At 42.5% G+C, this 144,179-nt stretch overlaps 6 protein-coding genes across 9 annotated transcripts in view; 3 read left to right on the top strand and 3 right to left on the bottom strand.

Annotated features, from left to right (window-relative positions):
* The first annotated feature begins 23,349 nt into the window (after positions 1 to 23,349).
* Positions 23,350 to 64,375, top strand: grm3 (glutamate receptor, metabotropic 3). 2 transcript variants are annotated; one of them, XM_086208866.1, is made up of 14 exons: positions 23,350 to 23,650; positions 27,682 to 27,802; positions 33,348 to 33,407; positions 38,810 to 39,349; positions 39,833 to 39,976; positions 44,197 to 44,466; positions 44,916 to 45,525; positions 55,240 to 55,482; positions 55,593 to 55,782; positions 56,531 to 56,840; positions 56,926 to 57,119; positions 57,320 to 57,452; positions 59,435 to 59,612; positions 61,491 to 64,375. In XM_086208866.1, the coding sequence occupies exons 4-14, from the start codon at positions 39,038 to 39,040 to the stop codon at positions 61,565 to 61,567; spliced, it is 2,661 nt and encodes an 886-aa protein (XP_086064992.1). In that variant the 5' UTR covers positions 23,350 to 23,650; positions 27,682 to 27,802; positions 33,348 to 33,407; positions 38,810 to 39,037; the 3' UTR covers positions 61,568 to 64,375. The 2 variants fall into 2 exon arrangements, with proteins under 2 accessions (XP_086064992.1, XP_086064991.1); XM_086208865.1 differs by having other exon boundaries at positions 38,813 to 39,349.
* A 3,008-nt stretch (positions 64,376 to 67,383) lies between these two features.
* elapor2a (endosome-lysosome associated apoptosis and autophagy regulator family member 2a) lies at positions 67,384 to 82,274 on the bottom strand. Of its 2 annotated transcripts, none has more exons than XM_086208867.1 (23): positions 82,179 to 82,274; positions 81,971 to 82,085; positions 80,762 to 80,882; positions 78,714 to 78,897; positions 78,473 to 78,620; positions 77,535 to 77,624; positions 76,829 to 76,934; positions 76,584 to 76,736; positions 75,037 to 75,125; positions 74,778 to 74,958; positions 74,411 to 74,539; positions 73,900 to 73,990; positions 73,721 to 73,823; positions 73,424 to 73,561; positions 71,749 to 72,012; positions 71,503 to 71,676; positions 71,234 to 71,420; positions 71,021 to 71,117; positions 70,353 to 70,454; positions 70,150 to 70,276; positions 68,737 to 68,915; positions 68,167 to 68,335; positions 67,384 to 68,064 (listed from the first exon to the last, which is right to left on the bottom strand). In XM_086208867.1, exons 2-23 carry the CDS (start codon positions 82,067 to 82,069, stop codon positions 67,996 to 67,998), a joined length of 3,000 nt encoding a protein of 999 aa, XP_086064993.1. In that variant the 5' UTR covers positions 82,070 to 82,085; positions 82,179 to 82,274; the 3' UTR covers positions 67,384 to 67,995. The 2 variants fall into 2 exon arrangements, with proteins under 2 accessions (XP_086064993.1, XP_086064994.1); XM_086208868.1 differs by having other exon boundaries at positions 81,971 to 82,098; positions 82,179 to 82,257.
* A 12,795-nt stretch (positions 82,275 to 95,069) lies between these two features.
* fam107b (family with sequence similarity 107 member B) lies at positions 95,070 to 111,665 on the top strand. Of its 2 annotated transcripts, none has more exons than XM_086208872.1 (4): positions 95,070 to 95,264; positions 107,117 to 107,288; positions 110,407 to 110,563; positions 110,656 to 111,665. In XM_086208872.1, the coding sequence occupies exons 2-4, from the start codon at positions 107,161 to 107,163 to the stop codon at positions 110,773 to 110,775; spliced, it is 405 nt and encodes a 134-aa protein (XP_086064998.1). In that variant the 5' UTR covers positions 95,070 to 95,264; positions 107,117 to 107,160; the 3' UTR covers positions 110,776 to 111,665. The 2 variants fall into 2 exon arrangements, with proteins under 2 accessions (XP_086064998.1, XP_086064997.1); XM_086208871.1 differs by lacking the exon at positions 95,070 to 95,264 and adding an exon at positions 105,798 to 105,980.
* A 1,213-nt stretch (positions 111,666 to 112,878) lies between these two features.
* Positions 112,879 to 116,448, top strand: LOC147258815 (glycine cleavage system H protein, mitochondrial-like). The gene is made up of 5 exons (XM_086208870.1): positions 112,879 to 113,045; positions 113,263 to 113,345; positions 113,436 to 113,499; positions 114,637 to 114,768; positions 115,896 to 116,448. Exons 1-5 carry the CDS (start codon positions 112,916 to 112,918, stop codon positions 115,991 to 115,993), a joined length of 507 nt encoding a protein of 168 aa, XP_086064996.1. The 5' UTR covers positions 112,879 to 112,915; the 3' UTR covers positions 115,994 to 116,448.
* On the bottom strand, positions 113,034 to 121,345 carry LOC147258816 (uncharacterized). Its single transcript, XM_086208869.1, has 9 exons — positions 120,955 to 121,345; positions 119,635 to 120,250; positions 119,236 to 119,544; positions 118,973 to 119,145; positions 118,791 to 118,875; positions 118,472 to 118,704; positions 118,118 to 118,312; positions 117,790 to 118,015; positions 113,034 to 117,697 (listed from the first exon to the last, which is right to left on the bottom strand). The coding sequence occupies exons 1-9, from the start codon at positions 121,186 to 121,188 to the stop codon at positions 117,153 to 117,155; spliced, it is 2,616 nt and encodes an 871-aa protein (XP_086064995.1). The 5' UTR covers positions 121,189 to 121,345; the 3' UTR covers positions 113,034 to 117,152.
* Positions 121,346 to 129,844: 8,499 nt separating this feature from the next.
* Positions 129,845 to 144,179, bottom strand: part of LOC147258817 (zinc finger homeobox protein 3-like) — a 16,807-nt gene continuing 2,472 nt past the window's right edge. Inside the window, exons 2-11 of the mRNA XM_086208873.1 lie at positions 142,436 to 144,110; positions 141,814 to 142,352; positions 141,475 to 141,688; positions 140,747 to 140,854; positions 140,488 to 140,621; positions 140,208 to 140,318; positions 138,603 to 138,756; positions 133,748 to 138,510; positions 132,996 to 133,658; positions 129,845 to 132,871 (exon numbers count right to left, since the gene is read on the bottom strand). Coding sequence (XP_086064999.1) covers positions 132,755 to 132,871; positions 132,996 to 133,658; positions 133,748 to 138,510; positions 138,603 to 138,756; positions 140,208 to 140,318; positions 140,488 to 140,621; positions 140,747 to 140,854; positions 141,475 to 141,688; positions 141,814 to 142,352; positions 142,436 to 144,074 — 8,442 coding nt within the window. The 5' untranslated portion in view covers positions 144,075 to 144,110 and the 3' untranslated portion in view covers positions 129,845 to 132,754. The remainder of the gene's footprint in view (positions 132,872 to 132,995; positions 133,659 to 133,747; positions 138,511 to 138,602; positions 138,757 to 140,207; positions 140,319 to 140,487; positions 140,622 to 140,746; positions 140,855 to 141,474; positions 141,689 to 141,813; positions 142,353 to 142,435; positions 144,111 to 144,179) is intronic.

The following is a 144,179-nucleotide window of genomic DNA, read 5'->3' on the forward strand; positions in this document are numbered from 1 at the left end:
ACTCTATCTATCTATCTATCTATCTATCTATCTATCTATCTATCTATCTATCTATCTATCTATCTATCTATCTATCTATCTATCTATCTATCTGTCTATCTGTCTATGTGTATTGTGATATATATATATATATATATATATATATATATATACTGTATATATATATATATATATACATAGAGAGAGAGAGAGAGAGACACACACACACATACACACACACACACATACACACACACACATTCACACACACACATACACACACACACACACACACACACACACACACACACACACACACATCACAGACAGAGAGACAGACCCTATTGTGTTTTTGGTTTGGAGAATTGTTGAATAGGAAATTTCAATGAAATAAAGCACCACAACTGCAGTGTACAGGGTAGAAAAACTGGCCATCAGCTGCAGCCAAGAAAAAAAAAAATCCAAAAACTGTTTCATTTATTCACATGACTTCTGGGTATTACTCTCTTCCAAATATGGAAAACAAAGTTTTAAGGCAATTGTGGATACGCCAATGCCAGTCTAACAATTTCAAATTATGATGCATTTCAAATTCTTCACAAAATCATGTTGTTGTTGTTGTTGTTGTTGTTTTATATACTGTTAAACATCCATGATAATGTCCTTTGAGCAAAACAAATGTACTTTTTTTTTAAGACATCCATTTTATTCGCTTTTATGAACAGAGAAGATGAGAACTGGGGTGTAACTACTGTGGAAAATGAAAAGAAAGGTTCTCAATCTATTTGGTTCTAACAATAGAAACCCAGATTCATAGCCAGAACGGAATCGATTTGAATTTGCTCTTGGGCTGCCTATAAACAGGGCCGCATGCTGAGAGTGATAAACCAGTGGATTTATTCATCCACCTCATCCTCGCAGCAGCAGCTGTCCACATGTTAGACCCTGCCTAACTGAAGGAAAACCGGGGGGGCTGATAAGGTAACTCTGTCACAAAAAAACAAGCTTATTTTATATTGTGTGTGTGACAGCAATCACAGTCCAAACCAAAAATAGTGTTCACATGTATACATAAGAGTCAGGGAGCCGCACTTTGTTGCTGTGTATGAGTGTGTAAACCATCATGTCGCAGGGCACACAGCCACACTGGAAGTTGTTCATAGGAGGGAGGGAGTTAAGGCTTCAAATTCAGAATTGTTCACATTAAAGATTAAATGGGTTTCAACTGTTTCACACGGATAAAATAAAACTGAAATTAAAGAGCAACTTTATGTCACAAAGCTGATTGAAAATGTCAAGTCGTGTTCGTCTGTGAAAACACGTCCTGATGGGTGGTGTTCTGTCTGGCCATTCATCGAGTGTATTCTAACGCCTTTATATTTTCACGTTTTATTAACAAACAGCCTTGTAAACATGCAGTTTGATAGTTGGACCTTTGTGCTATTGTTTGTTCAACTGTTCTCTGGTTACAACTTTCCACTTTGGAACTGTAATTTATGACAACATAAAGAGAAACAGTTGCGTTATTGACGGCCGTAATCACAGTAAAACCCCCAGGACCACAGGGCATCATCATCTGGCTGATGCTAACGTTAGCTGGCTGTTAATGTTTCCTGACCGATTATTTGAATCAACTGACTTCAATGAGGAGAACCAACATCCAGATGAACTAGCTGACCAGAGCGTCTTGAAATGAAATTCACTGTAAATTCAGTTTTATGACGTGCGGTTTCAGGTGCAAAGTATAGTATTCATAACTATGTTTTCATCAGTGTAAAATCCCCTCAATTTGAATTATGTTGTTAAACTTGTTCAGGTCTTGCCAGTAGTAACCTATTTAAGCTGCAGTAGAGAAATCTACTCTGCTCTCACTGTGGTATTAAATCTTTCATTAAATTAAGTTTGATGCTGAATGCATTAGCACAGCAGCTCTGATGTTTACACCAGCTGATCGGTGAGACATGCCAGCTGACCATCCTGTGGACACCAGTTGACACCGTTGTAGAATCTATGAGGACACACGGAGGATGCATTTGAGGGGGAAAAGCGAAGAGAGCTGGGTCCTATCAACAGAGACTTATGGAGGAAGAGATCTGAACTGTAGGCGCGTACCAAAGCCAACTGGAAAGCAGCATTTCAAGGTTGTTAGCTTGGCGTTGTGACAAGGTGTCAAACACAAAGCTTTCGTTTATGGGGAGCACTCATCATTGTCATGATGTCGTCATCGTTTTGATCTGTTAATTGCAATTGTGAGTTCTTTGTTTTCTTTTTCTTTTAGATCCCAGTGTAGTCACATGGCTTTGTGTTCAGGATAGATTCTCACATTCTCAGATTCTGAATTAATCGGCTGTTTCGGACCTGTAGTTAGCGCTACACTATCTTTCCCCCTTGTTTGTTTTCACATAGAGAAATGAACCAAATGTGTGGTGGCAATGTGTCAATATAATATTTTGTCATCCACCAATAAAACCACAGAAGAAGAGCAAGATTGTGAGAATGTTAGGTAGTCAGATGCTGTATGGTGCAGAAGAAAGAGAGTAAATACAAGAACTCCTGTTCTGACATTTGTACCCATTTCTACTACTTTTCTTTATTTTTCTTCTACTGTTTTCAATCACAAAAACTGCTAGTTTGGATGCTTTGAAGCAACCAAAAATACACGCTGATAGTTTGGGTTGAACTGGGTTGACAGATCATGTTCCCATCACAAACAAACCACAGCGGAGTTTGCTTGCCAGTCGACCTCTTCATCAATGTCTGGCTCTACATGTTTGGTTCAAGTGCAACCGCTGTGTGCACCTGCACAAGCAAACCACACCGAAGGCAGTCTCACCCTGAGATGGCAGTCAGGACCCTGGACATCTTGATACTTTGTGACATCATCATATAACCAATGGCTCTGCCCCTCAAGTAAATAGGCACTGCAGAATTGTACTGCTCTCACTGGCTGAGATGAAGCCTTTCGTTAGTTCCTCAAATAACTCTGTATTTGTGTTACAGTAGCCTGGACCATTCCTCCATTCAGCATTTGTGATAGTAAGCAGCTGGTGTGATGTCATGAGGTCCTGGAGTGTACCTGTACATCTCTAGCGCAAGATGAGCAGTTGATTGTCAGTTCAATACTACCCTCTAAGGACCCAAGCGCGCACACACACACACACACACACACACACACACACACACACACACACACACACACACACATTATTTAAGAATCTTGGCACTATGACACAAAACAGCTAAATTATAGCTTAAACACAAATTAAAGTGAGACAAGTTCAGAAATCCTCATTTACTGAAGTGATGATGGTAAGACAGAAAAGTCATAAGATGATTACTTTTAGTTTCCAAACTATCTGGGTCTAATTTATAGAGTGAGACAAATATGTGGTAAAATTAGACAAAGAATTGGTGCTTGCGCAAATCCCTGAGCTCTGACACAGCGGAGGGAAGTCAGCCCTCAATCACGGATCAAGGTTATGCTAAAAGAGCTCCACTGTGCATAAAAGTGCATTCCGCCGTGGGGAAAGTAAATCAGTAGAATATGAGAGTATCTCACCGTCATCCAAACACTTTTCAAATATAGAAAGTGCCTGACTCATGTCTCAGAAACAAACAAAAAATGTACTGTTGATATTTTTCATGAGCTGGAAACATCTAGAGGATGTTGGTGCATGATGGATCCGAGTGCTCGACATACTGTATCGAAATTAGCATAATTGCACTTTGGCAACTACTTTATGCAAAATCAGGTCCTTTATGCATAAGTGATAGATGAATCTATGAAGATATTCATGATGATCAAATATCAAGCAAAATCTAAAATACTTCAGTGTGCTGTTTACCTGAAATGAAAATGTTAGTGACCTGCCAAAACCAAGCAGAAGCTTTTCCCTTCACTGCTGAAGATTTTCCTGTGCTGAAGATCTACTATCATTACACTTAATTTCTCTCTTAGTTTATGTGGTAGACATCTGTACACGCGGGGATTGGTGAAGCGTTTACCTACTGTATGCTAATATGGAACAACTTGTGGGTTCTCTCTGGTACTCCAGCTTCCTCCCACAGTCCAAAGACATCAAGAGGGGACGAGGCTGATTGATACTCTAAATTGACCGTAGGTGTGACTGTGAGTGTGAATGGTTGTCTGTCTCTATGTGTTGGTCCTGTGATGGACTGGTGACCTGTCCAGGGTGAACCTTGCCTCTCACCTGAAGGCTGCTGGGATAGGCTCCAGCCCCCCCACGGTGACCGTTAACAGGATGGATGGAAAGACCTGGAAGCGCTTCAGCCTCTACCCCGATTTAGACATGTGCGTGATTGTGAGCATTTATAGTTGTGTGACTGTGTCAAAAATTGAGGTGAGACCAGAGGGTTTATTTTTGTTTTGTTTTGTTTTTTTATTCATACTTCCAATGATGGCAGCTGAAACCGAGTAGATTATTTGGGAGTTTAACAGTCCAATAGTGAAATAATTGTTGCACCAAAAAGTGTTCAGACCAGATGAGGCGATGATGTGGAAATGAGTGCGTTGAAATCTGAAGAAAGATTTGTGCTGCATGTCATGGTCAGTTGTTTTGGTCTCTGTTGCCATGACACCCAGTTTCATTTCTGGGGACATCATCATCACACAGGAGGCTTTGGCATGGAGCAGTTAGGTGTACACAGCTTTACAAAGATTTCATCATGAAGACATCTGTTGAGATATTACTAAAATTGCACTTTAAGACAGAAGGTAGGAAGACATCGGTGAATGAAGCCCCTTGTTTTCACCCAGCAGACTGATTTTCTAAAATAGTGGAATTAAAGCAGTCAGAAAGTTGTCATTACTTCTACTTTGACACAGCTTGAGTGTTTAGCAGAAGTTCAGGCAGTGACAATCAGGAAAGTTAAACTCCTCAGTTAAATTCTTGCTAAATTCAAAGTGTGAGACACTGTAGGAGGGTTACTTAAGTTCAGCTGTGTCTATGTCTCTCAGCTCTCTCTCTCTCTTTCTCTCTCTCTCTCACTCTCCGTCTCTCTCTCCGTTTCATCTGGCAACAAAGCCATCCGACAGTATGCAACACTTGGGTTGGTGCTTCTGCACTTCAAACACACATCACCTATTCCCTGAACATGTGCACAGGCAGAAATGCAAAGATACATACAGATGTGAGAATCTGACGCACGCATGCGCATGCGCGCGCACACACACACACACAGACACACACACACACACACACACACACACACACACACACACACACACACACACACACACAAAGACGAATGCTTTCCCATTTAGAAGCTACACTTGTTTGGCAGTGTGTCTCCCAGTCAGGCATGAAGCACACTTGTTATTTAATTGCTACCCACACTGTTTGGGAGATTTAGGAAATCAACGTAGATGAAAGGATGAATTGATGAGTGGTGTTCAAATGGTCATGTCATGATCCCTTAAGGGAAGAAATTGATAAATCATAGACCTTGAATTCACTGAACAGAGAGGGCCATAAAGGAGGGAGAGCTATATGTATAGCATCTCTCCATCTATGGTTGCTTAGTCTACCTGCTGTTTTCAGACTCTTAATGATGCAATAACACAGCAAAGCAGGCAGATGTCCAACTAGTTCTCACCATATCATAAATGTGACCCATGACTGTATTTTGTGAGAGTTAGGAAGCCAAAGCCGGGGCTGTGCAGCTGAAATTTTGAACTGTTCCCGTTGCTTTACTTGGCAGAATTGAGCAATGTCAGGGTTCAGGGGCTTTTATCTTCCTCTAGAGTGTAAGGTAGACACACACACGGGTGCACATGCACACTCATATATATGTGTGCACGCACAAACACAGATCCCCGAAGCACAGCAAGACATGCTATCTACAGTAGATTCCACTTTCTGAAGATCAAACTCCTCACGTCTCAAAGACGAGACAGTTCTGCTACCCTGCCCTGTACTCAGCGAGGAGGAGAGAGAAGGTGGGAGTGAGGAATGAGAGCTGAGGCAGGAAGAGGTGAAGGAGAGATGAGGGAGGGGGAGACAAGGGGATGCTTTTCTGTGAGCTTACAAAATGTATATATTCAAGGCCAAAAACATTAAATTCAGTTGAAAATTTAAGCCTGAACAGAATGTAAGTGTAGGTTTGTGTATTATATATAAAATAAAAATGTGGAATATCTAAGAGATGGTATAAGTGAGCTCTCTGTACAGTATTGATAACCATAGTTTCTGATTCCTGATATTTTAAGATTCATCAAAGCATCACATCATCCACACTGCATCTTTACTCTGCACTGACAAATATTGATGCCTCGTGTATTCCACCCAGTCTTCACTTGAATGTTAGTTTGTCTGTTTCCCCTCAAGCTACAAAGAAACACATGCATAAATACATATACACACAGACACACACACACACGCACACATCCCATGAAGGGTGGCCTGACAGCACAATAAAAGTCAGTGCACAACCATGATTGTGAACATTTTAAGGGATGCACAACTGAATGTTACAAAAAGAGATGAGTCTCCTACAACCTATCATCAGTTGCTCGGATACAAACCCATGTATTGTTCTAAAAAGTGTTCTGGATCAGCTTTAAGTTAGCAGGAGATAAAATTGTGAGATTCCTTCATGTATTTGTTTCCTGTTTGAACGGCTAAGCAGCACCCTTGTGGCTTGCTTTTTTTACTGTAAGAAGATTAGCAGGATGAGGTGACGCAACACACCCAGATTACAGTGTATATAGTTGTTGTGATGTTCTATTCATCGTATCCTTAGCAGCCTTATTAGATTGGCACTCATCCCTCAAATATTTTACAATAACACTCTATTCAGCTTCTTCCCGCTGCAAACAGAATGCCAAATCCGCTCAAGTATCTCAGAGGATTCCGAGACAAAAGTAATTAGAGATGTCAGATTGACCCACACAAGACGAGGTTACTGATACGTGGCGTTAGCGAGCTAATTCAGGGTCACTCCTATTATTTCCTGTCACCTCGAGGCTGAAAGATTCCTTCATTTATGATACAATTCTTGTCTGACACCATCCATACTTTATGGTGCATCATTTTGATTCATGCCCTGTTCCATTTGTTTATGTAAATGCTGACATGAGTATCTGTCACTCCACTCAAAATCGTTATGATTAATGTATGCTGCTCCACATACTCGGCTAACAGATCTCTAAGTCCTCGACGCAGATGCTGCCAGGGGTTTGATGAAAATGCACAAAAAAAAATTAACATCCTTTTTTTTTTGTTTTTTGTGTTTAGCTGCATACATGAGGATTTTGAGATGTTTTGCATGGAAGTGTCAAAGACAGATTTAGTATTCAGATGAGTCATGAGATTATTACTGCTGCATATGCACGCACGCGCACACACACACACACACACACACACACACCATCATGCACATTAAAGAGGATGTTCCACTTTAACATATCTTCTTTGGGATAACATCTAACAGCATATGGTGAAATGTATTGTCCTGTTTTACATGTGCCTTCTTAGGGACACACACATCTAAAAAATGACGTACTGAAACACACATATGCAGCAATACACAATCTCATGAAAACACAGTCTCACCTCTCAGGAGTAATTCATGTTGTCCTTTGTTGACAGTTACCGTAGGTCATCTCATCTTTGCCTTACGCAGGATATTCTCCCTCAGTATGCTCTAGTGAAAGCAGCAAGCTGTTTCTCACACACATACGCACAAATGTATATATGCCTGGAGCATGCAATTACCTGTGTGTATGTGAAAGACTGGTGGCCGTGTCATCATAGTGGTTAGAGGATATATTAGCCCCAGCAGGAGCGGCTGACATCGGTGCTGCCATAGGGCTGTCTAACAGTGCAGAAAATAAAGGCTGGGAAACTCATTAAGACTCATTTACAACGTCTTGCTACTGAGTGTTCTAATTTAGACATGAAACTGACTTCAGATCTGCTCCTCCTTACTGTGAGCCAGCATGTAAAGCAGATACATGCCCCAGCCCAGCTTGAACCACAAATCATCCACTTGCTACTGAGACTGCAGATGAAGAAGAAAGTGTATTCTTTGAAGAAAGTGCATCGTATGTCCAACTACCCAGGGCTTATTGTTTTAATTTGTACTTTCAAAAGAAACTGTGTTCACTTTAAAGCTCTTGGGCTCTATTTACGCCAACTAAAGTGCAAAGTCTACAGCACATGTTGCAAGTACCTTTGTAGTGTGACCAATCCATTCCACTCAGTGAAACAATGCATATTCTTGGTGTGCAACAAGCTTGGGGTGACGATAAGCTCTTGTTTGGCCGTATCTGTTCCATTTTCTATCTACAATACCTATAAAACACTAATGTGTCCTGCTTTTACCATTCAACATACCAATACAATGCATCATGCTAGCAAAACCAATTTGTCTGTGCATCTGTCAGTTATAGTTATTCTCAAGGATAATGCTGCTTTAATCTAGAGAAAAACATCAAAAACACTCCTTGAGTCAAATTTCAACACTGATTATTCTGCAGTCAGACAGCAGGCTGTTGCTTCGTTAGCCCCGCCCACCACGGGGTTAGGGTCACAGCAGGTGGACTCGATGTCCTGCTAAATAACCTGTCAATGAATATCCTGCATCCGTCTCTAGATGGACAACACTCAAACATTCTGTTGGATGAACTCAATTTTTAGGATTGAGAGACAATTATGGGAGACATCATTTTTCAACTGCTGGAGAGCTGTCCATGGAGTTGGAAGGTGCAGTGTTGTGGTTTACAATCAAGTTAAAATGTTCCACGTTGAGTCAGTACAACTATTTTGATTAGTACACAACCCTCCCCTTTCACCACTTGCAGAGAGTATAAAAGTTAAAAAAATTTGGATAAACTGAGGGTCTCTAATCCATATGAGATCTGTACTACACTTTCTTGGGACCCCAGCAATACACCTCTTAAGTTTGATGTTGATCAGATGCATGATTGTTGATGAAAAGCAAATGAATTTGCGCAATCATGCCCACACACACACACACACACACACACACACACACACACACACACACACACACACACACACACACACACACACACACACGGTAAAGATTTCATGCATTGGAGAGAAGTATATCGGTTGTAGTTTTGGTAAGAATTAGTAATAAAAAAAGAAGTTCTTACTGGTACATAACAGTGAATTTAAGGTCATTGGTCTGAACATAACATCCATTCAAAGTTTAGGCCTGATATTAATGTCTGGTAGCCAATAAATCTTGATATGATCTTTTCACGCAGGCCCACCTGGAGCAGTAACTGGCTCATTTAACTTGATCAGTGAGGGGGACCACCTTAAGGCTGCCATTTGAAATTGTACCCCCAAGGCTCTACACCGCGGTTCACGCATATCAGCTTATACATAGATAAACAGACAAATTCACACACAGGAAATGAAAAAATCCACAGATGGTCATGACCAATGCACACGCAAACAGTCTTGAACAAATTTATTCTGAACCAAACGTCATCTGAAAGATTATGCGAGCAGGAAATGACTTATTACGTACGCAATTTAACTTCACGTGTGGTAGCAATTTGCTCATGTTTGTGTATAAGTGATGTTGGTGTTTACATGCCAGTGCTTGAACACGCATGAACACTTCAGAGCTTTTATTTATGTGTTGTGTATGTTTAAATATGCTTTGTTTACGCTGTAAACACCACCCCTTGGAACCGACAGTGAGTGCATTTTGATGATTTATCAGGTGATAAGTTCACTTTTCAAACCACCATTCCTTTACTAAACATCCTGCTAAAATAGCACACACGTACGGTAATGACATACACACGGGAGCAGCATATGGTCTCATCGGTAGCCTGGCTCTGTTTTCACTGATTAAAAACAGGGAGGTGAAATTAAAGGAGGACTAGAAGAGGAAACAAAAAGAGGTGGACTGAGAGAAGAGCTGACGTCCACAGAGAAAAATAAACTGTTTAAGCACTTTAGCTGTTTTTTTTTTCACTTTGTTTGAAATGGTACCAGGGGAAAGTTTCATGCCAAAGCAATTGTATTCCACTTTTTCTTTTTTTCATCCAACTTGCTATTTTAATTTGTGAAGGTGTGTGCGTGTGTGTTTGTCGCAGGTATTCCTCATGTTGTGAGGACATAAATCAACACAGTTCGTCACTGCAGGGACTCGCCTTCATTTTGATGACAAAATGTAAGTCCCCAATCATTTAATCATGACTGATGACAGTGAGGATGTAGTGTGAGGGTTAGACTTGTGGTTAGAGTTCAAATACGCTTGCAGGACAGTGTGTGTGTGTGTGTGTGTGTGTGTGTGTGTGTGTGTGTGTGTGTGTGTGTGTGTGTGGCAAACCAGACTGTCCAAGTGGGACAAAAGCTGTAGATTTGCGGTTCAATAGGTTTAGGCTAGTAGTGATTTGGGTAAAATCTCTAGGGAAGTCTATGTATGTACAGACTGGAGTTTAGTGTGTGTGTGTGTGTGTGTGTGTGTGTGTGTGTGTGTGTGTGTGTGTGTGTGTGTGCGCGTGCGCACGTGTGCACGTGTGTGTGTGTGTGCGTGCATGTGTGTGTGTATTTGTCATGTCCCCGCATTTGCAGAATCCAAAAATCAGGAGCCTTTGTACAGAAATAAGTTATGGTCCAAGGTAGCTATACAGAAGTTACACAACTCTATTATCTCAATGGGACTCAGATTATCAGCGCCTTCTAGTGCCAGATAGTGGGACCACGTGAAAAAAATGAACAGGAGCAAATGAGGCGATAGATAAAGTGGTGATATGAGGATTTCTAACTTAGAAGCGTTTGCTGTTTTGGAATATGCTCAGTACATGTATTTTTGAGTATTACTGCATTTATTGTCATTATGTCATTATTATTATTAATTGTCATTATTTAATCAAAATATTTCTTCCTAACACATCCCAACAGCGCGACAGCCAACCAAGCAGTCACACATGACCAGGTCAGTGTTAATAACACAGAAATATCAGTCTGATAGTCGATATTCACATCGGCCCAGCAAATCAAGATGAGTCTCTCTATTGTTGCTCATGGTTGTTTGTTACAATGAGGTAACAATGAGCAACAAGCTCTTCAAAATGTTCAGCGCAAAATATTGATAGCATATAACTTTTTATACAGATAATTTTTGCATCTGCAAATATTGACAATTGGCAAAATCAGCTGCAAAATATCAGTATATTGGATACAGGCAAAACAGAAATTTCTTGCATCCCTACTTTAGTTTATTGGAGAGTTTCAAGTAGTTTGTTGATGTCCTACGAGTTGGTTTGAGTTTGATATTATAATTATTCAAGGTTGTCAAAGAGAGGCTGTAAATTAGTTGTTGAGTAAGATCGATAAATGGAGGAATATCCCCAAAAAACTGCCTTTTTAAAAGAGCGATTGTGCCCAGTTCTCCCTTGATTGCCGCGAATCCTGCGCTCTTTCTGCTTTGAGCGCCCCCCTTTGTGGCAAAGTAATAGAGAGTTGAGTATTTCTTCTTCTTCTGTATTGTCTGTGTTATGGTTTAGGTTTATGATTCAGGATTTAGGCGGGAAGGCTTTGATTAGGGTAAGGAGCTAAGGAACATGTGAATGAGTGGAAGTCAGTGGCAGGTTCCACTGGAGACAGAAACAGCTACTCTGTGTGGGTGTGGGTGGGTGTGGGTGTGTGTGCGTTCGTGCATGCACATGAAAGTTTGTGTTATGTTTACTATATTTGTACTATGTTTGTTGGCACACTCAGAGAGCTCAGGGTTTAGGGTTTTTTTTTTTATTCGAGTTGCAACACGAGTGTGTGTGTGTGTGTGTGTGTGTGTGTGTGTGTGTGTGAGCGAGAGAGAGAGAGAGAAAGTGAGAGAGAGGGAGAGAGAGAGAGAGAGAGAGCGAGAGAGAGATTTTAGTGTTGATTTGAGTATTATCTATAACACTGTGGGGTAATTTGAGTCCCTGAAGAGCACTCTGTGTTTAGTAAGAGCCGAAAAAGCTCTGTCATCACCAAGCTCTCACCTGGACAGCTCGTCTCAGAGCAGCCATCCTGGAGCGACTGGCATGGGCAGAAATAGCAGCAGGATGTCCAGGGACACGGAGCCAGCGCCAAACAAGGCATCCGCTTCAAGAATAATTACATTTTTGTTTGAACATATAAATGTTGTGAAAGAGAATGGGGTGGGGGTGGGGGTGGGGGGGGGGCAGTCAGAGATGGTCTAAATCTGTTGATTGGCTTGAACATATCAACTGTGATAATTAACCAAATTGGAGAATAATAGATGGGGATGAAAGGATTTCTAGGTAATTTAAACTAGCAGATTACAAAATCTCACACCAGATAATACTGATTAAGAGAGCTAAAAATATGAAGGAAAGACAACATGATGCATGTATGAGTAAACCAAAGCGTAAGAGGGATAAGTCACATCATTTTAAAGATCCCAGCGCTGCCCTGCTTTGGATGACTTTTGAAATTCAGGGACAGATCACCTCATTAATGAAACATCATTTCTTATCAGATTGCAATATTAATTATTAAAACATGTGATAATGAACTGGTCAGTCTGCTTAACCGCTCTGTCAGGAGCCATGACAGACAAGACACACAGACTGACACACACACACAAACACATTCACATAGCATCTCATGCACGCACACACACACGCGCACCGTTAGCTGATTCAAAGGGGTGAGACTGCGTCCTATTCATCATCTCTGCAACCGGCCGCTGCCAAATCTCAGTGAGTTTCATCAGCGCTGATGGTGGACACATCTCACTACTGGGTCTCTGAATAGCTTATGCTCTCTCAGCCTGACGTCCAGCTCTCATTTTCGCTGCGAGATGACTGTCATTATCCTAATTTTCACTCCAAGCGTCAGCACAAATGTAGGCTGTAAGCATGTGGGTTTAATAATATACCCAGTGCGCATGTTTCAGATCCAAATTTAACAACCTACAGAATTTGTTTTTAGTAACCGGCCACCATTTCATTTTCACTATTTGAATAAAAAGGTTTTTGTTTGATGACAAATATTACATGAGCAGACATGATAAAAGGAAGCTTTCCAAATCTAGCTGAGAGAAAAAAAATGAGAAAATCAAATCAAATCAAATTAAATTGTCATTAAAAAGTGTTAAGTAAAAGTAGATCAACTTGATCGCCGATGGAAGGAATGTCGGTTTGATCCCTGGCTTATGCTTATGTCAAAGCATGAATGAACAACAGCTGGGGGAATCGCAAACATACACATTTTAGTCCAGCACAACAAACTAGCTGTAATACACACATTCCAACCATCCACCCTTCATCAACCGTTTATCCTGTTTCAGAGTGGCAGGAGGCTGTAGCCTATTCCAGCTGACATGGGTGAGGTGGGGTTAACCAGGTCAGGTCACCAGTCCATCGCAGAGCCACATAGAGACTGACAACCACTCAGTCCCACACACCTACAGGCAAGTCACAGTCCCCAATTAACCTAACGAGCATGTTTTTAGTGTGTGGGTGCAGGCCGGAGTACCCGGATAGAACCACGCAGACACAGGGAGAACATGCAAACTTTGCTAGAAACGCACGATTCTCAAGTAATATTGAGCAAACCAATTAAAAGAACCAGGATTCAGCGGCATGTACTGGTTGTGTTGAAGGTAGCACAACCCTCTCCGCTCACTCCTCCCACAGGAGTTAACTTATAGTCATTCAGGGTAGACATTTCGTGTTTGTCACAAGAGACAAATGGCTTGGTTCTTATGGCAATGAATTGCAAAGCTATTATGCCATTATGTTTCATTTTTGCTGCTGTGATGTTTGGCTGTGGTCAAATTTGTCAGAAACTTGAATTTTCTACTATGACTGAGAGTGTTAATGGCACTGGGTCGGGGAGGCAGCAGTGTGTGTGAGAGAGATGTGAATTATGCTGTATCGTTTCTAAATGTGTGTCAATACAATATTTATTAATCGAGATTATGTGTGAACAATAGTGTGACTAGCTGGGGGACACAAATTTCTTTTGTGGTGTCATCAGTGTTGGATCTGGATGCACTAAGTGTGACAATGACATCCTTAATACAAAAGTCATCATGTCTTGGTTTGGATCAACTGTCTGGTTTATTATGTCAGCAGAGAGAGAAAGAGAGAGGGAGAGAGAGAGAAGCTCTTAATAAAAGAGTGAGCACCGCACCAGGCGTTACTGCCAATAATTTGAACGATTTTGCTTAAATCAGCAAGTTCAGAGCATTCCGACAATATGGTTTGGATGAGGGGGAGGCACTGTTCCAGACTGTTTTGGCCCATTGGGTCTCTGTGTGACATCAGCACCATCTTTTAATCTCCTTTTGTGTGTTACACTATTCACATTACTTTGTAAAAAAAAAAACACATTTGTACCAAATAAAAATCAAAATTGGAAATGACATTGGATGTTCTTCCTGTCTTTCATCAACTCACATTGCACACCTTTAATTGTTTTCAAAGAAACAGTGATTTCAGCAGTGGAAAAGGAAATGTTTAATTCCCTGATGATGCACCTGATCTGCCATTCAGAGACAAGGGACAATACCAGTGTACTGGACCTGAGGATGGTGGTACCAGTCCCATGATACACCAGAGGGTCAGGTAGCCATAGGGATGATGAGCTGCTTTCCTTGAACCAATGACCAGTATGGCTTGGAGATACCGTGCCAATTGTCAGCATTATCAGATCTCACGGTCGCCATCCCTGGGCTCCCTTTTATTTGTCCTTTCCATATTGTGGATCATAAATGTGTCATTTTAATTTTGAGAATGATTGATTGCTTACATCTCACGCATCCGAGCCTAATTTCAATAATTATTTGATAGACTTTACTGTCAGAATCATATTCCTCAGCATCAGTGACCCACCCTCATGTATAACATTATGTTTTTTTGTTTGCCTCACTCTGTATGCAAATAAACATATACTGTACATCGCTTCCATTTGCAGCATCTTTAATCAGCGTATTTATCCAGGAAGGTTTTTATTTATTCCTAGCGGCAAACACAATAATGTTGCTCAAATCATGCTGAGATGAAAAATCTTAATGTATTGCTGTTTACTGTGTCAACTCATCCAAGGAGGGTATTGTAGTGACTAAATTTACCCTTTCCCTCCTTTCTTTAGCTCAGCCTGAAGCTCCCAATATGAATTACTGATTGCTAAAAGAGCTCACTGTATACACTCACTCCGCGCACCTGATGGAGGCCAGTTTTACAATGGGGAATAATGTTGCAATATTGAGGCGGTTATTTTGGCAGGTATGGCCCCAGGGCTGAGTCAGGTAATGAGACCTCGAGCATTAGCTGCAGGGGTAACTATCTAACAGCAGCCATCTACAACAAGCATTTATCTGACCATAAGGAAACTCTGTGAACGACCTTGGGTCCAGACTCTCTGTCATAAAATCGGCCTCCGTCACATTTTGAAGGCTAATGAGCGAGCACAGCTAGTATCAGTTAGCATTAGCAACAAGTTGAACTTAAGCTGAAACTCCACAAATTCCCGAGAGATGCGAAGATGGAGGCAAAATATATTGTTCATACGATATTATTCATATGACATGATGGAGTTTGACCAACATAATGAAGCTGAAACACACTGGCAGTGTCATAACATGAAATCTTGGCTGTGTGATGCTAACAGTCAAAGATGATTGACAGGTGAATGTTGTGATATGATTGGTTGAATTTTCTTGGAACATGCTGATGTAAAATATAGTTTACAGGAAGAAAAATATATTTGACTGAAATCTAAAGAAACCGATTTGGGGAAATTTTTGGCATATATTGTTGAAAAGGTCAACAGTGTAATTTACTATGTGAATAAAAGATCTGAACTAAAAGGGTTAAAAAAGCATTTTTCATTTCAGATTAGCTTACATACTCTCATACTTTAAAGGGATATTTCAGAGGGGCAGTGGTTACATTAGAAGCCCTGCAGCTCAGAAATAATTGACATTTTTTGGCAATACACAACTGGCCAGGCACACTTGTCTTAAAAAAGAATAAAGCTGGTAATGAAATAGCACACACAAACCACCACACACAAAAAAATCATTTTATGAGAAAGCATTATTATTATTTTGAAAACGACTCCAACTGGGTATGTATCTACCAATGTTTCTAAAAGAAAAAAAATCAATGCAATGTCGAAAAATAAGACTGCAAGATTTCCCTGTGGTTGCAGTAATCACAACACTCATGAGAACCTGTTGGGACTGACTGTTTGCTCTAAGAAATTGGGTTGCAGTGTCATCTAAATTGAGGTACAGTAGCAAACAACTAAGAAACTGACAGTGGCTGTAAAAAGATTGATAGTAGTCTGTAGAAACACAAAAGCAGTACTTTAAATCAATATAACTACAACTTTTGGGGTCATAATAGTATTACAATTATGTACATCACACATGCTGAAGTATTTCTGCAGCTGATCAGTGAATGAGTGAAGGTGCCTGATTGATCCGATCTTTGAGTGCGTGTGTGTGTGTTTGTGTGTGCGCGTGCGCGTGTGTGTCATGTGTCAGGGCCTTGGCTTTGCAATGCATTGATTCGACCTCTCCTTCCTTTCATCCATGCACTCTTATTGTCAGAATGCTGCTGCAGACCGCCTCATATCATTAATCAATTATTCACCAGAAGCCTGTTAATGTTTAATGAGTGAGGCTGCTGCGGTCAATTACTAATGAATTGTGGTCGTGGTGAGAAAGAGGAGAGGCCAAGTCAGATACTGTACACACCGTGTTTGTGTGTTCAAAGTGTGTACATGTATGCTTGTGTGCCCTTGTAAAAGCATACACATGTGGAGTGTGAATGAGTGTGTATCATGTATAATTTGATCATGAAGCAGGGCTGGAGGTTTTTTTTTTTCAGCATTTAAGCATTTAAATAAAATCACATTTGCTTACATACTCTTATACTTTAAAGTTGTTTTTGTTTCTTGTTGAAAGATGACACTTTGGCATTGTGCTGTTCACAGTAATTAAATTCTATTGGTAACAGATTTTTAGGAAAATTTGGTTCATTAAATAACTTGATTTTGCAAGACTTAACCAAATGTTGTTTTTTTTTCCGACAGACCATTAAAAATCGCAGCAAGTCAAATTTGGGTTCAAGCCCCTCGAATAGAAAGTGTGTGCGTGTCGCTGCTCAATAAGAAAGTCAACAGCGAAGTTTTTGTGCATTTCTAAGTTTGTTTGTGCTTTTGTGTATCTCTTTTGTTGTTTCGAGTCCAGATGAACATGAGTCAGGTCAGTGCATATCCTGTGACGGGTGTGTGTCCTGCAGGCTGTTGGCCATGCCTCTGTGACCAGGATAATGAGAGACCAACCCCCTACCCCCATGGAGCCATAAACAGCCCAAAACAACATTACCAACCATATGTTTTGCATACACACTCTTACATAAACCATTTATTCTTCGGTGTCTGAAACTGTGCCGGAAACCTGAAGCTGAGCTAAATGCTAACAGACCGCGTTCAGAAGATTTGTCACTGTAGAGTAGCGATGGATGGGAATAGAGTCTGTTGTTAAGTTCCAATGGGGGATGAGGTTGGAAGTTGGTAGGAATGGAGGCTTAAAGCCTGATTTATGTGAGGAATCACCACAGACAATGACTGGTCCGCTTCTTAACATAACTTATCTTCTGATGTATTTCGGCAGTTTAATTTTCCCCACCATCTCCTGTTCTCATCTTTTTTCTATGTAATATTTATTTCAATGAGTGCAGTGGTCAACAGTGCAGTGGTCAGCACTGTCGCCTCACAGCAAGAAGGTTCCGGGTTTGAGCCCCAGCTCCAGCACGGGATCTTTCTGTTTGAGTCTCCATGTTCTCCCTGTTCCTGTGTGGGTTCTCTCTGGTACTCCAGCTTCCTCCCACAGTCCAAAGACATCAAGAGGGGACGAGGCTGATTGATACTCTAAATTGACCGTAGGTGTGACTGTGAGTGTGAATGGTTGTCTGTCTCTATGTGTTGGCCCTGCGATGGACTTGGACCTTGGACCTGTCCAAGGTGAACCCCGCCTCTCGCCCGAAAGCTGCCGGGATAGGCTCCAGCCCCCCGTGACCCTTAACAGGATAAGCAGTAGAAAATGGATGGATGTATTGATGGATGGAATCATTTCGTAGCTCCAACTTTTGCAGCTGCTATTGTAGTACACAAAGAACCTCATTATATTCGCTTATGTGCTCCTCATCTGTCTCAGTGGTGCAATTGCAGCCTGACTGAAAGACACTACCTCCAAAATACAAATGCCCACAACGACATTGGTTACATGAGTACTCTAGTCTACTCTTATGTAGCCCAAAATTGCCTAATCTGTCCAAAATGCACGTCATTCATGAACAGACTTCTTGCTGTGCACTTCTACAACATTACCATGGTTTACGGGTCCGAGTATGTCTGACTCAAAAAAGCCAAAACACGGCATGAGATAGGGTGAGACAGGACTCCTGTGCCACCGGCTGTGACAGCAAAATAATTCATTCACAAAGTTTGCATTCACTTGCCATTGCCACCGCCTCGTCCAGAACACACACTTAAAATGATCAGGTTCAATAAATTGTTTTTTTTATCCGTCCGTCTATTCTAAAATTCTTCCCACTGTACCGAGTATACACTTGAAATCACCTTATCTCTGAAAGTCCCTACCGCACTCTGATCTGCTACATCAATATCACCTTATACAAACAGATCAAAATGTGTTTTTCTGCAAGTTTTCGGTTAGGCTGTTAGTAACATATTCATTGTAGAAACAGTATTTTTGTTGAAAGTGCTCGTGTAAGATCTTAGACTTGCTATGTCCAAAAGAGGTGTCTTTCTCATACAATTTGTTAACAAATTCATTAAAATTAGGCTAAAAATTAAAGTAAGGACTTCCCTTTTGCCAAGACAATCCATCCACCTAATAAGAGTTCCATATCAACATGCTGATTATTGCACAGCTGAGCTTTGGGCTGGTCACAGTAAAAGAACATTCTCGAATGTGCGGTTTCATCACACAACCTCAGATTCATTAGATGTCACAAAGTTTAAGGGAGCATGCGATTGTTTTGCTGACCGCAGGAATATCCATCAGGGCTGTTGCCCATCAATTGAATATTTATTTTACTATCAAATGAACAGAGCGATGTCATTTCCAAGAATTTTCAAGTACATCGGAGCGGCCTTGAAACCACAGGACGCCCCGGGTCAACACTGATCTTTGTCATCGTGAGCGGTCTGCAGTGGCAGTGAGGTTATGGAATGGGCAGGCATAAGCTTTGGTCAGCAAACACAGGTGCATTTTACTGATGGCACATTGAATGTACAGAGATACAGTGACAGGGTATCTGCTGCCATCACCTCATGTTACAGCACAATAATATAAATGATCTGGACGCAGTTCCTTGAAGATGAAAACGTCCGAGTTATTCCACAAAGCCTGCATCCTCAGCAGACATGGCACCCACTGAGCATGTTTGGGATGTATGACAGCGTTTTCCAAGTCCTGCCAATATCCAACAGCTTGGCACAGCCGTCGTAGAGGAGTGGATGAACATTCCTCAGGCTACAATCAACCACCGCCATCAACTCAATGTCAAGGAGATATGTCACACTGCATGAAGCTAACACATTTTTAAACACATTGAGTATATGCCTGTCTCATGACATGTGCAACATAAATACATTTGACTTGACTTGCCCTAGGCTTGAAGGAGACAGGATTGGAGCCTAGCTTTGGGATAAACTGCCTGAGGCCTAGCTTCAGGGTCAAAAGGTTTAGGGGGGAGAAAAGAAAGCTGACCATTGTCTCTCTCCCTGACTCAACACTGTTTTAGATATTCATGGCTTTAAATCAATTATGGTAAAAAAAAAAAACAAAACCCTCAATGGTGAGGCTGTGACCTTAATTGTATCAGGGTCCACATTATTTAACCAGATGACCATGAGGCTAAGTACAACCTTCCTTTAGCTGGCCACAGAGGGATTTTAAATTTGCGATTTCTGTGTCGCTCACATCACCTTCACTGGAGCTATGAGTCCAACTCCAGCACTCCACACAGAGGCCTGCCTGAAATTAAGCAACAGGACCAACTGTTAACAGTTTGTCTAATCAAGAACTGAGGGATTCACCTTCTCTATCCTCTTTCAAACTTCAGCCTACTTATTTTACAAATCACAAACTTATACTGGGCGGCACGGTGGTGCAGTGGTCAGCACTGTCGCCTCACAGCAAGAAGGTTCCAGGTTTGAGTCCTGGCTCCAGCGCAGGATCTTTCTGTGGGAGTCTGTATGTTCTCCCTGTTCCTGTGTGGGTTCTCTCTGGTACTCCAGCTTCCTCCCACAGTCCAAAGACATCAAGAGAGGACGAGGCTGATTGATACTCTAAATTGGCCGTAGGTGTGACTGTGAGTGTGAATGGTTGTCTGTCTCTATGTGTTGGTCCTGTGTTGGCCTGGTGACCTGTCCAGGGTGAATCCAACCTCTCACCCGCAGTCAACTAGGCTCCAGCCCCCCATGACCCTGAACAGGATAAGCAGTAGAAGATGGATGAACTTTTATTTTGAATTTGCTGCATCAGTCATATTTGTTTGGCAATCTTTAAACAAAAGGAAAAATTTCACTGTTGACTTCCAAATGAATCACTTCAGTACTCAACACAAGCTGTTGCTAATTTAATTTAAAAGTTAAGTTAAGTTCTGTTTACATACTCACCATCTCCGACGCCGCCTCTCATTCTCTCAGCTGCACGCACACTAAATGCTGCAAGACTGGCAAAAATCCTTTTGTCTACATGTTTCTGTGTGTTTCATTTTCCACAGGCAGATATTGCTGCTCCTGCCTGTATTTTTAATGAGTGATTGATCATCTGTAACATTTTAGTCCCGCCTCATATCATCATCGAAAACAAAACATAGATTTTGTCTTAGTTTCCATTATCAATGATCTCGTCATAGTTTTGCAGGTGATTGTTGAGCAGGCTGTCAGGCTGAGGCGACGATCACAGTTGAGGAGAATTAAAGCCAGTATCCAGCTGGAGACCCTGAAGACAAACAAATTTGGTGAATCATTTGGAAAACACAGGTATTAATCTAGAAAGCCCAATACTGAGGTGCCAAGAGGGTATCTCCCACCTCCGGGACCTGGACCTGATGAGCTGTTGGCAGGCAGGTTAGCTGATGACACATGGTGAAGCAAGGAAGTAGGAGAGGCAAGGCAAGGCAAGTTTATTTGTATAGCACATTTCAGCAACAGGGCAATTCAAAGTGCTTTGAGAGGGAGAACTATGCAAAACACACACACACGCAGAAGGGAGAGAGAGAGCGAGAGAGAGAGATATGGGAGATGTCGACACAAGGGAAAGACTATACTCACGAGCTGTGACAATTCTGTATCTCAAGTAAAAATTGGCTAAAACATTCAAAGGAGTCCCCTTGTCCTCTTGGCCACATCACAAGTGACCAGACTGACCAAAGCAAATGGAAGCTTGTGGTTCAAAGTAGCTCTGTTGTCTAACCAACACTGGGCACACTTCTTAGCACACTCACTAGTTTGTGTGAAGCTTCATCCATCACGAGGCCAAGACAGGACAGAGGACCATGGGAAATGAAGCATGGCTAATTCTATTAGTGCGGGGACACAAACAATCTGTGGGGAATGAAAGAAGGAAACATAATCCCAGTGGATCCACTTCCTGCTGCATGAGCTGAAACAGCTCACCCTGATGAGGCAAAACATTACATTTCTGCATTCTACGAAAATAAAAACTCACACACTTTGGCCTCATGGGTGCAGATTGTGCCATCCAGCATGCTTCAACTGGTCCATTTATATTCCCTATCACATCAGTATCTCCCTCATCATCATTTTGTTTTCCTATCACTCTTTTTTTCAGCTTTTGGCCGGGCTGTGTCACCGTCTATGGGGAAAGGCTTGTCACAAAGCTCTCTCGCTGAGGGACCCTTATGGGACAAAGCTGGCTTTCTAGGCTTTCTGCATATATGCATGCCATGCAAACAATGAGGCCCTTATTAGAGCGGCCAGCATCTCCGAGCTGGAACGGCAGGGATGAGGGATGAAGTCAGGGAAAGCTATGACTGACACTAGGCATTAGAGTGTGTGTGTGTGTGTGTGTGTGTGTGTGTGTGTGTGTGTGTGTGTGTGTGTGTGTGTGTGTGTGTGTGTGTGTGTGTGTGTGTGTGTGTGCGCGCGCTTCCCACCTTGTGCATTTGTGTCACAGAGGTGTGAAGTAGATGCTTTTAGCCTTCCTCCCTCCTTTGGTTTAGTAATCAATCTCTGCAAACCATCCAAAGCTTGTCATCACAGACAATTTTCAGATCCCACATGGTGAAACACACTTTGACAAGCTGGTCAGAAACTTTTGCCTCCTGTGAACATACATCACCATTTAAAACAGACAAATCCACATACTGTGGCCTGTAGCGCCAATCAAAAAAACAAAAACAGCTTGAAGAAAGCCCTTAGACAGTGTATCTCTATGCACTTGACTAACTTTACAATCCAGAAATCAGGCCTTCTCTAGACTGAGTGGCTGTGTGTGTGTGTGTGTGTGTGTGTGTGTGTGTGTGTGTGTGTGTGTTCGCGCATTTGTGTTGAGTAGAGTGAGCAAGCTCTGTGAGTCAATCATGCATGAAGAGGATTTTCTGTTCAATAGGAGCTGCACACTTGCATACTTGCATTCTAATGACTCCATGTGCATAATCATACAAACAAGTACAAATCCAAAGATGCGTGCGTACACGCACACTCACCTACACAACCACACACATACCACTAAGTGCCACTGTTCCCACGATGATAAAACAGACATGTAACTTGCAGAGAATAGAGTGCATTTGTATTTACCATTTCATGATGCCGCTGTGATGTCTAATAGGCTTCAGATTTAGACTCCTTGTCACAAATGTGAAGGTTTGTAGGTCTGGATGCGGCACTCCAAATCCTACCACTCAACTATGCAGGCAGTGCCTGAGGAAGAGGAGGCATGTACAGCATGTTTAGTGCTGTTCTCACAGTTTTTCTATGCCACTGACGTTACGTGTAATAATATATTAAAACATTGATGTATCTGGATCAAAAACAGGACACGAAATGATCTGTTTTACTCTGTATAGTTTTTAGTCGGGTTACAAGGACAGATGGATGTAGATTAATTCTGCACGTCATTCTGCACCTCAAACACTATAACATTCAATGAGAGCATAGCTCTCTCTCTCTCTCTCTCTCTCTTCCCCCTCTCTCCCCTCACTCTCTTTCTCTCACTCTGTATCTCTCTATTCCACCCTCTCTCCTCACTTAATGCTTGAGTTGTTGTTCTGAGTGGTAAACATGTGCTAAGGAGGGGTGAATGGCTAAGTTTTCTTTTTATCCAATAAAAATGTCTCCTTGCCAGATCGATTGTTGTTGCTAGGAGACTGAAGCATCCTTTGGCAAGGGGCTACAGCTCTCCGCGTCTGTTGTTGCCTCACCATCTCTCTCTCTCTCTCTCGCTCTCGCTCTCTCTTTCCCCTCACGCGCGCGTGCACGCGCTCTCTCACACACACAACCACGGGGCTGGCGCGCAGAGCTGTGGCGCCCATCCTCTCTCAGAGCGACTCCTCCGAGGGATCAGGAGTAGACTAAGTTAAACTTCCAGCAGCTTAAAAATTGTGTGCAGCCTTTGAAGGATCCAAGACGCCGAGGTAGGTCAAATATAACAGATTCCTCACTAGTGGACAGATGTGGGGCATTCTTAGATTACGGTTTAGGCGTAAAGTGCGGTGACAATGGTCAGCCCGGGTCTGCTCGAGCGCACGTTAGCCAATCCTACGTTGGGGACTAATTTGCTTTGAACTTTGCGCAGGATTTAAACGGGCAGTTGTACTGCATAAACGTGGCTGGAGTGTATTTTTTTTAACCAGGTGGCTCTACTCATAGCGGGATGATCTGAATAAAAAGCACTGGTTGTCCATCTCTGCAGCAGATGCATGATAAAATACAGAAGGTGAAACAATGATCTGCAGTTGCGTATTTTACGCTGCGTGGAGAAGTTATTTGGGTTCACGGACTGCACTAAGGCACATCCCGCGGTTTATCTTCATTTCTTCTCTGTTAGAAATGGGCGGGTAGTCCGTGTAGGCTTACAGGTGGATCTGACGACCGGATCTGTGGTCACTGTTTATCCGTTTGCTTCTGAAGAGCTACTCCACACCTTGCGCCACGGAGAAGCGCATGGACCTGTACAGGTGCAGGAGGACCTAAAATGTCTGAAAATCAAACGTTACACATGCAGCTAGACTAGACTCCTTTTTATACACCTGTCAGCTTCCATCCAACACCCCCAACCCCCTCCAAAGTGTCGACTTTAAACGCGTTGTAGAGACTGCTGAAGACGTTCCTGCACATATCCTCTCACCCGTTTTTTTTTTAATTTAAGTTCAAATAACACATTTGATTTCCAGCGGAAAATGAATGCCCTGCAGAGAGGTGTGTCTTGAACATTCAGCTGCTACTGTAAAGAGTGACCTTGCTATATCTTCATGCAATAACTTATTTTTTCATGAAGCAACTTATTATTTACATTGATTCATTTGCTGATAACGAGTGATTCAATTTTGATTTATTTACAGACCATAATCTTTACGTGTTGATAACACTGTCATGCCTCTTTATCCACATGCTAATGATGCCATGTCTTACACTGACTGCCACATATGATAAAATATACACTTGGGCACAGTTGTTTCATTTTGAGGTTGAAGTCTATGAATTGGAAAGCAGCAAAGATGATGAGATGTAGAAGAAGTGCAATGAAAACTACAATTATGCATGAGATCTCATAATTCATCTGGTGTGATAATGACTGTTTATTACTGCATTGACACTGAGATGTTAAAATCAGGAAACAGATAAACAACAAAGTGTGCAAATATTCACTCTTTTTTTTCTTCATGTGCTTCATTAAAGACTAAACACCTCATCAGAGAAGAAGGTGGGCAAGTGGCTGTCTAATTGCATTAAATCATCATAATAATTTGTTGTGGGCAGTAATGACAAAATTGTTGAATTAATCATTAATTTACATGTTCTTTAAGGGTTGGTGTCTAATAAATGTGTTGAAGTGTGTGCGTTCATACATATACAATGAGCGTGTTTGGGAAGGAACTGTGATTTCATATAGATTTCATTCACACTTGGCTATATTGGTCAAATGCTATGAAAAGAGTGATTCGCAAGTGTGGGCGGGTATTTGGTGGCTACGTTAAACCTTAAAGACACGCTTTCATATTTCATGATGGAACGTGTTCATAGAACGTGCATGTACGTGAGAGTCATGGGACCTGTGTGTGTGTGTGTGTGTGTGTGTGTGTATGTGTGTGTATACATGCATGGATCTGGCCTTGAGTTTCAGCATTTTTGTGCTGGTAAATATGCTTACTTGAGCTTGTGTTTGGGCACCTGTGTGTGTGTGTGTGTGTGTGTGTGTGTGTGTGTGTGTGTGTGTGTTTGTGTGTGTGTGTGTGTGTGTGTGTGCGTGTGTGTGTGTGTAAAAATGGCCTTGTAGCTTCCACGCAGCGCTACTCTCTGGACTGCATGCAGTACAGAACCTCATCGTTAGCGATTTACAAGCACAGTGATGTCCTCTACTGGATATATGAATTGGCTGACTAGTTAAGTGTGGAAGTGTGTAACACAGAGTTGGGAAGGACATTAAATACCGGTTGCAGCATCATCAATCAATCATTTTGACAGTTTCTTTCTCTGGTTGTTTTTTTTAACTGCTTTTAGTGCATTTGATGCATTAGACAACTGATTGGAGTGTTAGAAGATGAATGTGTCTTTCAACATGTATATTTCATGTAAATTTAACTTTAAATATCAATGTATCACAACTGGACATCAAGTTAAATCATCTCAAAACATCCATGTATTTGTTAATATGAATGTTTTGTTGTCATATTTAGAAACAAAGACGTTATTAATGCAATTCATTTCTTAATTCGCAAACAATTTTTGCATCAAGAACATACAAAAAAAAAAACATTCAGACGGAGAAATACTTTCAGGCCAATGAATATATTAATATCAGCACGTATGCATATTTCCAATCAAACATGTTTACATGCAAGCATATATGCATTCGTTCATAAACAATGAGCCTTGTTCATGAATGTTCTCACACACGGATTGGTTAATACATATTTTTAGGATTTTTTTTAGCCCTCATTTTAGTCTTACAGACGGGAAGCAAAGCCTGATGAGTCCTGGTTCCTCCTTGCTCCTGACATCTATTGTGTACCACTTGTAAACGTCTGGGAAATGTTCGAGCTGTGGTGTTCTGCTTTCACTCTTTACACCAGAGTAGTAATAGATTTTCTTTTTTGTTTTGACTTGTTTTTTCTCACCTGCATCGCAAAGCCATGTTGCTTTCCACATTTTTTGGGCATACATAGGTCATACTTGTGTGAATGTGTCAGTGGTTGTGATTCCTCATACATGCATTCAGCGCAGCTCAGGCTCATCATGCATACATCACTGCAGCATGAATTATGTTTCATCATGATGAATTAGTACACTGTAAATTTAAAAATTGCATAAGTTGCAGGTCCTAAAGCAAAATGTGACATTTGAATGATATTTCCTCTGCTGCTTTTTTAGGTATAACCACATTTCTGACATCACACCTGCAGCAAAGTACCTCTCTGCTTCAATAAAGTATCACGGTCATTTTAGCTCATTCGTTTAAGCAGAGTTAATCAATATCACCAACCCACGAAGCGCAGCGCCCTAGCATCTAGCGCTGTGAGACACTGCTCTTAACCAAGGGACCAGTAGAAAGCTTTGGATTTGGCTCCTATGGTGGATGGGTTGAATTGAGGAAAAAAATAGTCAAATATGATCTGAGGAGTTTTTAGATTTTGATGTATGAGGAGTGCATCCTGGCAAGTTAAGCCTCCTGGATTTTCCAACCTAAGGCCAAGTCTCAATCAGGCAAATGACTATGCTCCCTTTTTTATCATGTTTTTTGTGAGGATTTCTGTTTTTTGTGTCATTTAGATGGTATATCTAGTTTTGTGTAGAGTGTTGCTTTACCACTGATTGAGCAGTAAATCAGTCTACATTGCTCCTCAAGTGTAGAGCTCTATCCACAGTATGTCCTTTGTGCCACAATGTGTAGGTATGTTTTTCCCTTTTGCTGTGCATTCGTCAAACTAATAAACCTTAAAAGCTTTTCCAAATGAAGAGCCTCTTGGTTGCCCTCTTTTTTGGTATCAGGGCGGATCACCCGTGTACAAAGAGCACCTTTTATTTACACACCTCCTAAAGATACTCTCCTTTTTTCTTCGGTTTGACGAATGTTTTTCAAGAAAAGCGAGTACGCACAGATTTGTTTCAGTTTGTCAGTTGTTTCTCAGTTATCTGATGATAAAGATGAACTATCCTGCTACATTTAAATGTATCCCGGTCTATTTTCCAATGTGTATTGCATGTTTTAAGTGTCAGTATGAATCCATCTGAAAAAGTGCTGGAAAAATGTGTACCTCTCTAAAATGGTGAGGTGAAAGATAGTCTCTGAAAGTGTGATCAAGCCCCTCCATTCACACATCTGCATCACCACTCAATATTCTATGAGAGTTATACGTCAAAAAGCAGCCAAGTTTGAGACAATCTACGGATGGATTTTTATCTTTCGCTCTGGTCTTTTTTGTCTTTGGGTTCATGTGTTTATCAGCTCTGAGGACAGTCGACGGGTGAAGAAGACAACACCGCCTCTGGACTGAAAAGAAGGGATGGAAACATGGGATCTAATCCCAGCAGAGCCAAGAGGACTCTAATACACAAGTAAAAATCAGGTAGGTCACTAGAAATCTCCCTATTTCTCTAAAATGTGTCACTCAGTTTATCCATTCAAAAGTGCTCAACTTGCTTGTGTTGATCTTGTATTATGGCATCAAGCATTTTTTTCAGTTAGACTAATAATTAATGGTGTGGATACACTGAATTTTCTCTAAAATTCACCACTTTTGTACTATGCTTGACACTTCAATGTATTTACGCGTGTAAAAGGGCTACTTTGAAGCATAACCAGATAGCTCTATTGATTTACTGATATTATATGCCGAGAGAGAGGAAGAAAGTCACGGTAAGGAGGCAGGTTGGGGCTGTAGATGGGTCTGTAGTGCGGGAGACAGGGTTTTAAAAGTGCTCATTTGAACCCGGACCACGACATTTCCTTCAATGGGTTTTCATACCTAAACCTAACCAGACCTTAATCATAGCAGTGGTCAGGTCACAACAATAAATACCACACATTTCACTTAAATTCCAGAAAATTAGAGAGAGAGAAATAATGTGAATCTGCTTGTTACCATCCAGGGTTTGATATTGAACTTGACCCCATAGCTTCAATACTTAACGCTTTGGCAGCAATTTATTCTAACCTGAATGCTTCGTCTTGAGTTCAACCCAAAACCAAACCACCACTTATTTCTAATCCCAACCTTAAAATCAGGTCTTAACTGTCCCCCAAGCAGCCGTATAAAATTGACACATTTCAGCCCTGCAAAGTATGTTGGGCCTCATTCTATAGTGGGCTCCCAGCTCCCAGTGATTTTTGGACCCCAAAAGATGAAGGGGGGGGGGGGTGAACACACACATACACACACATATGCAATGTTGGCACTGATCTGTTCATGACTGACATTCTCCCTTCTCTACATTCACAGACATTCACACACATTCGTACACTCAGGGGATGAGGCAGGGAAAGGGCAGTGGGATGTACAGCTGTGATGGTGTGTCTCAGAGAGAGATCAGACTCTTTAATAAATGATGAGCTCGAGCAGTGTGTGTGTGTGTGTGTGTGTATGTGTGTGTGTGTGTGTGTGTAAGGTGGCTCACTGGTCATGCAGTGGCTTCTATCAGATAAATAAGTCATGATAGTTTGTTCAAATTTGGATGTTTTGACTCACTGGGTTCAACAGTTTTAGACCGGTAATAGTTGAGAAATCACCATGATACAAATCAAACCATAAGATGTAAAAGTGGGTCAATGTTTGGAAGGGCGAATCTATGACAAGAAGAATCGGCACAAGCAGTTCCGTTTCATATTCTGTTTGATGGAGCCTGGTGAGTGTGTGTGATTGTTGACATAAAAAATGGCTGAGGTTGTTCCTTTTCCATTGTTCCAAGCCCAAGAAACACGCCACATACCACGTAAATAATGAATTCTAGTTACATGAATACATAAATAAATTCATTTAATTCTGTGACATACCACTGAAATGGTCCATGCCATGTAGGATTACACGACATCTAATATCATCACCAAATTCAACATAAAGGTTTAGATTTTAGGAGAAAATATCATCCTGAAACAAGCAACACACGGTACGCTCTGGGAAGAAGAAGTGTTACATGTATACAGAACTGATGTTTACAGCATAAGAATTCAAATGTTTTAACGTATTTTGAATATATGATCATGGAAAATATACATTAAGTATTGCGAACAGCGTCTTGGGTAGTTTGCAGATATTACACACTGTTGCTCTTATCTGTAACATTTCATGTTTAATATACAAAACATGCACACGATCTAACATAAAAACGGGTTTCCTGGTAAATTAAAGAGTCTCAGAATGTCTAGAGATGAGAGGAAACCCTCTGTTTTTAATAGATAATGTGTGAAATCTCACTCAAGCTGGGAAATGGAAATCCTCCCAACTGAAAAGTCCTTTGTATAGGCTGATCTCTTGAATCTGCCGTCGGGTCCTGTGGGGGTGGGGCTCGAGGGTATGTGGTCACCCGACATTGTATTTCTCTGCTATCTTCAACCGCCAAAACTCCCTTGTTTTTTTTTCAGCAAAAAAACTAATTACATTGAATTTATCACCCAGAAAAAGTACCAATCCTGCTGTCGGATCATGGGATCAGCCCATGTCACTGCCCTCTAACCTTTTCTTACAGCTCCGATAACTGTATCCGGATCAGCTGACTGAATAAAAGAAACAAGAGTTTTGTGATCAGAAAAAACATGCATGCAATAAGTCTCATGAGAGAGGTTTAAGAATTGGCTGTAAATCTAAATTACTCAAAAAAAGACTGGAATTTATGTGGTTGTAACAACCAGACCAGACCAAGTTCAGTCAACAGATTAAAATGATGTAGTTGGGTGAAAAAATGTGGCCCTAGAATGAGATTTCAGCCACGTACGGCCTGTTTTTGCATACCAGGCTTTGACTTGAGGCGGCATTGCCACAAAATGATATCTAAAATCTCCTGGTATGTGGAGTTTGTTCTGTTTAATACATTCTAACAGTAGCGATAACAGAATGATGATGATTGACTGATAACATCCACAGTGGGTGATCTGAGCCTGATGGGGGAGATTGAAAAGTTCGTACATCATTTAAATTAGTCTGGAATTACTGCGGTAATTGATTTTCACACATGACGACATTAGCAGCAGCATCTCAGCCGCAGACGTTTGTGTCTCTATCCAGACTCGTCCCGTATCATCTTATGTGTGAGTTATACTGTGGTCAATAGTCTCCATTAGTCTCCACCTGTCTATTGTAACGCTGTGTACCCGTCATGTATCGACTGTGTTGACGACAGAGCGGCGGGGTGTGAACATGAATTAAGTAGGATGTCGCAGCGCCCACGCCATGGCGAGTTTGACTGATGCTCCATGATGACTCTCAGGGTCATTACATGACAGTTAAGCTGATAGATGCCATCCACAGAGGGGTAATTCTCCTTGTGACAGGCATGCCGCCCTCTGCAGTGATGAAATACAGATCTGATAAATGTTGTCACACATTTCCCACCCCGGTCTGTTTTTAGCCTTGCTGGAACTGTGCCAACTCAGATGTGGACCACCAAAATCAAGGAATACACAGGTTGACTTAAACTTAGTCATGGTAATTCATTGATCAGACACACGTAGGGCTCATTTGAATTTTATTCATCAATCATTTAATAAACAGCAACATACTGACACCCTGTTGTGTTGTTGTTTGACAAATAATTAAAACCACATCACATTAATTTGAAACAGTTCAAAAACCCGAAATTATCGTATTTGGAAAGCTGGAGTAAAAGAGCTATTAACCACATCCATTTTCTCTCAGTTAAATCAGCCTCATAGTTAATCTTTTTTGGATATTCAATGTTAAATGAGCTGTGCAACATTATGCACGATGCTGAGCTCTCCCGCTGTAGATCGTGCATGGTGCTCTCAGGTTAAAAACCTCTTTTAGTGGAGAAGCCCTTTGGAGTACGTACTACATATGAAGTGCATCGTTTAGTCTTGTATTTGCCTGAAGTACACAAGTGCTTGCATGGGTTAATCTAATTTTTATTACAAAAAAATGTACATTTTTATTCATAATAGTACGTGAAGTACTTTCTTTTCTGTTTTGAAGGCATGGCTGTGCACTTCAGTCTTTTTTTTTTTTTTTTTTAATGTCACCTATCTGCAAGGTTCAGGAAATCCATTTCAATGTTTCTAACATGATTCGGCTTTTAACCTTTGAACCTAACGCAGGTACAAAATGGACTGAGGAGTCATTAGATGAGTGCCAGGCTGTTGTCTGTTTGACTTTAAACAGATCATCAATAGTCATCTGAGATCACATGGCCTGCTTATTGATTTTGATTGGTTAATGATGAGTAATGGGGGTTTAACCCGAGCTAGCCATCGTCGGCTTATACATATATGCATGTCTTTAGCCCTTACGCCCTCCAGTATACTGTTCACTCAACTTTTGTGAGGTCTTTTCCAAATGTGATGACATTTGCTTTGTGAATGAAGAGAATACAAGTTGTTTTGGGGTGGGGTTTTTTTCTCACTGGTGTGCTTGCATAAACAGGAATGTGCTTCATGACCTGCAAGCTATTTGGCTGTTGTGTTTTGTGATATCTTACTGTCCTATTTATGGATCATCACTCTTTCTTTCTAAAACGCACTTCATAAATAATTAATGGTAGTAGCCCATTGCACCCCTTAGAAGTCTGGAACACCATGTCTACACACAAACATACTCGCTCGCCAGCTTTACAGGTATAAAACAAACGCAGTGTAAGACCTTAAATATTGTAAATCTCCCCTTCATGACCGTTATAATGTTAGGTTTTTATTGAACGCATTGAGAGATTTATTTAAATGGTCATTGTAGTGTCGATGCTCTGTTCCTAATATTTTGATATAAATGGGTTGGACAGGATATTATTCAAATAAATCAGCACCTCGCTCAAAGAGATTCAGTCAAACCTGTTCTAACCAATTATAATCCTCATGAAGTGAGGATTCATAGCAGGATTGTTTAATTTTACTGCATTTATTTTATCTAGGTGTACCTAATAAAATGTCTGGTTTACTGAACTTTTGGTTAAAATAAAATAGATGACTTCCCTACACAAAGGACTACATACATCATGTCCTCTCTTAATGAGCAGCGCTGCACTTATTTGCCCTTAAACATTAAAGTAGAGAGGAAAGTGTGTGTGAGAGAGAGCTGGAGACACACACACCAATTGGATAAATTAAGTGAAGAACCTCTGATAATGTGCAGGTCTAATTAAGGGTTCTTGTTGTTCTGTAATAACAAAGCGTCTGTTGCTCTTCTTCCTCTGTCTGTCTCCCTCTCATGACATACATTGACACACTGAGATTCACATCATCGCTGCAGCTGTGAGCTGCACAATAGACAGATAAACAAAAAAAACACTCACACACAAAAAACAAAACATGCACACACTCATACACACACACACTGGGTTGGGGCTCGTCTCTCTCCTCAATGTAGTGTGATCCATCGACCCTGCATGGTTGCTCTCAGCTGGATACGTGTCATCCACAGCAGCCCTGCCTGTTAGGGGGAGAGCGAGGTCTGTGGAGGGTGTAAAGGAGGTGGAAATAAATGGGGAGAGTAGAGCACCAGTAAGAAGAGAATGGGAGGATGCAGCGGTGATGCCATGGAGGAAGCAGAGGATGTAACATGAGAAGCAAAAAAGTAGTGTGTGTGCGTGCGTGCATGTGTGCGTGCGTGCGTGCGTGCGTTTGTGTGTGTGTGTGTGTGTGTGTGTGTGTGTGTGTGTGTGTGTGTGTGTGTGTGTGTATACAACCTCTTCACTGACTTCAGATTTGAACAGGGTCAAAGGTGAAATGTGGTTGTCTGTCAGATGCTAGTCTGCATCAAAGCTCCCACAGAGGAAGGTCAGTAGTCAGCCAGCTCCTCCATCTGATATTCCCTGCTTTTCTTTATTGACACCCAGGTTGTTGTTGGTTGTTTTTCTTTTTGTTTTGTTTTTTGGAACGGGGCTGGGGGGGGGGGGGGTGTTCTGGCTGTTATTTACTCACCTCATGTAAGTTCCCCCGTCTCTCTCTAATAGGTGTCTGTGGTGATGCTGCCATGTGCCAGCTGCCATCTGCTCTTATCCTCCCTTCTTCAGGTAAGACACTTAAATGCTTTTATGGCGTACGTGTGTGTCATAAGTGAATATATGTGCGAAGATGTAGCTCTTTGTATGACAAAACCATTCAACTCTTTTTGAAGAATCATGTTACTTTTTGAAAAATCATTCATATCTTTGTTCAGAGTTACAAAGGACAAATAAACGTTTTGCACAAAGCTACTAGACTGTTATCATAATGTCACGTAAGAACTCGTAATAAGGTAAAACAGTCAGCCTGACTCATTGCAGGCTGTCAAGGCCCAGGATTATTTTATTGTTGTTTGTGGTATTTTTTTCTGGCTTGTTGCCTGGCAACCTCATTTTGATGATATAAGGAGAAAGTCATCCTCACAAAATCCTCACCACAAAATAGTCAGGCATGTAGCTACCCGTAAATACCGAGCTTCGTTAACTTGTGATAACAAGATAAATAACCTGTTATCACAACAGAACAGTATTAAGAGGGTAGTGCAAGTATAGTCATTCTCAGATGTGCTACACTAACTGTCTTAGCAATGCTACGCTAACTGTTTCAGCAATGCTACGCTAACTGTCTCAGCAATGCTACGCTAACCGTTTCAGCAATGCTACGCTAACTTTCTCCAGCTTTATGTTTAAAGGACGGACGGATTGAAACAAAGCATCTCACGTTATCTGTCAGGAAGAAAGCAAACTAATGTTTTTCCCTCAGTTTTGAGTAGTTCATACAAAGGCACTTGTGTTGAGTGTTAGCTGACAGAAACCCTTTAAAACACTTTGAAAGACACTAATCCAACCAGCTTTAGTGCTTTGAACAGAATTTATAAGCATTATTGATGTTATTGTGAGAAAATAAAGCAAGTTTCCATAATTGAGCCGTTATCATGTCTGCCCTACAGAGAATAATGTAATTAACAATTTAATATAGCAGAGGCACTTTGAAACAAAAGTAAAAACAGGCTAATAAAAAAGTTTAAAAGGAAGCACAAAAACACTGGCATAGAGATCTGTTAGCGCATGCTTATATAGCTTATATAGACTTCTTGGAAGAATTTTTGGTCATAAAGGAAGAAGGGGCACAATGTGAAACATTTTCTGTTCACTGTGTTTGTTTTGCGGCACAGTTGCTCTTGAGACATGGAAGTTGTGTTTGGGTTCTTTCCAAGATCTTATAATGAAGCAAACATTCAATTTCAGCGAACACCATAAGAATGCTGGAAGATATTACTTGTCGCATTTCTGGGAAATTGATTTCAAGAGCTGACAATTACATGAAAGCAAGTAGGGCCACAAGTGAAACTGTTGCGAGAGTTTCTCCTCCATAAATATAGTTTTATATAACACACACACACACACGCACACGCACACACACACACACACATTCACACACATACACAAGTACATGTCCTTACTGGGATGATCCCACCCCTCCCCCTTTACCTTTACCTCAGAGTTGCCTCTGATAATGATGTATGACGTGTGTACTTCTAGGATCTCGAGTGGAATATAGGAATTCTCCATTTTTCTTCCTTATTGCACGAAAATAGACACATACTATTCCACACACACACACACACACACACACACACACACACACACACATACCTTTGTCTCATGTGTGAGAGTTTGGTCATTTAAACAATGTTTTTCTTGGGAACAAAAAACAAGAATTAAACTGCATATCTTTCAAATAAATGGCAGGTCGTAGAGACAAGAGCAACTTCCACCTTCCCTCACAAAGAACAATGTTACTTGTGTTTCATTAGTTCTCATATCTACTGATCATTTATCAAATGTCTGTCTCCTACATAGTTCCTGAACACAATAATTCAGAGCTCCGTTGGTTGAGAGAGAGGGGAGCTAAGACATAGAAATAGTCTGCTTTTAGGTCAACTCCTCAGAGAAGCAGAGGTGTGTGTTTTCGCATGCCTGTGAATGTCTGTGTGTGCATGCGTGGGTGGGTGTTTGTCTGTATGTGTGTGTCATATTACAGAGCACAGAGTGGTACAGTGAAGGTATGGCAGCTGCCTGCAGAAAAATCTGAGCTGCCTGCATCTAAGGGGTGCTTTCATCCTCCTCCCTGCCCACCAAAGAGGGGAAGCATTCTCTCCCTTTCTGTCTCTCTCTCTCTCGCTCTCTCTCTTTCGCTCTCTGTCACACACACACTCACACACAATGCATGAGTTTGGCCCACAGATGCCAGTAATCAACAGGAAACTCACAACAAGCTTGCTCTTTGGTCTAAATTGATTTTCATAATCATAACGTCAACCTCCAGCTTCTGTCTTATCTCTCCTGAGGACTGGAGAGATTGCATGAGAGACATTAGAGACAGAAACCCAAAGACAAGAAAAAAAAAGCCATTTCTCAGGGCTTTTACTGACTTTTTATTATCCAAATAGTTTTATAAACAGACAGAGAGGGACTAAGAACAGCGTATGTATTGTGTCTCACAGCCGAATATCGCAATCGATGACATCTAGTGATTTAGAATCACATTTGCATAATCTTCTGGAATTTGTGAGAAAAGGAAAGGCCCAAATCAATGCAGAGGGGGCAAAGGTCCGTTGACTTTCATATGCCATTTCCACCTCGTTTTAATATATGAACCCCCCCCCCCATCCTCTCAAAACAAACAAAAAAAACCAGCACCTTAATGCATCTAAACTCAAACATTTCAGTCTGATGACTATCAGCTCACGTATCCCCGCAAGGTGCGATGTGTACTGTTAGACAATAATCTTGAGAGGAAAATCAGCAAAGTCAAAAGGTGACTTGACTCCGCCTGTTCCCACAACCCCATCAAAGACCTTCAGACAACCTCTTCCTCAGTGACGCTCACACAGCGTCATCCCTCTTTTTTTGTACCAGATCTGCATATTAAGATTGATAATAGTAGTGGCCAGATCAAGATAGTGATTTGGCCTATTAAAAGCAAATGTAAATGCAAGGATCATAAAGACATGGCATTACCCAGATAAGATAGTTAGATACAAATTGAATTTTAATACCCAGTGGAAATGAGGTCTTTTCTGTTGAGTTGCTGAACTTAGAACAATGCAAATCTTTTTCCTACAGTTGTACAGTAATGGCTCCTCAAACCTGGAAGTAAGATAACACGGGGAAGGTCGGGGCTCAATGTCTTCTGTTAAATGCCTGTAGTAATGTTTGCAGTTCAATGTAGCTTTTCTGTTTTGCTCTACAGTATAAAATACTTAAGTAAATACCCCAGTTGGGAGGTGTTAGTATGTCTTAAAACCAGCAGTTGCTAACAAGTGGCTAAACAGAGGTTGCAGTAGTGGTGACGTCACGCATTTGTTAGTACACTGACTAATGTTAATTTTGCTCAAATAATATTTGCACTGCACTTCAGAAATCATAAAAGTGGTGTTCATTTGTGAAGATTATTAGGCTGTAACATTGAGTCAATCTGATAAAGTTGTGTTAATTTATAATTTAAAATACAGCAAAATGGTCCCATTGGCTTTTGGCAGAGGCAAACCATGTTGATGCTCACTTCAGGGTCGACCAACAAAAATACCAACTTGACTCACCAGGTAGTTCGTTAAATAGAACCATCTGGGAAGTCCTCTGAGAAAGGCACTTTCAAGAACAACAGGGGACTGGATGAAGCATCTGTCTATCAGTGGTAAAATCATGGGTTAAAGAGGGAAAACAACTTTTCCATGGAGAAAAGTGTTCGGCTGCATTCTCTGCATTTCTTTAAAAGAAATAAACATTCTCCATGTTTGATAAATCTGATGCTTCAGCAGCATCTATGCTAACCTGTTCAGAAGCTGCCATTGTTTCACTCCACTGTCACACCGAAACCCCGCCCCTCTCGCCCCAGAGGACACTGATTGGCCTGAACCAATGTTGGTGCAGACACAAGCACATAACCTAAAACTTGACATCTCATAAATCCAGCTGGCTCACAGCCTAACAAAGCAAAGCTTTGTCATCCTAAACCAAAGTTTAGATAACTCTGGTCAAACTCCCTCCAGATAGAGTACGTTGTATTATACAACTGTTTTTTGAAGGCTGAGTGTAAGTCAACCTATGATGAGCAAATTGGCATTGAAAAGCTGTGGATTGGCCCTTCAGAAGTGAGATTACTGCCTTTTGAAATTTTAGAGGTTAATGTCAGTGAGCAGGACAGTCAAAACATGGAGTGATAGCTTTGCTTGAGATAAGGAGGAGCTGTTGCCGGCTTCCTTGTTGTCAGTTAGTGTCTTTCATGGTAAATTGCATTCAGTCCTCGCGCTGTAATTATACAGGGGAGAGGAAGGGTAAGACATCTGATAAAACTCATACACACACACACACACACACACACACACACACACACACACACACACACACACACACACACACACAAAACACATACTTAGGGGTATAAACTCATGGAGGAGCCGAAAATTGTTGGAACAGAGATCAGATTAGAGAAGCTTTTCTGATTTGTGGTATGAGAAGGTTCATGTATCAACCAGCCATCTAAGCTGGCTTATCCTGCTACAACCAGGGGCAAACACACACACACACACACACACACACACACACACACACACACACACACACAGGCACAGAGGTAGGTGTTACTACCTTATTGGGGACCCGTCATTGGTATAAGAACCTAATCCTAACTACCAACCCAAAAGTCCTTATTTCACCAAGAGTGTAGATGCAGCTTTTGTCCTCAGTTGCCATTGCTATCACCAATTAAGTGTGTGTGTTTGTGTGTGTATGTGTGTGTGAGTTCTTGTACTTGCTACAATTTAAGGACTAGAATGTGCATTTAACCAACAGTATGAGGACATTTTAGCTAATCCTCACATCTTCAAAGGGCCGTTTGAAGGTCAAGACTTGGTTTTAGGGTCAAGGTTAGAATCAGGTTCTGGTTAGGTTTAGGGTCAAGGTTAGGGTCAGGCAGTCACTTGAGATGGTTAGGGTTAGGGTGAGGGGCTAGGGAATGTATTATATCAATGAAAGTCCTCACAAAGATATAAGTACAAGGATGTGTGTGTGTATGTGTCCATAAACTGCATAAATCATACTCAAACACATGCATGCATGCACACACACACACACACACACACACACACACACACACACACACACACACACACACACACAAGAGGAAGGTTTACTGGGTGATATAAGGGAGGGGAGATTGGAGAACAGTGGGGTACAATCTTCAACAATTCTATATCCCTTTTAGTCATGGCCTGGTTATATCTGTGAAGCGGAAACAACTTTGAGCCCTTGTTAACAGCATCCCCAAACTCCACTAAAGGTCCACTTTGCTGTCTTCATACTTTAGAGAAACGCTCACAAGGATACTTCATCCTGCAGCCACATTGGCAGCTTTGTGATTTGTACTGTGGCACATGAACTGACTTCTCTCTCCTCTCCTCTTCAAGCAGGACTGATGTCCAGATGGTGTGCCCCTCCATGTGTGGTCAAGTTCTGCACTCCCTGACCGTCTTATGGGCCTCAAACCGACCCAAGCATCCAAGGCTGCTGCTTCACTCACAATCCTCACTCCTTACCCTTAACCCCTCATCCCTAACCTTTACCCTTAGCCCCTCACCTCCCTCAGTCAGTCCTCTCCTCTCACCATCACAATCCTAACCCTACCTGAGCCCATCATGGTGGCCCGAGCTCTCGTCGTGGTTATGATGTGTCGAGGCGTTTTGCTGTCTATCGGGGATCCGCCTCAGTCCCGCCGAGAGATTCGCATAGAGGGTGACCTGGTGCTCGGTGGCCTGTTCCCCGTGCACGAGAAAGGTGCTGGGATGGAGGAGTGTGGGCGTGTGAATGAGGACAGAGGGATCCAGAGGCTGGAGGCCATGCTGTTCGCTATAGATAGAATCAATATGGACAACACTTTACTGCCCGGTGTCTCCCTCGGAGTCCACATCCTGGACACCTGCTCCAGAGATACCTATGCACTGGAGCAGGTTGGTGAGCACAGCCACTCCGAGAAACAACTGCAGAGATTATTTTCAGAGAATATTTCAACACGCATTTCTGCCTTTTTGTGCTACGGTTCTCCACTTAAAGCTGTAAGGTGTAACTATTGCCTCCCCCTGCTGGAATTGAGAATAGTCACAGCAATACGGAGATAAGACGTGAATACGTAGCTATTATCTTGTTTTTACTTTAAACATTCATATGAAGACAGAGTTTTTCTTCAATATACATCCATGTATTTAGTGATATATGAATGTCAAAAAATGTAATTTAATCCACATGGGTAAAGAATCCTGATTCAGATGACTTGTTTAAAAACCTGTTTATAGATTGTTATGATTAGTTTATTTGTTTATGTAGCACTTTTCTCACAGCCATTTCATAATCTGATAAAAGACTACATGAATCAAAAATACACATTTTGGTTCACAGCATTTGATATAAATTAACTCTTTGTTTATGTCCTCTAGGCTTTAGAGTTTGTAAGAGCCTCCCTCACCAAGGTGGACGACACAGAGTTCATCTGTCCAGACGGATCTTACGCTCTGCAGGACGACAGCCCGCTCGCGATAGCTGGAGTCATTGGAGGATCCTTCAGCAGCGTCTCCATCCAGGTACAGTAACACACATACAAAGTGCAGGGAGCGAACAAGTCATCGTCTAACTTGAACTATCTGGATAGCTTCTTCTCACTTCTTTTACTCATCCTTGCAGTGGACAAGAAAAGCTGACGTCCAGTCAATAGATGGCACTAGGGCGCCTGGTAATTATTTTAAGTTTGGGTGTGTTTAAATGATAACATGTAATATGTTTTAACTATGAGTGGTTATTGCACTGTCTGTCAGTTCAGACAATTTCTGACACAAGCTATGCATGTATAGCCACACACATCTACTCAATCAACGTGCTCAACACAGATGCCTGAAGGATGCACCATGTTTCAGTGGTGTGCGGGGGAGTCGGGACACCTGATATTAATGATGGACACATGTTCTCAAGGCAGTTTCAGCCATCCCCCCCCTCCACACACACACACACACACACACACACACACACACACTCATTCGCAATGATCTCTTCTGCAAAATTCATTTAAGTGAAGGACTTGGTGGGGAAACTAAATGTCAGAGATGAGCTCAAATCAACCTGACATCAAAATTAGACAAGAGGCTGCTGGAAAATGTGCAATACGTACATGAGGGTTGCCCCATATTTGGCTCAACATCCGGCCTGTACTGAAGCTATGAGACCTTCTGATGTTCAACTCCACCTGTGGCTCCTCCTTCATGTCACTGACATTTTCTGACTCCCTCACACTGGGCCTGTTTAAGAAAAGCACCAAAATAATGCCTCAATGATCATAATTATAATAGTAATTATAGAAAAGAAGGACTTGGCTAGCTGAATACAGGCATTTTAATGCTCTTATTTGCTATTTCATGACCCCATTTTTCTTTGTATATTGCTGACATTTGCATAAAATATAATCCAGTATTATACGCCACTCCAGCAACTCCTAATATTTTGTCTTAATATTATGTGTGCTATTATTACTTTTCTTTTTTCATCTTTCTTTTATTTGTTTCTTAATGGAAATGAAATTACGTTTCAAAAGAATGAGGAGAACTGGTGACCTGCAGTCGGTGTTTACTCATATGAGGATGGTTCCTGAATCTTACAGCTCCACCTAGAATATTCGTCACCACACCGTCTGGTCATGGCAGGGCAAGTGTGACCACGTTTGTGTGTCTGCTTGTGTATATCCTTGTGTCTGAGAATCAATTTCCATTGGTGTGTTCTTGTGTGTTTCCCCCTTTCGCGTAGCTCTTGTCACAGAGCCGACTTATTTGCATAATTTAGCATAAAACCTCCTTCTCCTTTACTCCTCTGTGACTGCACAAAAGCCCTCTCCTATCAGTCCTTAAATCCCTAATCTCAACAACTGTCTCTCTGTTTTCTATCTCTCTCATCCTCTCTTTTTTCTCTCTTTTTTTTGTACTTCCAACCAGAAAGTTGTGTTTTCATTGTCGTTTGCTACCTCCGCCAACAAGACAGTGTTTTCAAGCGCAGCTGCTGGTTTGTTTGTTTGTCTGTCAGCAGGATTACGCATAAACTAGCAGGCTGCTTTTCATGAAAGGAGTGGAGTAATTTTGGGGCAGATCCAGGATTTTTTTTCACTTTTATTAAAGTTGCGAGTTTTTTTTATTAAAGCTACACGATTCTACAAAAGTGAAGATCTGGATTAAAATGCATTTGAGGGTGGGTTATTGACCTTGGTGGATTTGTGGGCTTCCTGACTGTCCCTTTTTCTTGTTTATTTCTATTTCTGTCCCTTATATCTTTTCATCTCTCCTCCTCTTCACATCCTCTCTTTTTGTATTCTTTTTATATGCATTCAGAGGCCCTCCCAGCTATTTGGGGAGAGCTCAGTGTATGCTGACCTTAGCCCCCTTCCTCTCCTCCTTCTGTGTCCTGGGGCAACCATTGTTAACTCATCTCTGCCTCTTGTCGTTCATCACACTAAAATCCTTTGGCATTGCTGCTGTTTTTACCTATCTTTTGCGAGGGAAGCACTGCTTATGAGACCCAAACTCTGCTCTGCTTTCTGATCTTGTGCCAGCGAAGCAAATCCAGCTACTCCTTCATGCCTACTTGGCCAGTCTGTCTGTTGCTTCAGAATGAAGTAATAGGGAATTATTTTTTGTTTAATCATGCACAACTAAATTCCATTGCCTTAAAGGCATTTACATAGCAGGCATCATTCCTCCCCTCCTTTTCGTACATGTGTGTATGTGTCTCTCTGTGTCTGTGTGTGACTTGCATTTCAAGCAGAAAACACACAGCACCTCTCCACTGCACCAATTTTTTTTTCCTTCTTCCCTTTCATTTTGTTTCCCACTCGTCTTTCATATTCAGCCCGTTCCTACAGCATATTTCCCTTCCTTCCCTCTCACAGAAAAGAGAGCAGCGTTCACGAACAGAGTAAACTCTGCATGTCCCTGCAGACAGGCCTCTTAGCTAGCTGTGGTCATTGTTCACTGGCAGGTAATGGAGCAATGCGGACACGTTTTGCAGCGTGACCTTCCCTGACATTTAAATCAACTGCCATCTCAAAACCATAAAACCTGCCTGGAGTATCGTATTCGTGTGTGTGTGTGTGTGTGTGTGTGTGTGTGTGTGTGTGTGTGTGTGTGTGTGTGTGTGTGTGTGTGTAGTGTGTGTGCGTGTGTGCGTGTGTCCCCACCTGTCCTTGCATTCATCAGCACATATATGTGTGTTTTCTAATCTTCCACATGACACGTCTAATGAGATTCTGACATGTTGTCAAAACAGCTCATCAAGCACGCTATGAATGAAATATAGAAAAGCCCAGAGTGATGCGCTCTAAAAGGATTAAACTGAGGCGAGAACAGAATGGCTGTGTAGTTTGAGTTTATTTGCGTGAGTGCGCATGTTTGATTGTGTATGTTTACATGCCTTTGTAGGCATCCTTATAGTCAGTTGAGTGTGTGTGTGTGTGTGTGTGTGTGCGTGTGTGTGACTGAAATAGAAATGAGGAGAACATGACCAAACTCTAATCAACAGAAAAAGGGAATACTATATGGACATCAGTAGACCCTAGATGATATCCATCACTAATGCATGAGTCAGTGATTTATTTAACTGTGTGAATGCGCACGGTTGTGTGTATGTGTGCTATTTTGTTCTTCCCCGTGTGCAGATACAGTAGTGGATACTTTATACATTGTCTTTTATCTTTAAATAATCACATTATGCATGAAGAGATTCCTATCAGCAGCAACCTTCCAAAATATGTTCACATTTTTCCTTTGATGAATGAAAAACATTAATTAAAGGAGGATTCCAGTTATTTTTGTAGGTCTTACATTCCTTTTTTTTTTTTTTTTTTTTACATTAAGCCAATCATTTTTGATCAAATTTTCATTAACTGAAAAGCCTGAAACACTCTGAGATCTGCTCTCTAACACAGCACAGCAAGTTAAAAGAAGAATTAAAAAAAAAAAAAAACACAGCAGCACGCTGCCTCTACAGTCTTTAAATAGCTGTGGTTGAACATCTTCATTGCAGTTAATAATACTACATTTGATCTGTTTTGACATTACTCATACACATCATTATTTTCTCTGCCGTGCCTGACATTCTGTATGCAGACATCCTTACTTCCCACCATCCACCCAGAAGAAACTATCATCTTTTACAAAGACACGCTGTGGGATTTTCCAGTGAGTGGTACTGCAAAGGATTTGTTTTTGTAGGTTTTTTTTTTTTTTTTTTGGTCTAGTTTTTTTTTTTTTTTTTTAATTTTTGTCTCCCTTTGGACCGTATTAGAGAGTTCCCTAGAAACTGAAAGGTACACTGCTTTATTTACTTGAAGTTCTTTATTGTTTGGAACAGAGAGTGTCCTCGATTGATCAGTTCAATTTTGTTGATCTCAGCACTGGCATGAATAATCGACAGTACGTGGTAATTCAGTGGACATTCAGGGGTTCAACCAAGTGTGACATCAAGATAAATCATTTTCCACCAACCAGAGAGTTTTTAAGTCTTTATTCACAGAAAAATGTTGTTTGTGATAAATTTCACCCTTTATTCTTAGTAGCCATTTCTTGCTGTCTGTATATGTGGTATTTTTCCAATGTATATGATGATTTTTAAAAACATTTGCATTGCAGACATCTCTGCAATTCCATCTGACATTTGCTTTCCTGTAACTGGCAGACAATTCTTGTTATTAATCCTTTTACACCACTTTGCATAGAAAGATTCTTACTACATTAAAGGTCTCTCTCTCTCTCTCTCTCTCTCTCTCTAGGTTGCCAATCTTCTCAGGCTCTTCCAGATTCCTCAGATAAGCTATGCGTCAACCAGTGCCAAACTAAGTGACAAGACCCGCTACGATTACTTCGCCCGCACCGTCCCTCCTGACTTCTACCAGGCTAAAGCCATGGCTGAGATCCTCCGCTTCTTCAACTGGACGTATGTGTCCACAGTGGCATCAGAGGGGGATTACGGTGAAACTGGGATAGAGGCCTTCGAGCAAGAGGCCCGCATGAGGAACATCTGTATCGCTACTTCAGAGAAAGTAAGGAACACAATAGAAACCAGTAATATTATATTTTTTATCTCTTTGGTCCGATCTGCATGAATCTAAGCAGAAGGAGCTGGAAGCCAGATTAAAAAAGAACAAACAAACTCAGCAATGTCAGTCTGATATATGGTCTGAAGCTGCACTTGTAACAATGAATGGGACACATACATTTGTCCTAATGTCTTATCTTGTTTTACACAAATGGGGTTTATTACACTTGTGCTATCGGCTGGGAACCAGAAAATGAAAGCTTATCAGTAATAACTCCTACTGGCTACTTTTACTGCCATATTTCTCGTCTCATTTGCTGTGTAAGTGCATGTTAGTTTGAGATTAATGTACAATGAACATTTTTGCTTGCTAATATAAATGGCACTAATAAATAGTTACAAACCCTTTTATGCGGAACAATGCTATTACATTGAAATCTTCTCTCTGTCCAGGTGGGTCGTTCTAACGCTAAAAAGTCCTATGAAGCTGTAATCCGTCAGCTCCTCCAGAAACCCAACGCCCGTGTGGCTGTCCTCTTCTTACGCAGTGACGATGCCAAAGAGCTGCTGGCAGCCGCTGCCAGGCTTAACACCTCCTTCATCTGGGTGGCCAGTGATGGCTGGGGTGCACAGGAGAGCATAGTCAAGGGAAATGAGGTCATCGCTGAAGGAGCCATCACACTTGAACTGGCAGCCAATCATGTGCCAGATTTTAACCATTATTTTCTCAGCTTGAACCCTGGCAAGAACCATCGAAATCCCTGGTACCGGGAATTCTGGGAGCAGCGGTTCCAGTGTTCCTTGGGTGGAGGAGGAGCAGGAGGTGTCAGATTGGGAGAGACACCTCTCCCACCTTGTGACAAGGACTTGTTAATGGACAAGAGTAGTTTTGAACCAGAGTCCAAGATCATGTTTGTGGTTAACGCGGTTTACGCCATGGCTCATGCTCTCCATAATATGCAACGGAGCCTGTGCTTCAACACCACCAAGCTGTGCGACAGCATGAAGGCCTTGGATGGGCGCCGACTCTACAGGGATTTCATCCTTAATGTCAGCTTCACAGGTAAGAGAGCAAGAGCACGACAGAAAAAGTGAGTCCTAGATAAGGCGAGTGAAGTGTAAAAGGAAGAGAATGTTGGAGAGGAAGTCAGGGATGAAAAAGGAACGATAGCAAGAAGTAGACAGGAATGTGAATGCTGTGCCTAGTTAACAGTCCTCTCATGAACAACACAGGGATGTTGTCCTCCTCAGCCAGAGCAGCCAAGCTACAGAACATAAAAAGTACTGAGACAAATCCGATTAATTTCTATGTATTGTCAGAGCCAGCCTGCCATTGACAACTATTACCCATGCGTAATTGACACGACACTACAAAGTTGCTTTGAGGAACGAGAGCTGCAGTTAATCCGTCAGCCATATTCTTCTCTCTTGCACTAATGAGATTGTGTGTGTTATAATAGCTCCTATAGCACGCTGCCTGTCTGTCTGTCAGTCTCTGTAGAGTTGGAGGAGAGGAGACTGAGGATTGGCTTGACTGACAGATGGCGTACAAAGGAAGCGTTATAAATAAACTGCTGTGTCTCGGGGACTGACACAGGTTTAGAGGTGCTTATTCCTCCACCAACCGTGACCAAGAGTAGACATCAAAACAACCAGACAAACTGCACTAACAGGACAGCTTTGCTACGGGACACTGGGGATGTTGAACAGGAGGGATGGATGGAGGGCGACAGATGGGGGGAGAGGGAGGGAAGCTTACAGATAAGACAGCGAGCAAGACTAAAAATGAGAAAAGCGAGTTGGGCGTAAGGTAAAAGGGAGTCACAAAAAGTGCTTTTTTGGATGGAAAGTGTGCTGAGGCAATGCCAGAGTGGGGTAGCGTGCATCAGCAGAAGAAAAAGAGGATTCTCTTTGAAATTACCCATCTTCATTTCTGCTACAAATCAAAGGACTTGGAGCACAGGAGGGAGACAGAGGGAAGGATGAGGAGAGGAAGAGTGTGAGGCAATAGCAGTGGCAGCCTCCGGTTGGCACAGATGATATCCACTCCCTTATAGGGTGCACACTGAGATGGAAGGATGGAAAAGATATTTAGATTCACACTCATAGAAAGTTGGAGAGGAGAGGTTTGAATCCCACTGTGACTTCCTACATCTCAATGTCTGATCATCTCTCCTTACATTCCCCTCTCTCTCGCTTTCCAACTCTCCCTCCCTTCTGTTCACTACTGATGTATGTCCATGAGGCGCATGTCTTCATTCTGCAGCAGGGAAAGAGTAACAGCATGTACAAGGATCCTGAGTTCTTCATAGCTCAGTGTCAGCTGCGACGGCGACAGCATGACAAACAGCTGTATGGGTAAAAATGCACCGAAAGAAGGTGCTTGGAGTAGAACTGGGGATGTCGATGGTAACGGTGCGGTTAAACTGTTTTGAGTTCTTGGTTGGCTCTGAATGACTCACTGCTGTACATATCTTTCCATCTACAGTATGTAAGCTGAGGTGAGATGAGGTTGAATGTGGGGTATAAATACTGCAGCATCACCATCCGCAGTGCTCGCAGTCTGAACTGTAGCAGACGGAAAACCAACAGTGTTCGTTGCTCTCTCTCTCCAGCTCTCTCCTATTTTCTGCTCTTGCACACACACACAAACACACACACACACACACACACACACACACACACACACACACACGCATGTTCATAATACACTTTGAACATCATTAAAGTTGGATCTCTTATACATCTTCAGCATTCCCACTCTAGTAGTCAGCTGCTGGAACATTTTCTAGGTAGGGTTGTCCATTCAGTTTCAGCAAATATTCTGTGTGTGTGTGTGTGTGTGGGGGGGGGGGGGTATCTATATAAATATATGGATACATGATATAAACACACACACACATATACATATATGTACATATACACCCTCATATAGATTCACATATACACACTATTATATATGTGTGTGTACATGTATATATGTGTGTAGGTGTATGTATACCTATATACGTTTATGTATATATATATATACTGTACATATGTCTATATGTGTATTTATACTGATATATGTATTTGTATGACTGTGTATATATTATATATACATAAACACTCATATACACATTTATATATAAAGACACATTTATATGTATATAGTTATGCATATAAGTATATATATAGTATATGTATACATATAAATTAATATATACATCCATATACACATATATGCATATATACATGTATTTTGTCTATTATTACATCTTATACATCATTTTGCATCAAAATGCCTGTCAGTAGCAGAAAGTATTCGTTTTGAAATATAAGTCAAAAGTTGAATGAAAAATAAATTGTCAAGTATAATGCGGATATTTGGAAAATCTCCTTCAGTGCATGCAAGAACAAAATAATTTTGCTTCAGTACTTCCCATCCCTGTTTTTTGTCACTTTTTAATGTTTCACATCCTCTAGCCTGTAGCACCTGAAATCCCACTTCTACCACTGCTTTGCAGGTCTCCAGGAAATTTACAAGAGAGATCATTGTAAATACACTGTGTGCTGCGTTCAGGCATGGTCACGTGAATAAGACGTGCAAGGACAGGACAGTCAATAGGACGGAATTTTTTTTTTTTTTATGTGAACAGACAAAATCTTGGCTCCAAGAGGGATGCAGGAAATGGTTTACATATAAATACACATAATACTTGCTTCATTCCATATTTCAGACAAACAAACATTGACTACTTGTAAATTGTGTATGTTTTTTTTTTCCGGTGACTAAAGGAGGACACTCCTTGGGGATATTCACAAAAGATGGTTTGGTCTTTGCATCTCCTTAAAATGTACAAATAAAAACAAAAGAATCTCTTTAATTTACAAAACAACCACTAAGGTGAAATGTAGCTCTGACTACGCTGCCAAGTATATAGCATATTGGTGCGCTGGTGTAATATACATGTCTTTAAATGAGGATCGAAAGGATGTCCTCCAGATGTCGACTCCATCCCTTACTTGCTCTCCTCATCTGCTTCAAATCACGATTTTTTTTTAATGGGTTTTTTTAGAGTTTAGAGACAGTGGTTTCCTTACCATTAAATTCCTTGCATAAAGTTTTGAAGTCCCACACCTTGTCTGTTAGCTCTCTCTGAAAATGGCATCTGTCTCCTTTCTTCCACCATTGTTCTGACCGTCTCCTTACTGCGAATCCTTTTTTTTTTAAGTACTTACTGTCATCCTGCCACATGGATAATTGCAATCAAACACAAAACAAGGGCAAATTACGCTCACCTTCAAGACTTAACGGGTGTGTTTGCGTGGTAATATCATTAGGGTTATATCTTTTGCACACAATTCATGCTATTAGTGGCCGCGATCCATTCTTTGTCATTCGTTCCCTCTGACTTTAAAGTATGTTGTTTTTGTGTGTGAGTTACTTACACTGGTGCATTGAGGCAGTATGCTGTGTGGTTAGAAGGTTCTTTCATATGCAGCTCACTTCATCTAGTCTCATCTCGCTAGTTGCTATGGTAATGAAGCCGACACCACTGACAGTTGTTCGAAGTGATCTGGTAGATCATGGGAACTGCTGCCTACCATCCAGTAGGATGCACAAGAACTGAAACAGTCTCTCACACACACACACACACACACACACACACACCCATACATGCATCGAAAGACACAAACAAACAATGCTTCATTTAAAAAAAAAGTCAGCTTGAAATGCTTGTTGTTGTTTTTTTTACCAGCATGAAATTGCAGACACCCCCAGCCCACACACTTCTCTTAGCCATCATTCATCCCACCCACTCACTCCCTGATCTACAGCAAACAGTTCAGTGTATACTAACGCGCATGCTGCTCAAATGGTGGTGATAGATGTGATAACCCCCCACCCCACCCCTTATTGGGTGCCTTTATATGTAGGTGTGTGTGTGTGTGTGTGTGTGTGTGTGTGTGTGTGTGTGTGTGTGTGTGTGTTTATCTTTGTGAGGACAGATTTGAGTTGTAGACCTTGGTAACGACAATATTTTGAGAAAGTGACAGAGTTAAGACTCAGTTTAGGGTTGGGGACAGGCACTTAGTTTTGATGGGTAAGGGGCGAGGTAATGCTTTATGTCAATGAATTTGTGTGTGTGTGTGTGTGTGTGTGTGTGTGTGTGTGTGTGTGTGTGTGTGTGTGATGTGTTAGCAGAGGCGGTGTGCCTTCAGGGCCATATTGAGCAGAGAGCTTACTGCGACGTTTAGATGGTAGAAAACAACCTTCACTCCTTCACTCTCTCATTTTCTGTCTCTCCATCTCTGTCACTGCTTGTCGTTCAGTCTCTCATCTCTCTGTCGTGTTTCCTCTCTCTCTCTCTCTCCCTCTCTCTCCCTCTCTCTCTCTCTCTCTCTCTCTCTCTCTCTCTCTCTCTCCAGAAAGTCTCCTGCTCTCCCTACATTCAAAAACAGCACATCCCACTCAGACTTCACAAGGTTGCTCTCCTGCCTCCACCGCCTCTCTGCACCGGTCTGTTCATCCACTCCCTCACTATTCTCATCCCTCCATCTATCCTTCACCTTTTTCCTCTATTGATTCCTTCAACTAAAGGCTTTCGTCCATCCACCTATATCTCTGCTGCTGTCACATCAGCTTCTTGCTTTTCTCTTTTGCTGTCTCTCTCTTTTTTTACTCGTGTGTTTCTCCCCCTTCTCCCTTGTCACTTCCCTCCTTTCTTTGGCCTTATCTTGTCTCTCAGCTCATCCCTCCCTCCTTGCAACTCCTGCATTCTCTCTTTTGTCTCCACTATCTCACCACCTTCTTTTTCAGTCAAGCCTCAGCCCTCTGCTACTGCACCTTTCCTCCTGTACATTTCTCTCTCTTGATTTCCCTCGCTCCAGCCTATCACTCCCTCTATTCCTCTGTGGCCTGTTGCTCCGTGGTCCAGGCAGCGCTCCGTCCCCCCGGGGACTGAATCTTCTGGGAGCATAAATATAGTTAATATGAGCTGACTGTGTGTATTTGTGACATGTGAGTGCATCCTTGAGTCCGTATCTGTAAATGCACAGGGATGTGTGCGTATGTCTCCCTTTATACAATTCCTGTTGGGCACAGATGTGCTAAGGTCATTAACGCTCGGAAGGAAGAAAGAGAAGGACACTGTCTTGGAAAGGTCACAGCATTAAGGGTCAGACTTTGTCAGAAGAAGGTGTACATGTATGCATGTGTCCCAATATGGAATATAATTACTTTGTCAAGAAGGATTTATGTGAAATGATTTTTGGAAGCTCTCTACCCAACAGCTTTTGAATTTTATAGTTACCTTCCTTCTCTTTGAGTCTATTCACCCTCCACCCTCTGTCTGTCTCTCTACTTTTAGATAACTTATTCCTCCTCCCAAGCCCTTTTGCCTTTTTTCCCTCTGCCTTCCTTTAATACCCACAATCCCCCTTGGGCTTCGCTTTAACCCGACACGGCCGAGAACATAATTAATTACTCGGTTTCTGAATGAAAAGCCTGTTTTCACCATGCTCCTAATTAATCTAGAATAATAAGTACTCTGTCTCACGTCAGATTCTCTTACAGACACTGTTTTTTTTACTGTGTAAACTGTGTACGTACTTGCGTGGTGCGTTATTTCTTCAGGGTTAGTGTCGTCTCAGATTAAACACAACAGTCCAGTGCTCACTGGAAATGACGATGATACCCTTGAAACTCGGATGGCTGGAAAATCCGACACTAACATAGATATAAAGTAAATACTCTTCCTTTTGCTTTGGTGTAACACCTGAAACACACTGGAGATGTGCGTGCTGTGTTCTGTCAGTTGAGTTTGTTGCCACCGGCTCTGTTTGTTGTGTCATTTTAAATGCTTGGAGAGGTGCGTTGCACAGTGATTGCCATGCATCATGTGACATATGTGGTCTCTGTAGCTGCTCTGATTGTTTACACTGATTATTGAGTGCAGCAACCATTGCTACGCTCATATTACGCATCACTGATCGGACCCTGCGTGTTTAAGATGGAAGAGTTAGAAGTGAATTCATCACATTTGTGTGGTGCTTTTTTCTACCTTCCCAACTTCTTCAATGACTTAAGCCACCTTCGGGGACACAAACTCGTCCAGCTTATCAGGGACAACATGTGCAACTGGGGACAAAAGCTGTGTCCCTACCTGGTAAAGCCCTGGTTTTATCAGGTTGATGTTTTCAGTTGGGGTTCGTCAGTTCGTAGCGGTTATGCTAAGTCTGCAGGAAAGTGATGCAAGTCCTTGTAAATACCCCAAAATGACTTAGGTACGTGTGTGTGGACGTGTGCCGCAGATCTTCCAAGGCTTTTATTATTCTCTGTTTGCAATTATCAATGATCATATTTTGTTCCATATTGTTCTTCAAACAAACGTATCCCCCATGCACCCCTCTCTACAGAATGAATAATGAATAGTTGAAAAAGACAAAGAGAACAAAATCATTTATGAGACACAATCCAACGCAGATCTAATAATCATTGGCTCCGTCAATCTACGATGAGGCACTTTGTTACCACCTGTGAGGCCATGTGTTTACTGATGCTTGTCTATTAGCAGAACTGCACAAAAACTACTAAATGTTAAGAAACTTGGCAGAAGGGTGGAGGATGGGCCAAGGAACGACAAAATGCATTTAGGATCGGATCTGAATCATAGTTATTCCAGGACTTCTTTGATCGAATTCTCAGGCGAGAGCAGGTGACATCACACACGCAGTAAAAGAAGGAGTTAAAATGGATCTATTCTATATGAAATGGTAAAGTGTTGGTGTTTTTTTCCCACCAAGGTCAGCATCAATGTGAGATCATAATGCTCTGCGCAAACACTTTTTCTGCTCTGTGATTCCCATCCCCGCTCATACTGTGTTACATGTTGACATCATTTTCCGTATGAATGCAATTATGCACTCAAAAGTGTACGCAGTGAATCTGAAATCAGTTAGCTGTAATGCTTAAAGATCCCTCCCTCCAGACATGTGTTAAGGCGTACTGATATGCGTCTGACAAAAAAAACAAAACAAAAAAAAAAAGATTACCATATTAGAATCCTTAAAATGCTACTACCTCGTTTATATTAAAATTCCAGAAAGCCGAAGGGATCAATTCAATGTGACTTTCTTTAATCTCACTGCAATTCATTTCAAAAACACTTTGGCCAAACCGCGCCCACTTCCTGATCCACTATCGGAACAGAGATACAGCAACAGATAATTTTTTTAACAGATACAGATCTTGTCGTCTCCCACACACTCTTCAGTTTTAAGTGCTGCCGTTTCCTGTTTCTGCTTAGCGTGCCTTTCTTATATGCTTATGTATTTCTGTACACTCAAAAGTGTGGACCTTGTGGCTGGGGGGAGGGCAATTATGTACTCTCTTGTTCACTTTGTACCTCTCTGGTTGTCGTGATCTCATGTTGAGCAGTATTCTATTGTTCAGGTAACAAATACACCTTTAAGGGAACATTCTTCAGTCCTGAAATTTTCTGATCTGGTACCTCCATTTTTTAGTCAGTTACCGTGCTGTGTGTTAATAAAACGTTAATTTAAAAAGGAAAAAAAAGATAATGACTGGTGTCATGGCCTGGAGCAGCGGCTGTCCCACTGGGATTTCTGTTAGTCTGACTGTTGGCTTCTTTGCTAGGTTAGGGTTAACGCCTTACAGTTAATGGTTAATATTTAGCACAAACTATTTCATCACAACCATAATTTGGTCAGCAGTATTGTAAATGTAGCTAGCGACTGCGTTGAGGCTAGAGAGCGGCGCCCATAAGTCAAGGGCCAGTGTTGTTTGTCTCAGCTCTACATGCAGTCACCTGAGAAGTCTTGGTGGCCTTCGTCAGCTCTAACTTGCACCCTCATCCACTTTCTGAATAAGCCGCTTTGTCACGTCAGCAAGGTCGGCGGTGTTGGGAGCGGGGAGGAATCACTAGTCCCCCCGAGTCTATCGCTGTGTAGATGTGGTCTGTTAGAGGGAAGTCAAGGACAATACAGCGCCCTCAAATGGGTCTGTAGGCTATTGCCGTTATCACTTTATTCTTTATTACACACAATTACCACATACAGCTAATTAGGCTTCTGCACACATCTAAGGTTCTAATAAGGTGCAGTTATGATAATTAGCTCGTGGCAAAGTGATTCTGCGAGTGTGTATGGGCGTGTAGGAGGAGGAGGCCCAGCTTGTCTTATTGCTCTGTGTTATTAGCAGACTTTATTATCTGCCAACTTGCAGTTTAATGGATTCATATCTCTTCTTTGTCTGGAGATATTATCAGCACTATTTTTTATTGAAATCATCTTCGTTTAGCTGTCACCAAAACTATTAGCCCTAAAATCCCCCCCCCCCCCAAAAAGGTTTGACACGTAAAATTTCCTGTGACACCTAGAGAGAGGGAGAGAGAGATGGTTATGCTGTCTCTGTGATTTATGGATTTCATAAACCTTAACTCCCTCTGCTGCCACCTGACACACCATTCTTCTCTGAAGCTTTCAAAACAATAGCACAGATTTAGCCTTTGTCAGTGTTGCACGCACACACATGCACACACACAAACAGACGTCGCTAACAGCAGGGTCAGAGCTTTGGTTCTGTCAGCACAGCCCCTGCCCCCTTCCCCCCTTCACCCCCCCCCCCCCCCCCCCAGCACTCGGAGCAATTCCTTCATACTGTAACGTTAATAGAGCTTCCACGCACACATCCTCAGACCGACAGCTTAATCGCTTTCTATATTCTGAATCATTCCACAAATCTTCAGCTCTGGGGAGAAACAATTTGTCCTGTGATTTCTTCAGTAACCCAATGACACGGAGGTATGAGGACGGCATCATCAATGCAGCCATGCACTGAAGAGCCTTGTTATATACGTTGACTCTTTATAAACCCAGAGCACGCCGCACTGTCCCGAGTCACATCATCATTTGGCAGGGGAGGCAGCGTAAACACACACACACACACACACACACACACACACACACACACACACACGAGCGCACAGCCCTGTACAGTGATTCAGTAGCACACTTGATTGCTCCACTGCAAGAGCAGAAGTGGCACGGTACAACTGACACACACTTTGTCAAAGCCACCAAGTGTCAGGGCTGTCTCGTCCGAAACCTCCAGCATCATATCAAAAACAACTTTTTTCTTTTCCGTGGTTCTTTTTCTTCTTTAAGTGGTTTTTTGCATCCTGCCAGTTTTACAATCTCTTCTGTTCCCACAACCTCAGGGTAGATGCTAATCCTTTCATAACAACTTGTATACAAACCAATTTGGCAGTTTCAGCAGTGTACCTCCCTCAGATGAGGGACCCGCAGGCTAATTCTATCAGCGTGTGGGTAGCTATAGCGCTGCCCAGAGATTTAGTCCATCGCCGTCATGCCTGTATGATTTTATGGGCAGTTTGTTAATGTGTATTTGGCCATAAATTTTGTCCGATCAGAATTTAGAGCAGTGATTTTGTCCCTATGTGACCTCTGGGACAGATGGGAAGCCATTGAGACACAGAGACATCACCAAGCAGCCCAGGCATTTATAGCCTCTTAGCAAATACTTCTGATTCTGGCTGGTCTTCTGCAATGAAAACACATTGTAATGCCCCTCACTGTGTGTCCCGGACCCCCAAGGCATAGCTGACAATGGCTTATTGTCTCTGTCCTCACTGCTGCCTTTAAGAGGCATCAATGAGACATCAATGGGAGGGTTGTTTGTGATTGTCAAGTTTTAATCTCCCTTTTTCACTGATTTTATCACTTTCTTTTCCGCTCTGCTCATCCCCTACAGCCCCTTTCGCTCCTCCAGGCAGTGAAACAGTAGTGAAGTTCGATTCCCAGGGGGACGGAATGGGCCGATACAACATCTTCAGCTACCAGCGATCTGGCGATCGTTACATTTACGTGCCAGTAGGTGAATGGGCCGAGAGTCTGAGTCTGAGCAGTGATCTGATTCACTGGCCCAGAGAAGTGGTGCCCACCTCACAGTGCAGCGACCCCTGTGAACGCAATGAGATGAAGAAAATGCAGGCAGGTAGGAGAGTGAATTTTAACAATGTTCTTTTTGTCATGGCATCATACCAAGTTGAGGTGCCTTTGAAGAGAATCTCAGCCTGTCATACTGCTCATATTCCTGTTTCCCAGGTGAGTACTGCTGCTGGATCTGCACAGCCTGCGAGCCTCATGAATACCTCGCTGATGAGTTCACATGCTCGCCCTGCGCTCCTGGCCAGTGGCCCACTGATGACCTGACGTCCTGTTACGAGCTTCCTGAGGACTACATTATGTGGGAGGATGCCTGGGCTATTGGTCCCATTACTATTGCCTGTGTAGGGTGAGTGATAACGGCCTGTCAACATGATGTCTGTTCCTGAGGGGCTGTGTGTGTGTGTGTGAGTGTGTGTACATACAGATGTACAGGATGTTGGCATAGAGGAAGAGGGCAGTGAGTCAGTATTTGCAACTACCGTAGTAATTCTGATACACTAGGACTGTGGTTCCAAACCTTTATGCGTCACAGCCACCCAAAATAATCAGGCTGGTGTTGGTGAACTTCACTCCTGCTGCTCTTTGCACTTTCCTTTCCTGCAGATGTAATGATTAATTCTATTTTTGGCCTTAGAGATAAGGATTTATTCAAACAACTGCATTGTAACTGTCAACATGTGCAGTCTAGGCCCAAAAGAACATGGCGGTCATGCATTTTGTGGTGTTACTGAGGTAACCAGGCCTATTAACGTGTATATATAAAACAATATGGCCCAGCTACTCTTACAGGCCTTAGTTTAAGAGCAGTTTCAATCCAATTGTTTTAAAATTTATATTTATTTTATATTTTATACTATCTTTCAAGTGTAAGCACAGTTTGACTTTCACATATCCAAAAAAATCCATGCCGAGACAAATGACATCAGTGTCGCAGGTGGTAGAATGTAAAAGTTTCCGGTCAAATAAATGTTTGGTGGTTTTTTTGTGGGGTTTTTTTTTCTCTTCCAACCATTTTGTGACCCCCACAGAAATTACCTCAGGACCCCAGGTCGAGAGCCCCTAGGACTGAAATGTTTGTCTGTGCTACTGAACAGGTTCATGTGCACCGGTCTGGTTTTCTGGGTGTTCGTTCGACACAATAACACACCGCTGGTGAAGGCGTCAGGCCGAGAGCTCTGTTACATCCTCCTGTTGGGAGTCTTCATGTCATACGCCATGACTTTCCTCTTCTTGGCTAAACCTTCTCCTGCCATATGTGCCCTGCGGCGCCTCGGCCTGGGCACATCATTCGCTGTGTGCTATTCCGCCCTTCTCACCAAAACTAACAGAATTGCCAGGATATTCAATGGCGTCAAAGACGGAGCGGGTGCAGCGAGGCCACGCTTCATTAGCCCCTCCTCTCAGGTGAGTGATCACAGCATCTTGTGCATCCTTCAGCTGGACAGTGGATCTTGATAACCTTAACTTCTGTTCCTCTCCTCATACTTAGGTGTTCATCTGTCTGAGCTTAATCTCGGTCCAGTTAGTGATGGTGACAGTGTGGCTGCTGCTAGAAGTCCCCGGGACGCGGCGCTTTACGTTGCCCGAGCGACGGCAGACTGTCATCCTCAAGTGTAACGTACGTGACGCCAGCATGCTGCTGTCACTGGGATATGACGTGCTCTTGGTCATCCTGTGTACTGTGTAAGTGAAGAAGAGCCGGCTCCACTTTGTCTGCTAAGTGTGTTTTGGTAGAAGAAAAATCCCTGATTTCAGTTTGCAGATTCAAAGCAAACTTCATTTATTTTAATAGGTCAAATTGTTCTTTCAATTTCATCTTATTTCCAAGGAGGAGCTATCACTCTTCAGATGTTCTAATTACAGATCTGATTCTCCTCTTCCAGATATGCCTTCAAGACCAGGAAGTGCCCTGAGAACTTCAATGAGGCCAAGTTTATTGGATTCACTATGTACACTACCTGTATCATCTGGCTGGCCTTTCTTCCCATCTTCTATGTTACATCTAGTGACTACAGGGTACACTATTGAACACACATACATACATACATGCATACATACACACAAAAGTTCTTGGAGCTTGCCCAAACTTAAAATAACTACATAACATACCAGGGTGATCCCACTCCCTCCATGCACAAATAAATACAAAATGTCATGCGCCTAATTTCTGAATGCACAAAATTGGGTGTTTTTTATTTCCAAGAGGTCAGGACTTTTGCAGCTGTTGTTCTGGTGAGGAGAAAGTTTTTTTTAGTTTTTTAGCAAAACTCAGGTACTTGTAGCCATTGTTTGGTGACCAAACTGTTTTTTTTTACTGAGACAACAAGATGCTGACAGTGGTTGTTCTGTCAAAAAAAAACAAAAAAAGAAACTTTGAGTAAAGCCTCAGAACATTTGCAGCAAAAGTGTTGTTTTTTATTGAGACGTTGGGACAAAACTTATTTTTTACAAAACTTTGTGATGTTTCCAGCTATTGTTCCGCTGACAAAAATTGGTATTTTTTAAGTGAATCTTCAGGACATTTGCAGCCAGTTTTATTTATTTGTCCCATTTTCTATTGCTTATCCTGTTAAGGGTCGTGGGGGGGGGGGGCTGGAGCCTATCCCAGCAGCCTTTGGGTGAGAGGCAGGGTTCCCCCTGGACAGGTCACCAGTCCATCACAGGACCAACACATAGAGACAGACAACATTCACACTCACAGTCACACCTACGGTCAATTTAGAGTATCAATCAGCCTCGTCCCCTCTTGATGTCTTTGGACTGTGGGAGGAAGCTGGAGTACCGGAGAGAACCCACACAGGAACAGGGAGAACATGGAGACTCACACAGAAAGATCCCGTGCTGGAGCCGGGACTCCAACCCGGAACCTTCTTACTGTGAGGCGACAGTGCTAACCACTGCGCCACCATTCCGCCTTATTTATTTGAGTATTTTTGTAACCCAAGCCAGGATCTTTCTTGAACAAAGTTGATTTTGTGTGCAAATCTAACCAAACCTACCAAGAAGAGTCTGTTGTGAACTATTTTATACTCTGCAAAAAGGAAAAGGAATTCAAAGCAGAATGTTAATCTTTAACTAAAACCAACCATTGAAAGCTCTGTTTAATCTTCTGAGGACCTGGTTTCCCCCGAGAGGAGGGATGATTCTATTATATGAATGAATGAACAGATCAGATTTTTTCAAAGTTCAAGTACACAGGTCACAAAAATCACAGATGTAGCAGCAACTTAGACAATTTCTAATCCTGCTGGCAAATGTCTCAGCTCTGCAGTACTTAGATGACAAACAGACCGGCTCTGTCAAACTGCTGACACATGTCCAGATTTAACAGCGGAGGTAGTGAGTGTTCACCTGAGCCATACAAATCTCACCGTACACAGACCACACCACAGTGTATCAAAGGGTCTAAGAGAGGAGTGCTGATGCCAAGGCTGCTCATTTGATCCCAATAAAAACAGCTCGCTTTCTCACTTCCTCTCCCTCCCTCTCCCTCCCTCTCCTGCCCCGAGCAGCATTTCTTTGACCTAATAATCTGACGTAAGATTAGCCAGGTAATGGCATAACATCACCCACGTACAGAGATTTTGCTCAAATGTAAACACAGCAGTTATAATAGAGATACAGCATGCAGCTCTCCACACCTATTATTCAAAATAAGAAGAGATTTGATCTTATTTAGCACCTATTATCAATCACAAAGAATAAAGTCAAAGATATGCTGTCATATTTGGCCTCTGTAATCTCCTGATCACGTCTTTTTATTGCTCTATTATGCAATTTCCTCGACTCTTGCAAGGCGGCCTCTCTATTTACCCGTTGTTTATCAAACTGGTTTGAATTCTGTCATACAGATTTTATATTTTGTTCATTATTCTAGATTGTGATCATCAAATTAGCAGTGAAAAAAGGCAATTACTTTTGACCACATTATCAACAGATTTCTCCATCAAAGCCCGGATACTAATTAGTGTGTCCGCCGTCTTTTCTCTCCTCTGCAGGTTCAGACGACGACCATGTGTATCTCTGTCAGCCTGAGTGGCTTTGTGGTCCTGGGCTGTATGTTTGCCCCAAAGGTTCATATCATCATGTTCCAGCCGCAGAAGAACGTGACCAGCCACAGGCTTAACCTCAATCGTTTCAGTGTTAGCGGGGCTGCCACTACATACGCATCCCACGGTAGGTTACATGCAGTTACCTCATTTTTAAAGAGACATCAGCGTAGAGCAGCACTCTGATGATTTAGCTGATTTTTTTTTTTTTTTATGATGGCTCTGTCAAATGGTATGCTCATCCTTGAATATCCAGCACAGCTCTGTCCTTGGTAAAAGTATCGTGGAGGAACAGTTGAACACCAGCGCAGTGACTATTGTCAGAGGTGCTAGGCAACTAGTACAGATGAATACGTGACAGTGGAAGATGAACATATATATGCAAACCTAAATTCATAGCTATTCATTTGATAACATTTTTGTTCCTAAGAAAAACTTCCGACATTTATCACTCCAAATCGATGATATTGCAGATGTCAATGCAAACAAATAACAGGACATTATTTATCACCCAGGCCGTGCAGGAAAGCACGGATGAGGCAACTAAGCATTGATTGGCAAAGCTAAGGAAGCACACTTGAACTGTTTGAGATCCAGACGTGTCTGTAGAGAAAATTCCTGGAATGATTGTCACAGGAATCACAATTTTTTTCAACACCGATGATTCTTATGTTTTTGTTGTCAGCGACATGAGGATTTCAGAGCTGTCAAAGACTCCAATCCTGCTTGTTATTATCAGTTCAGGAGCCTCAGGAAACTGATGTCCACAGCTAAGCAGCCCTCCAACCAAGATGCAATCCTCCCCACCCCATAACCTGTTGCCTGCGGGTGCTGCTTTCAAGTGCAGTGTTGACCGTTTTTGTCATTCAAGGCAATTGATTTATTGTTCTTTGTTAAGAACAGACACAACAATATTGCGCACTGTCAAATCTCCTGGTAAAGCTGCTCATGAAACCTTCATGCCAATCTATGAATCTAGAATCTAAGCTAGCATGCTACATCATCCCTGCTATCATGGACGGCATGAGCCACATGGCGCTAATGCACCTTCCTAAATTGATTCAAGCTGGTGAGACTACATCCAGGTTGTCTTGCATCACCTGCCACGGAGATCCCAATCCGACTGGTTGACCTCTCAACATTGTTCGGGGGGTTTGAAGAATTGTGGAAAAAAATGTTGATGCAGACTTGATCTCTATGGTTTTATTGTCTCTGCACGAAAGGTGTCAGCAGACTGAAGGAAAGTCCCAGCAGTTCAGCTGCAGACTCACAAAAAGAGAAGATTCTGTCCTCCTGTGAAGAGGAAAGGAGGCACTGGGTGTTGGGAGCACCTTTCTCCAGGGTTTAATTGTTTATCAGCCTGCCTGATCAGATCCAATATGCACTATTTTCATGCTCATTGGTATCTGTATTTTTTTAAATGTATTTATCATTAGAGATGCTGTTGGGAGCTCCTTGAACTTTTTGCTTTTAGATAATGTTGAAAAAACTGTCAGAATTCAACATTCACTTCATTTCAAATAAGTTTTATGTTGGAGTTTGTGCTGTTCTTGGATTTTCTAATGTAGATCCGTCCTACATATCAGTTATCGGCCCCCACGACTACTAAAAATTGGTACTGTCGACCTCTTACTTTAATATCAGTGACAGATCACAAAGCTCTGGAAATCACCTGCCAGGATTTCACCTCCGCAAAGGAATACAGAGGAGTCACCAAGCGGATGACAACAATTTCACTTCATGGCTAATTAAAATTCTTCTTAGGTGTGTGTGAGATTGCACGGATGCAAAAACATCTGCCCCACATGTTCACTGTTTTTATTGATGATGGTAGTTATCTCACAGTACACACGTAGCTCCGCCCTGCTTAAACCTGAGACTGAGAGGGTGAAAAACGAGTGTAAAAATGATTCAGTTACAGCATCTTTACTCATCAAAACAAATGTTTAATGTTGTCCCTCAAATGTCCTCAGATTTCTTTTTTCTCATCCATGTCTTGTTCTAGCTTCTGTCAGTGCCCACTACGTCCCAACCGTGTGCAACGGGAGAGAAATTGTTGACTCCACCACATCGTCTCTGTGACCACACCGCTCCTGTCTCAAACCTGCCCCTGCGACTGTTAGCCAACCCAACAACATGATCTCAACGTCATTTTTTTTACACTTCTCACACACACACACACACACACACACACACACACACACACACACACACACACACCTTCCTTGTGGACTAGAACTGTATCGTTTCACCAATGTAGAAAGTGTGTAACTATAATTAAATTATTTTCTAGGGATGTACATACATGGAATTGACATTGTTGTAAGTAGAGAATCAAAAGAACAAAAAAAGTTTTTAGGAGGAATTTTTGGAGCCTTTGTTTTTGATAGCTTTGTTATGATGCAGTGTAAATAGACATTGGCTTAATTAAGGTAGGAGGGTGTGTGTCCCTCAGTCTGGATGCACATTTGTGGCTCTGCTTGCCTCACCTGCAATATCCCCACAGACTTTTTATTCTCATGCTTTTTTGTAGGTCTCATTGTAATAACCGATGATGTATGCATTTCTATTGTGTATCTGTACATTTGTATATTATACAACCGATGGTTCAAACAGCACAATGCGGACAGTCTTACAAAGCATAACCTGGAATTTGGATAGAGCAGCTGAAATGGACACAAATCCATCACTGATTTGCAGTTAGATACAATCTTGAGTTGTACAATGAATCTGATCACATCTTGATAGATGTTTTTTTATTGCATCTAGAATCCATGTTGGCTGTTTTGCAGTAAAAATAGGTTTTGCTTTTGATACAGATGTTCAGTTTTTTTTTCTTTGAAATCTCTAATCACGGAATCCCTTTATCTAAATGGCCATAATTCTAGACGTGTTCACCAAAGCAACAGCATGTTCACTCCCACTCCCAAACCTTGGAGGACTGCTAATAATTGCTCTTAGATAAGAGTATAAACACATTTCTTTCGCCTCAAAACTGTCAACACAGACAGTGCTGCATTAGTTACAGATAAATTTGTTCTGTCTGCTTTGCTGGACACATTGTTTTTCCAGGGGAGTGGTAGCTTATGGTTTGTTTGTTTTTCCTCGATTTTCTAATGCCCCATAGTTATAGTATGTGGTGATGTTTTGAATATGGCCATGTGCCTTAATGTGTGTTTGATAGTGTTCCAAGTGGAGTTTGTAAGAGATCTCAGAATAGAGCAGGAGTCTCAAACTCCAATTACCTGAGGACCCAATAACAACAACAAAATACACTTCTGATATTCAACTGCAGTCGCTTTTTAAAGAAACTTATTAGTATGTTAATGATGGAATGGAACTCAGAATAAAACACGGATAGATAACATTGTGATCTTTTTTTAGGTTATTTTTCTATACAGGGCAGCATTGTGGTGCAGTGGTCAGAACTGTGGCCTCACAGCAAGAAGGTTCCAGATTTGAGCCCCGGCCCAAGCACAGGATCTTTCTGTGTGGAGTCTGCATGTTCTCCCTGTTCCTGCGTGGGTTCTCTCTGGTACTCCAGCTTCCTCCCACAGTCCAAAGACATCAAGAGGGGACGAGGCTGATTGATACTCTAAATTGACCGTAGGTGTGACTGTGAGAGTGAATGGTTGTCTGTCTCTATGTGTTGGTCCTGTGATGGACTGGTGACCTGTCCAGGGTGAACCCTGCCTCTCACCTGAAAGCTGCTGGGATAGGCTCCAGCGCCCCCCCCCCCCCCCCCCGACCGTTAACAGGATAAGCGGAAGAAACTGGATGGATGGACGGATGGATGTTAGCTAAAACTAATAATTATGATAATGAGAGAATTTGCAGGTTAAATATCAGTCTTTTTTGATATGAGGTCCCCAGGCCAGGGGTTTGAGACCCCTGCTGTCTAGAGTACCTGCGCGCGGCCAACACTATGCCAGTTAGTATTAACCCAATCACTGGTGTTGATTGTTAACCTGAAGTCTTGAAACAGCGAACAGGAGGGATTCTAAGGTTGAAATGACTTTCTCTACCCCTCTTCTTTCTCCAGTCCGCAATTAAAAGAACATTAAGCGGATATTTCTCACATACATCCATCACTCTTTGATTATTTTTTTTACATTTTTATATTTTTACTTTTTTTTTTTTTTTACAGCTTGGCTCAGATAAAAGAAAGCAGGGGAAGAGAAGCTCATATACCATTAAGATGAAGTCAGTGACTCGTCGACTTATTGAAGTGTGCAGTTTACATGTCTGTGTTAAATGTGTTGACGTTGAGAGGCACAGTGGAGCAGCTGGCTTCGGCAGTCCCAGGGAGGCTCACCAGAGGAAGCAGAGCACACAGTGTCAGCTGCTAGCACGTCCCAACTAACAAAAGGATGTTAGAGTAGAACTCATATGCATAATATACCTAACACTTATCAAAAGCGTCCAGCTCCATCTTCGGCCGGGAATATAAGACTTAAACGGAGATAATTGTGAGATGACATGTGAAGATAGTCTATATTAGTGGGCTAATCTTAAAAAAAAAAAAAAAAAAAAATGGTCTCATGAAAATAATCTTTTTGCATCTATGATGGTACTAAATTATTAATCAACTGATTTTAAGTATATTATGCTGTTATTATTTGCTGCTAAAATAAAATGAGTCTTAATTTTTTTCAAGAAAACTTGTTATCAGACTTATTTCGTAAATTAAGATCCCCAGACGAGCGTTCAAATTTCATAAAGGCAGAACTGCTGCATGTTCATGTCTTGACCGGTCCACACCTCCACACCTCCGCACAAAACCCTCCTGTGATTATCACACTGAATGATGGATTGAAAGAATTTTTGAGAGAAGTGGATGCGCCAAGACAAGCCGACCTACATTGGGGCGTGTGTGTTAGGTGTGTGTGTGGGGGGGGGGGGGGGGGGGGGCGCGATGTGGCAGAGCAGAGGGGAGCTGCTGCTGGATTATGTAAAGCACTCCCACAGCCCAGAAGTCATAGCGCTTCTATGGAAGCTCAAAGCATCTCAGAGATTCACAGTCTTTGTTAGCAGAAGGCTTAGCCATTCACTCAGTGGTCCTGCTCCCACAAGATGCACCCCGCATGGCAGGTTGCTATGGACAACCACCGCCACATCCGTTGCTGGAATGTCTATTTTGCTTGCATGGAGAGGAGGGGGTGCAGAGAAGAGAAGAGGAATAGAAAAAGGAAGAGAAAAAAAGCGTTGCTGGTTCTGATTCAAATTGGCAGTGACTGATGAGATTTGGCTCAGCAGAACCCTGTACTCTACTCCCAGCTTTTAATGGCCACACAAATAGAGCACTTAACCCTGATTCTGCTCTCATTTAGTCCAGGGACTAGTCTCAGACAACAGTCTCACACTCTTTCTGTGACCTTCTGTCTCTTAATCCACCTGCCCCCCTTCAACCTTTCCCCCCCACCACCTTTGTCTTCCTCATCTCTACTCTATGTGTGAAACTTGCTGCTGAGTTTGTCTCAGCCAAGACCAACTAAGCCAGACCAACAGATTGATAAACTGAAGCTCTCACATTTGGCTGGCCATCACAGCACACGAGGACAGCTTTGAGGACATTAGCAAAGACTCAAGAGCAAGGGCAGCGTAGGAAAATTAAAATGTGATTCAGAAATATTTACATCACCTTTCTGACTACATTGCTCTCAGTTTATCATCTAAAAACTCTCGCTGGAAGATTTCTTAATTGGCTTTTCTCATGGCTGTGCTTTTCAACAGCAAGCCACCCACTTCAGACATTGTCCCTCTATTCAGCCTCAGCCAACTGCCATGTGCTCTCCAAAGGTCTCTGTGCTGTAGCCCCTGCTAAATAACAGAATGTGTCCTTGGCCTCCGGGCTTTGAAATTAGACAAGATCTCTGCAGCAAAATAAAGCCGAGGTCAAGCTGAACTATGGAATCACAAAGCAATAGTTCTGTGTTTATGATACGTGCAATATTGAGGCTGTGATGACATCATAATAAATAACAACAAGCAAACAGCTGGTGTCTGTCCTGCTTTGAGTCATCAAAAACAATCTAGTTCAGCTTGTCTGCATGTGAGTGTGTGTGTTTGCAATGTCTATAAATCTCAGTAAAATAAAGACAGATTTGTCTCTTCCACATTAACAGCCCCACCACACACACACACACACACACACACACACAGGCTCTATTCATAGCGTATGTTAGCAAAATGTTGGAAGATGCCAGTAACACTCAGCCTAATCTGTTCCCTAAGTGATGGCACTCCAATTAAACCAGCTACTGGAGTGCTCCCTGCCTCAGGACAATGCACTCCAGTGTGTAAGCTCAGTCACTCCCAGAGAGACAGAAAGAGATAAATAACTGAGAGAAGAAGGGAGAAAAAAAGCAAGAAATAAATACATATAAATGAAGAGGAAAATATGCAGTTTTTTGGGTCCCGTTAGTGAAGGGCTAATATATTTTAGACAGCATCCAATATGTCAGGATGTTGATTGAATAATACCGCAGGCAACAAGATGCTTCCAAGTTGTTCATGCAATGTGTTATTTCTAGCCACATCAAACTGCATATAATTCCCTCTTTTGCAAAACTAGATTATTTTCTTGTTGCCAGGCAATGATCGTCCCCTGGTGGTAAAATCAGGTCATTACAAAAAATAACCCTCCCACCCAGAGTGCTTAATATTTAGGCAACACTCATGTTGAACCAACTAGCGGCAGGTTAATAAGCATTTGTCTTTCTTGTTCCTGCAAGTAGAGTGCAGAGGGGATGTAATAAAGTGAGCTCTCCTCCAGCAACCTGCTGTTCTGTGCTGCCCTCTAGAGGAGAAAATGCATAACAGCTGCTGGGGTCCCCAAAAAATTAAATATTTCTCATAAATAAATGCAGTGGTTCGATAAAAATCCCATGACGTGAAAACACAAATATCTGTCAAGATAGGGAAGATCTATGTTTTCTGTCACTGATTCTTTAGAATATATTTTGATATTTATTTTTAAGTTCTCAGTGTCAGACCAGTGAAGTATTTTATTTCCCTGTCTGAAAGTGAAAGGAACACATTATACAAGAATATGAAGTATAATATAATACTGTTCATGTTCATGAAATATAGGTGAAAACACAGCAAGGTTCATTGACTCTGAAATCAGTGAGATGTGACATTCAGTTTTGCTTTATTGTGTTTTTAATGATTTTATTTCCACTTCAATATCCTGAGTGGATCATAAACCATCTGAGCCAAATCCAGTTAAAAATGATCAGACATCATGTACTTGCATCATCTTGGCACGATGTCAACCTTATTAACTTCATTTTATTAGGAGATAAAAATGGCGATAGAAACACTGACACGCTGATCTTAGGGAGTTCGACTATTCTGATGTGCTGAAACATCTATTTGCTTTGGGGGTGGGTTTTTTTATTTGAATTTTTTTTGCAATGACCCCTCCAATCAGGTTATTGAACAATTGCGTATGAAAAAGATATGTATTGGTTGTAATCCATAGATTAGATATTCTTTTTGCAATAATCCCTAAAATGTATTCTCTGTATATGTAATAAAAAATAAACGGCTTCGTTCAAAATGACACCAGAGCACTGAAATAATCAGCTTCACAAGGAAATTAAAACTGTAAATGATTGACAACTCATATGTCGATCTGTCAAATATATATATATATATATATATATATATATATATATATATATATATATATATATATATATATATGCAAGCCATAAATACACCTAATTTCGTGGACCAGGGGATAATCCAAATCCCAATAATTTACATTATTTGTTTTACATATTTAAACTCTATTGCTGCAAATCTATTTTACTTCTAATATCCGCTCACAACCCCTGGTGTTCTTTAAATCAAAAAGGGAACATACGATGAAATCAATCTGGGTCCACGTGTACATAAATACATCATAATTTATTTGACATAAATAAAGAGTCAACACAACAACCTCATCCGCATGATATGACATCTTCATTTTTAGTTGGTCAGCAGAAATGCGTCTCCTCATTATATCAATCAACAAAACAAAAGAGCACACAGATGAGAAGATATAAGCTTCGTATGGCCGTAATATACCAGTCTGTGGGAGATCAGAACACGCCGTCGCTGTGATCCTGAAATTACACGACTGAAAGTCACAGACTGAAGTAAACTGAAACAAAACGTGTGAAATAGGTCCTCCTCTTACCCTGAGCTTTTCCACCAGCCTTCCTGATGTCAGTTTGAATCAGAACATTACCAGGAAGCGTCTATCACACACCTACCTCACATCACTACCCATCCAGCAGGACGGTCCTGTGGTACCCAGCTTTAAGGCCACTGTGTAAGCGTGACTTCTCTGAACCTGGCTGTAGGTGCGTGCGCGTGTGTGTTTCTGTGAGTGTATGTACACACAGTTAGTGTTCCTAGTACCAAAGCTCATAAAGGGGGTGACTGGTTAAAGGGGTCTTCGATGGACAGTCTCCTGAGGGTCGGGTCTCTCCCCTCACTCGCACACATTTCCTCTCCTAACTCCAAACCAGTGCTTTAGAATGAGATGAGTTTAACTGCACGTTCTCATAGCTCTCCCCGTTGCCCTAAAGCCAAAAAGACATAAAGTTGGTGTTACACTTTTATTTCAAAAGCAAAAGCTGACTGGACTTCCTTCATTTGAAGTAAAACGAATCCGCGGCTCTCACCTTTGATGCGATGGCTTTGAGTTTGAGGAGTAAAGAAGGTTTTGTGTACACAACTTCGTCGTCCATGTCCCCCTCATTCTCTCCCTCCATCACTGCACAACTGTCAGCTCCTGGCATCTCACACTCCTTATTAGCAGACATTACTAACCGAGAGTACTTATACTCCAACCTGAACAACAGAGAGCGGGAGAGAGAGAGAGACACTTCCGTTATTTAAAATCTATCAAATAATGAAAGAATGGCAAGAGGAGCCAAGAACGGGTGTTGGGAGCAAAAGTGAGTAACGGCAGAGGGTTGGAGAAGAAGAAAAAGAATCAGCGAAAGAATGTAGACATTCATCAGGGAGGAAAGAAGATTGGGCAACACAGTAGGAATTTAACAAAAAAGGTGTAGACTGAAAGGAAGGAAGATGAAAAACATGGAGGGAAGGAAAGAGACGGCAAGGGATGAGACAGAATAACACAACACAAGGGAACGTGCAGGAGAAAAAGGATGAAACAGGGAAATAAAGAGGCCAAAAATAAACAAGACAAGAGAAGGAGAGGGAGTGAGAAGAAAGATAAATGATACCGTTTGTTCTTCTTCCAGAAGTAGCAGGTGAGGGAGACGAGCAGCACTGCAGTGAAAGCCCCCAGCCCTGCACCCAGCCGCACCCAGACCTCCATCCCCTCACATGGCATCGTCTTCTTCTCAGGCAAGGTCGCACCTCCCATACACAGCTTTGGTTCAGTCCACACGTACAAGAGGTCCTGATGAGACACACATAAATCATGAAATACGAACCAGAACACACTGATGTTTGTTTGCTGGTTCAGGACACTACTACTGCATGTGTTAAGAAAAACATAATTTTTATATATATATGGTTGATCGAAAAAAGACCTTAAAATCACACAAACTGAAGTTTTCCATTAATACTAAGATGAATCGCGGGACCCTCGTAAACTTAAGATGATCTCACGACAAAATGTTATTGATTCAAACTTTAATGAAAGCAAACCTTCATCTGCAAACCATTCACCATCATTTGTGAACCTGAGCAAGAAGCTGATTGAGTCATATCCGGCAGTATTTCGCCTTAGAATTATTAAAACGTAGCTCTAGTTTTGTGCACTCCTGCAAGGTGCTGGTGATCTCCAGCAGAACTGGGCGCCCACCAGACCGCCACAGACACACGAATGAGTGGAAGTTGGGCTTTGCTGTCTCCTTCAACCTGCAGTCAGCTGCCCTCCGTCCTCCAATGCAGCCTGAACCTGAACTTCATCCGTCAGGTAAGAGGACCCCCACAACTGCACCAGTTTTGCTTCACACTGATTCATTCATTCAAGAGCAGCAGCGGGAAAACTACATTAGATCAGCCAAAAATCCTGCAGTCATGTGATCATTTATTCACTAATTATTGTATGAAATCATTTATATCCTCTGATCCTTTTGTTGCTTTTAAGTGACAGTTTTCAAAGTTTGTCCAAGCTTTTGTTCTCAGCTCAGTTTTCCCTCCCCGCTGAGCCTGTTTGACAACTCCAGAAGAGTGAGATCTAGAAAGACGGTGAATTTATTTCATGGCTCAAACAGCCTTGGCTAACCTGAACAGCGAGCAGGTATTTTATTTGTTGCTAACATTATGACAATGGATGTGCATGATCATCATTTGTATTGAGCTTAGGGACGTACTCTGGTCCTGCTCCAGCACACTACAAGTCAACAAAGTGCTGACTTTCAGTTTTAAGGGTATTAGCATGGAAGAATAAAGCCCTTCCTACCCTAGGGTGGTGGGTATATAAAAATAAAAAGGCAGTAATTCAAACACATTTAATCGGATGCGGATGTAAACACAGTTAATTTAAAGCTGAGAGTCTACACTTAAATCCTGTGCTTTCATTTCAAATCCAATTTGCTGGATGGAGAAGAAACACAAAACACAGTCCCAGCTACAATGTCCGATTACACACACACACACACACACACACACACACACACACACACCTGTTGTCCTCCTTTGCAGGCTCCCTCTATACGGTGGTAGTCCCTCTCTGTGCACGTCGGACACGCCCCAGAGCTCTCCCACAGGAAAAGGAAGGTGCAGCCGTCACAAGTTCCTGCAGGGCACCGACTGCAATGGACAACACTGTTGCTTCGACATGGCAGCACAACACAGGTAAAGGTCACAGGTGATAGTGATGTCATACCTGGGCACTGTCAGTTCCCCTTTAGTGCTCTTGTCTGGGTTACAGCGAAGCGTCACCACTGCGCTTCGGCCTGACTCGCACGATGACGTCACCTCCAGAGACCTTACCAACAACAAAACGAGAATTACTACCCCACTGAATGGCAAGAGACGAGATTTATAATTGCACAGTGACGTTGACCTTTAACTAAGACTTCTTCAAGATACAATGTCAGTCCTTATTTCATTGTCTAATTTCAGACTTATGAGGTCCAGTGACCATCAAAATCAGTTCATCCGTCCCACTGGACGTTTATGCCTCACTTGTAGGCAGTTAGCCGACTCAGGAGCTTTGATACTAATCAGCAGTGAATATTCTATAACGCTGCACCACATCTCAGTTTGACTAATGCATTCATAACGCGCGTGCACAGAAAATAACTCTACTGCCGCCACAAATACAATCTAATATAACGGCATTATTATTCTATAATGATTTAGCTCACCTTTTGATGATGTACAGTAAAAAAAAATAAATTTTAAAAAATCTGAATCCCAAAACTGACAAAACAAACCCTAACAAATGAATATTTAATACTGGGCTCCACCTCTAGAAATGTATAGAAGAGTAAACAACCTCAAAACATAATATAACAAAAATTTTGAGGAAATGTCAAATGTTAGCAGTACCTGTAGTAGAAGTTGACATCAGGGACTTTCTTGGAGGTCTGGGGGTAAAAATTTGGTTCTGCCCTTATTCCATCAAGTGTGCTCTCCACTGTTGCGCCTGGTGACAACACACACAGAAAGGTTCTGTCTACGTGTCTACAGTGCAAAGTCATCACTGGAAGTCCAACATTTAAAGCAGAAGAAGACAGAGAACTGCGTCTCTGATGTTCTCACCGAGGAAAGTGTCGGCCAGGTTAATGGACTGTGAGGTGAGTGCTGTGTGGAAGCCTCGTCCACTAGCCGGGATGATTGTTGACTGACAGATGAAGGTCTTGACAGCATTGGCTCCTTCTCCTTTCTCCTTCACAGAGTCTGTGACGGACAGGTCCGTGACATTGTCTCTGCAAACCGCCAAATGACCCTTGAATAAAGAAGGAGAGTAAAGAGCAAAGCCACAGCATTTATATACACTCTTTAAACTTTCGCTTTGGCAAAGGTATTACCTGTCCTCCACACAGGCTGATATTGAACTGATGGAAGTACTTGGTTCCCTTGGAGGTGAAGCTTGGACCATTCATCAGAGACCCTACAGACCCAAGGAGGCTGAAGTCAAAGGTCAGAGTGACATTGCCGTCCATGTGGGTGAAGTGACAGTCACTGTAACATAAACTGTGATCCTGGAAAACAACACACATTTATGGTTATTACGGTTTTACTGCTCTAGTTTGACTCCTATGCCAACCACAAACCTTGTCACTTTTGCTGGCTGGTCCACAAGGTCTGCAGGCGTCTGGACCGGGTGTGGTGTGAGAGACGAGGTATGTGTTACGTGGACACTCTGTACACTGGCTGGTGCGTGGGTTTATGTAGTGTCCGGATGGACACGGCACGCAGGTAGAGCTGGAGGGTTGGGTGCTGAGGGCACAAGCACGGCACTCAGCGGACACCCCGTCTATCGCATTACTCACAGAGATGGAGTAGATCCGTGCTACATCATTGATGTAGCGGCGCACCTGAGGGAGAGAGTGCAGAACAAACCTGATGAATATGATTCAACTCTGCAACAGCAGCCAGTACAAACTACTGATGAGACATGGCAAGACTTTAAATGAGCAGGGAACCACCGTCTATCAATCTTTTTGGATTTCAAGTAACCAATATTGGTCATTTTTAAAAATCTAAAAAAAAAAAAAATTGCATTGAAAAGATCTGCAGCTTCCAAAATGTCAGAAATGTAAGATATTTAGACTTTTTTCAGAGATGGACGATTGCACAACATAATCTAAAAAAAAAAAACTAAAAAAAAAGACTAAATATTAGCCCGCGAACAAAGGGGTATTAGGCTTAAAACTTTATTAAAAATGTGGTTTAAAGCAAAGCTAAGAGGTCCACTTCGACATTTAATGATGTTCACAAAGTGGTCCATTAAATCCAAATGATCTCTGACAAACTCAGCCACAGAAGCAGTGCAAAACTGGCACTGAAACCTGCTGCAGTTCATTTTGTGGCCGTGACCAGACTGTAGCTAAAAACATGCTCTCTAGAGCAGATTAGTCTCATGATGGATCCCATCCCGAAGTGAAAGATGCTCAGTGTGTTGTTTTCTGCAAGACTGAGCCACACTGGAGGGGTAATTGTTGGCACAAATCAGCAAGCGCTAATTAGATAAAAGCCCTGACTTTACAATCACCTCACGCACCCGCGCGTCGACATGAGAAATACATCCGTCTGCCAACATGCATCCGGTGAATCAAAACAGCAAGTAGCACATACATTGTTGACATTTATGGCATCTGCTGCCCATAAACACCAAAGCACCATTTCCCCCATGTCTATGCACTATGCAAGATCCATCCATCCACTTTCTACTGCTTATCCTGTTAAGGGTCGCGGGGGGGCTGGAGCCTATCCCAGCAGCTTTCGGGCGAGAGGTAGGGTTAACTGCAAGTGTTCTAGTTTTTCAACTTAAAAAATATAATAATAATTGTGGAGTGTTAAGCATACATCTGGATGAATGAATCTTGGATTATAGTAAATGTTTGTGTTCAAAATTGATGGTTTTGCTGTGGTTCGTTGTTATTCTCCATTAGTGTCAAAGTAAAATAAAATCTTTGGCTGGTATTTTCTAACTTCTGTAATCAGAAAAGTCATGGAAGGGATCAATTTGGAATTTGAAGAAACTCTCTCAAGGGTTTCCTGTGGTATCACTTTAAGAAGTACGGACAGACAGACAGGAAACATTATGCTTCCAGCACAGAGCCATCAAAGAGGTTGCAGTTGCCATGTCGCAAATCTTTAACAATTACTGTATGTGCTGCAGTGGAATAACTTTTTTGTAGACTTAACAACCAAAAAAAGCCCATTGTGATTACTAAAAGTTGCCACAAAAACAGATAACATGTCAGTGCGTGTATTCATACGCACGTCAGCAGGTTGGTTAGTCCTCTGGAACGCCCACGTGTAGGAGACGGAGGCATTTTTTGTCATGCTATGTGTGTATGTCTGTCTCGTTTTGCTTCTTTCCCATGACTCAACGACTGTTGTACTCTTCCTGTTTACATCCTGAAAAAAAAAAAAACATTCTTCATCATCATCGTCATCAACAGCATCACACCCACTGCATGGTCACTTTTATTAGGAACACCTGTATGATTTCATGCAACAACAAGAGTTCTGCCTGGAATTCTATGCAACAGCAAACTTATGTTGAGTATTTCTCACCATCATGAAGTACAGTTCACAGTCAGCCGTGCACACAGTCTCAAATTCAAAGGTGATGCGACCAAACTCAGTCCCTGAATGACTCGCCATGGATGTGGGGAGCCTGACAAAAACACAGAATTAGACACACCAGAAAGAAACAGACGCGTTACAGACAAAAGGAGAGGAAGCCTGCTCACTTGAAGCCAGGAACATGAATATTCAGGATGAGGTAATCATTATCTGAGCTTCCTGCTCCACTCTGGATATGATCACCAGCCACCTCCCAGCCTGAAATGCAGAACACAGACTGTTTTCAAGGAACGGTTAAGTTCATTAGATACAGTTTTGACTGAGTGAACTCCTGTGAATCCAAATTAAGGGACCAGTGTGGCAATTTGGGAAGTGTGGCAATTTGGGAACTATTTCTACTAACTTGTTTGATTTACATAAGAAACCCCTCTCATGTGTAGCTGCAAGTTAGCTTAGCTTGCCGTAAAAAACTACAAAGCTGGGCAAAAAAACTCTAAACCAAATCATGCCTTGCGCAAGCTGTTACTTTTGAATTTTAACTGCATTTCCTGAAATGTCAAGAGGCATCCAAAAAGATAAAACAACAAGTTAATGGCTTGACTTTTTTTTTTTTTTTTTTTTTGCACTAGTCAATCTGAGGCTCCAAACATTCTTTGTTCTCTTTCCAAAAGCACTCACCATTCATATTGTCACATTTGGAGTTGCCCACATTGAAACAGGAGGTCTTCATATTTGCAGGTAGAACATTCCACCATTTGTACTCGTAACCCAAGGTGGGCTCAGTGCCTGCTGGACACTTTTTACACGCTAGAGGTTTGACGCAATAAAAAAGTAACAATTAGGAGAACACAGAAAAGACAGATGCAGGGTTATCACTCCCGTTCCTATTTTCTATTAGGAGAGGCAGTATCCATCCCACCATCGATGGAGCAGCTGCTTATTAGACAATCCAGGGTTGTAAATCAAACACTTCTCTACACATTTAATGCACACATCCCCTTTCCCATCATTCCCTCTGAGAAAGTCAACGGTTAGTTTTGCGTACGTTTCATCCCATCAGAAAAGGTCCCGGGTGGGCAGGGCGAGCAGGTGGCTGTGTCATTGTTGTAGAAACCAGGGTTACAAGGGGGGCAGGGTTCTCGCTCTCCACTTGGACGCAGCTCCTCCGCACCAGGCACACCCTCCAGACAGATCTTTGGCTCAATCCACTTGTATTTGACCTGGGTCTGAAATGACATGGAATATATTTATGCAGAGGAGAACAAAGGCTGGGTTTCTTTCAGTGGTTTATTATTGTTCCTCACCTTGCCCTCGTGGTCACATGCTGTGTGGATCTGGAAATAGTCCTTCTTGGAACATGGAGGTCTGTCCTTGCACACAGCTGACCCCTCAGCTTGGAATATGATAAAAAAGTGAAAATAGCAAATGACTTTGTTCTTTAGAGAGGAGCAGGAGCAGAAACACTGGTATAATTGTGTGGGAATTTCACAAATATGTAGAATCGCTAAAATATTTTTCCATAATTTGGTCAGGCACATCAGCCTAATGCACTGGACGATTGAAATGAAGAACTAATTTCTAATTTTGCAGTATATTTGTGTTCCACGGTTCTGATTTTTACCTGCACAAAAATATTTTTAAATGATCTTTTTATATACATTTCTACCTCTAGTTGCATGAAAAAAAAACACTGATAGCTTCACTGAATCCGGTGAAATAAGAAAGAGGAGTTAAAACCTGTAATTGTTCGTAAGACGATAAAATACTTTGTGGATGACTTTGACTGTGCGGGGGAAGATGTTACTGCTGTCTTTGAAGCATCAGGTGAGCTGCTCGCATTCCCACAGTGATGTCATACCGTCTCTGGATGTGGGTGGGGAGATTAGTAACCCCGCATTGCACTGCTGTTTAATGTAATTTGCATGAACGTCTTTCATCTTTCTTAAACCAAATTTAATCCGTAAGACTACTTTATCAATGTTCGGACGCGCAAAAAAGTAGAGACCCATTCAAATGAAATCCAGTTATTCTACACGGTATTGTTACCTTCACCAAGTAGGAATGTTTTCAGCTCAGTTTCTCTGTTAAAACTAAATTTCAGGAAAGAACAAAAAAAAAAAAAGGCTTTTTTTCCACGGGTTTGACTGAGGTCGTGTGCTCCTCGAGTGCCCTCTAGTTTAAGCAAGAATCTTTCAGAAACACAACAACCAAGGAAATGGGTCATAAAAAATGAAAAATTTTATATGTAAGATGTTTTGCATACTGGCCTTCGCTCAGTGTCATTACAAACACTGAAAACGGCATTCACACTCTACCATGTCGTCACTGAATTTCATGCCTTTATCTTGAAAGAGCCGGACATCACAGTGAGCCACGCGTCTATTATCAAGCGCGTCTACTAGTCTTTTATTAGCCGCAGCTTCTCCGGCTCCATCCAGCACATCCACAACGTTACACGTGGAAATATGTTCGAGCAAACCCTGCTGAGAAACGACTTTTTAGAAAACACAACTAGAAATTATAAGCAACATTTGGTCTCTAATAAAAATAGAAGAGCTTCCTTGCTACATCATTAGTCAAAAATGTATGTGCCAGTCCCTTGCGGTGCCGAGAGCGCTCCGCACTGAACTAACAAGCATGTCTCTTCTTCTAAAGTTTGAGGAAGTCATCTAATTTGGCTGAAAATAGGACAAGCTCGCTTTCTATCCTTGGGGTGGGTTGTGCACTTCTGTGCCTGGAAACAATTACTGAAGTGCTGAATACTGCAATGCAGATCTACTGAGTCGTTCCAGAAATTCAACACAGACTTGACATGACAAATATACGAATCCATCACGCAGACAGAGTCTACCTGCATACTGAGTGGTGGTGTTACAGGCTGTGCAGGAGCTGGCACCGTGGCCGGAGTAGGTGTTCCGGGGACAGGCCTCACACATAGACGAGCCTGGGACCTGGCTGAAGGTTCCTGGCTTACATGGGAAACACTCTGATGTATAAGCAACTCCTGGAAGAAGGGAAACAACAAGAGAATGAAAAGATATTCGAAAAAAAGATTAGAAAATGGGAAGAAAGGAGAAGGGAGATATGTCAACTCACCCTCTATTTGGACATTTTTCAGCAAAACAGGCTTCACCACTTTAGAGCCCATCACGACTCCACCTGTCCTCCAGTACAGGATGTTGGTGCCAGACTTCAGGTTCACCTGGTGCACAATCATTTCATAGTGTTAGTCGAACAACAGCATGAACACTACCGGCGCCCCGCACCAGAAAAATAAAAAAATCTCGGTTTGCTTCAAGTGCTAAACTAGATAAAATATAAATATACAATATACTAATGGCATTAGCTCCAAATTATCAATGAATCCTTTTGTCCTCTAGATACAGAGGATGTTTTCTCATGGTAGCGGATTAAATTATATCACCATCTCAAGAAAATCGCTGATATCTTAAGATAATTAACTCTTTTTAAACATAGCGGCATTAAAACACGGAAGCCATCAAGCCGTGCTTAATCTTAATGAAAACATTTTCACGAAACAATTAAAGCTCAAGCCGAGCGCAAGATTTTTTTTTTAAGTCCGAAAAAAAAAAAGCTTATTCCCAAAAGCATTACCATAGGCTAAATGAAAACAACAAGAAGATCGACGGGCAGAATTAAAATTCATCTTTCGTCCAGTGAGTCGTTTCATCGTGTGTCACGCTGCTCAGTCTAAATTAAACATTTATTGACGAAGGCCTAGGCCGGCAGCCAAAAAGCTGTCCTGAATGGCCATTATTCATCTGACAGCAGCGCCACTCACCGTATGAGTTGCCCATTCACCATGATTGGTGAGCTTAAGCCACTTGGCATCAGAGGACTGATCCATCTCCTGACACTGGTCATTCTGGATCTGCAACAAATCCCAATCATCCCCTTTAACTCTGTTTTTTTCTTTTTTTCTTTTTTACTAATTGTGCATATCTATATGTCTCACTAACTAATGTATGCATAGATTTATTGATAGAAAAATAAAGAAGGCAATCCAACTTTAGGATTCTTTTTTTAACTCTCAATTTAGTCTTACAGATAGGAGGCAAAGGAAGGAAGTAGCTCTTATAGTTGGCGATCGCCCAGGCAGGTTAGGACATTATTGTTTCAAGAGGTGCGCGTCAGGAGAAAGGACAAACAAATAACCAGCAGGCTTTGCTTCCTGTCTTCGAGACTAAAGTGAGGGGTAATAAATTCTGAAGTGAGTACTGTGAGAACAAATTTGGGCATAAAAACTTTCCATAAATGACAACAGATGTTTCTTTGTGTGCACTTCAACAAGACTTCTGGAATATTTGTCATTTTTGGCAACATTTTTCCTCACGCAATGTAAAGGGAATGCCACTTTTTGGAAGATATTGACAAAATTAAATTAAAATTAAATTTAAGTCACCAATATCCAATAACCACAAGACAACTGACTCAATTTGGCATAAAAAAAAGACTTGAAAGGTGCTTGAGACTTGGACCAGAGGACTTGTCTAGATGTAAAACCCAGTAAAAACTGTCAGCTACTTTTAGCTAACTAGAGCGAGCAAAATCTGGGAAACTGGAAAATGAATCCAATTACATAAAACAGAGATACGTTCATTCCTGGGGAACAAATTGCTTAATAAAATAATAGAGAGGGGAAAAATGATAAAAAAGTAGTTTTCTCACATATGTGTAGGGAATATTTTATCATTACACACATGAATGTGTGATACTCACAAAGAACTCAAACAGCAGGTTGTTGTCTGGATACTGGTACTCAAAGCTGACAGACCCCTGCTTCTTCAGATGGACAGCGTAGATGAGAGACACGGTACATTCGTCCCTGTTGGACTCCAGATAGTTTCCCTGAGGCACCCAGGAAGAGCTGCAAAGGAGGAATATACCAAATTCATTCTTTTAAATTATTATTTTTTTTTTTTTAACAGTTGAATCTTTACTTGCTAACGTACTCACACACCTGTTGCATGTGTCATCTCGCCGGGGACTGATTTCCAGGGAGGTTGCTAGGCTACTGAATCCAGCAGGCATAGAATCCCACTGGTCAAAGCGGATACCGCTGCCAAGGGAGTAGCTTCCTGCTGCACACTGTGTACACTCCTGCGCTGACATCTCCAGGAACTCACCAGCATCACATGAAAAGGCTTGACACAACATGAGAGGTGCAATGTTAAAAAAAAAAAAAAAAAAGTATATATATAATTAGATGGTGACATGTAAGCTGTTCTGTTTGCTAACCCAGTACAACGATGACAGAAAAAACGCTCACACAAATGACGACTGCATTCAGAAATTTGAAGCCACAGTGATGAAGAGAAGTTAATCCCTACATCCTGTTACACACCGTGTCTTCACCGTTTCCACTGAGCCAACATGTCACCTACAGGGGAGAATTGGACACAGTTCTCCTCATACCTGACACACACATAGAACTGCAGTACTTCCCACCGGTGCGTGGGGAGTGTATTATTGTCATAATACTGTGCCAAATGTGCAAAAATAAACAACTAAAGAAGTAGCAATTATTTTGAGAGATACTTATTATTTTATAAGGAATGATGTTTTTTTTGCATTTGAAAAGAAATATGACATGATTTATGCTGAGGACTGTAATACACAAGCATATTCGATCTCTGGGTGATGCGATATATAGGCCGGCGCATCTCTGCAGCAGCGCATCGCTTAACTTAAGTTATTAAGTTATGACACATATTTACCTTCATCAAAAGGAAATTACAGCAACTATAAATGAGATATTGCACTTTTGCAACTTCTCCGCTTTGCTGAATAGTGCAGCCCTAAAGCAGAGTGAGTTTTTATCTGCAAGACAGCAGAATATCATTCATGTGATTTGACGAGTCTATGCTACAGGTTTCACTTCATTTAGGCGGTAATGATTATTTGACGACAGTTGGCCTTCCTAGCTTCATGCTTGTGCAAAGACAACATCGATCGATCGATCAAGGATGGTCCATTTGTTCAGAGATAACTGCTGCAAAGGAGAATTCTGTAGAACTCTAAGCGGGAAGAAGGAAGCAAAAAAAAAAAAAAAGCCAACATTTGATCCGTACACAGGTATGCAACATATGTACGCAAACAGCTCCAAGCATGGGGGACGCTGCGAGTCTGTCTGATGAGAAAAGTTCAACCTTAAAGCAGTAAATATATGTGTAAAATATCTACGTTAGCAACCACTAGTTTAGCGTTTAAAAGGTCAGTAAAGGCCGTGGCCGTGCGGGACATTTTACTGGTGATAATCTCAACTGACGAGGAGTGCTGTGACAGCACAGGACGAACCTGTTCCCAAGGAGGACCAACAAAGGGGAGCATTAGTGGCTTTTACATTATTGTGGTCTGCTTCCTCCATCATGATAAGTCAAAACCAGTCAGTCAGTATCCTCACACACAGGAAAAACTTACAACAAACATCAACACACAAATACTGTAATACTATCTACTCCACAGCAGTGATGACAACTCATTGTCCTTATTCTAAAAGTTCCCATCAACCTGATTGGCTGGTCAGACTATCTGTCCTCAACATTAACAATGTAGCCAAGTGCAGAGGCCTGCAGCCAGAAATCATGTACCAAAGACAGTGAGAGCCAAATGGTTTTTTTAATAATATTTTTTTCCTTAAACCCACAATGTTGATCTCAGGACTCTTTGTTTCAACTTAGAATTAACATAAACCAAAAACATTTTCGTCTCAAATGTCTGACTTTAATAAAATCAAATAATTATTCATGAGAAATTTTGAATTTGTATTTTACCCCAAAACAAAAGGGGGAAAGAAAATTCATATGTGGCGCTAATCCTCCTCCTCCTCTGCGATTATGTGGCAGTGGTTTGCCGGGAGGTCAGTGGCCTGCGGCGGCAGAGAGGATCCAAAAAGGGCCAGTCGAGACGCAGCGGTGGAAATTCCAGGCTACTGATAAGAGGTTGTGATACCCACATCACCTCTCATTCGCTTGCACACACGTGCATACACCATTATTGCCAACTTACTGCACTCTGTGCCGCGTACTGGCTCTGGTAGTCCAACGCAGGAACCGGGGCTGTGTGGGATGGCCACTCTCCACCGTGATCCGGTGCTGTCGCACTCAGTATACTCATAGTAGTAGTCTGTCTGCAAAACAAAACAACAACAAAACAAAACAAAAAACATAAAAGAATAATGCATCAGTCATGTGTAAACGTGAGGCTGGTCAGTGAACGCCACATTCAGGCTGTGGATGCTAGCTGCCAACAGGGAAATGAACTTCCTAATTATGTTGTTATCTCTCAAGCACCAACTCCTCTTCTCCCCAGGATATACAACATTCCAGCTCCATGGGAACAGGAGTGACAGGGTTGGAAGCAGTCTGTTAATAAAGGCCACTATGGACTTAAATATTGCATGTAATTGTATTACTTAGCATGATATAATCCTTCTAGCCTCCACAGAGCTTCCTCCTTTCTGCATGGCCTAATTTGTGACAGTTTACATAGTGTTGCTCTTGAGCCAAAGCAGATTTTGACACCATCATCACAGCAGCAGACCCAATAGACTGGAATTATCTTCTCTGTTGTCTGTGGATCTGGAGATGGAGCTCAGTTTAAACCAAAAAAAAAAGGAACAGGGCGGCTGAGAGGTGTTGAGATTCAAGATGAGAGAAGCTGCAACAACAACAACAACAACAACAACAACAACAAAAAACCCTGGCCCACTCCTCTGGCAGCCTTCACGTGTCTCAGCAAAACGAAGCGGTGAAATCAGCACAGGTTAAGCTCCATCTTGCAAACCGTCGTGTTTGTAATGTTACTGTGGCAGTGTCAAAGCTCAGATTGAACCGACAATTTGAAAGAATGTTGCTTCCCTATCTGTCGATTGTGCTGCCAGCCTGGCCTGAGCCCTGAGGAGGTGTTGAGCTGAGCCAGACCATGAGAGACGGAAAGGCCGGTCCATGCAGGAAACTGATAAGAGACCGAAGTTCATCACATACCACAACACCGAGCATAGTGATCTAAATGTGCTAGAACACAGCATTTATTACTGGGTCTGGAAAGGAGAAATCATTTTAAAAGCTACGTTATAAATCGTCATGATTATGATGATGAGCCACAGCGGTCTAATCAGCGGCTTCTCTAATTACCTCCCTCAGCAGATGTCTATCAATCACAGCAGATGCGAGGCCTGTTGAATCACACCGATCGACCTACGGTGGCATCTCTCACCTCGCTGCACTGCCGCTGTCCTTTGGCCCCGTCAATCAACCGGAGCGTGCAGAGGATGAGAGCGCAACTGGCCACGAACCAAGCCGAGCAGCACCGCATTGTAGATCATCGAGGGCTACGAAAAAAAACTCGAAATAAGAGAATTGAAAGGGGCATAAATAAATCCCGACAGATTAGGGCTGGATGAAAAAACAAAATAAATGTACACCTGCTTCTCTTGGCTCTTGTCGGTAGATTGTAACCCTCACCACCTGCGATTATCCTCCCCACACAGTGTGCGCTCCGAGGCTTCTTCACTTCAATCCAGCTAGCCAGAATAAAAGTACACTTCCCGTTATTCTTTTCAAAATAAAAGTCACCTCGCACTTAGAGACGTTTCTGCTCATCTATTGTGGAAGGGCTACCACTTTTTTGGTTGTAAGTTTCAGTAATGCAACATTGACGCACAGATCGTTTACTTCAAAACACTCTTATTTTCCTAATGACAACATTTTTATATTATTTTGAAGGCCGCCTAGTAAGGCGCTCTGGTGTTTTCTGGTTGTATTTGCTGACTTGTCAGCGCGCCCCTTTTCACCGGCTCTGACGCTCCTGTGACGTCACGCAGGGAAAATTATTGTCCTAAGGTTATCAGTGACGAAGTGATGAACTGTGTAATTTCAGCTTTGTGTGTTAGGTTGGAAATAAATGTTGAAAAGGAATCATGAAACAAGCTTAATTGTGAAAATCAAAGCTATAATCTAAATTTTGGTTGTCACACCATCCGTTCGGTATTTATCTGTCAGTAAACTGGTAGCTGCGGGATCAGCTGACGGACAGTTTAGATGAGCCATTTGTTCTTAACGATGAATATCACCGTTGCAGTCCATTAGACTGACCACCAGATGGAGGCATAAATCTACGAGTCATTCGTTTCTACATACAATGGCAGATGTTGCTCTTTGCTGATGTTGTTTACTTTTTTTGTTTTTTAGGGCCTGAGCCTGAAGGTACTTCAGCCGATTATGTTTTTTGTTTTGTTTTTGTTTGTTTGTTTGTTTGTTTTTGCTTGAATGATTTAGATAAACATCGACTGGCACCTTTGAAAGTTTGGTTATGTGAAATATGAATCAGCTGCTCAGTCCAAAGTTTTGCTGGAGTACAAACTGTCCCCTATGCAGAGGTGACTTGTTCTTCAACAAAGGATAGTTATGTTCAAAAGTGCACAATGATCCTGTGTTTACCAGGAAGTCAGAGAGCAGTATGTATGATATCATATAACAGGTGGCATCACAAACAAAAGAGTATTATCATCCAACCATACTGCAGATGAAGAGATTATGGTGTAAAGCTTCAGCAAGATTGACAGCTCAACAATTACTTGAAATCTGACATAAAATAAGCCTTTAATTAAAAGAGATACTTTCAGAATACGATGAATTGAAATATAGAAAACGCGTTTTGGAAAAAAAAAAAAAGCATTTCAAAAGGTTTTCGCACATTGACGTACTTAAATACCATGCGGAAACTACATCTTTGTTTGTGTCCTGAGAAAAAAGAACTTGTGCGTGGATGTTTTGTCATCACATCCTGGTTCAATTTGTCAAGCTGAGCTACACGATGAAATTCTGCCGGGAGGTTTAGGGAGAAGTTTGTTGAAAGGGTCTTAGAGTATCAGGGCTCATCCACATACCCCTCTTAACGATCCTGGTTCTTTGGTGTTGTGGTCAGTGAGCATGTTTGGATGCCCTGATTCAAGATCAGGATCAGGGTAGGGTGACCACCTGCACCCTTCTACAGACCTGATGAGCTGTTAAAACTCTGGCTTTTGTAAGTGAAGCGGAATATTGTGATATTATTTCCCTATTTTGTCATCTGTGTTGTCTGCTTTCTACAACTTGTGGACCTCCATGAGCCCACTTTTTGTATCATTTTCAAATATTTTAACCTGAGAAACGTTGCTTTGATATAGCATTGGAATAGGACTGCTGATAATTCACTTGATTTGAAAAGTACATAATTGCCGGTAGAACAGGCTGGATGAGCGATTGATTCAAGTCTGCTTTATGTGATTGTATGAATATTTAAGTAGCAGTCAGCCAAGGGAAGCTGGGTTCATCCCGTCTCACTCACCCTGTGAGGGGAGCATATAAGGTCTCCGTCCCCTCCTTTCTCTTTCTAATGTGAGGCCTATCGTGTTTGCCTGTAACCTGAACCCTCATGTTCATCCATCAGTAACACCTTTACACTCTAGGCCGCTGCTCCGTGATCAGATGAGGTCATTAATTAATCGTGGTGAAGCAGAGGACAGGCGTATTACTAACTGACTCTGAATCAGATGGTAACCAGAGCTGAGTTGAAACCTAGTGGGTGAACCTCTGCTTGCCTTCAAACTCATCACAACCCAGGAACTACCTGCAGGAGTAATAAGACACCACCACCACCACCCCACCCCCCATCGCACTGCAACACACATTCACACACCAGCAGCAGGTTGTCAGGGTGATGATGACGAGCTGGAGAAAGAAGCTTGAGAGTGGTTGAAGGCACTCTAAAGTAAAGGGGAGTCTATTTTCTGTGACATGATAACAGACCGACCCGCTGACCGGAAGAAAGGCAACACAGTCTGGACTTTCATCGTAAAGTCTGGGATGGCCTGATGACAGCTCTGCTTCTGGACAAACGGACAGCTAAGAAAGAGGAGAAATAAAGGATAATGAGGATTTTTAAAATGGATCAAACTTTTCTTCCTTGGATTAAGAGATTATTTTATTGGCTGTGTAAGAGTAAAAAAGGTTGAGAACATTTTTCCTTTTTCTTTTTAAAAGCAAAAGATGTGAACATATTACAGGTTACTGTCCATACTTTGATCTGTTTTATTGTTTGCACATGAAACCACTTCAGATTAACCGTGAATGTTGAGCCCCACACTAAAAACATCCATCTGATGTCAGTGCAAGCAGGATTTCTTTTACTGTCTCTCCTGGTTATTTTAATACCAGCCAGCATGCACGGACTACCTTGTTCATCACTAGGCCACTGTTTTGGTAATCCACCTGATGTTAACACGGATCCAACACCCTCTCAGGAGGATCCAAACAACTCCAGACATGGCAAACATGACCATGGACCTCTGTCTGCAGCAGATCCAGTTACATTTCAGCCAAAAGCCCAATCAAGCGGCCCAGAGAAGCACAGCACTCAGTCTCAAAGGACCATCAGCTCTGTGTCCACCCACTCCCCCAGAACCATAAAAGCAAATGGTACAAACTCTATCTACCACCCACGGGACAAAGATCCTCACTTTGAGTCACCTCCAGCTTGCCGTAGCCTCTCACAGAGCTCAGAAGATGATGACCTGCGGGTGGATTTGAGTCCTGAGCTTGAACAGAGGTACCCTCAGATCCCCAGACCCTCGATTATTATCAGACACACACAGGTAAGACTGCCATCACCAGAAACTGTGGTTTTTAGAAATTGTATTAAAACAAGAGCAGTTATAATCAGTTATTTTTTCATCATCCTGTCATTTTACTGACATATGCTGCTTTTCTACTTTAATGTTGTAGATTTGATGTAATGCAGTATATGACCACAAGAGGGGTATATAACCCAAATAATGTCATTCATTCATTCAGCGTGAAGTGTCAGTGTCAGATCCCTCTGTTCATATTAACACCTAAATCTCCTTTCCAGTTGTATGTAAAGCTCTGCAACTTGAAACACACATGCACACTCACACGCTTACATCGTGGTCAGAGCACTCAGTGTAGATTGGATGTCAGTGAAAAGCGTCCTGACGTACTGATGTTTCCTAACCTGTGTGTGTGTGTGCGTGTGTGTGTGCGCGCGTGCATGAGTGTGTGCGTGTGTGTTTGAGCATCTGAGTGTCTTATTTATTTAACTTTCACTGAAAGCTAACAAACACCGCACAGGGTGCAAGATTCCTCTCCTAGTTGCAAGAGGAGGGTGACACATGAAAGCCGCTGATCAATAATACTGATGAGGAGCTGTTGAGACTGTTGAAGAATTAGAGGGAGGAAGAGCAGGTTTTAGTAGGAATCCTGGAATATACACAGTTGATTACTTCGCCCAAAGGGCGACGCCTCATCAGCAGATGTTTAGACATCTGTTGGGTTGATTGTTTGAGGCCAGATGATTGTCAGCTTGAAGAAACGTTCTTTGAAAGTATTAAACACATGGTTGCACGATTCCTGGGCACAGTGAAAGAATTTCTAAAAAAAAAAAAGGAAATCAGAGCCATAATGCAACAATTTTTGTTATTTGCATTGACAAAATTCAAAAAGGCAGATTCCTCCCACTCAATCATTTGTTTTTGTCAAGATATCCAGGACAACAGATGTAGCTTTTATCTCTCGATACCAAAGGTTTTATCTTTTCGTGCTTATGTGTGTGTGTGCGTGTGTGTGTGTGTGTGTGCGCACACGCAGAAGAGCAGAAGCTACTATCCTATCTGAGGTAGAATGATTATATAGTTCATAAACAATGCTCTGTGATAAATGAGAATAACAATGCTTTAGTATCACACACACACACACACACACACACACACTCACACACAAAGAAGTTGTAAAAGATTATTGAACACCGTCATGAACTGAATGAATGGGTTGTTTTGAACAGGACGAAAAAGAGCAAAGAACATGATCTTTGTACAACAGAACATTTAAAGCTTGATACCATTTTGTTCTTGTACAGCACAAGCTGAAACTGTCTGAAATGTCCTTGTACGTGTCATGTCAGGCGGTTTCTTGTTGTGTTGCGTGCAGACATTAACAGAAAATCAAAGGGAGTTAAGCCCATGGCAGTTAAGACTCTGGTGAATTATACGTATGTCAATTTTGTGACACTAGTTTGCCTGCAGTGATCATGTGTGACATCACTTGCGATGCTGTCTAACCTTTAATGCGTGTTCAAAAAGAATGGGGAAGGATATAGAGAGTTTGACTTGCTTGAAAATTTGTCAGTGTTTGACTTTGTACACTGGTGATCATACTGTATATCCATGCTGATTGTCTGCCATTGTATTTTGCACTTTTTCCTCTCTTCAGCTCCTGCAGTCATGCACTCAATGGCATGTGATGCTTCATCCCGTCAAGATTAACATGTAATTTACTGATGACCTTAGACTGACAGTATCTCTTTGTGTTCTCTTCCCATACACTTTTCCCCTCAGGAATCAGAATTCCAGGAAACAGCATCTGACGGGTCACACTATAAAGAGACAGAGGAGGATGGAGGGTTATCAGGTACGGAAAACAACACCAGTTTCCTTTCTCTTTTCCTAACCTCAGCTCTTCCAGGCTGGAGTTGGGCACAGATTTGAAATGGAAAAACATTCATTCCTGTCCTCTGCTGATGGAAAAAAACAATGTGGATTTTTGTGGGGGGAGGAACATATTTGGAAGGAAATGAGGAGGTTCGCACCATTGGGCCCCCACTTGTGTCTGCAGTTTTCCAAAACTTGTCTCTTTCTGAGTGTGATAGTGGTCCGGAGGACAGAAGAGACATTTAGCATGTGGGAGCGTGTGTTCACTCACCTTGCCAGGACGTCTGGGAGGGAGCTGAGTGCTGTTGGTTACCTTGGCAATGCGTCTTGGGGCAAAGCACTGGGAGGGGTAGAGGGCTACAAATGGGTAGAAGGATGGAGTTGAGTGGTTGATTAATAATGTGATTGAGTGTGTACATAGTGTGTCTACATGTGTGTGTTATTGAGGAGTTGAAACCTTGGCTGCCCCATCTGCAGTCCATTTCTCTATCTTTTGTTGTCTAACCTCTTTTGCTAAAAAGAATTGATTTTGTGAGGAGGAGCACAGGAGGTAAAAGCCCAAAACAATTCCCTTCTACCCCAAAACAACCATTTTACACAGAAAAAATGTGGTAAAGTGATATTTGTTGCACTTAACTTTGTAATATTGTTGTTGTTCCTGTTTCTGTTACTTTGCGTGTAAAGTGTTGAGGGTCATATCATGTAGTTAAGGAGGAAGTGTGGAAGAGCAGACAAATAGGTTAACCAAACTGCATTGTCACTAATGCTTTACTGACCCACCCTAGTATTCTAGATGCTTTTAAAGGATTAATACCTTCAAACTGTGTCTTTGCACCATAAGCACATGCGCAAACACACATAAGAAAACAACTGTGCCATGTGGTGAGTTATATCTCATGCATCAACACAATGAGCTGTGTAAGCCTGACAATCGAGGCCTCTTGGGCTCCAGTGAGGGGCATTTAAACAATACAAGTGCGCTGTTCTCCCTCTCCACTAGGACTGAAATGGAAAAGATTATGATGCATTAGGGGGTAATGTAAGTACAGAACATCCTCTGTCTCTGCAGCTCTGACACACACTCATGAACACAATTGTCATACTGACCTTGATTTCCTGCCGTCATGGTGCATGCCTATTGTTGGGCCGACCCTCCTGCTCTCTGTGCTGGTAATACTGCTTGTTCAGCTTATTCACACAAACATGAGGACAGACGGACCAGGGACAACAGAGGGATTGAGCGATGTAAAGATTCTCTATTATGTAGCTTGTCCCCCTGCAGGAGTTTTCCTATACACCTGCCACACTGACCTTCATCGTTTGTTGTTCTATCAATTTTTTTTTGTTGTTGAAATATTTATCTCTGCCAAGGAGGCTAATTTTGATCTGCAGTTTGTTTGTTTGTCTATCTATTAAATGCATTCAAATTCACACATACTGTAAAGAGACCGAGGACGGTCTTCCAGTTTTTGTTGCAAGAAAAGTGAGTCAAAACAACCCAGTATTGAAAAACCAATCCTGTGTATTTATGATGGTACTTCAGGGAAGTTGTGTACCTTTAAACACTGTCCTACCGGAAACAAATGCATTGAAGTCACCGCTGTTCAAGCAACTATCTGCAGTTCTGAGATGCGGCTCTCCAATATCCAGTATTGCAAAATGAAAGGAAACCCAGCCAATTTTCATGAAACGTTGTGCTGGAGTGGCACATGGACCAAAGGGGTTAATTTTTATAAGGGGTTAATAATCAGAGGCAACAACAAAGACACTCTTTCCAAGCTGCACTAATGGTATGAAATAGAACACAGTCCATGTATTCAGTCTAGCTGTACACAGTCACATCTCCTGCCAATCTCCCCACCTACTTTGGAAGTGTTGAAGATGAATGAAATGAAGATTTGTTTCAGATTTATGAATAAATCTCTTTAAATATGTGAAAATATCATTTTATTAGATTCGATTAGATAAGATATTGAGATAATTCACTTGGTAATTAAAGCTGAATCTTGCTTTTAACCTGCTAGCATCAACTAAAAAGTCAGGGATCATATACTGTAAGTATGAAGGATTCAGTGATTCGTTCTTGAGTAAATAAATGAATTGTTGATACAAATTCACCCAGTAGCTGCTGCTATGTTTCAGTCTGACAGATCACACTGGCACACTGGTTTCCAAAAAAACAACAACCCCTAAACAATTCATATTTAAGTTTGAACATGTTGTGTCACTTCTAAGATGTTTGCAATCCCAAAAATTCCCCAACAAAAATCTTGTGCTGTTATGGGCATTTAAATCCAACTGTGGATATTTCATAGATCCTTACTGTACAGCACCAAAGCCATCTGCTCTCGTTGCTGTTGGCAGTCATTAAGCTAAGTAGAAAGGCTCTGTACTGTAAAGCTCAATAAATCTGGGTGGCTTGAGTAATAACAGCCTGAGCAACAACATCCACCGACTGCAGCTAAATTACTGTATCTTGATCTTTGCACATGGGCTCACGTCCATGACATTCAAACACATGAAAACACGAATGCACAAATGCAGACGTGCAAATCTAGGAAATTGCAGGCACGCTATGATTTACCCATGGGCTATGCTTCACTGAACCCTTTTTCATTTGCATACCATGGGTCTGTGGTAATGCTCACTCAGTGTGGCTGGTAGGATGTAGATTACCGTAACATGTAGGAAAATATTTGTGAAGAAACAAAAATAGTGACAAGTGTAAAACTTTCCAAATAATTTGTCACTCATTAAATGACAATGAATGGCCTTGAAATGTATTAATAGTGAGTGATAATGAGGTTGATTTGTCTCTGAATCTCCACTGATGCATCACGATGAAGGCTGATATTACATATATAAATATATAATTAAAAAAGCTTTGCTGTGCAACAGTTTACAGGAAGAACAGGGAGTGACTGCAAGAGTGAATGTGTTTGTGTGTGTGTGTGTGTGTGTGTGTGTGTGTGTGTGTGTGTGTGTGTGTGTGTGTGTGTGTGTGTGTCGGGAGGGGGGGGGTTTAATGAAGCTGGCGGAACAAGAGATCATTTCACAAGTGTGCTGAGGGGCTGACGCAGCACCGACCTCACAAACCTCCTCCAGCCAAGCACTAAGAGTGCATGTGTGTGTGTGTGTGTGTGTGTGTGTGTGTGTGTGTGTGTGTGTGTGTGTGTGTGTGTGTGTGTGTGTGTGTGTGTGTGTGTTTTGAGTGCTTGGATCCCAGAGTGAGTGTCTGTCTGTGCAGATGGGGACACTGTGGTGTGAGTCATCCAGCCCTGATTGAATTTGCTTAACTTTTGCTGAACACTTTCAGGGTGAAGACTGAATATCAGTAAAAGACGGACAGATTACCAGGACTGTTGAACACATCTCAGCTGTAAACAGGTGGACTGTGGGGGAGAGACCAGCTTACCCAGTTACATACCTTTATTAAAGGAACAAGCCAACTTTTTGAGAAATACATTTTATAAATTAGTAAAATAATTTAACTAAGGTTGTGCATTCATATGCTACAAAATCATCATTTAAAATGATGGAACATTGTGATTAGAACTCCTTTCCTGAAAAAGGTGTTGGGGCAATCATTCTGTCAAAGCATAATTAAGACACATGATGGAACTACTTTCCTGACAGACCCACTGGGCGCAGCGATTTGACCCAGCGCCTCCAAATCCCCATTACAACTTCAGCCAATAAAACAACATGCTTTTTAATAACTAGAAGAGCAACTGCTACTACTATTCATGACTGACTTTGTAAGAGGGGATGAGGTTGATTACTTATGGATGATGGATAAACTTCCTATCCACTGCCATTATGGTGCTAAGCTAACTAGCGGTCACTCTGTGGGCCTCAGTACCCTTCTGCATGCACAGAGGAGAGAAGAGTTTCCATTCTCTTTTCTCTTTTCTGGCTCTGGGGAGGATGACAAATAAGCATGCCCCCCCCCCCCAAAAAAAAATGGTGTGTTCCTTTAAGACTACCATCCACACCCTTCGCTGTTCTTGTAGACATGAGCAAACTTCCACACAACTCAGTGATCTAATTGTCAACCCCTTCCAAAACACATGTCATAAATGTGGAGCACTACTTCAGTGCAGTTTTATCTTGTGGTTTCTTCACCAGTGCACTGAAGTTATTTGCCCTAACTAATGCTGGGTCAGACATTTGGGAAAAAAACAGGCTTTCCAGAATTCAGTTTGTCGGAAAGAGACTGTGGCTTGATCCTAAAAAAGAAGCAATGAGGATCTCTAACAAACTGCATGGCTCTTTAACAAACTTCTCAGCATATGGTGGGTATGCTGCTGGTGTAAACCTCCAGTCATTTAAAAGTAGGTCACACACGAGGTTGGTTTTTATGTACACTGCCATTAAGTGCAATTATTAACCTTCTACTTCTTCTCCTATAGCGATGTCACTCTCTCAGCAAAGCAACAGGGAAATTACATTCTCCCAATGTATTATCAAAGCTGTACTTTTAGTTTTTTACATTTTCATTGAAAAACAAATGAGCCCACAAATTGAGCCACCATACTCCTCAGATCCATAGCAATACTTGTTGGCTACAACGCTGAAAAATATTAACTTCTATCACTTTTTGTTTTTGGCCTTGACCCCCCAGGAAGGCCTCTGAGTCACACCGACATTTAGATAGCAGCCACATCCTGTTTAAGGTAGATGCTCTCATGTCTCCTGAGAAAACCCAATTGCCCCAACAACAACAAAAAAATAAATAAACTGTGGGCGCCACTCAGATGATAAAAGGAATATCGGTCCAAGAAATTAGACTCAAATTGGAGGTGTAGGGGTAGTCACGATGTCCTTTGCCACGCAGTGACACCAAGTGAGGAAACACACCCACAGAAAGAGGTGACAACATGACCTTCGGTGTCCTTTTCACCCAGTCGGCCTTTATTTACTGTCAAGGATGCACCATGTGTCTCTATGTTGACATGTGTCCCTACAGTCAACCAAAGCAATGCAGTTAAACTGGAGGCTTAAGAGAAGAGTGGGTTTAAAGTATAAAGAAAAAAATCTGTTTTCACTTGTTCAAACCGCTATTTGGGTGTGTCTCTGTAGTGTAATCACTACATCACTGTTGTAGTTTTTTTTAAAAAGTGTCTCCGAAACCATGTAAAACGGAAACCACTGACATGAGCAATATCTCGACTGATGAAAGGTTTCGTGTTTAGCTCACTGTTAGCAATAAGGAAGTACGCTCTTCCTTCAAAAGTTTTACCTTTCACATCACTCATCAGTGAAGGTTTTGTTATTCAGTCATCGAAACTTATATAAAACAGATAAATTCTGTTATTTTAGGGGAGCTCAGACGCACACATACATACACACATCTGTTTCCTGTATGGTGGGAAGCAGAGTGTGGGGGTCTCTGGAGGGAGTGTCTTCTCTGTCAGAGGCGACCCCTCTCATGACTCACACTATTGTTCAGCTCAACGCTCTTAGTCACCCCCTCCTAAATTATGAGAAAGTTCTCAGGAATGTTTTACGTCTTCGACGCCCCGACCCCTCGCATATTTAGATAATTTTCTGTTATTTTCGTCATTTCCAGTCAGACTACTCACAGCTGCACGAACAAAACTAAGAAAAAAACAGATGAAAGACCGTTCAGAGGGCGGTGATGCCCCTTTGAATTAAGCAAGGCGATATAAAGTGCCAGATCACCATGAAACTAGGGGGTTTCGGTGAGCCGATTGAACAGAAGGATGGTGGATAAGCAGATCCACTGACCCTTCATCAGTAAGCAGATTACACTTTATCACAAAGAATGCTCAGGATATTCAGTCTGTGACAACAACAGGCCAGCTGACCAATCTGCTGTAATTACAGTGAGGAGTAACCGGACTGATCTGTCGTAATCAAAGTGTTGAATGATCAATGCAACACCCTGAAGAAAAGCAATGATATCAGCAGCCTGCGAATTGGCTAAAAAAACAACAACCTCAAGCTGTGAAGTTAATCATCATTCAAAGTGAAGAAATTGATTTTAAAGCCCAGCCGATCTAGAATATTTCCATCTGAAAGAGCCATTAAATCAATGGGTCGAAGCCAACTGCTACAATTGATCTGAATACCAAAAGCCACTTAGCTGCACAAAATTATTATGTTCACTTGGAGGCATTGTAAAAAAAAAAGAAAAAAAAAAAAGGTATACACACAGCACTGACGTCATTTTGTGAACGTGTACATTGAGCAAAATTAGCATCCATTCAGAGATATATTTGTGTCCAGAGGATGTCCGCTTTAAAATCCCTGGCTCTGTCACTGCTGACGTTCCACCATGTGTACCAGCTAGTTCCTAACTTCGTCTGCTCTTTGGAGCAGGATTTGCTGTCTTCTGTGGGCTAACACCAGACAGTTTGATATGTTGCAGTAGGAAAAGCACTAATGATGTCTGAATTGCATTTAGCTGCTTCGGTTTCAGGGTTCTGTTATTGTGAGTGCTGACTCACTGTCACACCACTGTGATGGCCTACCAAGAAAAGTCTACATGTGTGCTTCGGAGACATTCTGTCACATTTTGCAATGAAAGCAGCTGATTGCACAACGGAAAGTGGAGGATTGACCAAGAGACCAATACAATGGCCTTAAAGATGCTAACAGGGAGTTACACTAATGTATTTTATGTTTACAGACTGATGTGGCTTTAAAGTCCAGCTGAAACAGCATTTTGAGAGTGTTTAACTACTGTGAGGTGATGTATTTAAGGGTAAAACAAGATTAAAAAAAGATGTTAGGGAGAGATATAACATTCAGAATTTGATTTAAATCCTGAAAAGTGGGTGCATCCCAAGTGTGTCACAACTGAAAGATAAGTGATGCCCCAACAGTAAACACTGATGGGATCACAGTCTCATCTCAACAGCAACAGAGAGCCGATCAAGGGTCAAACTGTCCAAAGTCCTGACATGAATGTTTGTTTTGCCCTCAGGAGATGCATACAGGGCCCAGGATTTAGTGTTACACCTCTGAGTTCAAACCCAATCTTGTGCTCCAGGTATTTACTGAAGCCGTCCTCTCTCAAACACCTCCTTCACAATCTAGAGGGGTCACAGATTCCAGTTTCCTCTAAATTAACAAGACCCTGCCTGCAGGCCTGTATCCATGGTATTTTGAGGAGAGAAAACGAGGATTGAGGCGGTGACCATCCAAATAGACACCAGCGCTAACAAACTAAATAATGTATTTCAGCTCAAAGTCATACATCATACATGCAGGTGGAAGATATTGCCAAATTTTGTCCATTAAGATTTAAACTGAAGGTGGCCAATATCAGTGGAGAAACTGGTAGCGTGTCACGCAAAAGACACTGAAATCCCATTTGAGTGTCTGGAGCTTCCAGAATGAGAAACCTGGAATTAAATTTCAAACCATCTCCAAATGCAGTTTTGGTGCAGATTTGAAAATATCATATTTCATGTTGTGTATTTGTTCAGACTGTCTTAAAATGTCTCTGGATGTTATCTGGATGATTTCGGCTGGCAGTCTGAAAAAGCCTAAAAGGGTTAAACAGACGATTTTTCATTTCATCTCATCACTCAGAAAAAAACAGAGGAAAAATTTAAAAAATAGTAATTCACTTGTGCAGAGGAAACAGACATGAATCATATTGTCTGATCATCAAACACAATATAAGCCTCCCATAAATGCGCGTGTTCGTTGGTGCTCGCGCGTGCTCTAGTCACCCCGCCCTGATCTCGAGGAGTCCTTCACAAGAACATGAAGAAAGAGGGGGGAGAAGGAGGAGCCATTTGGGCGACGTCACAATATCCCTCCCACTCAGCTTTAAATTTACATTTTCTATGGGTCCCAACTGAGAGTGTGTGTTATGTGTGTGTGTGTGTTTGTGCGTGAACTGGAGCTGTTTGACCAGTTTCCAAAAGCAACAGCGGAACAGCAGACACTCCTCAACCCGTACAAGTGACCGGGAGATGTGGGTCGGACCACTTTGTCGTTTTTAAATCTGGAAGAAGTTGGAGGAGTGTTGTCGGGTTCGACTTTCAGGTAGGTGTGTATGTGTCTGGGTCTCGTGCGTTTTCTACGAGGTTGTTTCACGAGCGCTCTAACAAAAGCGGCACGTTCTAACTGTCTGTCTGCCCCCCCCTCCCGCTTCCCTGCCCTCTCCAGTCAGCGGACGCGGCTGGTTTGACGTTTGCAAAAGAAGGAAAAAAAATGGGAAAGGAATGACTGGGGAAGAGAGGGATTCCCAGATACAAACTCTTTTGTTCTCCTTTTGTTGCGGCGCACGACTGTAGCCGACGGGACAGTGAGGAACAAACACGTTGAGGTTGTTTTTCAGATACACTTGCGTTTACTTTGGAGCGGACTGATACTGAAGGAGGAATGGACGGGGAAAGAATCTATTTTGTCTTTTATGTGGACTTCACATAATGCTCACACACAACTGTAGCACCATGCTAAATATATTGTATTGAATTAATTCTGTTTACAGTAGTTTGTATATCTGGAAAAGCACATCCAGCTTTACTCATTTAACTGTGTTTTCCTATATAACAAAACATCTTAGACCCTTTTGTGTCCCCTAAAATCTCAATATTTAATACATGATGTGTGTCTTAATGCATCATGTGAGTAAGACTGTGTGTAATAGCATAGCAATGACTGCAGCCCCCTGGGCTCACACACACACACACACACACACATACACACACACATTCAGTCTTGTGCTGTCATGTGAAGGGAAGTGTGTGTTCTTTCTGTGTGATGTGGCAACAGGTATGCTATCCTGTCAAACATACTGTACTGATTTGCATCAATGGAATGTGAGTTTCTGTCAAACTTTAACAGGAAATTATGCAAACACTGTGTGTGTGTCTGTGTGTGTGTGTGTGCTTTCTTGCTTTGCCTGGCGTATACAAATGAGATGATCAGGTGTGTTTTAGAGAGAGAAATAACAAAAGCAGGTGGTATGATTGAGTGTGTTGTAGGTGAGGAACGTTAAAGAGAGTGTAAAGGGAGGGGAAAGTTCTTGCACATGTGTTAGTCATTTGTGTGTGTGTGTGGGGGGGGGGGGGGGTACCGAACGATTTACATCTGTTTTCTGATCTTTGAACCCCTTTCTTCCTCCCCTCTCTCCTGTTTCTCTCTTGTTGGTTCCCGTAAGTGTCGGTGCTATCAGTGTGTGTGTGTGTGTGTGTGTGTGTGTGTGTGTGTGTGTCAGTATGTGGTGGGTGCTGCAACTGGAATTCTCCTTCATTGTTATTATTGCACTCAAAGGAATATATAAAATGTGAATGAAATGTCCGAGTTTCCATTATATGTGTCCATTAGTGGTTCTCCTACATTTCTTCTATGTATCATTATAGAGGCCAAAAGTGAGGGACTGACCTCAAGAAAAATCAAGGTATTTCGGTCAGGAATGGGTGTGTGTGTGTGTGTGTGTGTGTGTCTGTCTGTCTGTCTGTCTGTCTGTCTGTCTGTCTGTCTGTCTGTCTGTCTGTCTCTTAACGTGTGTTTGTGTGTGAGTGTGTACCCAGGAGGGGTAACTGGCATGTGTGTTGATGGTACTGCACTGTCTCTCCAACAGTCCTGCTGGTCTGTCTGTGGGCACCAAATCTATTACTCAGCAGAAAACGTTGATCCTTCAGGCCCACACTGCACGAGACAATGTTGCTGTGTGTGAGTTTCATGATCCGGCTCTGTACTTCACACACTAGTTTTGTTCACGGCTCTGAAAGCCTGCCTCGGAGCAGATGTTTTTGAGTCTTTTCCTCATGTAAACAAAGTTAGTTTTCATGGGCTGTGGGGGGGGGGGGGGCACAATCCTCCATGTTAAACACATCATCACATACGCGAGACTTGATTCATGCTGTCTGTTCCTTTTTTTTTTTTTTTTTACATCTTCTAACTCTTGAGGATTGCTACCCGCCCCCGCCCCCGCCCCCCAACAAAGCTTGTTGAAAAAGGCCGGATAATGTTCTCACAAGGAGCCAGACAAGCATTCTGTCTTTTTAGTTAAATCGGCTAAATCGATCAGGAATAATGTAAATATCCCATCAGAGAAGTTTCGGGGGGGGGGGGGCAGTTGGCGCTCCGGACAGTGACAGGGGAGTCTCAGTGAACTGAGGGGAAAGAACATTAGTTATCAAAGGGCATAATGGAGAACAGCCTCAAAGTATGTGATTTGGACCAGAGAAACAGTAGCTTTGGAGGGGATTTACTGTTTCTGTTTTACTGTTGAGTCAGAAACAACAAATGACTCAGGTCAGACCTGCGACGTACACTGAAGCGGTGCAAAATGGCTGTATATGGCTAGCTTGGCTTAATAATTGACTGTTTCTGCAGCATCAAATAACACAGAAATGATTCTATGTTGGCATCCAGGGCTTGAGGGGGCCCCTTATTCCAGACTTTGTTAAAGGAAAGGCCCACCATGTCAGACTTTAAAAACCTCTTTCATGTGAATGAGAAATCAGTAAATAAGAGCAAAGCTGAGTTGTACATCTTTGGAATGAAGCTTTTTAGGCTGTCACGTATGACCCAGATCAAGAAATACAGCACTGATCATGAGACAAGATACCACAGGATGGCTTTATTTGACCCTTGTTTTTAATACTTAATATATTCAAAGCTACATCTCAGCTGGTGCCTCTGTCCTCTATGACTGTGATCAGTTTGCGTTGAGTCTACAGTCAGTGCCTCTGATTTGGCCAACAGGGTGGCACACATGAATTCATCTGTTTTTTGGACAGCTGCTTTGTTTGCCAGTTTTTCACAGGCACTAGATTTCACACTGGCCCCTCTTGAAAGGAGATATTATGATGCACAGCAAACAGAGGTGATGCAATCACAGAGCCCCACACAACAGGACAAAGGACGTGTTTACGATGCTTTGTTGTTTTGGTGCCGCGATTGTCACGACTCAGTTATTGAGTTTCCTTAAAAGCAGGAGCGGGATGGAGGGCGGGAGAGTTTGGGTGGGCAGTACATATGAAAGTCAGACATGCAGAGGCTTTTTGTTTGTGCGGTACTTCATGTTGATACACATAAAAAAAGATAAGATAAGCTTTACACGCAAAGGGTAAACACACACACACATACACACACACACACCAGCTAAGACTGGGCTTCTCAAAGAATCCCATTGATTTTTCTGACGTTATGCAGAAGCTTCAATCTCAATAAAGCACTATTACTGTACACACACACGCTCATACACATATGCTGTCTCTCTCCCTTTCTCTCTAAATGCCCTCCAGCTTGTTAGGGTGATGTATAGAGAGATTGGGAATCTAAACTGCATGAATTGGATAAAGCTTTTTGTCAAGATATACGGTCTTTACTACAAACTCAAGCAGGAACATGTGCACACAGAAGAGCAGCGCTGCACGTTTCACTCACTGCAGGAAGCTTTTTTGTACAGTAAATGAAAGCTGGCTTTGGAAAGTTTCATCAGAAGATGAAACCACATGATTACCCACTGCATGTACGTCCTGTATAGTTAGTGTCATGTCAAGTATAAAGCTGAATCAGGGAGAACAAAGACTCTTCATTTGGCGTGTTTTTGGACACCTTGTAATCCGTGTGTGTGTATGTGTTTGTATTAGTGCGCTCCTGTGTGTCGGGCTGGCGAACTGTCTGGCTGTTCAAGGTAACAGTTGTTATTGGGGTTTCTCTACTATCATGTAAACAAAGGAGAACCTCCCAAATCCTCCCTGGTGTTCCTTCTAGCCAATCAGTTTGGAGCTCCCAGCTGGGCTCAGCCAGTCGACAGTGAGGAGGGGTGTGACTCAGCTCCATAAGAGGAAAAACAGCAGTAAAGCACAAAGCTTTGAATCCAGAATTGCAGCAGACAGCAGAGTCATAACAAAGACTCTTCCTTTATGAGAAAATGCTACTTCACACAGCAGTGCCAGACTGAACAGCGTTTATCCCTCCAAAGAGAAATATATTGGAGCAGCATTTAAAGGGAGGATCAGAATTCATGGGCTCTGTCTCATATACGTTCTCTGGGTGTGTCCATATAGCAGACGAGTGCGGCTTCTGTGCATCTGTCCTTTTAATCTAAATACACCTGTTCTCATCAGGTCTAAACATATACACACAGGAACATGTGCCAGTGTCAGCTGGCACCGGCTATAGACTGTCCTCTTGTGTTTGACTGACAGGTGTGACCCTAAAATTCAACCCCCACTCACCAATTAATCAGGACATGTGTTCTGAGTTTGGTTTGAGTAAGCACTTTAATTTCAACCTTTGAAAGAAAAGCGCATGTAGCGTGCATGCACATGTTTCTGTCACTCAAAGTTCTCAAAGGTGTGTGTGTGTGTGTGTGTGTGTGTGTGTGTGTGTGTGTGTGTGTGTGTGTGTGTGTGTGTGTGTGTGTGTGTGTTACATATATACGCTGTGGTGTACCCAATGTGACAATCACTTTGCAGGTTCATCACATTCCTACAGCGTGATTCAAAGTGGTGTCTGCGCCTTTTCAATCCACCCCATTCACTCTGTAATCTGCCTCTCACCCCGGAGCTCACAACGTGTGGTGGCAGGCCTGTGCTGGTAGCGCAATATGACTTCAGTTGGTGCTGAACACACACACACACACACACACACACACACACACACACACACATTTAAGTTCACAGACGCTACAGTTCTGTCATTACCATACATAAGCAATGCTTCACCCAAAAAGAGTACCGGTATTTCGCTTTTGGAGTATTCCCAAATAGCTATTTTGAGCTTGCTTCACAGCTTTGTGCCTCCAGAATACAGAAAAAAAGTTAGCTGTGTGTTTTTAGCTTGAAGCTTTACTGTAAAATTACCTAAAATGTCCATTTCAAACTTTAAAACACATAGTGCATTATAATCCACATCTTCTTTGTCGATGATTTATACTGAACTTCAAGCTCATTGTATTTGACTTTTTTTTTTTCTGGCGTCACACAGAATAAAGAAAAAAAACATTTTATGTAAGCTGAAGACACCTGCTTGCTAAGTCAACAAAAAATGACTCTATAGGGTCTCTTTAACCATAAAAATCATCAGTTACCAGTTTCAAAAAGAGATGATTCATCGATCACTCTGGTGTAAGTCAGCTGACAGATCTGGATAGACGTTCTTGTTCCTGTGATAAAGGCCTGATATGGATGTGGTCGTGTTTGCTTTATAATGGATGTGGTCAAGTTATAATCAGACAGGACCAAATGGATCCACTGTGGTTATCCTAGAGCTCTGTGGGGGAGGATGGAGACCGCGGCCACATGCGAAAACTACTTTTCAGCCAGAGTCTCTAATGAAGCCTCCATAAATTGCATGGATCACAAAGGTTCTGATAAATGTGATGACTTGTTTTGTACCGAGAACAAGAACTCACTTGATATGAGAAGAGTTGTGTCAGTGGAGACCCCGCACACATCAGCACATGCCTCTCATGATACGCTTTGTGGGAATTATTCTGTCCTGGGGGGTGTTTTGCATCATGGTTGCACATCTGTGCTTTATGAACCCTAAAACCCAGATTGTAAATTCCCATACCCCCCATCTCCCTGGTGACATCATCGTATTGTGAAAGCTGGGCGGGTGTCGTTGGAGGTCAGTGCATGATGAGGCCTCCGAATTCCCTCGCTCCTCTTCTGGACCCCCATTCTAACACAGGAAATACATAACATATTAACCCCTTTGCTCACTTTTGAGGGACTGTTTTCTCCTGGTCTCTGGTTTAAATCCACACATGGATGCAATCAAGCAATTGTCACAGCTTGATTAGCTCATTTCATTGAACTACTGAACTGTCCCAGTACACACGATTCTGAGAAAAATCAATTTATGCATGGAATTATGTCCAAAAACAGAAAAGAAGGCAGTGGTATGTGCCTTAAACCCATATTTTTCTGGCTTACCTTTTGCGTCTCATCATAAACAAGCTAGCGAGAGCGTCCCAGGTGAACTGCAGGCTTAAATTCAGATTATTAACGAAAAACAGACTCTTTAAGCTGTCACAGCATATAATGTCTCTTCTTGTCTGTCCAGAAATGTGTTGTTTTCATTTTTAGTTTTACCTGTCGTGATGATGCCTTCCTGAATGTGTGCTGTTTGACTTCCGGGAGCAGAACACCAGAACAGTTTGAGCCTGGTTGAAACTGGAGTAAACCAAACTCAACCACATTATTTAGTTTTGAATGCCTTGACTTCAAAAACCATAGTGTCAGTTGCACTGATGTAGTTAATTAATTTACTCAGTATTACCATGTGTTTCAAAAGCATAGTTTTAGTCAGGTGAACACAATGAACCAACTTTTTCTAACACCCTGAATGCCTTGAGTGTTGGATGTCGTCTCAAGATATATAAATAACCAAACTTCAACATTTTGCTTGCAATGAAGGAATCTACGGGCTTCATACGTAGCACCTTCTCTACCATAGTGATTCTCAAAGCACTTACCGGCTCATTAACTCATACTCATGCAGTGATAGCACCGTGTAGCTACCATGCAAGATGCCAACTGGCTCTTCAGAAGAAACATGTTGGAGTAGTTCTTATCTTCTTGGCTGTGTGGTTCCTCGGCATGCACAGGCAGGCCAGTTTATCCTGAATGTTATTTGTCCTTGCATGTACTTTTACTTACAGATACACATCCAGTACTTCAGTGTAAACTGATACTATGGGAGTGTTTGCTGTTTCCTTTAGTCAAGATTGACATTGATTTGTTAGTGCGAGGACTATATTCGGTTCTATTGTTGGCTCTGGAAATGTGTGCAAGTACGTCACTGTGTTTCCCACCATCATGTATGTGTCGTCATGGTGAGGAGGTTTATGAATGAGCATGTACGTACCCGAGGCCTGCACGGGAAATGATCTCATTGTCATCCCCCCCCTTTTCACTTTTTCTGTCACAAACACACACACACACCCTGGCTCCCTTCCCCCCATAGCTGTCAGTTAAAAGCCCATCTATCTGTGTGTTTTAATTAGGGCTTCTCCTATTTATGGCTGAATGGCCGCTTCATTAACAGCAATGCTGGGAGAGACAGACCCGGATCTGTCTGGCTTATAACACATAGCTGTGTGCGTGTGTGTGTGTGTGTGTGTGTGTGTGTGTGTGTGTGTGTGTGTGTGTGTGTGTGTGTGTGTGTGTGTGTGTGTGAGGGAGAGAGAGAGAAAGAGAGAATGGGGTGTGGGGGTTGCTTTAGGGGTATTGATGACGCAATTTCCCTTGAGGGGTGGACCTCCCATCTGTGAGTGAAACAGACTAAATCTGGCCAGAAAAAAGGGTTTATATGGGACAAGAGGGTACATGAACCAACTTACATGTTAGAAAATGTTCTGTTTTCTTCTATAGTTCTCTTGAATCTGACCTAAGTCAGTTGATCTTGTGCTTTTATTTTCTTGTGTACACGTCTCTAACCAGAATAAAAACTCCCACCGTCAAAACTAAAGCTAATATCAAGAAAATATACAACCAACATCAGTTCAGCTATCAGTTTTATTTGATTTCTGTAATGAATCAGTAAGCCCCCCAATAAATTTTAAAAGACCAGCGAACCAGTGTTTTCTTTTTGGTAAATCCGACCCCTGTGTTGCTTCCTGCTGGCTCCTCGATGATGGAGTGGGTGTGGCCAGCCGTGTGCTCACAGCCAATGCCGGATAAACCCCACCCTGAGCAGAGCTCTGTATGGTCCGCACTGTTCGGATCTGATTTCTGGAGGACAACATGGGGTCAGATGGTGAAGCAGCTGCTCTCCTCATCTTCATCTCTCTCTGCAGCACCATGAGGTCCACTGTTGAGTCATGAAGAGCTGAACCATGTCATTAATCAGCATTTAAATCTGTCCTTTCATCTGTTTTTTTTAGCTCAGTCTGTCCATTTTTGCCCTGATCTCAGTATTACTGACCATTTTCATTGCGTTCTCTTTCTCTTTGTATGTCAGTTCACTTTTTCAAGTGCAGTTAGTCTGCTTCCTTTTAAGGAAACAAAAATGAAAGCATGATAATGACCAATTTTGGTTCTCTTTCACATCCTACATTGTTAGTGAGCTGTATTTGCCTTTCTCTCTTGGGTTAGAAAAGATATGAATATTACTTTCAAACACTGTTATTTGTGTACAAGTCAGCTGGGAATATTTTTTAAGTTTGTTGTGTTTTTACTGCCTTAGTTGTTGGAAGTCAAATCTGTGTTGCTTATTGATATGAATACTCTCTAAATGTTGTGTGGTTGCTGGCAGGTCTCCATGAAGACCAAGAGAAAATGACAGTTGAGGAGGAAATTGAGAAATGAGTAATGAGTGCACGCTGCCAGTGTGCATATAGCAAAGTTGGCAGCAGTGTTGCAATCAATCGGCTCAGTGCAGGCACTCTTCAAAGATCAGTCAGCCCGTCAACTCGAATGCAAATGACCAACACACGCGTGTGCGCGCGCACACATGTGGAATTGTTAATGCAGTTCCTTCCTCTTTTATTTTTATCATGAAATAAATATCTAGGTGATAGCACATAGCTCCAACTGTTCATGTTTCTGGCTCCCTCTGGACTTTCTGCTATGTTTCTTGACTGGTGAGATTTTTCTTGTCATATATATCATGTATATATCATATACTGGTTCAAATATGTGACGTCCTAGTGCTGCGATCAGTCACATGCAGGTCACAAGAATAAAAAGAATGAGTAAGTAAACAGAGGAAAGCCGTCTTTGGCTAATTTCCTTTTTCCTTTTTCCTAGATTCCCATCTGACCCAGTTCTTCTCCTGTCTTTTTCCTTTGTCTCCACCAACTTTCCTCTCGTGCATGAATGCTTAACCATTTTAGAAGTCTTTCCTCTGGGTTCATCTCAGAGGTCTTTCGGGATGCTCATTATGTTATTCTGTGTTATTTGTGATATGACAGTATGGTTTAAAAAAAAAAAACAACTCAACAGTTTTAATAGGAGTCCTGGAACAGCACTGTTAGAAAGGTTTTTGCAAACAAATGCATTGAAAATAGAAACGCAGCCCGTTGAAGGTTTCGAATTGGCTGTTTGTTACATTATCATTTGCCTCTGAAACACACAGATAAGGAGAAGAAAAAAGATTCTTGAGGCATGTCCATAAAATGAATGCTTGTCTTTATCTCAGCAACATTGGAACATGCTCCCTAGCTTATCTATGTGTGTTGCTCTCTAGGTGTTGGACTTTAGCTGATAGTGAAGCATGTTATCTATACGGCTTTTTAAATGGAAACAGACTGGACGTTAAATAAAACAAAGCTACTGGTGACGCAAGATTTAAAGAAGGCTCCAGTTTAAGGGTTGCTTTTGAACTCCCTATGTCACTTCCTCTCTTCCCCTGGGGCACAGAGGAAGTAGGAGCATATGTGTTAAGCTAACGGACACTTTGACAACACTGGCAGTCTTTGAGTGCCTCCACCCCCCCACCACTGGCATTAACAAACACCACCTTTGATGTACACAGCATGTGTGTGCTCGCACGCAGCCCCTGATTACAGCCACAAGCTGCTCTGCCCACTGCCATCGTCTCACATGCACTAACCGGCATGTGCGGTAGATCATTAAAGACTGGGATGGTGACATATCATCTGACACTTTTCCCGTTTTTCCATAAGAAGTCTTAAATAAAGGCAGGATTAGTCAGTTTAGTCTCCAAGTTACTTAGAAGGATGGTTTTATACATTTGTGTGTGCATATATTTTAATATTTGTGTTGGCAACATAAGTAAATGCAGTTTATAAAGGTTACTAATCTGAGATTAGAAGGGATTACATGCCACTCTGACTGCATAAACACCCAGAAAAGGTATTTGTCAACCTATCCTTTAATGTACATGAAACCTATTTATTACCAGGAATTTCTCTCCCTTTGTTCTGCACCCACAAAATCATGTTTATCTGAGTCTTCTTTGTTATGTAACTGACATGGTTCAGTGTTGTGGATGCAAGGATGTCGACCTCTAGTGGTGGTTTGGATTCATTACATCAACCCTCTATGTTTTGATTGTGAGGAGCCGCTCGCCCCACCACCACCACCACCTGCCTACCCCCATCTTTGTCTCCAGCACGTGCAGGGTTCTGCATCTCTGGTGTGAGCTTGTCTGTGATTGGCTGGTAGAAATTCCAAAATATATCTCTCCATCCATCCATGTGTTCCTTCTCTGTCTCAGTTTGGGGGGGGGGGGTAACAAAGCAGCACCTTTTGGTGGTGTTTGAAGACACAATTGTTGATAAATCACTTCACACAACAGGACATGGAGCGCTGAAGGTTTTATCATTTGTTATAAAATAACTGATTATTTTTAAGAGAGCTATTTCTATTTTGTAGGACTGATGTGTCATTGTTAAGTCCATATTGGATTATTTTACTTATATATTAGAAATAAAAACTGTTGTCTCAAATATGAATGTACAATATGAATGTACAGTCATCTCTTAGAATACAGCTCTTCATTTAGAGATGTACATAGAAAATAAGTGGGAGTGAGTAAGTGAGGGAGGGGCAGGTAGAGAGAGAGAGAGAGAGAGAGAGAGAGCGTGTGTGTGTGTGTGTGTGTATGTGTGTGTGTCTAAGCTGAGCTATAAAACAGACTTTGAACTCCAAACAGCTCAGTAGCGGACGACTCTTCAGAACAGCTCTTCTCTGGTGTGGGACTCTGCAACATAGAGATAAACAGGGCAGCATGTTTTAAGAGCTTTTCGTTGGAAAATCCACCTCTGACCAAAAAAAGCAGCCATGGCGACAATGTTCAGATACCCCGTCTTTCCTCATCTGCTGGGTGAGTTGAACACGTGCTCACTTTTGGACAAGAAAAGCATTTCCAAAAGTGCAGTTCTTAGCAGTTTTAGTCCAGCATGATCGAGAGTTTGGCATTTTAATTTAATATTAACACATTTTAGGTCAAATATTCTGTTCATATTTTGTCGATCTGTGTGTGTGGATGTGTTTAAAAATTCCTTGTCATGCATTCTTTAGAATAGAGTGAGCACTTTGAATGTAGCTGTGAATGTTTTGTTGACCAGAGTGGAGCGGAAAAACTAATAACACTGAGCTGAAAGAAACACTTTATGCTGTAATTAACATGAGACATGAGTTTAACTTGCTCTAATGGCTTGAGAGATGACCTGTGGGTCAGCTGATAGATTTATTCATCCAGAGGGAGTTGGTGTCTATAAATAGAAAATTCAGAATACTTTCATTGTCATCATAAGAGCATTTCCAACTAAATTTAGACACACAGACTGAATGTAGATTTGTTAGGCAAAAAGATAAAGAGCAATAAACACCCAACACATAAAGAAATAAAGGAGCTTAATAAAAATAAAAACAGTTCCTTCTCCTGGCATGAACAAACACACAAACACACACACACACACACACAAGCATTGTGCCTGGGTATGTATCGATAGAATATCATTGTTGTATCCATAGATCAATTTGTTGAATGAAAACACGCTGAAATCCTTGACATTGCCGGGATCTATTTATTCACGTACATGGCTTGGAGTCATTGTTATTGTTTATGACATCTGAAATATTTGTAAATATGTATTTTTTCTCTTAAGGTTTTGAAGTGTGGTCTTGCTGTCCAGATTCATCCGTTAATTGTTTTTACACGTGGCTTTTTCATCATTTGACAGGGGAATTAATTACGCCTCTTCACATTGTGTGGAACTATTATGTAACTCCAGCACTGAGTCCTCCATCACTATAGAAACCAGTCAATAACATTGAGCAGATTCCAGATAAACACACGGATGCTCTTAGGAGGATTCCAAACTACAAACTAATGGGGCGCCTTAAAAATGCCAACTTTTGCAGCACAGATCTTAATACACGTCTTTCTTTTTCTGCGTCAGACTAATATCTCATAAGTTGTTAAATCAACATCTTCGCTTGTTTCTGTCTCTTTAGATCCGCGTGACCCTGGTCTGTCACTGTCACCAGGGAGGAGTGTCATGGCGGAGCCAGACTATCTGGAAGGCGACTGTGATGAGCTTATCAAACCCAAGAAATTGATCAACCCGGTTAAGAACTCGCGAAACCATCAGGACCTGCATCGAGAGCTGCTCATGAACCAGAAGAGGTCAGGAGACAGGAACATTTTCAGCTGTGTCCTCCTCATGTGTGTCTTATGTTTCCCAGTAGCCACTCCTGGTCATTCCTAGCAAACTTTGAAGGAAGTTTAAGAAGTTTCCATCATGGATTATGATGTAAACATCAAACCAAATGAGTGATAAAGCAGTACATGCAGCACATGATTGGAGAGATGATGGTTAGTTCGTTTATTTATTTACTGAGTGGTAAAGCTCAAATATAAATTGTACCTCCATTGAAACCAAGATATTGATGCATGCTGGTATCGGCACAGCATCGTTATCTGCATCAGTGCCAGTCCAGGTCTCTTCTTATTGACAAGGAAACAATGCGGTAAATAAAGGATGTTTTGGCATTTTGGAAATAAAGAAATTGGAGATGGGATATCAGGTGGAGAAGAATATCAGAGATTGGAGAAGAATATCAGAGATTGGAGAAGAATATCAGAGATTGGAATCCACAATTTGATCCAAATTCAATCCCCGAATTTATGCTGGACCATGAAACCACTGTAATTTAACATTAAACACCTCATACATGAAGTTCAAAGAAGTTGCTTTCAGGTAAATTTAAATTTAATACATTTGTGTATATTTTTCTACTTTTAATCACTTACTTGACTACCACTCTATGATGTAAACGTAAATATAGTGCTGAAAACAAGCTCTGGTACTGGTATCGCTAGTTGTGCATCTCGGACGCGACGAACAGAATTAGTATTTGTGCATCTCCAAAAGAAAAACACTTTTCAAGTCTACAATATTTACATCTGTTTTCAGTATGGACAAAATGTTGATATCATATACGTGTGATTTTATACAAATAATATTGACAAATATTGAGCCAGTTGATTTGTTAAATATCACTATAGCCCTGAAGGAAGTCACACAGGAGAAAGCAGGTCCAGGCTAATCTAATATGACCCCCCGATGGAGGATGAGCTAATACAATCATGCTACTTTCATGTAATTGGCGTGTTAGTATCTACGCAGGCTGGGCTGATGGTCTGTCTCCTCACTTGACTTCAATGTTCCCTCCAGCAGCAGTATTATGTAAACCATTAAAGTTTCATAGCAACTATTATATAAAAACCTTAAGTGTATTGGTGTGTCACAAATTTGTTATGTAAAGGTCACACCGATATACCACACCGAAAAAGCCTGGTCTGTCCACTGATATCAATATTACATCACAAATCAGGATTCCAGGCCACCTTTGGTTTTTGTGTGTGTGTGTGTGTGTGTGTGTGTGTGTGTGTGTGTGCGTGTGTGTGTGTGTGTGTGTGCGTGTGTGTGTGTGTGTACTTCTGAACACGCATGCTGGGGCCTGTGATCAACCATTAATGTTTCTCTCGTCAAAAGCTATGCCATCAGCTTTGTGTCCGAGCTATATATAGCTACATAAACACACGTACTGATGACAGCTGTTACATCACTGCAGCGATGCTTAAACAGGTCAGAGAGCGAGGTGATGTTGAAGGCTGAGAAGCATAAATGACATTAATTTAGCAGAAGGATGATGGAGAACATGCAATTAAAAAAAGACATTCTTTATTTCATGCCAGGACTAAGCTCAGAGTTGTCTAGACGGAGGAATGTTGGTAACAGAGGAAGAATGTAAGAGAAGTCTGGATGGTTGAATGGTGAGATGAACATGTTTGGTTTGGGCTTTTGCATAGCGGATTAGTCACGATGATCAGTGTGTGTGGGGGGGGGGGGCATGGATGGACGGATGGATGGATGGATGCATGAAAAGGAAAAAAAACATGTTATGTAATCGAGATTACAAAACCGTTTCTAGCTGAAGGCCTTTTCTCTGCCTTTGTTACCCTTTTTTTTTTTTTTTTGCTATGGCGATTTTCCTATACACACACACACTCACAGAGAGAGAGAAGAATTTCATAATTCCAGTCACTAAGATGGGTGAAGCTTTGGAGTAGATGGAGGTAATGATGTTTGGGGGTTTGAACGTGCATTCCTCCTAGTCTGCTCCATGCTGTAGGAAGTGTGTGGAGGAATGCGTATGGAAAACCGCAGTCAAGGGAGAGCGGCTTTTACAGCCTGCGTTATTGCTTTCAGTGACCTTGACACCCCCCCTACACACACACACACACACACACACACACGCTCCACCCCCCACCCTTTTTTCTATAAGAGGAGCGCATTGAAAAACAGCCTGATCCAATCATGCAATTTAGATCTTTCATGAGACCCCTCAGTCTGAGGAAAAAAAACGCTGCTTTGAACTGCAGCAGTGACTTAAGTTGCAGTCAAATCTGGTTGGAAATGAACTCCCACTGCTTCTTGGAACATTGTGGGCTTGGTTATGTAATCTTGGAGATTCAGTAATACATTTAATTAAGGTGTTGTGCTGAACTGCAGCCAGGCGATCACACTGTGTTTCCTGTGAAGAGCCTACACAGCCTGAGCAGGTTCACTGCTTTATTCTCCATCATGACGCTTTTAAAAAAAGTCTGATTTGAAACCCAGTTTAGCCTCCAGCTGCTCTACATTTTTTTCTTGTTTGTACTTTCTTGCGACCCTGATGCTTTGTCCTTTTCTGTTCCCTTCTCCTTCTGCCTTTCACATTCTCAGACCCCCCATCTAACTTTTGGAATATTACATCATATTCGGTATCTGGCTTCTCTTTGCAAAACTCACTTGCACCGACTGACTTTTGCAATACAAATCCAAAGAGTTGTGTAATAGTGATTTTGCAATGATTTAACACTGTAATCTGTTCTATGAGGAATGTGTTTGCAGATTGTTTTGGGGCTGATGTTTGATTTTTTTTTTTTTTTTTTTTTGTGAAACTAGGAAGAAAAGCAGCTCATGACTTCATCCCACTTGTCCTTGTTAATTCTGTGGCTGGAAACCAGCATGCGTGCAGATAAATAAATGAAAAAATGGAACAATCTGTGACTGGCTGGAAATCAGAACTTTTCCTGACTGACGTGTTTAATCCAGAACAGCGAGATGCACGTCATACTAGATTGAGGTCATGGCTGTCATCTGTTACATGTCAGTGTGAGGCTCTGAATCGTAAAAATGCAGTTTTCTTTGAAGATTTATTCTTACAACCGTTTCTCCGACCGCCTTTGCATATAGGGGCCTGGCTCCTCAGAACAAACCGGAACTCCAAAAGGTCCTGGAGAAGAGAAAGAGGGAGCAAGTTCTCAAAGCTCAGAAGGAAGAGCAGGAAGCCCATAAGAAGAGGAGCGACTTGGAGATAGAGCTCATGAAAAGGCAACAGAAGCTAGAGCAGGTGAGTCTGTTTGGTATCTAGACAGAGGTACATATTCAGACACTGCAACCTATTTTTTAATGCTCAATTTGAATTTTCCCATACTCTTGCAGCTGGAGCTAGAACAACAGAAAATGGAAGAAGAGCAAGAGAACACTCCTGAGTTTGTGAAAATGAAAAGCAACCTACGCAGGACCAAGCAGGAGACAGACGGAGAGGAAAGAACCACCTAAAATCCAGAAGGGCGTCTGGGCAACTGTGTACGTGGGCACAGAGATGTCAGGAGTGTGTGTATGAGAGAGAGCGATAGAGTGTGTGTGTGTGTGTGTGTGTGTGTGTGTGTGTGTGTGTGTGTGTGTGTGTCTATGGTGCAAGGAGGTGACCTAACCGTGGTCCAAGATGAACTTCCTGGCCTTTCCGCAACCTTCCTTCCTGCAGTGAGGAGAGAGACTTTACAGACTAAAGACCCCCTCTGTCTGCCCCGCTGGATCACCAGTTCTCACCTCTGCTCCTTACACCTATTCAGCAACACACAGCACCCCCTGCAGGAGGAACTTGCATGTTACACGCGTTTCAACTGGAGGGCATGCAAGCAAGCTTCCAGTGAGCTCTGATGGAGAAGCAACCAAACACACACAGGAGTTTTCATCCCCTCTGTTCTCACTCGACTCTCCACAGCAAGCTGTCATTTCTCTTTACTGTTATCGGTGTTGTTGTCATTGTTGTTTTTATGTTTGTTCTCATCTTCAGAATCAAATAAGGAAAAGCGGACACTGGATTGACTCTTGAAGCTGTGTAATGTAAAAGCCAAACAAATGTGCTTTTGTTATTTATGTTCGTAGCTTTTAGCCCGGGTATAGGGGGGACACTTTTAGTCTTTCTGTGTTTTTTAGTTTGTTAAACAACATAGTTTATGAAGCCAGAACGGGACAAAGGGAGTGTATATGTGTGAAACCTTCACGTTTGCTTTATGATTTATTTTTTAAATTCCAAACATGCCATTTCCTCAGCTAATGCAATTTTGAGCAATAGTAGAACTCCCAGACATGAGAGTGACCTTTTCTTTACATATTCTGTTGTTTTGTATTAATAAAAGTGTCACTTAATAAATAATTTAACTTTTTGTCAGGCTGGTTATTTAGAATGTGTTGAGAGACCAGTCTGGTCAGTTTTTGTGTACTTTAACAAAAAAAACACTGGGTAATAACATGAGAGTATATACAAATATTTGTCATAAAATATTCATCCAATATCTGCAAGGCTGCAATGACAATTATGTGCAATCAGAATTAAGCTCAGAATGAACAAGTAAGTTATATGTGAAACAATTAAATGACCATTTTTTAACACGGTTACGTTGAGTGATAAACTGGATATTGATGACTTTGGACATAACATCGATAAAATTTAAGATGTGGCAAAAATTCAGATCTAATATGGAATAATGAACTCTCTGGAGTAACAGGCAGAAATTAGCACTTGCCAATGAAGAATACGGTAAATTTTTACACAGGTTTTTTTTTTTAACATAATGAAAAATGTCTTCTTTCTTTCTTTTCTTTTTTACATTGGGTTTGGTTGTGTTTGCCTTGGAGGTATACACTGTGTCTTCTACTTTATCAGTTATGTTCAATCTGGAAACTAAAAATAGACACTAATGGCACGGATCCTCAGTCCATTCTGTGTTAAGGTGAGGAAGAAAAAAAAAGTATTAAAAAAACATTCTGAATTCAAGGTCTACAGTAACATGTACTGTGTGATTCTATAAGAATAGATCATTAAAACAAGTTGAGAAAAGTATGCTAATTTTGGAATACCTGAACAAAGGATTCATATTTAAAAATCTAAATGTGGAGTTGTTAAAATAAACAATTCAGATTCTGAAATAACCACAGACCACTGAAATTTGAAAAACACATCAGAAAAAACAGGAGAAACGGATGTTTCCTGAACAGTTTGTTGACCTCAGCCATGCAAAGCTTTGTATTTTAATCAATCCGCTTTAACAAATATGAAATATGACACATTTGGACTGACATTGGAAACAGTCCTGTCTTTCAAACACAAAATAATAATAATGACACTCTTACCTCTGACAGGTGGTTTGCACTGACGAGCATCAAGCCAGGCAATCTATCTATAACATAGACGACACAATGTAAGATCTTCACTTGTGTCTCTGCCAATGTATATGAACAGAAACAAGGGTTTGGATGTATGGGTGGAATAATTAGGAAAACCGGCGCAATGGCAGTTATTTGGTTGGTTGTGTCCTCTCGGTAGTCTACTACTTTACACTCCAGTCCAGTAGGCGGCGGTAATATGCATTTAATCTGTTTTGCGCAACGCCAAATAATCTAAAGAAGAAGAAAGATGGCCGCCTGTGGTCTGTTCCGCTGTCTGTCTTACAACTTTTCTACAGTTTTGCCTCTGCTTTCTCCTTTGCGATTGGGACCAAAACCTATTCGGAGAACGTTAGCCTCGTACAGCCGACTTTTGGCAGGTATTGGCTTTTAACTGTGTTTTAGCCTTGCATGTTAGCTAACATTGCTCTTAGCTAACATATCTGTGTAGCTAACGTTTGCTAGAGGAAAGGACGAGAGCTGAGGACACTGCTGTATGGACGGATATATGTTTAGTGTCTCACTGACCTGGAATTATAATAAACATATCACGCTGGGAGAATCTTTGTGTTCTCAGTCTGTTCTTTTATTTTGCAGCACTTAAATTCACAGACAAGCACGAATGGATCCGAGTAGAAGACGACGGGATCGGGACTGTCGGTATCAGTAACTTTGCACAGGTAAATTCCTACAATTTTCACTTGAACACGCCCACTCGTAAATTACTTTCTTTTACATGTGACCTTTGACCTTGTTCGCGCTACTTGCAGGAGGCTCTGGGAGATGTGGTTTACTGTGGACTGCCGGACGTGGGAACACAGCTGGCTCAGCAAGGTAGGATAGCGCCGTTTATGTAACGTAGAAGTTATTGATCTTTTCGGTTTTTTCAACACTGATAAAGTTTTTTTTTCTATTGTTAAGAAAATATGTAACAATATTCTCTATGTTATGGAACATGAATCAGTATATAATGCACAGTTGCTTTTTACTTCACCACATGAAAACATAGTTGTGGCATGTGGAAGTTTTTGGGCGTCTTGGGCATCCTTTGCTAGGATATTTACACCAGAGGCATGTTAATCATCGTGAAGGTGTTGGAGGAACGTTTTTACACCTTAATGCTGGGCAATCAGAGGCTCTTGTAAGCAGCAGACTCTGAAAATGAATATATAGCAATGCAAGGGATGGCGAATAAAAAAAAAAGCACAGCATTTTCAGCTTGCAGCTATGACAGAAGAAATGAAATGAAAAGCTGTGGTTTGCAGGATCTGCGAAGGTCAAAATGTCAGATCTAAGGCAGGTCAAAGCAATAAGAACTTCTATTTGCCTTCAACTCACCGTGTGGGTCCTGCTTAAACATGACCTGTGTGGAGGAGTCTGTAGAAGAGAACCTCCCCAGCCCCTCATCACAAAACGCAGTGTCAGACGTTTGCAACTGAACATCTACACAAGACTGATGAACATTTTGAAAAGGAGTGAGCCGCCAAAGGGTTGTTACCAGTAAGTACTGACTGTGTTGGCTGTCACCAAGCCAAAACGACAGTTTGATTCATTTTCATTTTAAATGCATTAAGTTTAAGGATCATTTTTGATGATTAACTAGCTCTTGTGTAATTGTGCTCAAACCAAATGGCATCAGTTCCACGTAGACTAGTTTTGTTGTGTAGTTTTGCAAATATTTCTAAATGTGTTCAGTTTGCTAACATACTAAAGGCTGCAATGAGCATCAACGGGATTCGCATAAATGACATGCTAACTTTCTACGCAAATAATTTGTCGTGTAGAGTAACAAAAATTGGATTGCAATTTTCTTTTAATTTCTATAAAGAATTGGGTTGAAAGATCTATTTAAGCAACCTTAAGGAAGTCTTTTTTGCCATTCCGCGAGTCAACAAATACCCGCTCTATCAAGCATCTGCCTTGCCTCTGTGTATGACTTGAGAGTAAATGGACTTGTTTTCTCTCACACAGATGAGTTTGGAGCCCTGGAAAGTGTAAAGGCCGCCAGTGAGCTCTACTCTCCTTTGACTGGAGAGGTCGTAGAGGTCAACACGCTTCTGGCAGACAAACCTGGCTTGGTCAACAAATCCTGCTACAAAGATGGTAAGCACACCTGCAACACTGTACATGTATACACGAGCAGTGTGTGTGTGTGTGTCTCTCTCTCTCTCTACGTACACAGTAGCATTAGGTTGCACGTAGCAGGTTCTGTTGATTAGATGGTAGAATACAGGAAGTTGACACAATCTGATTAGTTCTCATGAGAACTGGCAGAGCGTTGTCACATGATCTGCAGAGAACCGACTGTTTTGACAACATGACTGGGAAAGAGACGCACAGAAACTCGGAGTAAGAAGGCTTTTGGTTGTGCTGTGATCATCCCTGGCCATTGTTGTTCCATAGAAGTTGAGTATGCATTAAAATGCAAACTAGCAGGTATTACAGGGACTTGTCACCAAGCAGTAGGTGAGGGTCTTATTTTCTCCTTCTAGCTTCTTCTATAAAAGAGTGCCTTCCTTTTGTCTTTTCATGTGTCTGAATGTCTGTATTGAAAACTCCAAGTTAGCAGCCTTTGATGCCTGGTCACTCTGGGTTATATAGTACAGGGGAAGATGTTCGCATCACCACGTCAAATTCTGTTAAAGTTAAAATAGCTACATAATGTGGCTGTAAAGACCCATGTTCATCTGTATAATTGGGACTAAAACATTTGAAATGGAAACAGAGCGTCATTGGACAGTAAATGTCTTGAAGTGAATACATATGTAGTGTTTTTTTTAAGTTGTGGACCATAGATGGCAGTAACGCGCTGTATACGTCAGTGATGAAGCTGGTTTGTTTCATGTCCTTTTAATAAACGCTTTTTTTTTGTCGTTGTAGCGAGAACTCGTCTTTATACTTTGAATGTTGTTTTCACCATTACGTGCATGTATTTTACATTGTTGGCCCCTAACAACTTGGGGCCAAAGACCACCTTTCTTCCCTCTTTTTACATATTGTGAGAGAGATTTCTGTGTTTTTCTTCAATTGCTCAGAAAATATTAAATACCTGTTTTAATGAAGTGGGATTTAGCGACAATCCTGACCTAATCTGATTGTGACAACAATAAAGACACATTGATTTCAAAACTGTGATAAAATAAAAAGTTCCGAGTGGTGTCAAAGTCTTTGTTCTACGTATCCGACTAAAAACTTGCAGTTTAATCTAACTTTTCATATCTCCAATACAGGCTGGTTAATGAAGATGACCATCGCTAATCCCACTGAACTTGACGCCCTCATGGATGAGGCAGCATATGAGAGATACATCCGCTCCATCGAGGACTAACCCGACACCTCCTGTGTGCTAAACTCCCTCTCTCCTCTTCAGATGCTACCAGCAGGCAGAGGCACAAGATGTTCCACTAACAAGCCACACTTTGCATCCAGCAGGGGCGCTGTGGAGCTCCACACCGCTGATCTGCCACTGTTATAGAACTATGTGAATGTTAGAAATCCTTTATGTACTCTTAAAGACTGACTGTAGGGGTCCTGTCAATCTTCACTGACTAAATATTCAATGTTGCATTCTTGCAGCCTCAAAGCCCAAAACAGAGGAGACTCAGACTGGCGGTTAATAGAATCGTTGCCCACTTATTTCAGTGAAGGGAAACTGTTCTTGAATGCTGTTTGACTTTGATAAACTGAAGCACTTTGGTCTTGAAGGTGTTCTTAATAATGTTGGTCTACTGCATGTATGACAGCTACACTGTATAATAAACATCCTGACGTTGTGTATATATATAAATATATATTTGGCTTTGTCATTCTTTAGTTGTCAGGGTTCAAACTTGGTTAAAAACAGAACTTTTCATAGGACAGCAAGTGGTACCACTTCAAGTAAGGAGGATTTTATCATGGAATCCAATTGTATTCATTTATTGCCTCTTTCTCATTTAAAATCAACACAAATCAAACAAGTTTCCCGGCTATAAAGACTAAATGTCTACAAAGAATGTGATGGCACCTGTCAGCTGGAAGCCTTGTGTGATGCGGATGTAATTTCTCTGAGCATTTCTTTGGTGTGGGATCCCTCAAAAGCTGTTCCTCCTCAACTACTCTTGTTTTTGCTTTTGTCTCTGTGACCCAACGTACCACAATGCAGTCATTCCTTTTTAAAACAGAACCAAAGTATCTTGTGCCATATTTGGGTCCAATAGTTATGTTTGCATTTTTGGGAGGATTGGGAGGTAGGTTAACATTTCCGCTGAAATTCTCTCCCCTGTGACTGGAAGGCTCCACCTGAGACACGGCAATAACTCAAGTGAGTTCGCGTGATACTGCGCAAACTCATAGAAAAGTGTAACATTTAACAACTCTCTTGTAAACTTAAGTGTCTAAGCAAACTCAGTAGCCTACTTTCATCTGTCAATTTGTGCGTAAATCTTCTGCGTTGCATTTGACAGCCAGTAATTGTTAAAAACATTTGTTAACGTTTCAGTTTTGGGTCACCTGAGAGAAGTAACTGCCCCACCAGGCACTACAGAGAACCTGTCCTTAGCACTTGGAGTCCGTCTGGCCCTGCCCCGAGGTGCAGAAGGTGGAGGAAGCCCCTCCATTCTGCGATAGTCACTCTCCAGTCGCTCTCTTCTCTGGGCTCCCTCGTACATCACACTGGCGGTAAAGTCTCTCTCATTGAGGAAAGCAATAGTCTCATCCCTCTTGCGGCTTACATACCCCTTAAGAACAGCATTGTAGGGATTAGAGGCGGCATCTGCATCTGGATCTTCTAGCTGGTGCTTGAATTCCATGCGAGTGATAACAGGGAGAAGGAACTGCTTGCCTGTAGCTACCACACCTCCAGCCCTGTGTGATAAGCTCAGGGCCTCAGACACCAGGCGAGGGGGCATAGGCACCAAATCACAGCCGGTGCGCTGGTCCACATACTGTCCAAACTGTCTCCGAACCAGAGCTACATCTTGCAGAGACTGAGTTCTCCTCTCCTCCAGGTCTTTGATTATTCGCTCAGGATAGGTCTGGCCAAACACCACACCTGAGATAGCAAGGAGAGCAGAATTTATCAGCATGGGAACTATGTATGTGTGACATGACTCATAGTAATAATAATAATAATAGATTCCTCACCTGCGCGTCGAAGCATGGATTCCGGACATGTCCAGGGTTTGTGAATAAGTTCATCAGGCAAACCTCCAAGTTCAGGACACCATTTCCTAACATAGCTGCCATAGGGGTCACAGGTCATTGCAGCATGAACAGGGTGCATTACAAAGTTCCAGTGATCCAGACCACACATGCCCCCATTCTGCCACATCATAGCATCTATGGCAACATCTGCATCCACCAGAGTGTCCTACACAAACAGATGTTCAATTCAGTCAGCAAGGAGACCGAAAACCATGGAGAACTTGTATATTCTGAGTGTAATTTGTACCTGCTGGCAAGCACTCCTTACCTGGAACCAGCGGTAGCCCTCCTGCCAGGGCAGATGGAGATATGCTATGAGAAAAGATGCCACCACATGCCTCATGTAGTTGTTCATCCAGCCTGTCAGCCACAGCTGCCTCATGGCTGCATCCACCAAAGGGTATCCTGTTCTACCTCTCTGCCACGCCTTTAGGTGGCCACGATCGCAGCTCCACCTCAGAGCCTGCAAATACCGGCGTATTAACTCAGCGAGCCAGACCAAATGTAAATCAAGCATGGATGGTGTGTGGCTGTTCCACCGAGAAGGGGGGTGGTGAAACATGATCATATTCAGACTTCACATGATGTCTGTGCTTTTATGTTTAAATCATTTAAACCTTACCTTGTACGGAGGCCTGAGAGATTCCCAAGGAAGGTCAGGAAACAGTGTTAGCTGCCAGTATGCCAAATCTCTCCAGGCCAGTTTGCGTTGGAACTTTGGAGGTCGACAGCGTGCCCCTTTAGCATCCCATAATAGCCAGCGTGGGCTGAGCTGACCAAAATGAAGGTAAGGAGACAGAGAGCTGGTATTTGGAGCATCTGCCCGGCCAGACTCTTTCTCATACCTATACACACCTAGGAAACGGGTGGAATGATTTGTCCTCCTGTTAGAGCAGTGCTGCACTTGTGTTTGACTACAGTGTGCATGTAGGGTATCTCACCTTCACGTAGAAAGGCCTCTAGTCGTGCATGAGCACCTTCTTCACTGAAATCCCACGATTTCCGTATGTTGGCTGCCCAATCAACCTGAACTCCGAATTGAACACAAGAAAATAATGAGAACTGCATTGGGGCTGGGTTGAAGCTCAGCCCGTGAGGACTGTGTTCCGCTGTGGTCACTCACCGTTGTGCCATCTTTCCTGCGGGGCATGCGCGCCAGGCCAAGCTTGTCCAAAGGCACGCCCTGAGGCCAGTGGGCCGGTGTGGGGAGGGATACAGGAGGGTCCAGGGGTGATCCTAATGTAGAACCTGGGTTTTGTCTACAGCAACTCATGAAGTGAGACACTGAACCTATTCCTACGTCATAGAAGAAAAAGGCTAGTTCATCAAAAATGGTTGTAAATCATCTTGGATGTCTAAACCTCTCACAATCTTAACGTGACAAACCTCGGAGTCCAACACCCTCTGTGCTGACTGAGTACGGATCTCTGATACAGTATGAGTGGAACATCTTGCATTCAATCCCATCTTTCTGCAGAGCTGACACCACCATGTCATCTCTCTCTTTAAGCCAGGGCTCATAGAGCGCGTTAGCTAGCACCGTTCTCGCCCCAGTCTCCTTTAGCAGCTCCTTTAGAACGCCCAGGGAAGACCCAACATTCCCTTCTCCATTTGCCTTTAAGAACACAAGGTGGCTGCCGATATGCTCCAGAGATGCAGAGAAACACGACAAAGCTTGATGAAGCCAGTATTTACCTGACAAACAGAAGAAAAAGCATGACTGTTAGCAGTGATGGTGCACCCCGAACACCACTGCCTTCATCACTGGATCCTCAGTCAACATACAAGCTCCCCCCATAGCCACGGTGATGCCAGGGCCCTCCTCCTCCTCAGGACTCCAGATGAAGACTGGAATGACAGGGGCACCCACCTCCAGTGAGCCAGTGAGAGCAGGATTGTCACAAAGTCGCAAGTCCCTGCGGAACCAAAGTAACACAGGCGGCTGCCCGGATGGAGACCGCGGCAAACCCACTACCTGCTGGACGCCTACTTTCCGCCGCTGTCGCCTGTTCTTAGGGTGTTTGGGTTTGTTCGATTGATTCAAATGTCCTTCTTCCATCGACTGGTCACCTCCTCTGACCATTTCTTGCTTGGAAACAGAAGCAGACTGTTTGGAGACACACAAAATCTGACTCGTCTCTGGTGTCCTGTTTAAATTTGTGCTTTTCTGATGCTCAGACTCTCCGGGGGTTTGTGATGGGATCAGTTTTCCAGGTCCAGTTTGTCCTCCTACTACCTGAGAGTAGCTGTTTGCCTGAGGCTTGGACACTGAGCCCAGTTGAAGAGATTTGTGCGTGTCTCCAAGTTGCTGACACCACACTTTGCTGGAGGTTGGTAGCTGGTGATCTTGCAGTTCAAGTAGAGACAGGCTCAGTGCCAGTGCCAGCTCATCATCTTCCACCTGCAATTTAATCAGTGCATTATTACTGGTGCTAAAATAGCTTGCTTACATATTTGACCACTCCGAGAGCGTTTAGGGTTTACCGAGGCCATTTCTTCTTGCAGAAGTCGTTGTCTGAGATAATCACCGCAAAATAAAAAGTTGAGAAATCTCAAACTCAGTTTACTCACTGCACAAGATTTTTGAATTCAGAGGCCATTTCTAACTTCCCAGGTGTGCCAACTAATTACTGTTTGTTCAGATAAATAACCTCTAAAATTCCTCCTCAGAATTCCCGATGAAAAAGTTATGGTAATAAGTTATTCCTTTCACACAGTTTATTAATTGAAAATCTACATATTCAATGGTCAGAATTGCATTTTTTTTTAAAGTATTAAAGATTAATTATCCTAACAAAATTAGTTGGCACAACTCTTTCCTCTGAACTAGAAGTTTCAGTTGGCCTCAAAACTCAAAAGTTAAATTTTGAGATTTCTCAACTTTTCATTTTTGCAATAAGATGTGTTAGCATCTCTTTCATTTTAAATGTAAACCAAAAAAACTGTATAATACACTTTATAGTTAGTACTTTTTTAATTTTTCCAAATAAAACTTTCACCTGGCCTTGAATTGCTTACGTCCCCTCTCTCTAAGACATTTTTCCCCTAGAAGTATTTTGTTTTGTGACGTTATAACCGCAGTTAAGCTCACAGACGCTCACTGACCTTAGAGAAGTATTCCTCGTAGATGGAGGTGAGGGTGGTGTGCAGGGAGATGTTGGCCGTCGACAGAGGCCGGATGAGGGACAGAAACTGACAGCGGGTCTCCTGGTACCCCAGAGCGGACACACACATGGCGAAAAACCCCTCTGGATCCTCTCGGCCCACCAGCACGTCCCTCAACAGCTTTCTCATCTCAGCTTTGTTGTCCTCAACACCGGACACGCGTGGAGAAGCCATCGTCAAGCGGAAGGTGAACAAACCTCAAGTTAAATAATCAAGAAATTACTGTGAGATGTATTTCGAATAAAGAAAATAACACGTTTAAAAGCTCAGGCGTTCGGCTGACAACTTGCTCCACTCGTCCACCACAACACCGGTTACCAAACAGCTGATTTTGAGTTACACAAGCTAATTTTGTAACTCGAGGTAGTAATAATTAGCCAAGTCCAGTAGAGGGCGCACAAGTATAAAGAATAAGAGTTCAGCAGGGAACGTAGTTGTACATACAGACGCCAGAATGTTTTTTCACAGCATGTTTGTACCCTCGTGTACATTTTGATTTTGCAATTGGATACATTCTTAAAATAACACACTGTATTTTCTACGTGTTTTGCTCTTTTACTATCTTCCTCTATACATCAGAAGACAAAAGATCCCTTGGTCTTTTTTTTCTTTTTTCTTTTTTTAACCTTATGTTATTCTCATCAACACAAATGTTTCATGACAATCTGATCAAATGACTTCGGCGATGTCCTTTGATGTACCTTCATCTTGACAGCAATGTGGTCTTTTTCAAGTGTGACGTGAGGTTAAAAAAACAAAGCAAGGAAACGGTGTACCAAGCAGTGAATATTTAATCACAAACTATTCATGCTGTTGAGGGTTACGAAGTAATTGATTTTTTTTAATGAGACTATGCAAAAGCTTTTGAATATGCACAGCAGGGAACACTCATTTGTGACACTTTTGTATCAAACTGCAATTCTTTGCAGCGGTAGTCAATAAGCTCCATTTGTAAAAAGAGTATTTACTCATTTTCCCCCTCTCATATGTTGCTCATACTAATATGTACTCAAGTAAGTGTGGAGTTTGCGGATGTAATGTATGAGGACATACGCTTTCAATTACTCCAGCTTTTGTCTGAGAAGTAGTATATGAAGGGAAGATGTGTTGAGAGTTGTGGTATGTCGAGAGAGCAAGACGGGAGGAGAGGTAGAGAGAATGAGATTGAGAGAGAGAGAGAATCAATAGTGTTTAGACAGAGAAGTGGAGTCTAAGTGTGTGATCAATAGAGAGCAGAGAGGAGAGATTAGCTGCTTTTCTCTCTCAAACTAACACTGACAAATTGGTGAATTGGTGTATCGGCCCTTGGGCTAAACGGATTGACCTGCTGTTTCCATGTTCTACCGTGTACTGTCAATAAAGATCTCTGTTCATTGTGGCTCTCAATGGAGAGAGTGAACGCAGCACCGGAAGAAATGGGGAAAAGGAAAGGAAGGGAGAAAGGCAGGAAGGGCAGGAGAGAAGTAGAACACAGCCAGCTCAGGTGCACCTCCGTCCTCACAAAATGTCCACACCTCTGTCTCATTAACACATACATGCACTCACATGTGCATCCTTGCACACACTGTTATAAAACCATAATAATGTCTCTGGGAAAATTAATGGAAAGACAGATTAAAAACTAAGTGAGGAGAAACGGGCCACTGGTGTAGCTATTTGCTACTCATAAATCATTCTGACACACCCACGCGCTTGTAGACACATGCATAGACACACACACACATACACACACGTACTGTAATTAACCACAGGCTATTTACTCTCTCCTGCTGTAAATTAGACATGCAGACACAGTTATTACATTAGGGGGATCTGCCATGCAGAATACTAACAGGAGGAGGAGGGGATACTTGTACACACAACAACCTGCTCATACAAACATAAACACACACACAAGAAAGAGGGTATGGAAGAATCATAGACTGACGGCAGTGAAAATGAAGCTGCAGCCCAGAGAATAGGGGCCCCCAGCTCTTTGTTCCCTGCTGCATTTCATTATCTGAAACGCCAGCCAACACACACGACACACACACACACACACACACACACACACACACACACACAACGCACCTCCCCCTCCCTTAAAGCTGTCTGCTTCCACCACACACACACACACACACACACAGCACAAAAAGAGAGGCAAATAGAGATACTGCGTCAGTGCCATTCACTGGCATCTGGACTCATGACAAGCATCATCCTGAGCAGCACAGATGCTAAAACACTTCCCTTTAACCTCTCCTGGCAGCCGCCCCTTGCCTATAAATTCTGCTTCCCACAGAACAATAGTAGATGAGGACTTGATTAAAGCAAGTATTGATACTCTGTCTTAGGTCTCCATTTAGTTCATCTGAAGTTTTTTTTTCTACCCGGAGGCAGTCCACCTCCCTCTGTTTGTGTGAGTGTGTCCTCTGGTTCCCCCTACCTCCCTCGCCCCCTCTCTGTCCCTCTGTTTTCCCACGGTGATCGATAGCTCATTACAATCATTGACTGCGTCTCATCAGCACCTGTTAAGATCTGGAGAGACAGAGAGAAGGTGCATACGAGAGAGTGTGTGCGTGGGTGTGTGTTGTGTGATGCAAGCCTTTTGATATACAGAGATTTGTCTGAGGTGAAGTTTGACATTCGAATGAGTATTTTCTGATTCACATTCATTGCTGCGGGTTCCTAGTTTGTCACCGTTTTATGGTCTGTGGTCTTGGGGAACATCTTATTATGCAACTCACGTGTGCACCATGGTTTGTTGCTATGGTGATTGCCAAGGGAGCCAGAGTATTATAGGTGTTTATCGTAGACGGGAGCAAGGCTACACACGTCTATCAGGACACGCTTTCATTTACCACACAGTTTGGACCACACATAAAGATCAACACTGGCGCAGAGGGACAAAAGGAAAACCCAGAATAGACCACAGTCAAGTGTGGATGTGATGTGGGTAGATTATTCAGTATTCATATTCCTGGAAGACAAACCTTGTTCAAACACTCAGTCGTTGGTTTAATGCGTCACTGCAGGGTTTGTTTTGGAGAGGACAGACGGTGAGTGGAAAGAAGCAAGCAAGCAGAGGGAGACAGAGAGATACAAGAGGGAGAGAGAGAGAGAGAGAGAGAGAGAGACAATTAGAAACTACAAACCATGGTTAAAGGCAAGGAGAAATGAGTGAAAAAGAAGCACCAAATATAGTAAGACCTTAAAAAGTCCCCCATGGATTCATTCACAGGATGTGGTCTCAGGAAATAGGGAAATTGGTGTAGTCGATGCAAAGTTTTAAGGAACAGGGGTGTATAAATAGATTGAATACAAAGCAGGACTGAAAAGAGAACAAGTGTCTCAGCCCATGCATAAATTACACACACCATTTACATATTCATTATGTTTTGTGTACTAATGAGAGTATTTGCTTAATGGCTTCAGCACCACTGGCAGCTTTTGTGCGACACAAGAGATTTTAAAGAGGAGAGAGAAAAAAAGAAGAGCAAGGGTCATGTTAGTAAAGTGAGTGAGGTCAATGGTGCACAATCGATTCCACTGATATTCAGATCAAATGTAGTGCTGTATTTGTGCTCGTGAACAAGTTCAATCTGCATATGTCTCTGAGAGATGTGAAACACACATGATGGGGGGGGGTGTTGTTAAAAGTTAATTAAAACAACGCAAGCTTTCTCCAAACTCATGGCTCACTTCATCTTTCTCCTCTTGTCTCGGTGGAATAAGTAACTGCTGCAGTAATTATCCACAGGCCGGTCACCCACAGCATTCCTTCAGGTACCAAATTTAAAAAAAAAATCCCGAACGACAACAAAGGATGGCGATTGGCGATGTTTGTTTAAGAAATTTTACATGCCAACATACAAATCTTGCCTATATGTAAATATGCAGTGTTGCAATGAAACAGACCAGGTAAATGATTTAAAAAGTGGCTGAGTAAAACAAGGAAAGAGAGGGATGGAAGTGTAGAGACAGGGGGAAGGGCGACGAAGGGATGAGCTACAAATGAGAGCGATGGCGGTGGCAGGTTGGCACAGTGCCATCCAGTCAGGACTTGAGCGGGGGCGGGCATGGGCGAAGGGGCGAGGAGAATAAGAAAGAGGAAGAGAAACAGACCTCCATACTGCTACCCTGATGCCACCTTGGCACAGGCACAATGGGGCGAAACGATCGAGAGCCGGTGGCGAGAAGGAAGGCATGGATGATAGCGGAGCGTAGAAGTGAGCAAAATGCTAGTAGACAGAAGATGAGTCAGCTGTAGATGGATGAAGAGAACCGTAGAAGGATATTGGAGCTCCCAATGGAAGATATTGTAAAATTATAAGGTTTAACTCTGTCATGGCGAGTGATTTTACAGAAAAAAATGACGGCGGATAATCTGCAAACATTCTTTCTATTTTCTGACTTTTCATTCTCTCCGTGCCAGCCGCCGCATGCCAGCCAGCGGGCGCCATGCCAGTCTGTAGCCCTGGCATGCCCAAAGCGGTCGTTGGAGAACTGTCCTTATCAAAGACAAGGGGACTCACCTCAGAGGATTTGCCGCTAGTCACAGTTTGTTTGCGTGGACAAAGCCAAGAGGACGTGCCCGGGCAACGGTTGCCGCGATTCTGTGTTGGCATCTTTTCAGGGGTGGTGAGGGCACAGAGAGAACCGTGGCTCGCTGCCAAGCCAACATAGCGCAGACATTTGCAAACAGAAATCTCCATACGGTGAGCAGAAGATTTCGGATGCCTTCAATATTCTCAGCGATGGCATCCCCTCAAGGGAGAGACCCAAAACACAGATGGCACCATGCCAAACGCGAACTGGAGAGGCATTTACGAGCACCATAAGAGGTTGTACAAAACTGTGGTAAAAGCGGACACAAAATGGTAGCAGAAGGCAGCCACAATTGCACGTGTGGTGTATTAATTGGACAAAACCCAATTCCTCGATGCCAACTCTGCTCAGTGCCAACTGCTGCGCTGGAAGGAAGTGCCTGCCAATTACAGAGGACCAAGAGGAGGGATGTACCATTGCATTATGGAGAGGAAGAGTTTGCAGATGTGGAGAAATAATGAGGAAAATGCATAAAGGATAATATTGAAGAAGAAAACATGGGGAATTCTAAGCTTAATGAAGAACAGTGGGAGTGAGTGGACAAGGATGATGAAGAGCCTGTTTCCTGCACATGCACACCTGGGATGTTCTTAAAGGGATAGCCCCTCAAACTGCTCAGTGTGTGTGTGTGTGTGTGTGTGTGTGTGTGTGTGTGTGTGTGTGTTGGGGGGGGGGGGGTGTTAAAGAGGGGAATGTGTTGGCATCATCTCCAGAGTGTCAAGCTGTGTTTCTCTATTGCCAGTCAGGGAGGGTGCTGCAGTCGTCAGGGGCGGGCAACTGTCTGGGCATCTCATCTGCAGCTAATTAACAGCCACACACTAATTCTAACAGCCGATCATAATTAGCGATTTAATCGCTCGTCAACGTTTTTTCTCCCCCCTTAAATTGTGCCTCCTATTTGGAAACGTGCGGATAAGCTAAGGAACGCCGGAACTCCCTCTCCCTCCTCCTCGTCCTTCTTTCCTTCATCCTTGGCTCCAGACTCCAGTGGGATCTTAATTAAGCCTGGGCTTCATTATGCAAATGGAGTACAATAAACGACAGCAGAGGTGGAGCTGGAACCTGACTGAAACGGAATGGTGGGAGGGGAGCACTGGAAGTGGAAATGTGGAAGGTTACCAAAATCTTCTCTACGACTGCTACAACAATTGCATTTAGCTGTAATGGATGTACGTGTTGAGTGCTGCACTACCACAGGTGGACTGAGAATATTTCATGCTCTGATGCCGCAGCTCTGCTAATATTGAAAAAAAAAAACTAATCTGAAATAACCCTGGATGCACAGAAAGTCTTCTCTCACAAAGAAAATTCATAAGGGAATGGTGACAATGAACCCCTTAATATCACCAGTTGGCCGTTGTCGTGGATACACAGAGAGATGGTAGCGATAGGTAGGGAGAGAGAAAGGAGACAGACAGAAACACTGACAGTGGCAGAAGCATGGCAGCTAATGTCATCTCAGTTTAATCATCGCATAGGATCATGGGGTTCATGAAAATTCATTTGCATATCATTAAATGGAGAGAGGTTATTTGGTGCAGGCAGCCAAAATGGGATTGGATGAAGGAAGGAAAAAATGGCAAATGGAGGGGCTCGTTATTAAACAGCAATGTTTTATAGTCCGCCAGCCGATTCATTTAATTTGGTCGTAATTAAAATGTGTCAGACTCAATCAATCATTCCAACAGGGATACTATCAATGTTTCAGTCTGGAAAAAAAACTAATCAGGCAGACATTTTCCAATAACAGAGTAAGTGCTTTAGTCTACTGTCGGTTTGACCCCGTCACTCTTTTTACTGATTCATCTAACGTAGAGAATCAAAACATCCATTGTCACGTCTTTGTATTGAGTCAAGACATCTATGACAGGTGGTGATGCCACCCGGTGTTAGTCAATAAGTGGATAGCTCACAGTGTCTTCTTGACCTGAGCACTAAGCTGCCAGTGGTGTGTATGTTTGTATGTGCATACATGCATTTCCATAAGTGATGTAATTAGACTGCCTTTTCACATGCAGATTAGTTTGACAACATGGCAGTCACTCAGTTACACACACACACACACACACACAAACACACATGGCAACACACACTTACTGCCGTGACCACCCCATATCATGTGGAGTCTGTTGTCTGCGAGCAGAGAGTGTAAAGATTAACATAATCCGGCTAATAAGTGTGAGTAATATTCACACAGTGACGCGTGGCATAGACATTGTCCTGCTGATGCGTATTTGTATCTCATTATGGATGTAAAGTGCTGGAGAGGGGGGCATGTGTGGGTGGGGGATGGTGAGGAGTCACCTAAAGTGTGCTATTGACTGGAGGGATGGGGAAAGAATGACGAGAAGATGTGGCATCTTCATAAAGTTACAACATCCAGCGGCTGGACCTATGAGAGAGCGCTACAGAGCACCACACAGGGTGCTTCGCAAGGATGCTGCATTTCCAGGAATGTGTTTTGAACGTCTGCACAAAATCAGAATTCAAAGAGGCATTTACAGCACGGAGGAGGCACAGAGTGTCAGCTTTTGCAGCAGAATGTAGGAATTATAAATAGAGTGTATTTGCGCTTGCAGGCCAGCTCTGCCAAATGATTGATTAGGATGGTGTGGCGACCATTAAAAAGTCATTTAAAAGATGGATAGGGACCACATTTCCAAATAAAAACCACTTTATACCTGATGAAGTGCTGAACAAACTCTCCTTCTAAGACATTTACTGATTACTTGCGTGGTATGAATGAGTGGGAGCTCCTGTATACAGTGTGTGGCTCAGTATCAGATGTAGAAGATACCACAGTAAATGTCAGGAAAGTTGTAGGGAAATGGGTGATAATATTCACCTATTAAAAGCAAAAAATATATATTTTAAAAAGCCTCCTAAAACAGAGCATCTATAAATTCATGTGGGCAAAGGTGTGATCTCTTTGTGTATGTGTAAGTAGATGCAGCCAGACAAGGCCTACTCAAGCACACACTGATTGAAACATATCTGACGAGTGTGGCTTCAACCGGAAGCGTTATCCTAAGAATTAGAGCTGCGTCTAAATGTGCGAATGTTTTTCAGCTCTGTCTCTTTAATTCAGGGTTCCACCACAGCAGCGTGCTTTGGGATTCATGCATAAACATGAGCTGGCCTTTCAGCTCCCTCCTCACATAACCAATCTAAATCTAAATGAGCCCCCACTACAGATACACCAGCAGGCAATGACATTACACCCCCCCCCCCCCCCCACACACACACACACACCCATACAGCCCAACCCCCTACTCTACCCTACTTCCCCCAGCGACACATATTCACCAGCAGGCAATAATTTCACGCCATCCCTCAAAGCCCCCCTCCACCTCCTCTCTCCACACACACACACACACACACACACACAATCATACCCCTTTTTGCTGCAACCCCACCAGCTGCACAGTACTCATTTGATTAAGAGGGGGAGGACAGGGAGAAGGAAAAATGGTGGGGGATCACTTTATCAGGATGACTTTCTAAGATGGCTATCATCAGCTGCGAAGCTATCTCAAAGCCTGTTCTGTGTTTTCTTTGCCATTGTTCTTTCTGTGTTCCCCTGCAAGCCCAGTCAGAGCTGATGCACGGTTATGTTCCCTCTGTTGTCGCATTGCTCTGGGATGGCTAAATAAACAGCTTGCAGCGAGACATCAAGGAGCTGCTTGTGCTTGAGACAACACATTCCCATGTTCATTTAAGTTTTCCCCCTTTGAGAAGTTGTCTCATCAACAGCTGGAAAAGTTTTGCACGAAAAATAAGGGGGAATATAATAAAAACCTGCTCTACCAACCTATGCTGTGGTCTTTGAAATGTTGCATCCGCGTGTTCTAAATGTGCTGTAGTGTGCAGTTTTCCTCCCATCTCTCCCACAGTCATAAAACACATTATCATCATCAGCAGGAGCAGCAGTGTAATTCATCCGAGGTCGTTAATATTCATCATATCATTTAGTCACAAAGGAAACTCATCTGCCTGAATGTCACAGATGTAATTAATGAAGTGACCCTGGAGGTCATGGCTCCATTCACCAAAGAGCCTCCACACACCACCATGTTACACACACACGGTTGCACATCAAAAAGCCCTCTAGCCAGACGCACATTCCTATCAAATATGCTACCTGAAATTTACAGGCAGACACCCTCGCATACCACAACATTCACAAAATGGATCCTCTCAGGTAGACCGAAGGGATGAGACCAGAGCGTGCACCAAAGCAGACTTTATTTAGCTCAGTGGAAGAAGGGAGGGGTTAGGAAGAGAAACACACCGGCAGGGGAGAACTGGGGAGGGACGAGTATTGAGACACACAAAACCACTGGAGCAGGACATAAGGACAGGTGCACATCACAGGTATCTTTTTGGTCATCACTATGGCAACAACATATCCAGGAAAAAAAAATCCCGAAAAGAATATTTTTTTTTTACCTACAATAAGGAGAACAGAGTCCCTTCACCACAAAGGACCCCAATATGTACATCTTACAGTCACTAAGATCAAGAGAATACGAGAGAAATGAAAGTGAAAATAATCAGTATACAAAAAAACTGCCTTTGTGGTATTTGGAATGCACATTACTGTACAGAAGAAAGCTCATTGGTATTGTCGTAAACATTGGTTAGTTTGAGAACAAAACATGACAGTCAGTCCACATCCTTTGGAAAGTTGGCTGTAATGTCAGTCTGAGTTCAGCAATGCTGTTTTAGTTGGACAAATGGACTGGAGACAATGCAGCACAGAAAGACTGACACCATACCGGCGGAGGGGGTTGGGGCCAAACTCCTTCAAATAACTATGCTGTGTTGGTTTTTTTTTGTTTTTTGTTTTTTTTAATGTTGGCACATTAATGCACCGATCTGAAAACTGGAAGCTTCTATCTTGGATGAAAAAATATTTCTGGTAATAGGAAATTCTTTTTTTTTTTTTCTTTTTCTTGTTGTTGTTGTTGTTGTTGTTGATGTTTTATCTATGTTGAATACAGGTTGTTAATTGACAGGATACCGAAAAACAAACTTGATGGAATTTAGCCCCACATATCAATTTGTTGTCCACAGAATAACAGGAGCAGTTTATCAACAGCATCACAGGTATCATTACAGTTTGTAGTCATTAAAGCCTAGTGGTAAAGCGATCAGAGCATGCATCTTTCTACAGTATCGTTAGAAACTACAGTACATTAGCAGCAAACTGGACATCCTTAAGGGCTGGAGTTCAACACTATGGTAAAAAAAGAAAGAAAAAATAAACGGCAACATTTCTCAAGAGAAGTAAAACTCTTTAACCGCTATATTACAGACTGCCATGGCTCTATTTTGGGGTTTTGGTTACAGTCTCCAGTGTGCTTATGAGAGGCAGAAAACAGTAGCTTAAATATAGGGACTCCTTCGTTCTTTTAAAAACAGCAATACATCGTCAAGTAAACAGTAGCGCTTATTTTTTTGTAGGTCATATGGTTAAAGTATTATCACGTCTTTGGATTTATGTCTTAAAGCATTAATTATTGTTTAGCTATTATTGTTATATTATCATTATTACAGTTAGAATAAGGACTGGTTGCAAATGAACACAGGAAGAAAGGTAGAGAGGGGACAAACAAGGAAGGGAGAAAGAGGGAAAATAAATTAAGTGTACAAAAATAACATCAATAACATCCATTATTAAGTTTTTTTTCTCTGCTTTGCGCAGTAGCTCCCTATCTGTAAGTGGAAAAAAGGAGCTATGTCTCAAACATCCAATGAAGTCTTGAGTCAACCATACAAAAGCTAAATACTGTACATTTACCCCTCACGCTATTAAACACTTTAGTTTCAATAAGGTTTTGTAACAATCTATTAGAGATGAAAAGCTCAGATCTTTGATATACAGAGATGTTTTTTTGTAGATGTCTTGTAATACTTAATCCGAACTTAAACCATGCCCCTTCTGTTTTACAAACAGAAAAGTATTGAGATCACATTTGAAGTGGAGCCATAATGAGCTGTTGACCTGAGCGTAGAAAGCTTTATATTAATCACACAACATTGGAAAGCCATTGGTATATTCAAATAGAACGGAAAGGCAGTTAAGTCCTTGCCTGAACATATCAAAGCTGTCATAATCTTTTCATAATCATGACACTATTATATTGAAGCAAGACAGTTTATCTCATTTCATTAGATTTATATTAAGAAACTATTACTAAACACACACAATGTAAATTTGAGTTTGGTTAAAGTTTTCATATACAGTATAATGGTTGAGTGCTATAAAAAATAGTTTGTCCCTTTCAGGACAAACCAGCCTTTACGTTCTGTGCTATTTGGGCAATTATCCACTAAAGGAACATAGAAGGTGTCCATGTACAACAGAAGACTCATCATTGGCTTGTGGTGGGCGGAGCTGCATCCTAGCACTGTATCAGTCTTATTGGTACTCAGCTTACTTAAGTCAGCTGCTCACCCTTCACGGTACAGACGTCAGCTCTGCAGTTTGTTATTGAAAACAAACATGTTGAAACTAAATCCACAGACATGTAAAATTTTGGTTACGAGCTTTGGAATCTGAGTCAGTCTTTACAAAAGCTCTATGCAAATACCTCCATCTATTTCAAGGATATTTTGTTTCATCTTCTTTTTCATCCACTGTTAACTGCTTTGTTTTTCTTCAAGTTTATCTTTTGGAGTTCTCTATTTACACTAAAATCTCTTTGACAATTTCTTTTCCAGCCTTGTAACAACTGGTACTACATGCTACACAGCTAGTCATCTAGCACTGTCTGGTGGAGGGCCCACTGTGTGAGAGGTAGACTGCAGGTCTAGCTGGGCAGTGAGGTCACATACTTGGAGAATGCTCTTTGGCCTCTGTGGCATTGTGGTTGGTTTTATCAAGGTGGTGTTTGGTTGTAGTAAGGTGACTGACGGAACAGGGAGAGGAGCTCTTTGCAAAAAGAAAGGACAAACCAGGAAAGAACAACGCGAGAAGTTGTAGAGAGGGCTTGGTTTGGACTCTTTGGGCCTTTGTGGGTCTGCATCTTTGGGGCGTTCAGGTTACAGGTATTGCAGCAAAGTGGACAGGAAATATTTTTAGACAGCAGGTGCAGGAGGGCTGGTGGGGATGTGGTCAAAGAAAATAAAGGGACCCCAGTCTCCCTCTCTACGCTCTGTCTCGCTCCCCAGCCCCTGCAGTCAGTTCAGCCTGCTCCCTCTCTGCAGTGTCAGAGTTAAGGCTCCTGGCCCTCTTCTCCTTGGCTCTGGCATTCTGGAACCATACCTGCACAAATATTTGCATAAATGCATTTTAGCCTTTCAACATTTTTGTTTTGAATTTTTTTTTTGCCCTAAATAAATTAAGACTGATTATATGGAGTATAGTATTTAGTATTCCAGATATTTACCTGCACCACACGGTGAGGCAGTCCCAGCTCCTGTCCCAGTGCCTCACACTCATGTCGGTTGGGTGTACGGTGGCTCCTGTAGAAGTCTCTGAGCTGGAGGACCTGGAAATGGCTCATCTGTGTCCTTTGGCGCTGCTGCTGCTGGTGCTGCTGCAGAGTCTGTGTCTCACCCCAGTCTGAGCTTGGACCCCCAAATCCCTCAGGACTAGGAGAGCCTTGGTCAGCCATACTGGAACCCTCCTCGCATTGAAACTCCTCGTCCTCTTCTTCATAGTCATCCTCCTCTTCTGGGTTGTTCAGATCAGTGGTTGAAGACAAAGACGTCACAGGTGGCTTTACTGATGAGTCTTTGTTGCTGATGACATAACCAGGGTTTGGAACAGGGTTGCAAGAGATAGACGGACCTGGTCTATCCATAACAGATGACATTGACGTCCCGAGCTGCCCACTAGACCTATTACTCATTGATACATTGTAGCCTGTTCTTTCAACCTCGGCCCAGTGGCGTGACCTCATGTGGGCATCCAGAGCACTCTTAACCTTAAAGAGAGCCCTGCAGAATGGGCAGCGGAGGTGGTTCAAACCCAAACTGAAACTGGATCCTGGCCCCATAGACCGGAACTGTCCTTTTCTCTCTCTGGCTCGTGTGTTCTGAAACCAGACCTGTGAAAGAAAGATCAGTGCATTTACAGCGTTAAGACAAGCAATAATCAGTCATTTCCTCCAATATAACTTGAACATTTATGAAATACCTGAACTACACGTCTTGTGAGGCCCACATCTCGTGCGATGCCTTCCAGGACTCCTCTGGTAGGGTTGGAGTCCAAGCTGTAGCGCTGATACAACACTTCAAGTTGTTCTGGGGTGATGGTGGTTCTCTGACGTTTGTCCCTGCGATGTTCCTCCTCAGCTTCTCTTCCACACCTTTGGCCTTCAAAAGCAGTCTCTGACATGAGCTTTGAGCTCTGTTTCATGGGTGTCAGGGAACTTTGAGAGAGGCTGCTAAGGGTGTTACTCGAGTGATCAGAGAGTGTGTTCTTTATTTGTAAGCTATTTAAGTGTGAAATAATTGGATGTGGGTTATTAGGGTGCATCTGGGACATTGCGCCAGAAAGCATTTGGCTGGCCATTAGGGTATGGTTAGGGTGGAGCATCATGTAAGGCATAGTTCGGTCTGTGAAACTGGAGTGAAGAAGCTGGACCTGGGACTGAGCTGCCAGGAGGTGCCTGGTCTGATGCTCCTGCCACATTTGGAATGATGGTAAGGACATTGGACAGAGACTGCACTGAAACTGACTCTGGTTTTGGGGTTGGAGTTGAGTCAGGGACTGGGGTTCAATTGATAGGCCTATTGAGTTGTCAGGCTGCTGTGTGTGGCTCGTTTCAGACTCCAAAGCAGAAGGGAGGCTGGGTGATTTATCTGCAGGCTTTTCAACTACCAGGTCTGAAGGAGGGCTGTGTGTCTGTCTCTGGCCTGCATCTGACATACTGATATGTACCGTATTTTTTGGAGAGGAGGAAGAGCAAGGCTGTTGTGTTTCTGGTGTACTTTCCAGCTGTAGCTGATTCTCAAGTTGGGGAGAGGACACTGCTGGCATGACCTTAGCTATTTCCTTACACTTGATGTCTGGATCTGAATTTCCATTTACAATTTGACCAGTTGCTGGGCTGTTGTTAGCCTGATGAATTGATCTACTCTCTTGTTTCTTGGCAACAGATGTTGGTTCACCTTTGCTTACTAGATGCTCAGTTTCTGGGCAGGGTGAGGAGGAATCAAGGGCAGGAGAGTCTGGGTGGGTATAATACTCATATGTCAGATCCATGGAGTTTTCATTGTGAGAGTCACTTTGTCCTTCATCTGCACAGCTGTTGTCCTCAGTATCATCATCATTCTTGTAACAGCCACCTCTCTGTCTGTGAATATTGTCAAGCTGGCTCTTCCCCTCGAATCCGTCATCTGTTCCCCTATCATGGATTTTGCGAGCTCTCTGCCTAGCATTTTGGAACCATACAACAATGACTCTGTTAGGGAGAGCCAACATGGCTGACAACCTGTCATATTCCTCCTCCCTAGGGTAGGGAGTCGCCTCAAACACCCCTTGCAATGTCTCCAACTGTTTCTCTGTGAAGCGGGTTCGGGAAGATCGTCTGCCCCTATGGGGCTCTCCTCTGTGGAGGTCTGGTGTCTGGGCCTGATGTGACATGTTAGCTGGGAGGCTTGGAGACAGTGAAGATGGGGAAAGTGTCAGTGACTGGTTTTGAGCTGCTTCCTCTCCTGAGTCCTCGAGAGCTGTGGTGGGTGGGTTGTTAAAATTGTAAGGGGAATCTTTGTCTCGTTGGCGCTCCTTAAACAAGGTGTTACGAAACCAGTGTTTGATTACTTTGTGAGGCAGACCAGACAGAGCAGACATCTTGTTTATCTCATCATCACTGGGGAGGCTGTTAATATCAAAGTGTTTTCTCAGAACACTCAGTTGATCTTCAGAGATTCGCGTGCGGGTTCTCTTACCCTGCTGCTGCTCAAGTATTGTTGGGCTGACTTGGGGTTGCTGTCCTGTGTTGATGGGGCTGGGTTGGGATGCTTGACCCATCAACGTGAGCTGTGAAGACTGACTTAGCAAAGCGGGGCTGAGCTGAGGTGGCTGGGTTAGCACTGCTGGGCTAATCTGTGGCTGCTGTCCTAGCAGAGCTGGGTTAAGCTGAGATTGGTAGAGTTTTGCCAGCTCTGGGTTCACACTTGAGTCTAACCAAGTTTGAGGTTGGAGAGCCACGGACTGCATCATAACTGGTGGCATGAGAGGCAGCTCCATTGGAAATGGAATGGGCGGTAGGGGAAGCTTAGGCAAAGGCAGAGTAGGGATAGGAAGCTGGGGCAAGGGCAGAGAGAGCATAGGTATTTTGGGTAAGGGAAGAGGCATGGCCTTAGCTGGAGATGTGTTTTGAGAAGTCACTGTAGTAGATGTACTTGTAATGGGTGCATCCTTTTGGGAAGATATTTGCGTTTGAGAGGGAGAGGGAGGTGGGGAAGTTGCAGAGGTGGTAAGTGTTAGGTCTGAACCTGCAGTACATGTTTTGGTTACAGGATCTGAAGCCGATGCAGGTGAAGACACCATAGTTTTAACTTGAGGCTTAACTGATTCTGGGACAGGTTCTGATTCTGAGGACGTGGCTGGGACTGCAGCTTGGGTACTAGCAGTTGAACTGTCAGATTTAGGTTGTATGAGGGGATACATTTGGTCATACTGCATCCTGTATTGTCTGGAAAACCTCTCCAGTGCAGCGGTTGGAAACAACGCCCTGTGAATGTACTCCTGGTGGCTTTTTAAAATCATGGCATCTGAAAAAAACTTGCCACAGTCTCTACACTTTTCTCCTCCTTTGCAACATCCTTTGTGTTTGTTTGCCAGTTCCTCCTGTTTGATCTGGTTTGTCTCCTGTTGCAACCTTTCAACATCTCGGTTGACTTCACCGCCTTTTTCATTATCTTTTTTACAGCTTTCCACCTTTCCATTTTGTAGTCCACTAAACAATTCTTTTCCTCCCTCCAACTCCATCTTTTTATTATCAACACACTCTTCTATCATTTGGGTTGTTATCTGCTGCTGGTGTCTGTGTCTACTTTGTATATACTGCAGTGCTAACTCATAGCCGTAACTCTGCAGCAGAGCTCTAAGAGACTCCCCATTCACAGCAGCATAGGGGACTCTAGGAGGAGGGCACTGCAGTCCAACATTTTGTGAAGAGGACTGTGTCTCCTCTGTTTGACTCTCATGATCATGAACAGGAATAGATATTTCTCCTTTTTCTTCTTCAAGACATTTCTTGTTTTCTCTGCCAGTCTGGTTGATGGAGTGTCCACTGCTGGCTTTCTCAACCTTGGTTTCAAAATGCATATGATCCTTTGGTTGGATAACAGTGGAGCTTGAACCTTGTCTCTGGATCTGTTTCTCATCCATTTGAGGGAGGGACTCTCTTTTAGCCTCTGCCTTAACCTGTTCTCTTGGGGCGGACTTGGCAGACTCTAATTGGCTAAGTTCAAGGTTCTTAATAGCCAACTCTGGGTTAAGCTTCATGTCTCCAGAAAAGTAAAAGGGCAAAAGAAGTTGCTGCTGTAGAGAGAGCAAGTTATCCGGTGCCAGAGGAAAATGTTGAAGGAGATTCTCTGGACCAATGGGAAGGTGCTGAATCATTTGGGACTGGAGCAAAGCTGTGTGTTGTAATTGAGCTTGGGCTTGTGCCTGTGCTAACTGCTGCTGCTGTAGTAGTATTAGCTGGTTTCTTGATGCTATCAGCTCTGCCACTCTCTTTTTAGTCTGCTGATCATCAGTTGAACCAGAGACAGTTTGTGAGGCCTCAGTTGCTAAGCCTAGTAATGAACAAGTTGACGAGCTCACCACTTCTGGCTTCTTGGTGCTGGGGTAAGTCTTGGATGTTTCCTCACTAGCAATAGCAGCCTGGGAAGAGGTTGTGGAGACTGATACTGGAGCAGCTACACTGGAAACTGGAGTCTGTGGACCTGGGTTCTGGGCAGCACGAGCTCTTGTCTGGTGAAGGACAGAGCGGAGATGTATGTCCAGTGTGGAGCTCTGACTGTAGCCCACTCCACACAATCTGCAGCGGTAGGGTCTAGGATCTGGGCCACGGGGAGTCTCAGGTACAGACACACCTGTGTTAGAATCCTGCAGGGCTCGCCTGGCTCGGTGGAGGTGGGACACAGAATTATAGTGAACGAGCAGAATTGTTTTCTGAGTAAAAGATTCTGAACATATGGTGCATTTATATGGCCTGGATGGATCCAGATAGCGGTCCATTGTGGGGTTGGAGGTCTTTTTGACAAGAGAGTTGGAACTAGGGTCTGATATGATTTCATCTTGTGGCATTTTGGCACACTCTGGCTCAATAATGTCATCCTCACCTCCATCAGTTTCACCAACTATGTCCTTCACTTTAATTTTATGTTCTTCTTTTTGTTCCTTTTCTTCCATGCATTGTAATTCCTCTTCTTGTTCTATTTCATCCTCGCCCTCTCCTGCTTCTTGACCTGCTTGAGGTGATAAACTTAAGTCTTGCTGAAGTGAACTCTTATTATTTTCCATGTATTGCGCTGTGTGAGGTGGTAAGAGTGTATTCGGCCCCTGTGTGTTGTCCAGCTGTGAGTGTGTGTTCTGCATGTGTCTCTGCAGGGCCTCCTGACTGCGGCATTGTCTAGAACAGAGGGGGCATTCTGTCGCCGCCCTCATGGCATGGTACTGCCAGTGCAGCTGGAGCTTCTCCTGAGTGGGGAACGCCAGGCTGCACCTGCTGCAACGGAACCTGTAACCATGGCGATCAGACAGGGGAGGAGGATCAGCGGGTGGGGAGGTGGGTGGAGAAGAGGGGGGGGTCTGAGTCAGGGACTGAGGAGCCAGTCTTCCATTGGAAGGGTGAGCACTGTTGTCTTCCAGAGGTGGGGTGAGTAGAGCTGTGACATCTTTGGGTGCGGCTACATCTCCCTCAGTGTTCTCCCCTGAAATGCCTGCAAATACCAACAATGTGTGTCAGGGTATTGTTTGCTATTAATATAAAAGTAACATCTGAGCTGTGGACAGTCATGCATGAGACACTTACCATTATTTTTCTGTGAATCAAGGGAAGGAATGCAATCAGAAGAACAATTTGCCTGGTTATTCATGATGTCTTTAATTTTCTGGGTATCTGTGCACGGGTCGGTTGGTAGTTCTGTCTCTAACTGAGGCCGGGGTCGTTCCGTGGAAGGTGCGACCTGGAACACAGACAATGTGATGGTGTATCACTTTTGGCCCCATAAATTTCATTGCCATAAAAGGGTTTCAGCAATTTGGATTTAAAAAAACAATGGGATATTGACTTATTTTCTTATTTATCACAGTTCATGAATAAAACATGTTTAATTGTATATAACATAAAGCAAAAAGCAAAAACGTGTAAAAAAAAAAAAAACAGCATCTGCACTCACATATCATTAAAGTGTGCATCTGGCAGTGCAACATTATATCTTGCATCTACCTTCATGTACTATAAGCAGTAAGGCACATCAACTCAGTCATAAGTGTATATAGTTGAGATATGTGGGTCTGCCCTTCAGCTCAAATGACACCCTCCTATATGCCCCAAGGGTTTAATAAAACTTTACTGAGCTGAATAATGAATTTATTTAAAATCATCCTTCATAATATAAAACCTCCATCTCCACTGCTTCAAGCGCTGAGACCAAATTCTCTGTCTCTGTGAACAGCTAGCTACCCTAAGGAAAGGATGGACGGCTAAAGATGAGATTTACATGACAAGAGTTCTCTCTGCATAACAGCTTCATAAGAAAGAAGAAAGAACCACACACACAAACACACTGCAGAGAAAACTGAAGGTCAAGCTTAATCTAGAGAGCGTAATTGGAAAGCAAGGTACATAATGGCCATCATCACCTCAGTCTGAATTAATGAACCTCAATTACTATCAGAGTGAGTGAGGGAGGTGTAGGAGGGAGGACGATGGTGGTGGTAAGTGGAGGGGGAGCTAAGGGGTGTAGAATATGAAAAAGAGTGAGCAGGGAGAGGGAGGGAGGACGTAAGGGGCAACGAACAAAAAAAACTGCCTCAGAGAGAGAGTAAGGGAGGGGTAACGCGTAAGAAATTGAGAGACAGAAAGGGAGGAGCAGGCACAGAGATTGCAGAATAGGAATGATAGGAGTAGCTGGAGGGGGAGGGAGGTACAGCAGAGGGGAGAAAGGGTGAAAAGCAGTCAGTGAAGTGGAGGCGAAGAGAGCAAGAGACAAAGGCCACTTAGCATACGGGCCAGGGAGATGGAGGATGGTGATGTGGATAGATGACCAGTCTTTGTTAGTTAGAGAGACACAGTAAAAAGCATGGGGGCCCCTTTTTAGCTTGACTGCACTTCTGGTAATAGAGGGCTACTTAAACATGCATTATAGAAAGACTGGCTTTTCCCTCACTCACTCACTCAGTCGAACCCTCCACTCTAAAATAAAAGATGTGCATACACATACACATGGAATGCACGGCTGCATCAAAGATGATAGCAGGGAGCTACTTAAACATGCATTAAAAAAGCGCCTTTCTCTCTGGTGCCTTCTTAATGGAACTGTCTCCCTACATTTCCCTCTCCCCCCATCCCCCCCTTCTCGTTACCTTCTCATTTTCTTACAAATACAACAAATACACACTTGCATACACTTACTGTGCTGATCAGCTTGTCGACACAGTCCTGCGCCACACTGTGTACATGCGTGAGATGCTGCCGAAGGTGTGTGTAAGGGATTTTAACCTGGCACAAAGGGCACTGGACAGTCTAAAAGAGAGAAGACAAGTAAAGAAAATGGTACATAAACAGTTTGTTGAAAAGGCAGCACTGGTGGGCTTTGTTTTGTGGTATCACACATACAACTGATCAAGATCTAGATTGTGTTTCCTATTGTATTTCTTACACTGGACACTAAGAACGTGTGCTGACCGCTCACCTGCTGGTTCTCATTTTGCTGGTGTATTCTGGGGCGTTTGGTTAAGACGGAGTTTTCCATTTCCCCACAGCTAGATGACGGACGCTTGATGGGGACCACTGACTCCCTCTTTTCCCTTTCTTCTCCACTAGTTTCTTTTTCAAGAGAATAGTATATAAACATTGAGATATGCACCTTTTATATATTCATGTATATTATGTTTTCCATCATGTTAGTGAACTATTAATCGATTGTATACTGTATGTAGAAGCAGCCACACCTGTCTCTTTAGACGTCTGCTTCACCCCCACGTTACATGTGTCTTTGGTTTGGTCCAAAGGACCAGCGGTGGTCTCTCCAGGACTTTCCATATCGTCATTGAGCTCTCCTGGAAGAGGACCAAAATAAGTCATTATGTTATGCATAAACTGTGAATTATACAATACGTCATTCTCTAGGTAACACAATTTGGAAACACCAATGACTTTGGACCACATGTTAATCTTCTTTCTGCCTCCATATCCTATTGATCAGGGATTGATTCTCCATTAGATTCTCCTCAGAGGTGGAGTAGAGTTAATATGGACTTACAACACACCCATTCACCCCAATAGGTCTTAATGCACTAACAGACAAATCACAGGATAGACTTCATTTACAAGTGTTGGACTACAGTTCAGACTCCTGAAGTGACACACTTGAGTCAACAGGAGTCAGTGTGTTACTCTGCACAGATGGCAAGCTAGCACCTGACCTCCACCTCCCCCAACCTTGTCCAGGGGATTTGTATTGGTTCATTGATTAGCAGGTGCTAGTTAGCTGTTGACATGGGCGATTGGAGATATAACAAGAATGTGTATTGACTAATCAATTTACTTGATCAATATCTCAGCAACAGCCATTATTCATTTTCTCACTCTTTTCATCTTAATCTCCTGCCTGCTCTCTGAATCAGCAAGCACATATGATATGGAATCAAATCTACTCCCACACAGTTCATATTTTCACCTGTGACACTGTCGGGGCTTTTCCTGATGGTAAATATTGCTGCCAGCTCCTCTCCACCCATTGGCTGCAGCTGTAGTAGCCCCTCCCTCTGCTGATGGGTCAGTGTTTGACTATGTTTCAATACTTGGAGTTTAGAAGAGGATGAGTGGTTGCACAGGAGACAATGAAACAGCCATGAACCTCCATGAACCTCCCCATCATACTGCTGCAGGAACTAGAGAGACAGAAACAAAGCAAGCAAAGGACATTAGCTGGACTGTTTCTTATATCGGTTTAAAAAACTACTCTTTTCATCGTGAATGGCTGCAGTGCTGTTTCAAAAGCAGGGAGTGTACTGACTCTGTAAACCCGGACGCTAGCCTCATGGTGGGAACTGAGGGAATGTCCTTGTAGCTTCTCCAAACTGCTGGTCACATAGTCGCACAGGTTGCACCTCAGCTGGACGGGGTTGCCTTTAGCAATCAGAGCAGCCCCCTCCTGACCCCTGTCACCCCCCTCCTGAAGATGAGCAGCAAGCTGGTACCGTGTCCGGTGTCTGTCAGTCTGGCAGTGTAAGGAGAAGTTAGCTCTCAGGGGGGTGGTGTAGCCACACAGCCTGCAGTGGCAGCCACCAGCAACCAAGGAGCACCATTCAGACTGGGGCAGAGAGCGCGGTGTGTTCAGGTGCTGCTCCACAGACTCTATGCTGTCAGATGAGAAGCAAGAGCAGACTAGGCATTGGAACACACCCTGGGAAAGGGGTCCAGTGGGAGACAAAGATGGGGGTGGGGGAGGAGAGGGAGATGGGGAGGGAGACGGAGTCAGTGTTGACCCAAGGGTAACTGGCTGTTCTGCCACTTGTGGACTGGTCAGTCGCATGTTCAAGGAGAGCTCGCCACCTGAAACAAAGAAGAAGGCCATAGGCATTCATCTAATTTTCCACATGTTGACATTAAAAAAACAGCAAGAGGTGATGTCTTACCCGTGTTTTGTAGGTGTTTCAGCTGGGGAGCAAGGCTCCTACAGTGGGACAGATAGTAACCTCTCTGCAGTCGTAGCATGTTATGCGTGTGTTTCTCACTGGTGGTGTGTATGCGCAGGTTACGGGCAATGCTGGTCTCATAGTCGCACACGTCACACCGCCACCTCTTACCATGAGAGTGAGAGTGTACAGGTGGCGTGAGCTTCACAGCTGGCGTTGTAGGCGTGGCAATAGACAATGGATGCTTGTATGCCTGCTCATCCAACGTGTGACCATTAGACGAGCTGCTGTTAATGTGAGAGGTCTGCATCTGACCATTCGAGTGTCCCCCATTTTGAACGTTGTTAAGGTGTTTATCCGACTGCATGTGTATGCTGAGGTTGCCTTTTGACGAGGTAGCATAATCACACACCTCACAGCGGTAGGGCTTGTAGCCACAGGCATAGGTTTCACCACGGGCCAGGCGAGGATGGGGTTTCCCTGAACTGCAATACCCACACACACCTCGTGTTGCACTGCCACACACACACTTCCCCCCAGAGGCTCCGCACACACACTGTCCTCCTGTCTCTGGATGTTTCTCTTTCATATGAACTTGCAGTGTATGCTGAGACTTGTAGTGCCAGTTACACTTGGGGCATTTCAGCGTCTTGCAGGAATTGCGCGAGTGCATTATAGTCATATGACTAGTCAGTGAATTAGGAGAGAGGTCTTGGTTGAGGTTTTTAAGGACAGCATCTTTCTGTTCTCCATCTTTGTCTCTCTCATCATCCATGTCTGTCTCAAGCTGGCTGTCATTTGGTTCTGGAGCTTTGGCACCATCTCCATTGGAAATGGAAGAGTGAGGAACCTCTGCTGGCCCATCATCCTCAGCAGGTATACTGGCAGGCTCCATGCCCACCAGTGGAAAAGCCAGAGTAGACTGCTGGGATTTAAAGCTCTGAGGAAACCCAGAAATCCAGCCCTGATCTCCCATAATGTCTTTTGCCTCCCTCTCGCTCAGCAGGGCAGAAGAGAAGGATGGACAGCTGAAGTGCTTTGGAGAGGTGGAAGGAGCAGGGAAGGGCTTTGGAGAGGCGGCTGCTTTGCTGTCGAGTGTGCCACTGGCCTTTGCAGTGCTGGAAGAAGCGCTTTGCTGGCTCTGTTGAGGTAATAAAGAACATTTGGATTTGGTTTGGCTTTGGTTTGAGATGGCCTCCTCCTCTTCCCTCTCCTTCTCTCTGCCGCTGCTGCTAAGGGCTTCTGGGAGGCCCCCTGTATCTGGCACCTCTCCCATACCTACATGCACCTCCCCTCCCTCCTTTTGCCCTGACAAACACCCTTCCCCGAAGTCTTCCTTCATCCCCTGTTTTTGACATGCTCCATTCTCCTGTGAATGATGGTGTCCATCCTTCTGCCCACCTCCCTGGGTCTCTCCTCCAGCCTGGGACCCCTCTGCGCCCTCCTCCTCCTCCTCCTCGTGCTGAGGCAGGGTCAGGGGCTCTTTGGCAGGGGCCATGGCTGAGGTATGAGAGGCTGACCCCTGTTCAGGAGTGACCGCCAGGGTCAGGAGAGGAAGAGATAAAGCCTGGGGACTGAGGTCAGCATCTCTCTCCTCTCCTCCCCCTCCATCCCCTCCTCCTCCCTCACCGCTGTCCATACCGGAGGCTACAGCTGCCACACATTACCACCCCACCTGTGGGTGTCAGTTACAGAGAGGAAGAGAGCGGGACAGACAGAGACACAAGGGAAGAGAAGGGGAGAC

Source organism: Aulostomus chinensis, chromosome 7 (genome assembly GCF_037954235.1).
Source record: "Aulostomus chinensis isolate RoL2024-O1b breed Wild chromosome 7, RoL_Achi_v1.0, whole genome shotgun sequence".
NCBI lineage: Eukaryota > Metazoa > Chordata > Actinopteri > Syngnathiformes > Aulostomidae > Aulostomus > Aulostomus chinensis.

Coding starts and splice junctions, on each gene's coding strand:
- fam107b (XM_086208871.1), top strand. CDS start 105,938: ATGGCGACAATGTTCAGATACCCCGTCTTTCCTCATCTGCTGG. Junction 105,981..107,116: donor CGTCTTTCCTCATCTGCTGG/GTGAGTTGAACA, acceptor CTGTCTCTTTAG/ATCCGCGTGACCCTGGTCTG. Junction 107,289..110,406: donor CTGCTCATGAACCAGAAGAG/GTCAGGAGACAG, acceptor CTTTGCATATAG/GGGCCTGGCTCCTCAGAACA.
- elapor2a (XM_086208867.1), bottom strand. CDS start 82,069: ATGCGGTGCTGCTCGGCTTGGTTCGTGGCCAGTTGCGCTCTCATCCTC. Junction 75,126..76,583: donor CACCACCACTCAGTATGCAG/GTAGACTCTGTC, acceptor TCATATTCCAAG/CTGAGGGGTCAGCTGTGTGC. Junction 74,959..75,036: donor CATGTGACCACGAGGGCAAG/GTGAGGAACAAT, acceptor ATGTCATTTCAG/ACCCAGGTCAAATACAAGTG.
- LOC147258815 (XM_086208870.1), top strand. CDS start 112,916: ATGGCCGCCTGTGGTCTGTTCCGCTGTCTGTCTTACAACTTTTCTACA. Junction 113,500..114,636: donor AACACAGCTGGCTCAGCAAG/GTAGGATAGCGC, acceptor TCTCTCACACAG/ATGAGTTTGGAGCCCTGGAA. Junction 114,769..115,895: donor CAAATCCTGCTACAAAGATG/GTAAGCACACCT, acceptor TCTCCAATACAG/GCTGGTTAATGAAGATGACC.
- grm3 (XM_086208866.1), top strand. CDS start 39,038: ATGGTGGCCCGAGCTCTCGTCGTGGTTATGATGTGTCGAGGCGTTTTG. Junction 55,483..55,592: donor GATGAAGAAAATGCAGGCAG/GTAGGAGAGTGA, acceptor CCTGTTTCCCAG/GTGAGTACTGCTGCTGGATC. Junction 55,783..56,530: donor ATTACTATTGCCTGTGTAGG/GTGAGTGATAAC, acceptor GCTACTGAACAG/GTTCATGTGCACCGGTCTGG.
- LOC147258816 (XM_086208869.1), bottom strand. CDS start 121,188: ATGGCTTCTCCACGCGTGTCCGGTGTTGAGGACAACAAAGCTGAGATG. Junction 119,545..119,634: donor CGTGGCTATGGGGGGAGCTT/GTATGTTGACTG, acceptor TCTGTTTGTCAG/GTAAATACTGGCTTCATCAA. Junction 117,698..117,789: donor ATCCATGCTTCGACGCGCAG/GTGAGGAATCTA, acceptor TTGCTATCTCAG/GTGTGGTGTTTGGCCAGACC.